The sequence below is a fragment of the Platichthys flesus genome, chromosome 17 (assembly GCF_949316205.1).
Source record: "Platichthys flesus chromosome 17, fPlaFle2.1, whole genome shotgun sequence".
Taxonomy (NCBI): Eukaryota; Metazoa; Chordata; class Actinopteri; order Pleuronectiformes; family Pleuronectidae; genus Platichthys; species Platichthys flesus.
Genome location: NC_084961.1, coordinates 15,103,562 through 15,247,740, shown reverse-complemented (window position 1 = coordinate 15,247,740; position 144,179 = coordinate 15,103,562). Strand labels below are relative to the sequence as shown.

The window sequence follows — 144,179 nt, the reverse complement described above, 5'->3', positions numbered from 1 at the left end:
GTAACATGTGAATTTCAGACTAGCAGTCTCCAGTCTTGATCCTAGGCAAACTGGCCCACACTTCAGAAATAACAGACAGTACAGTGAATGAACATTCAAAATGTCAAACTGTTCCTATAAGTTGTTATTCAACTGTAGTGTGTGTAAGGGGAGCCTTTATCTCAAGGCAATGTTATTACTTTTCACAGATAAGGAGCCACATATCAAAACTTGCAAGTAAGCAGAAAAGCAGGCCATTGTGTGACACCTGCATGTGTGTGTGTGTTCGTGTGTGTGTGTGTGTTTGTGCATGCGTGCGTGCGTGCGTGTGTGTATAGCATTTCAAGCGCAGACAAGAGCAGTCAAAACAGGAAAAACCCACCAAACAGCTGCCCTTGTCTACAAACCCCCTTACTTATCTCTGAGTGAGGTTTAACATGTGTGTGTATGTATGTATGTATACTGTATATGTAGTATGTGTGTGTCTGTGTGTGTGTGTGTGTGTGTGTGTGTGTGTCTCATAACACCTGGCAGTCTATGTCTTTACAGTCACTATGAAGTGGCTGAATGGGTGAGGCTGACTGTAGTGAGAGAAACAATAATAGGTCATTACACTGTGGGAAACTCAACTCTCTGTTCAGGGTCTATTCATTCGTACCGGAAATGAAGAAATATACAGAAACACACACAATTCAACACACACAAGCAGCAAGTGCACGTTTCCTTTGTTTGCACACCGTTTTTTATGTAATAATAGGCATGTAGAGCATGGGATGTATCAATGCCTAATATGGCTAATTTAATAAGTTAATTCTGGATTCAGGGCTTGTATATTTATATCTACACTGTCTTTTGGCACAATCTCATTTTCATGTGGCAGCTCTCCAGATCTGATGCCTTGTTTTCAACTTTTGCCAAAACCTCCAAACCACCTTCCTTCCTTTCTAATTCTAATTTTCACTCCCTCTCTCCCTAGTTACACCCACCCACCCACCCACACACACACACACACACGCACACGCACAGACCCATGCTGAGCCTAGGCTGTGGTAATTAGATACAGTCTGTCTAACTGTCAGACATCAACTGGTACCAGACACCAGACTCCAACCTCATTGGCTAATCCTCCAGACGCTGCCTCGCATTCCAATTGGCTGTCGCCTACTACCCTGCTCTGACTCTGACCCAGTAAACTTGCGTATGAACCAAATCCACACATTGCCATTGGCTGTCTCCGAGACACATGACTGGTGCTCACCGGCGCTCTCCGGCTCCGCTGCTCCCAGAGGAGGATACAGTTATCCTCCTTACAGAGAAAAACAACACCATTCATCACCTCCCTCTCTCTCTCCTTCTCTCCTCATCTATCTCTCTCACTGTGTTTAGGCTGTTATGCCGCGTTGTTATGTTTCTGTCTTTGTTCCTCTGAAGGTTTTGCAGCCACTCCAAGTCCTCCGGACGCCTGGGTCATACTGAATTACCTGCTCTCAGACTACAGCTAAAGTTGACATCAGATCCAGAATGGGAGAGAATGATCCCCTAGGTTGTAATGTATCTAGACCAGTCCCCTTATAAAGTCTTATTTTTGACTGGGAACATATTTTTTTATCCAAACTTCCATTTCCTCCCACATTACACTCCCACACCCCCACCAGCTGGTGGCCACTGACCAGGATAGGCCAAGTCATGAAGCCATAAATATTTATCCAGCTCACTCATCTGGTTCCTACTGCTCCGCAGCAGTGTGATGAGGCAGGATCAGTTTCACACGGCAGGTTTATGCTGTCACATCCTGTTGCTGACAGTAGTGGACAAACATGCTGCTGGTCCCTGAGGTTCCACACTAGGAAGTCAGCCTTTATTTTACTTCAGCCCTGAGATTCTCCTCCCATTTTTTATGTCATTGTGCCACAGGAACCCATATGGTGCACCGTATAGAGTCTGCCTTGTGATAGTGTGATAGTGCCACCTCCAATCATTTTCAGGAAGGGAGATTTTGTTTGGTTCTTCCCACTAATGCTGTCGCCACCGGTAGCTGATGCAATATCTGTGAAGTCTGGCACTAAAAATACCTCCAGTTTCCACAGCAGCTCATGGAGACCATCAGTAAGGGGGCAGGGACACTGCTTGTCATTGGTTGTCCCAAAATGAGAAATACAAGGGTATACAAGGTTTTCTTAAAGGTGGGCAAATTGTGGGTAAAAATGGGAGATTGTCTCCTTTCTCATTGCCTTTCAGTATCAATTCAGATTTATTTGAATCAAAGCAAATCACAACTGCCAATATCTCAAGGCATTTTACAAAATTATAAAAATAAGCACAATTCCTGCAGAACTATTTTAGTTTATACCTCTACGTGTGGAGGATTCAAAAGTGTGATTTGAACTTCAAGGTGCTGTGGACACTGGACGAGGATTGAAGGCGCACTGGCCTGCTCTCTTTAGTGGATATCAGACGGTGCAGCCCACTCTCATTACATAAAGTTAAAACAAAACAAAACCAATTTGTATGTAATGTGTCCCTGCAGACACAGAAGCCGTTCTACATTGTAATATATGAGGGTCAATTGACTCCGTGTCACCCTCACGTCCCAGCCAGCCATCAGAGGATATTTGATCAGCAAGTCCCATTAACACGTGCAAAGCACAAAGCGTCATGGTACACGGAGCTTTGACACACACAGAAGATCACAGATAGAAAGCCATTCAGCATTCTGTATCGCTGTGTTCACATGTTTGATCAGGCTTTATGTTTGCTCATATGAAGTGTCACTGTATACGGGTCTGTGTGCTCACACTCAATTATCTCCCCTCAATAGGCCCCCGACTGGAGCTGTGGAGCCAGCAAACTAGCGGTGTGTGAAATTCAGAGTGCCTTGGCATTAAGGCTGGTCAGTCAGGCTTGTGCACACATTCGGTTGCATTGCAAATGGTCTGATCAAAGTTATTTTATTTTTTTATTTTAAGTGAATTCATTTAAGTGGGACTACTTGGGCATACAGTGCATGTGCAGCGCATCGTTTCTGGCCAGTGAGCCGGACACATTCACAAGTGTTCACTGAGAGGATGGAGCCGGGGTCCTTGTTCACTTCCCCTTCCTGATGAGCTTTTCTCAGCTGGTGTGTATTTGAAACTGCAACAGATTAAAAAGTAGAAATAACTTGTGTTAAAACAGGTGTTAAAGCTGAATAAAAGTTTAATCAACTTTTCTTTTTTTTAAGTTTAAAAGGTGAACTGCAATTACAGCTGAGGAATGAAAATATCCCTTAGGCTATGTGTTGATTTTCCTAAACTGAAATTAACTTGAGCAGAAATGTAATAGCATCCACTACATTGTTGGTGTCGCTCCCCCCCCCCCCCCCCCAATAAAAAGAAGCAGTACAAAAATTTGGCAATAAGATCGCATATATGGGTCTTGCGCTATTAACGTAGTTTAGAGTCCCGCCCTGGCAATACACACTCAGCCAATCACAACCAATTTTTTACAGCATAACACATTTAAACAAATTTACTGGGAAATGAGACACTCACAATCACTACTGCGATGAAAAGGAGAATAAAACTAAATTGACACTATCTATGTGGTTATTATTTGGGCCATGTCTAACCCATTAACATGGAGGAGGTGGTGCTTATGACCTATACTGCTGGCAGTCACTAGGGGGCGATGAAAGGGATTTGACTTCATTTTTGTAAGGCAGGCATATTATCGTTCTTCCTTTATATACTGTACATCGCAGTCTTTGTTGCCGACTGACGCTGTCAGTAATGCAGTTTGATTGATCATAACATCCGTGTGGGTGGACATATAAATGTAGTTCATCGTATTACTTCGGTTCTAACAGACACAGACAATTATATAGCCGGGATATCGGGGGGGGGGGGGGTGTATCAAGACCACCTCCCTCTCCACAGTGTGTCATAAATATCCCTAAGAGTGCAGGAGCTTGACAATAATTCAACAGGTGTTGAAGTAACATAAAAGAGAAATTATTTCTGTTGGCAGACGGTGTTAGTGTTGGCCGCTTGCTGGCTTCCTCCGTCCAAGTGGAACACAAACTGAACAGCTCAATGGCTGCTCCCAAATGTTGGAGAGGGGCAGACATGGAAGGTAAAGGGGTAAACGCAGCTTATCAGGTGTGGACCATCGAGGATAACGTTCTTCAGTCTGTCGGTGCACTCAGGTTGTTAAAGCAACGTCAGCTGTTAGTCACCTCTCCGGCCATTAGACACATCCTCATCGAGACTAGAAGCTTAAGCTGCTTTCAGACGTGCACTGAACTCTGCAGATCCTCAGTATTTTCTACGGAGAAGGTGCACGCGTCAACGGAAATGTCAGTGAGAGGCTCGGCAGTTTCCGTGAACTTTCTTCGTCTGGCCTCCCAGTATCAAGTCTGTAGAAAGTCGGGAGAATTCGATGTGAGAATGATACGAGCGGGGGGTTGATGAGGCTTCTTACTCGTGACAGAGGCAAAACACGAAACGAAAAGAAAACAAATATCTCCCAGTGAAAGAGCGGTGTCATGTTAGAAGACAGGGAGAAAGATGTCTGTCTGGGTAAACTGCAGACCTCATTCTCCAGACTTTTCTTGCAGGTCATGTCTGAAAACGGCTTTAGACACTTGTACTAGAGATGAAATGGTTTCATCCCCTTTTCAAGTACATTCACATGAGTATATATGTATATACATGCATATATACTATGTTCAATATCATAGTTAAACTTTCCTTGTTAGATCTCGATTTGACTTTATGAACTCTTTCATCTTTATTATTAATAACATCTCCAAAATATAGGGATGATGAAACCATTGCGTGTAATGAACATGTTATCTATTATCTTACATTTCACTAATTTGAAAAACACCCCAACTGAAGCGAGAAGATATCTTCATGATGACACAGAGGCAAGGATGGTTCGACGTGTCTGTCTAGACATCTGTGTGAGAACTTGAGTCTCAGAAACATCTTGGAGTGATTCCTCTAATGCGAACTATGCGAGCCCGATTTCATGCTTTAACAGCCTTAACACTCAAATAAGCTTCGAAGTCCTTGAGGTATATGAGTCACATGTACACTACAGGACTGTGGCATCTGCAAACATGTCACCACCCATGTGTGATGCAATCCCCCTCTGGGCCAATCAGCAACAAATATGTCACCTTGATTTGACCTGTGATTATATAGGTCAATTATATGGTCAATTAGCACAAAGAGGAAAAGGCTTGGTTGCTGCGTTGGAATGCATCATAGTCCATGTTTCCTGATAGATGGATGAAAACACAAATACAGGGAATATACAAACAGAGGTGATATTGTAGAAATGAATGGATGATTCAGAGTCCGATTCCCACACACCCCACAGACTTCAATTGTCAGGAACACTGTCATACTTTTGTTTATCTGCATGGGTACTTCCCAGAAGGGGAAGCATTAACTACCCCAGTGGTGTAAACTTACATTTAAAGGAGGAGTCATTTCTATCTGAGTGATAAACTGAGATCCCAGTACCACACCTTTAAAAAATAATAAAAGATGTTTCAAAATAAAATGTTCAAGTATTGATTTTCAGCCAGTGACGTTTAGGAGAACCACCCGATTGACCGAAGACATTTAGAGGCATCCACATGTTGTTGCTGTTAGTCAGTGAGGAAGTGTTGTTTAAGTGTTTGTGGCTCCGTTGGTCTTCAACAAGCTTGACTCATCATTGGCTTTGAGACAAGCGCAACCACAGTTAGTGAGTTTGTTAACCATTTATAAGAGCATAAGTGGACTCTCTAAATAAACTAGTTCCTGTTTGTGATCAAAACCACACTGTAAAAAATAGCAAGGTGGTGGAACTCAACTTAAGCTTTTTTTCAACTTACACAGTTAAATGATACAAGTTGTTTAATTAATGATCATTCATTATTTGGACTTATAAAAATCAACTGTTACATAATCCATATAAGAATATCTACTTTTTCATGTTCATTTTTGTAATTGATACAGTTAAAACTATGAGCTAAGTAACATTGTCCATTCATGAACGTGTTTGTACGGGTACTACAGCAAAATCAGTGGTAATACCACAAGTTTCCTGTAGGCTACACGTCTTTGCCAAATCCCATCACCTTTTCTTACTTCTTACCTAGTCATTGCCATTATATCTGGCACGTACATGCTCTTCACAAGTTGTTGCCGACAGCCTATGAAGCACCATGAAAACGGCTTCACAACCAGAAACACAACTGAATGAAGTTACCAGTGTACACGCCAGCAGAAACCAATCCCGCTAACCGCCGTGCAATCTCGTGAAACGGATTCCTCCACTATTCCTCTACATTTGTGTATAACTGTCAGCGAACATTTATGCCCTGAACTTTGACCCTTGCACTTTTTCTCTACTCGTAACTTTGCTGCAAATCTGAGCTTCTTCTGTATCTGTGCACATTTTAAGTAACAGCAGATAAGAGCATCTGCTAAATATCTGAATGCTGAACAGAAATTATTAAATGAGATACAGAAAAACCCTGAATGCTCTCCATTGCTCTGATCCATAGCATAAGCTGTTTTGAGGTACTTTTCGCAAAAAGCACACATCCACAACTCTTCATGGACACCTTGGGTTTAATCTCAAAACATACACACACGCACACAGTACGGGTTTAGTGCAGATTAGACTATTAGAGATGAACATCAGCAGTATTTTAAAGCTGATTCAGGGTTTTTTTCCGGACTAAAGAAGGAAATGGGCTAATCTCTGCCCGGACACCTACAACATGTCTGTCAGCTGAGGATTTACACCTACAGGGCTGTCTGGGCAGGGGCATATGCTCTGTATGGAGAGAGGAGTCTGTCCACAGTGTTAGCATCTGCCTGCGCATGTGCTTGTGTAACATGTCAGTCAGCTTGACGGTGCGACTGCCAGCAACTTGCTGGAAACCTGACCACGTCTTTACCAGCAGCTGGGCTGATGATTAAGTAACACGTGCTCATTAACTTCCTTCTATTGTCCATCCAGTAAAATGAGGTGCATGTTGTGAGCAGGAAAGCATGCAGTGGGGGTATTTGTTCATTGTGAAATATGTAAATGTGTCCTTTCCTTTCCTTCCTTAACTCCTCACTTTACTTTGCTGTCCTCTGCACTTATTTCCTATATCCTGTTCCCACTCTTTCCTTTCATTTCTTTTCCTTGTTTGTCTTCCCCTTCCTTCCCTGTGCACTTCTCTCTTTCCTTCTCCTGCTTTCCCTGCCCTTATTTCCCTTCATTTCATTTCTGTGCCTTTTCTTGACTCGCTTCTTCCCATTATTTCCTCCCATTTTCTTTGACGCTCTATTTCTCTTTCTTCTTCTTGATCTCTTCTTTCCTCGTTCTCCTCCTTCCCCTACTCTCCATTCCATTATTCTTAATTCTCTATCCCTTCTCCCCTCATATCAATTCCTATCTTTAATCTCCTCTCCTCTCCTGTAATAGCCCACAGAGGCATGCCTGAGTCCAGGCCCCCCTCATTAACCTTATCATTAAGCTGACCCCCAGCTGGACTGCGCTGACCTCACACCGCTGTGGGGCTTTGAGGAGTTGTGTCAATACATACACACTCGGCCATTAAGCTGGAGAAGTGAGAGCTGTAACGGAGGTAGGTTGGCAGAGCTGGTGGATGCACAGCAAATTTATATAACAGCTGATGCAGCGAGGGAGGAGTGTGTGAGGGAGAGGGATGAATGATACATCCTGGTTGATTTGAACTTTCCATGTACTCCAATCCTTTTGATGTGCTTTGAGCATGTACATTATGAAGGCCCGTGGTGATTAGCCTGTCTATGTCTCCACGATATGAATAAGACCCCAGGAGAGCAAAGATGTCTAGACTCATTCAGAGTAGAAGCCTTATTATGTGCTGTATAGCGTCTATGAGGAGGCTCATATTCACTTTGCAATCCGAGTGCTGCAGTGGCCGTACGCAACAGTCCAAAAGCAGGAGTCAGATCTCTATCAAATCATCACGCGAGAGAGTAGAAGAGGGCAGAGTGAATGGAGTGGGAGATAATGTTTCTGTATATATTAGACACATTTTCTGTTTATTTTTGCCATTCAGGCACAGTCAATATGAATTCAGTTTAAAACTACACACTGTATTTATAATAATAAATCTATTAGCAGAATAAATCCTGAATGACTGGCAGTCTACTAAGACCTTTGCATTTTTCACAGTGTAAGAAAGCTTTACAAATATAACAACCGACCATAAGTGCCGGTCTGCAATTTCCTTTAACTCGTTCAGTAATGTGACCTTTATCAAAGGGGCAATGCTAGCATGCTAACAGTGACAATGCTAACACACTGGGTTGTAATCATTAACATGCTCATCATAGCATTTTTTACCACCAATTTCATCAACTGGGGATCATGGATGACAGTACGAGGTGTCATGGCAGTGGTTCAGATGAAGCGGTCGGGACATGTGAGTAAATCAGTAAAATGTCAACCTCACGCTGGTTTTGGCAGGATTCATTCTCAGGAGACCACGGATGCTTTTTATGACAATCCATTCAATTGTTGTTGAGAAATTTCAGTCTGGACCAAAGTGGCTACCCGACCAAGAGAGATACTAAGGTCACCATTGACAATTATAGTTATGGAACAGCAATCAATGCACAATCCAGTTAAATGCCAACACCTTAGATTTAACAAGCTATTGATGTTGTTTTTTTAAATAATTTTTGTCCAATTGACACTAATGATATGTTGGATAAGTAAACAGAACCTCTGCTAGCAGACTTCCTGCTATTGATTAGGCCAGTGGGGTAATAAGTGGCTGTGATTACGCAAACGCAAAAACGCATTCGATTTTCGTACTCGGAGCACGGGGCTATTTCAAGAAGTGTTGCTTCCGTCGTAATGGTAGCAGAGAGATCTCACTGTGCTTCACACATTGTCATGGTGATAAGGAGGGGGGCGGGGGAGGTGAATCACACAGATCCCTCATCTCAACAAGGTGGGAACTTGTCATCATTGAGCTGTAAGAGTCAATGAGTAAGGAGCAAATTATTCTCCGGATTTCTGAATGACCAGGTCCTCGTGGCCTCTTACCTTACATAACTCCTTTCCTTTCCTTCCCTTCCCTTCCCTTCCCTTTCCTTTCCTTTCCTTTCCTTTCTTTTCCTTTCCTTTCCTTTCCTTTCCTTTCCTTTCCTTTCCTTTCCTTTCCTTTCCTTTCTCCGGCTTCTGTCCTGACAAAGATTTTGTCAGGACAGGCCTCTGTGATTGAGCTTAGGTACAAATATCAGCGTTACGTGTGTGATGTGGATGAACATGTAAATGAATCTATAATGTATTCAGATTGCCTCTTTGTCTTCGTGTTTTGAGCTCCTATAGGTGATTCTTGCCCCGGGCATAACAATCATTCAATGTGTTAATGGGTCGCACACTGAGCTCGTTAGCTATGCACAGCCCTCATTAACATACAAATTCAATTAACTTTCGTCGCCCGCCCAAAAAAAAGAAGCAGAAGAAGAAAGAGGGAAAGAAAACATTTTTTGTGTGATGTCTACCCTTCCCTCATTTCATCTTCATCTTAGTCACAGTGAGTGGAGGAAAATGCCAATGGTTGCAGTGACTTTCTCTGTTTCGGGCTTGTTGATGAATGCTTTATGGTCTTTTACAAGGTGATGCGGTTCAGGGCGCGGCCAGACATCCTTGCTCAGAGCGAATGAAAATGCTTTGCCTTCGTACGTAATAAAGGAGACTGTATTTGTCCTCGGCCATTAGCTGTCTGCGTAGGCGGGGTGGCAGCTGTTTTAGAGGTGAGGAGACGGCACAGGTTCCCAACTGTGGCAGAATTAAGCAGTCCTCGCCATGTAGATGGAAAGCCAATTTTCCAAGTGGTTTGTAGTCAGAATGTTCAATAGCCGTGGCCTATAGCAGGCAGACCCTTCATTTCCCATCATGTATTCTATGGGCAATGCTCTTATCAAGGGAATTGGTAATTAGTGGCATGCATTGTGTCAGAGGACAGAGCTCTGAATACCAACGACATTAAAGGGCTGATGAGATAAGAGGAGTGCATGCTCGTGTGTTTGTGCTCGTGGCTGTGTGTGTGTGTGTGTGTTCCAGCTCCCGCGCCTGGATCCATGCTCTGGGGACAATGGTTAGGTGCCAGGGCCATGGCAATTCATGACTTCAATTTACATGTTTGCATATTTGGCAATTAACCTAATTGATTTCCTGTGCGTGCCGAGCGGCAGCATCGGATGTCAGTTTTCCCAAGGATTTTCAATACCTGCGTCCATCCCCATATCAAACAGGCCCAATAACGTCAGTGTCTCATTTGCACACCATTAATTAGACATTCATATTAAATGGCTAATTAGCATATATAGCGCTCTGTGTGTTGTCAGGGTGAAAGCTATAGCAGCAATAACTTTTCCTTTCATATCGCTTGCTTTTGCTATCTATGCAAATGTGAGTAGTTTGTGATGGTTTTAATCAGTGAGTGTGTCTGCGTGTGTTTGCGAGCAGAGCATCGACTCAGGGAGGGACGTTCAACGTACCTTTTACAGTAGCGGCTGAGGAGAAAAGCTGTCTTGCAGGCATAGTGAAAGAGAGAAACACACTAATGATTGTGTTTTTTCCGCCACAGACAGAAAAAGAGACTAATGATGCTTTTTTTGGGGGGTGTTTGTAGTTGACATTTTCTTTGAAGGCCGATAATGAAGCTCCTCAGAGAGGTGCAACCACAGCCAAACTTTCCCAAACACTTCTCCCATTACTCTCCTATCACTGTTATTAGTGTCGCCCGGGAATGTAGTGCGAGATAAACCCACCTGAACTCACATTAGCTTTTTCTTAGTGTGCAAATATAATCATTTACATAAGGACAAATGGAAACTAAACCACTATTTAGTCTCTCAGTGAAATTTGTTATTTTTTCTGTAAAGGGCAAGTGACACTAGAATGACAACAAATGTATCTGTAAGTCATCATGAAATGTTTGGCTCCAGAACCATGGAGTAGTGACAACTCTGTTCTGTTTCATCTGTCTTCAAATGGAGTCACATATTTTTCAAATATAGACATTTAACCCATGGTGGTCTACAGTAGGACACTGTGGGCCCAACACATCTGAAACAACTAGCCAAAAACACAATCTTTCGTTTTTCTTTTACGATTAGCTATATATATAAAGAAATGTAATAAAAAAAAGTAATGTAGTGTCTTTTAAAGTTTGTGGTCTGTTAAGAAGTAATTTCTTTTACTTGATTAAAACCCACAAGTTACGGTTTCACTCCAGCCCTCTATCGGTCAGTGTTAACACTGTCAGAGCAAAGTTCACCATAGATGGACCTGATGTGAAAAATCTGTGTAGATCTACTTCAGCCCAGTGAATGAATCCCCTAATTGCGTAAAATTGCTTTTATGCAAATGTTGCCATTTTAAATGCAGGTATAACAAGGCCTTAAGGAAGGTTCTGATATTAATGGACAAGCATTATTCCATTTTTTGTTATGTAAGCCACTTCTACATATCTACTATCAGGTCTGTGGCGAGAGAAAGAGCAGTGTAAAAGAGGGATAGAGGTGGGGAAAAAGAGCAGTATAAAAAAAGACAGAGCGAGAGAGGTGGGAGGGATGGGAACGGAAAGAAGGATGAGGTAAGACCTGTGGGAGAGGCCGGCGCTGACTTAGTAAACCCCGCCAACCTCCTCCACCTCCTTGTTTATCTCCTCTGCCGCTTGTCTTTCCAAGGGGAGATTTAAAAAAGGGGAGCGATAGTGAAGGGGAACGGTGTCACGTCACTGGTGACATCAGGAGGAAGAGGGGTCAGAGGTTAAACGGACGATAGTTTGTTTTCACAGAAAAGAACAAGAGTCAGTGCCTTTGGAATTTATCGAAGGTGAGGACCTGAGAGGGCGAAGGCGCTCTGCTTCATTCATTTTGACCTGTGCTCGTGGGTCACCCGTGGGCGTCCTTAAGGCAGCCCGTCCGGTACTTCCCCAGGGGTGAAGCGATTTTAGATGAACTTTAGCCTCCATCCCCCCCTCCCATGATCCCCATTTGCTTCAAGCTGTATACACCCCCGGGCTGGCTTGTGTCCCATGGTGCGGGATTTTTTTATGGAATGGAGTCAGCCCGTCTGTAAACTGTGTCTGACCTTCTGTATCTGGAGGGTTCTCCCCATGTGCATGCACACTCACACACACACAAACACACGCACACACACACACACACTCCATATTGGGGTACATGGCGCGTACAGCATGATGTGATGACTTACTTCTCAGTGAAAGGCCTCTTTGATTAGGGGGGTTGAGCTTCCCATGATTTCATGCGAAGCTTGCAGAAGGAAACGGCGAGTGAAAAACAGCAAGCACACAATAGTAATTCACACTGCATATGCTTTTGAGTCACTGCACAACTGGAAGTGGCGTTGTGGTGCATTCGCAAGAAACATAATTTTTCCTGTTTTGTAAACAAGAGTGAAAAAGTGTAATTAAGGTGATTCATGTGTTTTTCCAGCCATGTCGAGATTCATTATCAAAAAACTCCAATGAAAGAATGTGTGAATGAGAAACACAACAGCGTGGCAGCACTTTTTAATATTTCATGTTTGGAATTTGTAGAGGGATGTTAATGCACTGTAGTGAGAGTAACATATCTAATAGATTGTGGTGTTTTGGCTTGGTCTAATCACTGTGTTTGTTAATAGTCTCCTTAGGGGAAGGCATGTTTCCCTCTCAGTCCCTAATGTAATAAAAGGCTTTTAGCAGCTCCTTCAAATGCATCAGGACTGTGCTTTTCCTTATTTCCTTTGTATCTCATTAATTTCCATATTTAATTAGCTTGGCTCATTAAACGCCATGCACACAGGAAAGTATGCAAGAATAATTGCATGCAATGTTATAGACTCAAATTATGCATAATGTTCTTGTGTGAGTTGTGACAGAACATGTAGGCCTTGTTGATTAGTCCACTCTAATAGACACGGCACTTGATTTGTTTGTCTATCAGTGTGTGCGTGAATGTGTGCGTGCCCCTCGGTGCTCGAGTGCGTGCGCATGAGGACATGCCATTTATTCATATGTCTCATGTGTGTTTGACCGCCTGTGTGCGCGCACATGTGTGCCAATCTAGCTGTCAACGCTAAACCATGCTAAAGAGTGAAATTACCCATCAGCTCTAGTAAAAGCATGGCTGACAGCCTGTAATCACGGCCATGAGAGAAAACAAATCATTGTCACATGTGGACACAAACACACATGCACACACACTTTCTCTGCTGGTCAGGACAAAGACATTATATGACCATAGACAATAGAAAATAGAAAATAGAAAATAGAAAATACTAAATACTAAATACTAAATCTACAACTTTACATTAAGAGCTGACAACCAAACACAACATCGCAACGTTGTCTCAATAGCCTCTGTGAAATCCCCCCCGCTGCGACCTGCTTTTTAAACAGGTCGCATCACAGCACACTAAAGAGGGATTCTTCCATACATGCTATCTCCCTCTCAAATTTGTGTTTGCAGCTGTTATACGAGACGTTCCCTATCACACATTTGAAAAGAACTATAGGTGGATATCTAATTGTGTACCGCTGTGAGACATGCATGAATAACTCTGACATTCACAATTAGCTGTTGTCAGCAGTCAAAGGCAGTAGTGCAATTTACTAGGTACACATTACTGTCGTAAATGGAAGTGACAACAATTTGATATGTTGTTTGAAAGTGGTCGTGATAGCGAATCGTATTTGACCCTGTTTAAGTGGGCTCACTCTTGATAGGCGAACACCCTTTATTCAAAAGAGATAATTGGTTTTGTAAAATGTTGTGCATGCGGGCCCGGAAATGTTTTAAGAGAGAAAGTGGTGGGCGCTGATTAACCTTGTCATAGTTGTTGACATCTCACGACCCACGCAGCTCCTAGAGCCGATGCCGCTTTCACGCATCGAGTGGCGTTCTGTCCTTCCCCCTGCGTGCCAAGACTAAGTGTTAAATTAGTGTTTATTCCTTATAATTGTCTTTCCCTTGACAGGAGCAGTCAGAGTGGAGACACCATTCATCCGAGCGGGATTTAAGACTGAGAGGGTTAGTTTGCAAACCTGAACTTCAGAGGGAGGCAGTGATAGTTTATGACTCAGGAAGTTGAGTGAGAAAGATGGGGGAGGTGGGGTCTCTTTGGTCTCCTCGCTGTGGTTTTTCCACATTTGGCTGGCAGACAAGTGTATTGTGCACGAGGCCTCTCTGATGTGGCAGGGCGCTGATGAGTAAGCACACATATGATGGAGAGGGTATCTGTGTGTGGTATCCAGGGCTCTGCCTGACACATGGCCATAAGGAAACTGCGAGGCAGGATTCATGGGGGAGTTTGGAATATATATTACACAGCGTTTTACAGGCCAAACTTTTCCTCCTGTGTAATTAGAGGACAAGCTGTGGTTTCTGCCAGTTACGTAACCTCGAAAGACTTCCTGGTGAAGAAGTGATACGTTCAACATGACACATCTGGATAAATTATTCATAGATTTGGTTCCAGTTCAAGGATACATTGGTGGATGAACTTACCTAACCTCTCCAAAGGATTTTCCATTCTTTTTCTTTGCATTAGATATTACTGCATGTCAGATTGTCATGATGTATGTATAATAAACAAGCTCGCCACCCTTTGTCACAGGTTCCATAATGTCCATGAGCTGTGAGAGCTAAAGAGCGATGATCACTTCACAGATAGTTTAATTTTATAGGGGGACCCCAGTGATTTAGTGGTGTACTGTCAAAATGTGATGAGACTTGCAGGAGTCAGATTTTTAGAAGGGCCATTGGAATTGAAGCAGTAGAGGCCTAACTTTGTGTCTCAAATATGGGTCCAGCTTTGAAAGGACCAGATCTAACATTTCCCATAATGCAACTCAATAGCACCTACCATAAAACTCTTTGCGAATATCATCACCTTTCAAACTCCATAGCTTAATTCGAGAAAACCCCAGTGAACTCACTATGACATCATCAGAAAAAAAATTGTGAGATGAGAATGTTTTCTCCCATCTTGCTGATGATCTTGCAAACTGTCACATTCAATGTATGGGGAATTTGTGGGTCGTGACCCCCAGGCTTGGAACCACAAATCATAATAATTCATAAGAATCATTGAATTTGGTACCTCTTTCTGATAAAACAATCTTTATACAATGTTGATAATTCTAAACAAAGTAACATATCAGTACTCGATTCATGTTTAAATTAATTGAGTAGAACAAACATCATCGTTGAGGTTTAGCATGAAGATATCAAACATTTGTTTACTCTGTGGGGTTTTCACCAGCTGTTGAACCCAAGCACTGTTTTTCTTCTGTTCCTCTTTCGTCTTTTGAGCTTAGCATGCTAACCAGCTGCCCTCAGTTCAGCATACAGAGCGTGTTGTCGAACAGAGGACAAGATGGTGAATACCCCTAGTACCTTTGAAGTTCTTCTGCCCAATTTAAGTTACCAACTACCAGTAGATGTTAGCAGGTGTTAGCTGCCACCAGCAGATGTTGGGGGCATAACTTCAGTTGCGCACCATAGCGTCATGAAGTGTTCTGGCCTTGTTATCGATGATACAGGCCGAACTTGAGGGTGAGCTAAGGCTAATGGTAAATCTGACTGGCTACTGGCTTGTATGGCAGTATTCTGAAAGCCATGTGGCCCGCTCAGTAGATCGGACATCAGGTATGTATGCTAATATTCACAATCCTACTTTTCGTGTCAGCATGTGAAAGTAAAGCTGAGGCGTTTTCGGTCCATAAACAGGAGTAAAAATTCAGCTGTTGCCAGTATTTGTTGGCCTTCAGATGAAACTTGCATCTCTTGGACCTCATTCATCTCAACGTTTGCGTCATTCCACCACGTCATGGTTCACAAAACTTGAGTTCATATCATCACACTTTACTGAGCTACAACCCCCACCTACCTGGCACACCCAGAAGATCAAAACAAGCGCTCTGGGTTTATTGCACAGGCTGCTCAGTCCAGGTCACATGGCGTGTTTGTTCAGGCGGAGGTTTGGAGTAGCTTTGATTGAGCCAAAGCGTTTTGAGTGGGTTCAGGCTGTGTGTCATGGAGGTGGGACCATGTTCATCATCAGCTCACAATGACGCCGATGTTACCGTTATCGCAGCCTCTCTCTGTGGGTGGTTTCCCTCTGTGTGTGTGCCTGTATTTAGAAGTGGGATTCAATAGTGCTACTGCCCTTGATCCCTATCACTCTCTGGCACCTCTCTCTTTTCTTCTCTTTCTTTTCATTCGTCTCTCTCTCTCTCTCCCCCCTGCTTTTCCCCGTGTCAACATCTGAAACTCCCCCAGAGCTCCCAAGCAGCTCAGATTCAGAGGAAGTCCTTCCTGGGATTAATGCACGCACACACTCACACACACTCACACAGGCGTAAACTTCCTCGTCAGATTTACCCGTTCTCATTCGTCCTCCCACAGACATCCTGTTCGTCTCCTGCAGCTCCTCTACTCCCCCAGATGAACATAAGCCAGGGAGGCACGGCGTAAACAGCGGAGCAATTTCTGAGGAGAAGGCGGCACGGAAGCACAAACTACGCCAAAAAAAAACAATGTCTCACATTTTAATCTTCGGTCACCTTGTGTTTTTATTCCTTCTGAATTTAGAACTTGTTGACGCCGTGGACCAAATCCACTGACAATCAGGTTTAACCAGGATCCAGGACCTCGCCAATCATATTACTGCCACATTTTCGGAGCAGTGCTCCCGGAATGAGAGAAACCTTGTTGATTTTTCTGTAATCAGTTTCCATTATCTCTCGCCGCGGCGGTAGGCATCAGCTCTCTGTCCTGTCTTCTCATCCGTAGAGTGGTCTATCCAATCCATTTTACCCATCTGCCAATCTCCATCATTTTGATCTTGGTTTGTCCCCTCTTCCCTCTCTTCTCTGTCTCCCTTCACTCGATCCGTGGCTAATCCATTACATCTTCTAATGACTGTTGTTTCGCTCCATAGAGAAAAAGTGTTGGGCTGGATTGGCATTTCTGGAGCTGTACATGTGTGTATGTGTCAGTTACTATCCTCTCCCTGCCTTCTGCGTGAAGCCTAATCCCATATACTCCAGGATCTGTATCATATTTCAGCCGTGAGATGGTTTTCAATGCAAGAAGTCAAACGATTTCAGACAGAAAAATACCTTCTGACCACTGTTGGTTTCCAATATCTTTCAATGTTTGTATAATGATATACTTCCAAAACTCAATTTATTTTTATCTGAAAGGAGAATATGATACCATCCCTCTGTGCTGGACTTCCATGTGGATAATTTGCAGTTTTTTTTTTAAACTCCATGTTAGTCAGACTAAAAAGTTTTTTCCTCCACATAAGTGCACAGGTAATAATGAAGCTGCTATCATCAATATCCTCCAAACATTTGGTCATATGACTTATTGTATTTGAAAGGTGTTTCTCATAGTAATAAGCCAAACAATTATGACCCAACTCACAGCTCCTTACAACTCAACAGGGTGTAGTTTTTGGCTCATTGTTTCGGTTGACCTCTGGTCGTCCAAACACAGCAGAAAGATTTTTTCTTTCAGACTTCAAATGGCAGACAGACATTGTTGAACTTGAATACTGTGTACATAATTTTTGGAAGAGTGAAGGAAAAAGGCATCCCACAAGCTGGTCCTCAGCTACACTCCAGTACCTGACTTGTAGTGATTTTCACCCATTTGAAAACTGCAGCATGTCCGAAAGGAAAACCATGGTCACTCTGTAGTAAATTGTCCATGGTTACAGCGAGCTCCAACAATCAGAGGTGCTGCTAATATGCCTGAGGATTGTGGGTAGTGTTGTACTTCTCCCTGACATCGTGAATGAAATCGATATTTCTTACAGCATACAAGATCCTTTCACAAACTCATAGCTTGTGTAGCTAGCTAGTCTATCTTGGATGGGTACAATAAAATGTAATATAATCAAAATCTCTATTCAGCTAAGAGGGGAATGAATATTGGACTTTGCCAACCCCCTAACACTGCCCCCAGCTGTCAAGTTGTTGTCTACAAGTTTTCCGTTTGCCTCGTCAACATTTTATTGAAGCATAATTTGTTATATTCATATCTTGTTTCTCCTGCCCCCAACATTTTGACATTGTATTCTACCACATTAGCTGTTATTTATAACTAAATGATAGTGAGAGTGATGATTGAAGAATTTACAATGGATGAAGGGATCTTGAAACAAAAACCTTTTGTGGCCTCTGTTAATATATTGTTGTTATGAATAACTGTGACAACAATGATTGTGAAGTGAGTAACAAGCTTACAACTAAAGTTACTAAAGCCCTAAGCCTACTTTATTACAGTTAGTAACATATACTACATATTTTATATAACTGCCAATTGATAGACCTCTTACCATGAGATGGCAGGGAACTGATTTTACTCATAGCCTTTGCTGATGATTTTTAAACAATTAAATTAAAAGAATTTCAGGGAAAGTCTCATTTGCTATAATTGGTTGCACAGCATAGAGCTTATTACATAACTAGCTCATAAAGGATGGTCATTAAACAAGGAGACTATGGGACTTTGTATTCTTTGCCTCACGTGACTCTATTACATCGGCAATGATATTAACTCTGCAGTCATACAATGCCAGTTTATTTGAATGTACTGTACTACTGCAGATATAACAGGCAGTGATATGGCTTTCATTTGGCTATCTCACCGTACCACACACACTGCGTGCTGCTAGGATACAGTCGGAAATAAAAAACATCTCTTCTAACAGTTATGGTGCCCTTGAAATCGTAAAGGCCATTCTGAGACAAATTAGCAGTTGTAGTCGCTCTGCTGGAACCCCCACTGTGCCAGTCAGCAGCGCTCCCCTCTGATTTAAGATCATGAGCCTTCAGTGTTCAGCCACATCCACATGACAACTCTCTCCATTCACATGCTTTATGGAATCATCACTGTCGCCACCCAGCAAATGAGCGCCGCAATATTTAGAACAAATGCCCCTGTCGAATGGCCCTACGAAACAATGCTTTTGAATATTTAATCACTCTGAATAGCCACATTAGAGCCAGGAGGGGAGAGGACATTCATTTCCTGAAGCTGTGTGGGTGTTGCATTGCTGTACCTCGCAGGGAGGTACCAGGATTAGCAGTTGGTGCTGAAGCGCTGCTGTGGCTGATGGGTTGTTTGTGTTGCAGGGTGCAGTTTCCTCAGCGCAGCGAGTTCTGGCTGCCAGAGAGGCTGTGGCGCGCGCTGGCTGTGACCTCTGCTGACTGGCTTTCTACACAGCGTCTGTGGAGGCAGAGATAAGCAGTAACACACACACACGAAGCACAGATACTCTCTCTCTCTCTCTGTTGATGTATGACGTCATGGGTGTATTTTGTGTGTCTGTGCAGGTGTGTGTGATGTTTTTTGGTTCGTCTATTTTTAAGAACCAGGGGGCATCTGGGAGAGCTCCCGACAGGATCCTGGGGCCAAAAGTTCAGAGAAAGACAGACAGAGAGAGGAGCGAGAGGAAGCTTGTTTGGATGACAGCAGAGGGAAAGAGATGAAAGACATGAGACTTGAAAATGGCGTGAGCCGTAGCACTGAACAGCCTTAGATGCGGTACAACGCAGCTGGTTATTTTCCATTTACTCCCATCGCACTTAGGCTCCGGTCACAGAAAACAGATCACCATATGTATTATTAATCCAAACATCTCCCTTCCTCCCACTGGGTCGAGTCGCCCTCAAAGCCGTGCAGCCCTCCCTCACCTCGGAGGCTGGGCCAGCCTTCCTGCAAGGCAACTCCAGGTAATAGCCTGTGAAATGACTGGGCCTTTGTTGGTCAGGAGGCTCAGTGGAGGCCCGCGCAGCTTATTTATGGAGCTACTGTGGTCTCTCTCCTGGCCTCGACACCTATAAATACGCGGGGAAGGTTAGTCTGCTAAAACAAACAATGATGTGAGCCGGGGACGCTTGAAATAGAATATGCAATTCTGCAGCTCAGTCTGCTATAAAAAGAGCTGGATCCTATCTATAGGAGGGAGACAGAATGGATTTAGAAATGCGATGTGAATGCTGCTTCAGATCTGGGGAGGACTTCAAGAAGTAATAAGACAGTATGAGAGTTTAGGCATTATTGACCTGAACTATACTTGGTGTTCGACCTCTTACTCCCAGTGCAAAGATGTTTACAGTGGGTTTTAAGGCAACCACAGTGCGGAGACAGTGTTTATTTTCCATTACAATGACGCAATACGGTCAAACATCTTATATTTCTTGGAATTTTCCTGAAAGCCAATCAGGCACAGATGGCAAATGTGCTTTTCATTTTGTATGATTTACAGTGATTTTTTTTCTTTTTCTTTTTAATTTAAATCTCTATACTTACCTTCCAGGGCCCCAAAACACACAACCATCAGGTTGGAGTTGGAAGAGACAAGGTGTCAGTGAGGTAGGTGCTGGCAGGCAGGTTCCATATGCTAAACCTGGACCGGTTTCAGAACACAAGCACGGCAGCGCACGTACGCCGTCGGTGGGAGCTACACTAGATCTGCATAATGGATATACAAGGGGCTCTTGTTAGTATCTGGTTTTAGCGGCGCATAGCTGAGCACACAGCAGACAGGACTGGAGAGCAGCCCAGTCCTGGAGATGGCAAACGTGGTTAAACTGATAAAACTGTCATTACTGTGTTGGAGGCAGCTGACGAGGTGCTAGGGCGAGAGAAAAAAGGGTAAGAGAAAAATGTGAGCGAGAGAGCACATCCTGTCAGCGTTTCTGGTTTAACAGACTTTTGTGTCTAGGCCAATACCCAGGGTCGATACTCGCCTCTCAGATACTGGACTGTCATTGTGCAGATAATGGGGGTTTTACCAGGTCTCTGCCTGAAGTTCTGTACCTTTACTTGTGTGTCAGCTCTCAATAATTAATTCAGCTGGTGGAGAACTTTAAAGAGCAGATCCAGTTTATCGGAACTCATTTCAGTAGTGTTGGCCTAAATTTCCATGAGTAATTAAAACACTGCACTCATACGCACGTGCTGAGATTTTGGAAATTAGCCACATGCTAAGACGAAGCTGATTGGGGAAAGACACACGAAGACTCAAAAACTATCTTTGAGTTAAATTGAATTGATGTTTACTATGACTTTTTTGTCCGGCCCGTAGCCCATCTGCTAACTTTAAAAAGTACAACTGAGGTTGCGATATACCACAGTTATCTGTTATGTGTCCATTCTGCCTGCAGAAGCTGCTGAAAAGTTGAGCTTTATGAATTTTATTGGAGCATTTTCTTTACTTGAGGTCTACAGTTTACAGTTTCACAGGCTGCTCTGCTCTAAGGAAATGATGAAGAAGCCCTGGAACATGGAAGAAGGAAAGAATAAATCCAGAAATGTCAGTATCAGCCTTGAAACCCCTTAAAGGTCAAACCCGAGCAGAGTTAGATCTTGTGAAATCAAACATGCTGTTCGGCCTTGCCGAGAGAGGAAAAGGGGAGCAGTGCGAGGGAGGGAGGAGGGTTTTGAAGGTGTTATGTTGCAGTGTGGTGCCAGGGGAGCTGTGAGGCTTGGCAAAGAGGTGTGTGTTCACATCCCCAGTTTCCCTACTGCTGCTGGAGAGGGAGGGAGGGAAGGAGCGCCAGGGGAAGGAGGGTGAGATGAATGGAAAGACAGTAGGCGGGGAGGCCACGGAGAGATACGCCAGGGACAATTTACCCATCCATCACACTCCAGCGTTAATCAAAAACTAAATCCGTGGCTTGGTAGCAGAAGAATCCTCGGCACCTCAGGTTCATAGTGTTGTTACGTGCGCTCATCTCCAAAATGACAGCCTCTCAAAACATTCTCATCCCAGGTGTAAATACACCACACTGATCTGTCCTGCTGGGGCTGTACGCTGCAGCTGACCAGCTGTGGCTGCAGGATATGTGAGATTCAGTTTTTGCAGCTCTGCCCCAAGTGGGAGGATCGCAGATGCTTGAAAAAACACAATCTTGCAACCACCGGACCACAAGAACATGCACACCATACTTAGACAGTGAGAGCACCTATTCCAAGCCTGCATCCTAGATATTATGTTTATATGTAAATAACTATTCACTTGTGTTTTTACTTACTAAACTGCAATACAGATTAACCGATCTTGTGAGCAGAGCTTGTTATAAACAGTCTATAATACAGAGTGAAGTCAGAAAACTTTGCGTTCATCCTACCTGGTTTATCTGCAGGGTAAATTTAATGCCAATACATTTTTTCATAAAATAAGCTTAATTTGCTTTTTAACTGGACAAGTATGTGACTTATGTATACGTTTGAATGACTGCCCAAGTTCACACCTCTTCAAAATAATAGCTCTAAAGTATTGCAGTAAAAAAAAAGGGAATGGTTTGCTTTTTTATATGACCAGATATTAAAATATGTATAATATGTATTTTTATGTATGTATTAGAAGTAGGTATGAACTAAGTATGAATGATATGGTATAAATTGTAATCATGGTTATTTTTTATCAACATTGAGATCATGATTATTTATGATGATTAGTTGTTTTTAAGGACAAAATATGTTTCCTGCACACAGATATTTAAACAACAGAGCACTGCCTTCACTCCAATGTTGTGATACATTCCTGCTATTGCACAAAATCTGGGTTTGGGCTTTTGAGGTTCTGCTGAATTTTAAGGGTGAGTCAAGTCGCTAAAGCTTTGTTGGAGACAATCCCCATTTGTAGAAGATCCAGAGGAGCTTTGTGTGCAGATCATGTGAGGCTGTTTTAGATGGGCAGAGCAAAGTAAGAGAGATCAGAGAGCAACAAACCCCTTTGGCTTTCCCTGGTGATTTTATACATGAGCGACCCTCATTACCGCAGGGGGCCAGCTCCTCGGCCGGAGTGTGTTCCTGTGTAGGTGGGCCCCATCCTGTCATCATCATTTCATTTTTTTTCCTGTTTGCTGCAAAGACCAAATGTCAAAGCCTTTTCATTCTGCTTTTGCATACCGACATCGTCTACCAAGAAAGACTGATGGAAGCACAAAAAGTCCTGGAAATGTTTCACTATAAGAGTTTACTGCTTCAAATTATGGTTTTATATATTTTTTCACTACTTGCCTCCAAATGTGTTTGACAGAATGTTGCGAAAGCCAATCAGCGTTGAGAATAATACCCAATGGCGACAGATCCTGAGCTAGCAGGTCATCAAACCTGCCACCGGTCACATGATGGCTCTGTCTTCTCTGATATTTCCACAACAGGTAAAAAGCAGCATTAGTGGTTACAGTGGTCCTTGTGCGAATATTCACGGGTTGTGTTTACCCATGTGAGTAGTGCAAGAAAACACAGGGAGGAAACTAGTGCAAGTCAAGCAGCTTGAAATATCTCTTTGCTTTCGGTGTGGATGCAGCATTTGGCTTTGCACTGTGCCTTGGTTAAATATTACAAAATTATTTTCACCCTGTCTCGCTGGTAAGCTTTCCATCCGAATGTGATGCAAACTGTAACCAAATTTTCACAAAGCTGGCACAAGACAATAACCCCGTGTTTCCATCTGCTGCAACCTCATCGTCATTAGGAGTTAGTTGCAGTGAGACATACAGCTGATGGAGATATTTATTCCGCCGTGATGATGCCAGGAAACCCACTGCAGAGGAAAGGCTCCCCCAAAGAGGATTAGTGACAATCTCTCCCCAACCTGAACTGACCAGTATTTAGATGGTTGTGAGCAGCAGAATAAATCCAATATTCCCTCCTTTAGGTCTGTATTTGGTCTTAAAAAACTCTGTCCAGAAATATGTTGTTCTGTAGCTGGTATCATATCCTCAACGATGTTCACCTACCTGTTGCCGGCTGTGTGACCTGCCACTTGGCTCCAATCAGGTATAGCAGATTATGTTCATGTTTGAGGGGCACATGTCTGAGTCAGTTGCGGTGGACATTCTCCAGAGTTTCTCCTGCCGGTCCGCTTGGCAAAGCTCAGGATAATGTGCACGTTAGCCCATGTGGCACTACAGCAGGAAATTGTCTGGAGGATTCACCGCAAGCGAGTGGGCACGTTGATGATGTTTTATAACGCGGACGCAAAACTGAATAAAAACAAAAAGGATACAGGTATCTCAGGAGTATACAGAGAATACACCACGACATTCGAGAGCATCTGGTGATGAGGGCTGGAGCCATTCGTGATGTACTGTAAACAAAAGCCTGTTATGTCTGCAGCAGAATTGACATGTTATGTCCTGCATTGTCCTGAGTTCATGTCTGAAAGCGGCTCATGACAGCAGGGAGAGTGAATGAAAGGTGAGAGTGAAGGAAAAGTTTGAAGGTTTACCTAAACTTTGATTAAAAACTGCTAGAATTAAGGTAGTTGTATGACCTGTGTGCTTTACATTCACACTTTCTCTGGTAGATTGAGTCGCTCATACACTTAAGAGCACATTGCAAATGTGTCCATATTATCAATGTCATATTCTGCTGTGAAGATCTGTCTTCTAACATTTCCGGCTTATCGTCCCTGTACAGAGCTGAGGCAGAGGCAGCAGCCAGCAGGCTCGATGAGGAAGCCTGTTGTTTTGAATCAACCATCACAAAAGTTGAAAAAAAACATGAAGTGTGACAAAGTGGGACACTACCGGGCTTATGTTGTTGATTTGATGTGTGAAGTGGTGTAGAACGTGTAGCCTCCACTTCACCAGCTCTGCTCTGAACACATTTCACTGGCACCATCAACCAGGTGCAACCAGACAAGGTGACAAACACACCGGCTTCTGTGTGTAATATTACCACACTACACATAAGAGTATGTTGTAGAACATAAACAGGGAACTCATTTTTGGAGCCAGTAGCAGCAGGCAAAAACAAAACACATCACTCAAGTCGAGACCAAAAAGTTGTTTGTAGAACGAAACATATTTTCATCACAAGACACATTAAGATGAATATATTTGTAGTGCACCTATAAAAGCATGCCGTTTGCTGCAAGTAAACACAAACACACACACACACACACACACACACACACACACACACACCCTTAAGTGCTGAAGCGTAAAGCAAACCCAACACCCACAGGCTCCTGTTACTGTGGTGTAAAGTCAGTTAAGGTCATTAGGAGCATTCTATGAATACAAACTATTTCAGATGAAGTTTTTATGACACAAGGCCGTGGCTGAACCAGTGATTATTCCAACATCTCTTTGTTAGAACATTTAATTAGTCTCTCCACCCCATGTGTACACTTAAACCAAAAGCATTGATCATGAGCGATCAATAGAATGTTGCCCCGGAGATCCAAGCGTTTGAACACTCGTGAACATTTGAATGTTGTTGTTGCAACGTTCCGTTCTTCTTCTCTAATCCCCCCCGCCCCCCACCCCCTCTCGTTTGTGCTGTGCCAGAGCAAGGGAGGGTGGAAGCGGGAGCGATAGAGGTTGAGGGGTGAGTCTAGGTGAGACGGGGAGGGGGAAAGGAGGGTGATGACACCGCAGTGAAACTGAAGGTGTCGGTGTGGAGGACCGGCGCTCTGTGGTTTGGGGATTGCAGCCGATGTGAAGCGCGATCTGTCTGTCACTTTGACTCACCGTCAACAGTCTTTGCCCCCGTTAGAAGCCTCACCTGCTGCCGGGATCTGGCCTGTGGCGCTGGTGAAAAGTGGCGCAGACAGTTTGGTGTCATGTCGTCCGGGGGCTCGCCTCATTGTCTCCTGGCAGCACGGGCACGCCTCCTGTTAGATTCGGGCTGGGATGACTCCACCGGTCGCCAGCAGGTATGCATGCACATGGCATCTCTTCCTCTCAGAGCATTACTCTCTGCTGACCAGCTGCCCTTGTGTTCATGAAAGGATGTTGTCCAATTTAAATGCTAATTTCCTCACGGCAGCGGAGTCAGTACGTGTGTAACATAAGCTTTACAATGGAATATAACATACAGTTGGTTCCATAAAACCCTTTTTGATAGGGGAGATTTTTTTTGTGTTGCTTTTAGTAGATCATATAATACATGAGAGTGACTGGTGTGGAGCCTGGATGTGTCAGGAGGAAGAACAACATTCTAACACAACTACAGATGACTGATCTGGAGTGAATGGGTTCATGATTCTCGATCTTGGAAACACTAATCGTTGATCACCCTTTATCTCCTACGGTAGAACGTGTTGTGATTGAAATATCTGAATACAGCAGTGCATCAACATTTTTTAAATGCGACAGATGTCAATGCAGTTACTCGCTACAGCAGAAAACATGGCACAGTTAAACTCACAGCCTTTATATTCTGCCGCTGCATCCCTCCCTTGTATCCAGTAATTACATCACAGTTGTGCGACCGTGGACAAGAACTTAACTCTGTAGAAATGAAATGTGAAGATGCAGCCCGGGAATGCGCTGAAGGGACTTTCTCCTTGAGTTTAGTTCCTGGTTTCCTCATTCCTTGAACAGTTGCTTCTGAAGGGACATAAGATTAGATTATCCTCGGCCACGGGCCACTTTAATATCTTATTTTCCACTGAATCAGGCTGCACAGTGGTAGACAGTGTGTGCAGCTAATTGCAGAACAACCTGCTCAGTGTTACTGGAACAATGTACCATCATCTACTGGAGATAAGGAGATAATGTAGAGTATATCGGGACAAATATAATGAATGTGAACAATACCTGCAACCTAACCATGCTAATATCAGAGAATGTACGAGTGAGGACTGTTCCCAGCTGCACACTGCAGACTTTTCAGTCAAGCTGCTTGAAGTTAATCAAGATCACGTCATACTGACCTAATGACATCTGAACTCTTCTTCTCTTACAGAATATAAAGCCCCTTTTCCACTGGTCAAAACCCACCAGCACCCGGCTAACATTGGGCTTCTGTCTGCTGTGGGAATGGATGGGAAATGACTCTGCATTAGACACAGGCTCTAGCTCCGATCAGCAGGAATGGAAACATGATAGCCAGGTAATTGCGCTAATTCTTTCTTCTTCTTCTTCTTCTTCTTCTTCTTCTTCTTCTTCTTCTTCTTCTTCTTCTTCTTCTTCCTCTTCTTCTTCTTCTTCTTCTTCTTCTGACCATAGATATATATATAAAGGCTAGATGTCTCGTCCGCATTGCCGGACAATATTACGGGTGAGCGAGCCGCCTGTGGCAAGATGGCCACCATGTGCGTACGTTCGACTCCGTAGGCTGAGACATCTAGCCTTTATATATATATATATATATATATATATATATATGGTCTAGACACTGACGTGGCACCAGCGCAATGTTATTAATGTCACATTAAACTTCTGAAAAAAAAGTTTCTGTCCTTTTTGTGTTTTACATTTTCGGTGTAACACCGATTTGTTCTTTGTATCCTGCAGGATGCAACACTGACAGGGGAGCAAGGTGAGAGAGCTTCTCCGTGTCCGGGGTGTGTGTGACGTGGAATAAGACTGACCAGGGAAAAAGGAACAGAAAGACATACTCCTCCACTGACAATGGGAAAGCGGTCATTTGCCTTCTTTTGGGTGAGTTTACCCACATTTAAGAAACTGTCCCACTACTTTTGATCTTAAAGAGGTAATAAGGATCTTCAGCCTTATATACATAAAATGTTTTCGCACCACACACAAGCTCGGGTCCTCTACCAGTTGAGCTGTTGAGCTCTGTGGACCGCTCGGCCGCCCCCCTGACAAAAGTTTTTCCCGCTGTCTGATGCCGATTTGGCTGATTCTGGCAAACTTCTCTTCTCCTAATGATGACGTTTTACAATTATCTGTGAAAACTGTGCGAATGTTTTCCCTCATCTTGGCAACGGCTCACGTTGGCAGCGCGCTCTGTGTTCAGAGGATGTGTGTTCTTGGCCAAATCAACATTTATGATAGACTATCCCAGATGGGATGTTGCAGATGGTTGCATGATCTGGCCTCTGCTGGGACAGTTTCAGGCCGATACCCAAAACAGTGTGCAGTGTACTTTGTGGAAAATATTCAAACCCCCCCCATAAAGTTGTATGTTTCGTATTGTTTGTCACCTCCTCTTCGCGGAGTCAGGACAAGATAACTTTTTCAGATAGATCACACTTTTTCAAACGCACAATCGTTACACATCCTGTGTCCCCTCTACATCTCCATGTAACATAATTTTACACACACGCACGGACCAAATCATTCATATCCGTTCAGACGTTTACTGCAGCTGTTATGTTTGTGGTGCAGCCTAACTGCAGTGTTAATCATTTCTGCATGGCGAAGACGAAATCCTCCCATCCCTCTCACCCATCTCACAATTAATCCCATTCCTCCACGCTCGGCGAGGTTAACACTGGGAGACGACAAATTATTCCCAGCCGTCCAGGAACCCATGTAAGTGCCTCTCCAGCTACACACGCGGATTGATCGATTGCTTTGTTTATCAGTCATAAAACTATTAACAATCAATCTCTTCTCCCCCCCTTTTTCTTTCATCCCTCTCTTCCCAGAGCACTTTTTTGTATATGGGTGATTATACATTCATTAATGCATGGGTAGTTGTGCGTTAGTCAAATGATCCATGTGCGACTGGGATGCAGCGAACGCAGATTACTGCACAGATGCCCACTGAGGAATCTTTTAATTAACAGCATGGTTTACGTCTCGCTGAGGACCTCTTTGTGTCGCGGGGGGGGGGGGGGGGGGGAAGCGACGGCGGCTCAGAGTGAAGGATGGAGATGGAGAGACGGGGCGGGGAAGGAAGAGAAGAGGGGGGGGGGGGGGGTGGTGACCCAATTCGCAAGAGACCTGATTGAACCTGACAGCAATAAAGATAAAATGTTGAGACCTTATGGGTGAGCAGCAACGGGATCAGTTCAGCCGCACTTCAGCGTGACCCTGCCGGGGTCACACACCAACTTTTACTCTTTCTTTCCCCCTCAAATGCAGCTTCCAGCTTGCAGCCACGGCACTGCTCTGTGGATTGACTAGAAGTTTCAATCTGTTGCATAATGCCTCACCAAGCCGACAAAAAAGAAATACACAGTTGTTGTTTTAGACTGTGTACTTCAGCCCTTTGTAACTTTGAAGGACGTGCATTGGATTGTTGTCCCTGCCTGTTGTTCCATGTCCAGCCTCCTGCTAGCCGAACCTCCACCGGCATTGAATAATACATCCAGCCATGTTGTCAGAAATCAGTTGACCCTGAAACTATTGGATTTCACATTAAAAGCCCTGACGTGCAGCAGATGAGTGCAGGGTTCTGTAGACAGTTCTGCTAATCTATGCTCAGACCTTGCCTGAGGGCGCGCGGTGGAGAGGTAAACGCGGCTTGAGTTATGGTACGTATGTCCATCCAATTACTGAACTTCAGTGTTCTGACCGTGCAAATGAAAGCCATACCCCCCCCATACACACACACACACACACACACACACTCTCTCTCTCTCTCTCCCTCCCTCCCAAGTTCTCAGGGCTAGTGTTTTGTTTGTTTTTTAACATGACTAAGAAGATGCATCATAACAGAGCTACTGTAGACTGGAGCGAGCCCTCGCCTTCACGGGTTTCAACTTGGAAAAAGGTGAACTGAGCGTCACCGCAGTCTGTGTGCCCCCGCCACCGGTCGCTTATACCGTCTAGTTCCGTCTACCCGGTCAGCAGCCCTCTGAACCGCAGCCCCGTTTGGAGACTCTGCTCCGCTGGAAAATCATCAATTATTGACACTAATTCTCTGGTCTTCGCCTCAGTGTCATAATCGCTGGGCTCAGATAGAAATGAAAGATTCATTAGCACTGTGTTCTACTGATGAGGAGCATTCTTATCGAAGGTAGAGGTGTGTGTGTGTGTGTGTGTGTGTGTGTGTGTGTGTGTGTGTGTGTGTGTGTGTGTGTGTGTGTGTGTGTGTGTGTGTGTGTGTGTGTGTGTGTGTGTGTGTGTGTGTGTGTGTGTGTGTGTGTGTGTGTGTGTGTGTGTGTGTGTGTTCCAGTAAGGATTAGATAACTTGAGTTCATCAGGTTTACTGTTATGTTTCCTCCCCAAGGCGGATGTGCTGGCATTAGTGTCTGTAGAGGACACACACGCTCTCGCTCTCTCTCTCTTTCTCTCTCTCTCCCTCTCTCACACACTCACACACTCACACACTCTCTGACCTCAGTTAACCATCTGAGCTCCTCCCTCTCTCTGCTGTTGGCCTAACAGTGAAGACACAACAAATAACACATAATATCATTTGCTATTTCTGTCTCCTTTCCTCCTCCACCCTTCTTCTTCTTCTTCTTCTTCTTCTTCTTCTTCTTCTTCTTCTTCTTCTTCTTCTTCTTCTTCTCTGCTTTGAACAGTGTGATTTGAGATAAATGTAATCTGGAAGCAGCTGCAGATGATGATCTGTGACTGTTGCCGCCGCCGTCGAGTTCCGTTGATGTTTGTTTCTCGTGCAACCGTTCTGCAATCCAGTTTTGTAACTCTGTTTCACGCACTTTTGCCTTCACGGCTTTATTTTTTCATTTCTTATTTGTATCGTGTCATCAGAAAGAAAGACAAGAGGAAACCGAGAGAGGTTTCAGAAAACACGATGAGGAGGACAAGGGCAGCAGAAAGTGAGAGTTTTGGAGAGAATCTCAGAGTGTGTGTAGTCTCTCTACAAAGGAAGCCGGAGCTGAACAGGCATGATGTTCTTCTGGCAGCAGACGTGCTGGTAATTAAAACTACGGGAAGCTCCTGCGAGGGACATGTGCAGAGATCTGAGCACAATTCAGAGCGAGGGATCAACAAATGTTATTGGACCATATGGAATATGTAATGTGCATGGCTGCTTCTGATGCTGATTCAATTGTCTGGATTTTTTCGTTTTTCGTTTTCCTCCTCCTCGTCTTTTATGCTTTCTGATTTGTTTGCTGACGGGTAGAGGCTACTCGTGTGATTCCAGTCTTTCTCCTTAGAAAGTGTCTTAGTGGCACGAGGCCTTTCATCACCTCGCGCTTAACTCTCCACCTGTCTCTTCTGTCACTTACCGCCCTGACTCTTGACTCTTGTGAGGCTAAAGTGTGCCCGAATAAGGGAGCGCCGCGGTGAATAGTGGCAGCTAAAGAGGCACAGGGGCTTAGCCGATCAGTAAGACACAAACTCCTCACACCAGCGCGATTTCAGCCCCAGCTTAAAGGCTCCGGGGGAATGGATTTGGACTAACATCACATGAAATTGCTTCTTCAAAGTCTCCTTATCTAGGCATGGGGAAAATCTCAAAATGGTTTTGCGAGTGGGTTTACGGCAAAAAAAACATGCAATCACGTTTCACACTTTTAAATTACATACTTAGCTATTTTCTTTAGCGGGGCAGAGGGTCAAGTGCTTAAAGATTTGTCCCCCTTTCAGTCTCTTTCAAAAAGGTGCAATATTCGTGTTATCTTACCTTCACAGCCAGACGACCGCCCCATTCTGAAAATGCATATTCCGAGCAGATGAATACTGATGAGCATTACAGACGTACATGAACACACACAAGCACATGGGTGGTGGTCTCGTCCCGGTGCAATTGAAACTGCGCACAAAAACAAACCTGAAAGGGATGATGGGACTCAGTTCCCAACTGAGAGTCTTAAACTTGACTAATCTGATGCGGAGTGCGGAGCTGGGACCAGCGCTGTATAAGCTGGCTGTTATTTGTTCACCTGAAATACGGGACATCAGCAGTATTTATATTTAAAGCCACGATTTCTGCACGCCTGACAGCCCCATTTCCCAAGTGATGCCAAACATGCTCGGATGCGGAGAAATGGAGTCGCACACGCGCCATCAGAGTGATGCGACTCAGAGATGAAGTGTTCTCATAGTGTCGCAGGTATGGCCTGCCCCTCTAAGAAAGTTGTTGTGTGTGTGACGTTGTGCACCTGAGAATTGTGGGTAGGGCGCCACATGTTGTGTGAGTACGAGTCATGTCAGACCAATGAAATTACCGAACAGGTCAGAGTGGAACAATGAAACTGTTTCGGCAAACTTACTCACACTTAATTCTTCAGATCACCCATTTTGCGCTTCGTGCACGCACCCTCATCAAGGAAAAGACACGAAGAAATGCATATGATGCGGCCTCAAAGTTAAAAGTGATCCGTCTGGCTGTCGAAGAAGGAAATAGAGCTGCTGCACGTACGCTCACCATCAATGAATCAATGGTGAGACGCTGGAGATGGCAGCATGAAGAACTGACTCGTAGTTGTGGATGCTACCGTCATTTATTTAATTAAAAGTTAAAAAAAATCTTTCCTGTGTCATCTTGCCGCGTTAATATCTCATGTTTCAACGGGGACACCTGCAGCTTATTTATGTACAATATACAAATTATTTTTTCTTTTAAAATCAAGCAGGTGCGGACTATATATATAGGTGCGCTCTATAGTCCGGAAATTACGGTACACACACTCCAATGACTGAACATTACAAACACTGAATAAGAGTTAAACGTGTGTTTTCACTAAACATATCGTAATCATGGATCTGATGAATTCGGGATTCAAGCCACTGTAGCTTGCTGCTGTCACAGGCCCCTTACTGAAGGACACTGCTCTGTAGAAAGAGGTCCAGTGAAGTCTGGCCACCAGGATTGTTCAGCCATTCAGGCCAGAGCTGTTTGCAAATCATCAGCTGCAGGCGGATTATACCCCGAGTTCGACAGCAGTTCACACGTTACGGTAATTACAGTGTCGTCGCTGTCCACTGACCTTAATGACTCACAACTGGCCGCGGCTAAACTCTGTTTGCAACATATAGAAAATGTGTGAATAACTGACGGGGGTTTAAATGCCAGTAAGGCCACTTGTTGATGAGCGCTGACGAATCAATCAGGTCTGGTGTTAGTGTTTGTGTTCGTGCAGTAAAGGTCGTCATGACGGGAACTCCACCTGGACTTAGCATGTTGAAATTGCGTCCGGTTGACCGACGTTTCTAGAGCCGTCTGAGGCCGGTTTGATGAGTGTCTAGCTCGGGTTAGTGCCAGGTCTGGTCTGCAGTGAGTTTAATTCTCAACGCTGATTGGTTTACACGATATTACATCACATGAATTTGAGTTCAATTATTTAATCTGAAGCAAAGAAAGAATTTGCGTCACCCAGCGGCAAGGAGCCGATGGGATAGTTGCACCATTTGCCGTTTTGCTTTGACTTGGTGTGAACGCCCCCTTGAGATTCTGCTGTCTTGCCGTAGCAGGATTTGGATACAGTGCTCTTATAAACTCACTTCTCTCTAACTCAAATTGACTGACTCGTGTCTCATGTGACATCACTTGAGTCTCTAGAGCCACTGAATTTTCTACACAACTTTTCTTTTCTTAAGAACTCCCTGGTCCTGTGAAGAGACTGTGTGAGAGTGTGAATTTCCCCCTTTAAATACATCTGAAGGAGAAACGTACAAACCCGGATGGAGAGAGCACAGCAGCTACGGCAGCAGGGACATCATTCACAGTCAATTAACAAGCAGTTACGGTTCAAAAGAGCAGCAACACAATAAGGCCAAATTGTGCCCTAAGGCTAAATGTTAAGTCATAGAAACTGAAGGACATTTTGTAGCCACAACAGCTTATCAATTGTTTTTGAAATAATGCATTACATCAAGTAATAGGATTGGATTAACATTAAATTCTCCTCTGGGCAGGGACAGCCAAATCACTGGAATGCTGTTTGTTGATGACAGTTTTTTCCCATACTCCTGTGTTTCTTTTTTATTTTATACAATATATTGACCTTTGTGAACAGAGTCAAACCACAATCGGGGGGGTAAAATGTACGCCTCATTTCCCCTTAGCTCTGTGTTTGCATTCAAGTCACCTGAAGCGTATTCCTCTCTGTGACCTCCGTGAGCTCTGATATGTGTCGAAACTCCTCCTGGAAATTACCTCTCTGTACAAATGATTACTATTGTGGTGGAACTGTGCACTTTGGGTCACAGGCAATTTGCATAAAAACTAACTATCTGAGAGGCAATTTCACTCAATTCAGTTGTTTGACATTGTTGATAGTCAATCTGTGTAATAGTTTAGCAAAATATTAACTTGTTATTAATGTTTAATAAATACATTTCAATCAAATTCATATGCATATTCATTTACGTTCATAAATATGCTTTAATTTATATGTGAATAGATATATTGATAATAATTTAAGTATCTGCACCAATCTTAAAGTGTCCATGAGTCCAACATGTAAATGTGCCACACAGGCCAGTCTTCATCTGCAGTCCCTGTAAGAAGATGTTTGATATGCAAACTTAATTTCCCTCCATTATGCTGTTCATATGACTTCCTGTAATCTGAGGTTGTTTCCCTGTTTCATTCCTTTCCACGATGACACGGACACAGGTCAAATCCTTGCTATGGACTTTCCCTCATGGCTGCAGAGGCATCTCTGTCTAACTGCAACATATAAATGTATTTCTGTGCACTTAGCACTACTGTACAGTGATGAGACGAGAGGAACGTAAAAGGAGTTTTTAATGCAGTAAACCCGGGTGAAATGTAAATATGATATTGTAAAATATCCAATACTTCAAAGCTGAAGTGTCTCTTTGAGCTGGGAGTATTTTGCGAGTGGTACGATACAGTATGCACGGAGTGATTTATAAGCACAGAGTGTTCCTACATATCTAGAGCTGCTGTGTTTGGCCAGGCGACGCTCAGTCACTTGGACTCACCTCATATTCCCGAGCACTCATGTTGATCCTGGCTAACTGGGCCAGTGCCCATGGACCTCTAAGCCAATCGATCGTCCACACTGAGTACCCGGGCGGCATGGAGACCTCCTGCTGGGGAACTCCAAAGAAGCAATTAGAGGGTCTGTGCAAGTTACGCCTTAACAGTGCTCCCTTATTATCTCCCCATTTTTTCCCCCCTTTGTATTCAAGTGAGATATAAATACACGCTTTTTCTTTTTCTGTTCATTGTGCTCCCTAACAAGTTCCAGACAGACTCATGTCCTCACACACACTCACTTGATTTCCCCAGGAGGTACCCACCGGGCACTCTGCTCTGGGACAACTAATGGATGTACTGTAAAGACCAGATGAGATGTTAGATACAAAATGAGATATAATCTGGATATGATGAGGTGGTGAAATTATTGCAGCATGGTTCTGAAACAGTTTTCAAGCACAACTGAGTCAGCTGGGGTTATTGTGAAAAGAGGCAAATTCATGGAGGATCTGGTTACTGTCACATCACTCACTCAATCCAACAGCAGGGCTCTCTCTCTCTCTCTCTCTCTCTCTCTCTCTCTCTCTCTCTCTCTCTGTCTCTCTCTCTGTCTCTCTCTCTCTCTCAGTGGTTATATATTTATCACAGATTCAGATAGTACATGACTCACCACTCCTCCACTGTCCTCTGGTGTTCATCTCTCTTGATCCTAAGCTGGTAAGTGAAAATAATTCGTGACACCGGAAAAAGCTAATTTTTTTATGAACACACACCACTAGACACACAAAGACAACACAGGCAGGCACAAACACACTCTAGGATGTGACCCTCCCATTGGCCTAGCATGTTGAATAACCTGTGTGGCATAACTGCTGATTTAAAAAGAGGCACATCATCCCCAAAAGTCACACACATAAGTGTTTTAATGTTGTATCTGGGTCACAGAGTCGAAAAGAAGAAATAATAACACAGAAGTCATTGCAGATTACATAGCTGAGATCAATAGGCCCCACTGTCTGAGCATGAACGCTTCATTTCACTGTGGCCTTCCCATGAAAAGGGCTGATTGTAGCCGGGATTGACAGTTTTATGGCATCGTGACGGTGATGACGATGTGTCATCCTACACACACACACACACACACACAAGCACACACTGTAGCCTACATTAAGGCATTGTCATCAAATTGCACTAAGGAGAATGGACGATGTGAACAACATGTTAAATAAGACCCAGACACGCCTCAAACAGACACACATGCTGAGGCATTGAAAATACATTTGCACTGAGATGAAAAAGGACTGATGGGAAGTTCACCACAGGGTTTGTGATATAATACGTCCTGACAGGTCCAATGAAAAAAGGTGCATGCAGCTGTAACACCCTTGCAAATACAAGAAGGCAAAGTTATTAAAAGGCAAACTGTTTAGGAAGAGTGATTATTTGCTTTCATGCAAGATGAACAAATTCTGCCTGCACACAAATTTGAAGCTACCGGCTGCAGGCATTTGTCCTAGCTTAGCATATAGCCATGAAATGAGATGGCAAATACTGCTTAACATGGTTAGCATTAAAATCATGGTGTTTAATGACGCGCAGATTTTTGTTACTTTTGGACAGAGTGAGGCTAATTCATCCAGCTACTTAGACTCATTTATGCTGGTTACAGTCTTACCCAACTGAATACGAAAATAAACACAAGCATCAATTCTGCTCACAAAGACCGAGTAGTGTTGTTTTCGTGGTTTGACTGTACAGATGTGTCCACTGTTGTGATTGTGTGTGAGCGTGTGTGTGTGTGTGTGTGTGTGTGTGTGTGTGAAAGAGTGAGAGAGAGAGAGAGAGAGAGAGAGAGAGAGAGAGAGAGGGGGGGGGGGGTTGAGCAAATCAATGGGCTGTGTGCAGCTCTACTATGAAATGAGTTCTCATCTCATTTGAAATAGTATAAAAAATAGAACGTCAATATGTGTCGGCCTATGTTGATATCATGTCAGTGGCAACAAACAAGTCAATATATTGGAAACACTCCGAAACAATAATAATACTCTCAGTTCATTATGGAACCGTTGAGTCCGATGATGTCAGTAATATCACACAGTTAGAGAATGATCATACTCAAATGGGCTTTGTGTGACGGGATCTTAAATGACGGCTCAATACGTCCACACCCCTGTACCTAGAGCTGTCCAGTTGTGATCGGATCAGCCAAGATGGATGAACATCTTCAAATGTAGAAATAAAATAGTTTGCTGCAGTTTGTGCTGTGATGCGCTGCACTGCTCATATTTTCATTTGTACGACAGTTCGGGCTGTTCCTGCTGCCGTCTCTTCCCTCGTCTCTCCGCCCTGAGCACAATGCATGATGGTATGTGTTGCTCAGTTGTAAACTTGTTTTTCAGGCTGCATTGTGAGAAACAATGAGTGCACTATAGAGACTTAAAAAAAAAAAACGGAAATCACTACAATATGGAAAAATCACTATATAGTGCACTACAGTATATAGTGATTTCGGACACAGCCAAAGATGAAATTGATTTTCTGGCCACTAGGTGGCAGTATATAAAGAAGTAAATCACAAACTGTTAATAAAGATGGACAATGTGTCTCCACGTCCTCCTGAAATGCATACATCATATACATGAGTTTGATAAGAACTTCCTAAAATGACAGAAATTATCTTCAAGAAAAAAGTATCTGACGTTTACCTTGTCTTTTAAGTTTTTTCCATGTCCAATCCACTAACATGGAGCAGGCTGGGCATTTTTGATAATCTTAAATTTATGTTATCTTGCAGTTTTCTCCCTTCAAACAAGCATCAAGTCCGATTTGCTTCATTCTTTCTTGGTTGACACGTGTCAGTGGGGCTCTGTTTTCATCGGTGATGCTTAATATGATTTTCCTTCCAGGGTCTGCGCACATTATGAGGACAAACAGTTAGGATTGGAGCCAAGGACCAAGTGATTCGATTTCAGTCTAGTTGCCACTGTTTCGCAAATATAATATTCGCAGCCATGAACATCAAGCAAACAGAGATAGATATTTGTAACTCAACAAGATCAGGTTTTGCCGAGAACTTATACGGCAAGGAAAAGGAGTCATGATGTTTTTGAGTTTAAAAAACTTGTTGGATGGCAGGGACCCCTTTTCCCCTTTTCATGTTAGGAAACCTGTGGCAGTCCTCATACCCCGTGTCTTCACCTCTCATCTAATGCCGCTATGCAAGTCAGCAGACACACACGTATACACACACGCACGCACACAAACATTCCTGCTTTGATACAAATCCCTATGGTGAGCTTCTATCATCTCTAGCAATAACGAGCTGTCATTGGTCCTCAGTGATCTATCTGTCTGGATGTGTCAGCGAGCAGGCAGCCTGACTGAACGTCGGGCTAAAGCAGTTCCCCACTTCCAAGGCCTGTCAGTCAGCGCTGGGGGCACCTGAGACAGCCCCGTGTCGGTGAGGGATCATTTCTGAAGGCTGACACCGGATCAGAGACAGGAAAAAACCAGCCTCGTCGACGTTTGACCCCACCCCCGCATACGGGGGGGGGAGAAGAAGTCGCAGCAGACTGACAGTTAAATGCCAAATAGGTTGTCTCGGGAGGATTTTTCATATCTGACCAGCTCCTATTCTCAAGATAAGAGCGAGTTATTCAAGTTTAATGTCGGTATATAAACATGTGCATTTACATGTTGAAATGAGCTTAAACTAAGTCAGCGGGCACCTTGGATAGTCGGAATCTGAATGTCCCCGTGATACAAGATAAACCTAAATAACCCCCCCCCCAGATACCACCAAGATGCAGTCATCAAAACAGCCCTCCGTAATGTATTCCCTCCACATTGCATGAGATATATTATCTAGCCTTTCCTTATTGTGTCGGTGATAAATGCAGCACACATTAACTCCGCCAAATGTGTTTCTACTATTTCCACAATAAAGGGGGCCTCACTTTCCGCTGACCTTCAGCGGGCTGCAAAGCCAGCACAAAATATGCATTTAGAAGAAGCAGCGGGAGTGGAAGTGAGGGTTGCAGGAGATTGCTTTCTTTTGTACGGCGTCATGCAGGAACATGCATCACTGTCCGCCTCCAACAAACAGCCGGTAATATGCAGAAATATTAAGTAGGATCAGCAAATAAATATATGGAGTGGAGCGGCTGCTGTGACAGATGTGGGCTATTTGCATGGAGCTCCTCTGTCATGTCATTAACCAACTCTCTCAGCCAAGCCGGCGCAGTGAGTGAACTGGCTGCTCGGAGCGGCCGAGTGTCGGGGCCGTGCGGAGCTGAGGCGCTTTGTGTGCGATCGAGGAGCTTGTGGCCAAATCAGACCTGGGAAGCCGTCTACAGCCTCACGTCACCTGCAGCCAGGTGCTCGCTCATGCCTGAGTGAACCACAATGAGTGCGTGTGTTCTGTGTGTGTGTGTGTGTGTGGGGGGGGGGGGCCTTTTGGATTAAGAATTGATTTTAGGCTGAAGTTAGAGTCAGGGTAAGGTGCGGCTAGGCATTTAGTTGTGATGGCTAAGAATACAATGAGAATTGTTGTAGAAATCAATATTAAGCCAAACCTGTGTGTGTGTGTTTGTTGTTGTCCCCATTTTCGGACCTACTTTTAATGGTCTGTTTCAGGGTGAAAACTTGGTTTTAGGGTTAGCATGAGGGTTAGGTTTGGGTAAGGATTAGGCTTAGGCATTTATTTTGAATGGTTAAGTTTAGTGTAGAGGGAGAGGGAATACAAATATGCCATGACCAGAGTACAAACTGTTGTGTGGGTCTGTGTGTGTGTGTGTGTGTGTGCGTGTGTGTGTTTTATGCTGCTGCTGTAAGTACAACTAAGGAGTAAGTTTCACCCTCTCAACCTGCTGTAAAAAAATATCCCTTTAACATTTAAGTGGTGTGTGCGTTGTTGTGTTAAAATGTACATGAACACACATGTTGGCACGCACACGGTGCGTTCATGCGCCATGTGGTCGGTGGTTTCTTTATTTCTTAGAAGGCAGCAGGACTGTGTGTTAAAGATTGATTTAGCCGGTGAAGCAGAGAATGTGTATTCATGCTGCTCTCCGTGTGTTCTCCGGTCAAGGCCACTGAGTTTCATCCAGCTGAAAACCCACACCCTACTGTATGGCTTCAGGGACAGTACATCTGACCTCCACCTAGCTGAACATAAATGAGTAAAGAGAAAAACACAGAACAATCCCCTTTATTAACCCCCCCAGGAGCGTGTGGAGCTCTTACAATCAGCCCCGGCATTGTTCATGCCGCGCGGCGCATATCGAGCACGTCGCCGCCGCGCCTCCCAGTCTGCTCTAATGGCGTGGGTCATCAAGCACTGCTCAAGATGGAAAAAAAAAGAGAAACAACTATTGATTTGAAAATGTCTTGTTCTGTTATTTTCAAAAAGCTTTCATCTGTGTTTTTTTCCCCTCTCAACTCGGTGTCGAGCCTCGGGTCATGGTTGGGGATTTTAGAGAACGTTGTGTGATCAGTGTTCTTTTCTTTCTACATGAGTCTGTATGGGCGTACGTGTGTGTGCTCATGCATGTATCAAACCTTGTCGGCGGCGGAATACGCACGGGGAGGCAGGAGAGTCGTATATCTGACGAAGTGCAGCCAATAAAGTATAATTCATGAGTGTTACAGTGCCCATGGATAGTAGTCATCACTCTTGTGTTGCTGTGCGTGTAGTATATCACCCCTCAAAACAACAGCCCTCATCACTATATTGATTGCCTGACACCTCCTGAAACGTGTTATTTTCCTTGAGAGAGCAACAGAGTGCAAGATGGAGAGACGAGGGGGATCGAGAGAGCCTGATGTTGACGGGGAGGTGGAGACACAACTGTCTGTCTCAATGCTGCCGCAGCCGTGCCGTTGACTGGGGGAGTGTAGGTGGTCTCATGCCACCAGTACATACACTCCACCGTGTTGGGGGCTGATTCCAGGCCTGTTAGCATCGATTCAGAGTTGCAGAACATACTGTCCAATCCCTCCGTTTTCTCCAGTTTGTTCTTTTTTAATTTTTTTCCACCAAACAGTACCCGGCATTGTGTTCTGATCAGTCAGCGAGGATTTGTCGTGCCGGCCACACTCGCTTCTCTGTGGACACGCTGCTAATGTGTTGTGTGTGAAGGAACATTCTCATGTGATCATCATCCGTCTCTCTGTCCGTCCAAGTTGAAGTCGTCCCCCTGCGCAGGCTTCCCTGAAGGAAAGCTGCGCTGTCTCTAGCGTTCTCTGTCAAGGCTCCCCGTCAGTGTTGGGTCTCCTTCGGTGTTTCCTCGTCATTCGGAATCACCGAGTTTGATCGATGTCTGTGAGCCGGTGGTGGCAAGCACCAGCCTCTTGCTAGAGGTCTGTTTGACATAAAAAAGTTCACCCGGAGCCCCAGTCGGTGCAACATGTTCAGCTTAGAGAAACTAATAGGATTCATGTTAGAGGTTCACTTCATTCCCTTTCGTAAAAAAAAACGTTTCTGAAAAGATAAAGGCAGATTTTTCTTTGGAAATCTCCTCGATCGGGAAAATCTCATAGCTTCATTATTTTCAATACGATTAATTCAAACTCAATTCACGAGTTTATGACAAGGGGAACCCATGTGTTTGGTTCACAGTTACAGTAACTGGCAGTTAGGTTTAGTGGTCTTGATGTTAATGACTGATGAAAAGATCTAATAAGTAAGTACATAAGGAGTCTTGTATTTATTGCTTACATTTTTTTACTGAAATAACGTGAAATTTGCCTGTGTGAGTATAACGACACAGATCTGTATTTTTAACCATTATGAATACCATATCTCCTAATTGATTTCATGTGGAAGTGGTGCTATATTTGTACATTTTCACAGAAGCACCATTTCGTACACATCTTTCCAGTACAGGCATATCAAGATGTTTTCAGTATCCAAATATTTGCTCGGTGTCATTCCACGTTTAGTCTCTGATCGACACTGGATTTAGATTTTTCTCTCATTCTGTCTTTCTTCATTTAATCATCCCCCTCATGGACTCTGTTCATGGACTCGACGGAAGATCAGATTTATACGCAGCAGCTGATTTACGACGGTGTTAAAGATGGGTGCTTTCCATTTGATGAGCATAGTTTAATCTAAATCAAGATATGGGTCCCTGGAGGCCGGTGCTGTAATCATGTCAAACTGGCGATACCCTTCCCTGTCATTCTCTTTGCATTCCGCCTGATCATCATCTGCATCTGCAATTATTGCACAGATTTAGACGTTATCGGGCTCTTAGGTAATGAGGAGGACAATTGGATTAGATGGAACATTATAGGGTTATGTTGTTGATCCCGATGAGTTTGCATCACGCTGCTCATCTGGGCTGTCGGAAGTCTGACATCTGGCTTCTGGGCCTTGTGTGCGGTTGAAGGTTAAACTGTGGATCAATGAGTGCATAAACCCAAGGAACATTTTTTGAATCAGAAATAAAAAATACAGCGCGGAAGTGGTGGAGGTTGCGCTGAAGACAATTACTCACACAATAAATGAGTTTTAATGTGAGAGGACATACACACGCGTGCTTGAAGATATTATAAAGTCTCTGTATATTACTTAATCAAGCAGTCATGTTAATTGCGTAATAGGCTTGTATATTTCCGTGCTGTCTCATCTCATTTACATATTTACGCCTGCGTTAATGAGAAAGGCAAGATTAAAGCGGGGGAGGAGGGCTACGTAAGTGGCTCCTCCCTCAATATCACTGATTTATTTATGCTCATTAAGCCGCGTCGCGCGGATCTACATTCCCATCTGTCATAAGGAAAGGATTTTTTTTTATTAAGTTTCATGGACACATCACAGCACCAGCACGGTCTCAAATAAAATAAGTGGCTTCGGTGTGCACTTTGAATAAATGATCAAGACAGATGGCAGATCCTGTTGTGATAACATTTTAATACGGCAAAATGGGAGGATGAATGAGTGAGTTCTTGGAAACGAGGAGAGGACGGAGAGAGGACTCCTTTATCAGGACGTCCTTGCCGCGGGGACACTGGTAGAAACGAGCCCGTCCACTCCGGGCTGCAGCAGCGATGCAGAATAATGAAAATAAGTGTGTCCATTAGACCAGTTAATCTTATTTGGCCTGTTACATGGGTCTATGTTTTCATCCCAGACTAAAGGTCCCTTGTTCTCTGCTCTTTTTTATACGCACATACTGTAGAGGGTCACACACATACACACACACGCATGCACAAAGAGACACACACACACACAATCCCAGCCTTCATGCAGACACAGTGATTTAGCAGTCGCACACAGGCTGTGGCTTCACTCCTCTGTTCTCTCGCCTCACCACTCCTCCCTTATCCTCCCCTTCCTTTTCACAAAACAACACAGGCCTCTTCTGAGCCCTGAGGAGAAAGAGCAAAATTTACAAGAGGAACACAGGAGATCAGTGGTTCTCTTGTGTGCTGCTGAACAGCACCCCTTTGACTGGGAACCAGAGGTCAGGGCATGGCTCCCTCAGCCTGCTGGGATCTTTGGTGGCTGTGTGCGCGCGATTGTGTATCTGTGCGTAAGTGTTTGTGCTTGCCTGCGTTTGTGTTCCTTGAAAGTGTGTGTGTTGGCATTTATTTGTGTGGTAGCCTGCGGGCGCATGACACCCTGCCTGCTAATGTTACGGGAGAGTCACAAACTGTTTTTGTGGCGAGCAGAAAGTCACATGACGGCGCCCGCATGTGTGAAATCTTTTTATACACACAGTCAACTATAGTATTTGGCTTGTGCTGGTGTGTGATGTGCGTGCACGGCCTGGGAGGCGAACGCTTTGCTTCTATGTTGAGTGACATTGAGAGATACTCTCACGACACAGTTTCAATTCATTCCCCACCAGTTCATAAGAAGCTTATCCTCTTTAACACCGGTAAATAGTAGCAACACTCAGAGTTTAATAAGATTAGACGTATAATTTTTAACCAAAGTGCCCCCTGAAGACGAAGGGTATTTTCTGTCTTTAGATATTATTTTTATCATCCCGCGCAATTATTCTCTCATCAAGGATGAGTTCTTTTTTGGAGAACATTCGCTCCCTGGAGTGATGGACTGTGTAATGATGGGGCCCTGCAATCTAAGACTTCCAGTTCAAGATTGAAAAAAAGACAGACCCAGTCCTCCGTTTGGTGACTTTAGCTGGAGGACGGAAGAAAAACACAGGCAGTGGAGGGGAAAGTGGTCTCATACTTATGGACCCCACAGTAGATACAGTATTTAGATACAGTATTTCTGTCGTGGCTGGGAGCAGGGACTCCATGTGTACAAAAACACAGGTAGGCTGTTGCATTGCAGGGACTTTAAGGCCTCGATTTAAATTTCTTGCAGAAGTGCACGTGAACAGCTGCCGACATGACGGGCACATGGGTGTTGTTTAACTTGTTTCTACTCTTGGTTCAGCTGGGTCTCTCTGTGGGGAGTCGCATGCTCTCCCCGTGTCTGTGTGGGTTTTCTCCAGGTACAGTGGATGAGTTAAATGTTTTCCTCTGTATAGTTGTTTTCAGACATGCAATGACATTATCCAGAGGGGCTGTATTTAAGAACGCACGTGTCGGGGGTTAGTTCCTTCGGACTATCTCCGGAGTTTCTCTTCTCAGTCCTCGAGTAAAAAACATCTGTAACACAGGATGGACGCAAAACTGAAAACAAATAATTAAAGGAAGAGGTTCCATACACATAGAAGACGCCGGAGAAAAGGTCAAGAGAGAAAGGCAATGTGAGTGACTGCTTCTGGGGCTTAGTGGCTACAGCCGTGTTGATGCAAACATAATAACGTGATTTACGCAGCAGAACTTATCTGGTGTGTCTTGCCTCCTGCATGTTCGACCCGAACGCCACCGCTTGACTGAATGTTCCAGGGGTTTTCCCAATTTCTCGACTTTCCAGCTTACCCAGGCCCTATGATGCGCCGGCAACCCGTCCATGGTGTAGCCCACCTACATGCCCGGCTAGAGGAGGAGGAATGATGTAAACCACTCTACAGCTACGACCATAGGACATAAAATTGAAGATGTAGGACATAGAAAGTCGGACAAAGCCTATATATAATAAAGTCTCTATGGGCTGTATAAAGATTTGATCACCTCTTTGAATATATTAGATTTGTTGTGGGCTTGAAAATCAATAATAGAATAGGGCTACTCCACACAGACCATAATCAAAATTGACCACTATACAGTGGAGGGTATTTCATTCAAACGTTGGCGTTACATACAAGCCCTTCCATAACAGGCATGTTGATAGAGACGGACGGATGTTTCTAAAAGCATCAACACAGAGTGGAGGAGCAACATCAAAACACCATTTGGAGCCGGAGAAAGGACCGAGAGCAGCTGCGACAAACTCCATAACGGCTGAGTGGAGGAACAGATGGATGGAGCGGTGGAGCTACAGGACAGGGAAGTGTTTCATCTCCAGTCTGTGCTCCAAAAGGTGTAAGTGAGTAATGGGTGCGAGCTGCCTTCCAACATCCCCATCATCACCGTAGTCAACACCTGCACTTGAGATTGCAGAACACACACACACACACACACACACACACACACACACTCATGGCTGCAGTCACACACACTCGCACACAGCCTGAAAGCACTTCCCCGACACAAGGCAGCAAGTGTTAAAGGCAAGAGCCTGCAGGGTCAGAAGTCATCGGCTAAGGGGACAGAAATCATGTCAGCGTGCACTTATCCCATTCTGCGGCCCTCACATCACATATCTCAAACAGATGTGCGGCCCCCGTTTTTATTACCGACGATGCACCTCAAAAACAGGTTCCAGGAGACTCTCATTGATATATGCCCGGTGGCGAGGTGAGAGTCCCCGTCCCTCCTCGGTTCAGTCCTCCCCTCCGTCCAGGCTGCATGAGTGCTAACAGCAGAGCAGTGATGGATGACGCAAGGCTCATTAGGATAAGACAACAAAATCAATAGACCGTGAGTGGAGGTGTCAGTGCCTCAGACACGGCTGTAAAAACCACACTGATAGTCTATTTGCCGGCAGTGGAGTGTATCTGAGTTTCTGTGTTTCTGGGTGTGTGTGTGTGTGCGCGTGCGTTCAAGTGTGTGTGTCTGTGGATGGGGAGCAGTTACGGGGTGAGTGATTGATGCTGATGGATATGGATAATGGATAAACTCAAATATAAGGGCTCTCAATGGGTGGTTTGTGTGTGTGAACGTTTGTGTGTGCGATGAAAAAGGAAGAACGAGTCACATCCTGAGAGAGAAAAAAAGACGACTCCAAATAAATTCCCCCTTTTTGATTTTTTTTCCAAACCGTGATATTAAAAAAGTTGCTGAAGTCATTGTTCCTCTCCTGGATAAAGATACGGCTCCATTAACTGCCCATTGTCTCGGATCTACATCAGCTCTTATCAGTGACAGAACGTTTGCGCTCCCCTGTCCGGGAGCTTTCTGTTCTGCTCCAATGCATATTACCCTATAGCACATACTGTACACTGCAAAAAGTAGCAGACTGTTTATTCTCTATTTTTTCTTCAATAAAATTAGACGATGAGATGATAACTGATCGTGCCTCATTTCAAGATGAGTGACACAAATTTGAAATTTAATTGGAAATGCAATATGTTCTTCGCTCATGGGGGAGTTTTTGTTTTTGCAGCATGTTGTTTTGCTTAACCTAAACGAGTTTGGTTTCTATGTAGTTTTGCAGCTATAGATTGTATATGAAATGTTATCAGTCCATTAAAGCTAGGGTTGGTAATCCTGGAAAAGATAGCAAGAGCAGGCTACACTTTGAAAATATGCAACCGATACAGAAACACATGAACGTGAACTGCTAGAAGACGACTTCTCTCGCTCGACAACTTCGTACTATAGTGTCTCTGCTCCGGCTGTGTGTGTATCTCCAGCTGAAGATTGTGCTTCATTTGCAGTGAGAGCATAGGCAGGGTGCATGTAGGCAGACAGGCTCAGCTCAGCAACCCAGACAGCAAATAATGAAATTAAACACATATTAAGATAAATATTTCCACTAATAAATAAATAAATTGGGGTTAGGATTAGTAACACGAGAAGCTGTTCTACCCTTTTTTTCTTTGTTTCTCAATAATTGGTGCCAAATTGTAAAGTTCTATGAAGACGCTCTGTCATTTATCAATTTCTTATCCTTTTTACTCGCAAAAAAGTTATTTGTTCTCAATCTGTGGGGGGGAAAAATTGCGTTTTGAGTGCCAACATTTTTTGCAGAGGGGTAGCTGTGACAGGGGCCTCTTATCGTCAGGAGGTTGTAATTTATGGTCGCTCACACTGCCACTGAGATGTGTTAATGCTTATCTGTTGTTCTTGCAGTCACAGTGCTGCCCAAGCGTGTGCAAACACACACATGTACACACCTACGCACACACACTCACACGTACACACACACACACAGAGGGAGGTTGTGGGGTTAGATAGTTGTTGACAGTTTGCTGTTTGTGGTCTCAAACGTAGCAGATGTCTTCCTGTGTGTGGCTCTGCAGTTTTCTGTTGAGGCAGAGCCTTAATGATTTCCCTGTTTGACAAGAAGCGCGGCCGACTGGGGACGGTTACTCCATCTCATTCCAAGGGAAATATTGAGGGTTAATGTCGGCCGCTCTCTCCTCCACTACACTATTCCCATTCAAATTATGGACTTGAATGCCTTTTTTCAGTAGTAATGGAATTTCCAAGTAGAGTTCATTCAACGGATCTCCACTCCAACAGTCCAGTAATTGAACTGAAATCAAACCTAAATGGATTGCTTTAGGAATGCCTCTGAACAGTGTGTCTTTTCCCTGGGAATGAGGCGTGCAGAACACAACACTGTGTGTGTGTGTGTGTGTGTGTGTGTGTGTGTGTGTGTGTGTGTGTGTGTGTGTGTGTGTGTGTGTGTGTGTGTGTGTGTGTGTGTGTGCATTCTGAGAGATGGAGATGAGGCGACGCGTAGCGATTAATTAGATTGGACTAATCATTTCACTATGGGAGCTCAGATTTGGTGGTTTGCCGTGGCCGGCGCTTCCCAGCGTGGCGGTAACGTGCTGACAGTAGGCAGAAGCCAGAGCTCACTCCACCCTGCCGTCACCCCACACAGACAAATGAACTGAACATCCTGGACGACACACAGTGTGTTCAGCTGCCTGTTTACAGAGAGCTGTACCAAAACACAAGCTGCTCCTGGGACTGTAATTTACTGCTCTGTACTGTACTCCCACAAGTCTGCTCTACTCTACTCTACTCTACTGTGCTATACTCTACTGTACTTTACTCTGCTCTACTCTACTGTACACTGGTCTACTCTACTGTACTCTACTCTGCTCTACTATACTGTACTTTACTCTGCTTGACTCTACTCTACACTACTGTACTCTACTCTACTGTGCTATACTCTGCTTCACTCTACTCTACTGTACTGTGTTCTGTTCTACTCTACTCTACTCTGCTCTGCTCTACTGTACTCCACTGTACTCTACTGTACTATGCTCTACACTCCTATGCTCTGCTCTACTCTACTCTGCTCTGCTCTACTGTACTCCACTGTACTCTACTGTACTATGCTCTACACTCCTATGCTCTGCTCTACTGTACTCTGCTCCACACTAACGGACTCTGCTCTGCTCTACTGCACTCTGCTCTACTTTAGGTGACTCTTCTCTACTTTCTCTACTCTACTCTACTAGGCCTGACTTAACTCTACTGGTCTCTACTCTGCTCTACTCTACTTTAATCGACTCTACATTACTCGACTATGCTCAACTCTTCTCAACACTTCTCGACTCTACTGGAAGAGAAAGGCCACTGTTTCATTCTCCTCCTTGCTCTCATAGATTGGAAGTGAGCGTGAGGTGTAGGTTCATCACTGAAATATTCACATGTGTGTGAACAGGCCAGGACTCTCATAGCTATCACTGTACTAGAATCAACTCCATTCTTCTTTGCTTGACTCCTCTTTACTCAGCTCTAACCTTCTCTGCTTTACTGTCTAGTACGTTACAGCTCTTTACTGTTCTCAACCCTTCTCCATTGCACTTCAACGTCCTCTCCTCTCCTTCACACAGTTCTCCTGTTTATTTGACTGTGCTTGTTTTTCCTCGTTCCGCTCAGTTTCTGTGTTCTGGCCGTTGGTTTGGATCACGACCATAATGAGAGACAAAGACTTGATGCCCTGATGCCGTTGTAACCAGAGTCGCCTAAGATGGCACATTTGTTATGACTAGGACTTAAGGCTGGGTTTCTGGTCCAAACCCAGGGAAATGCAATTATCCAGAAATGCATGTATCTCGTGAAATCATGAATGGTATACAAATAATTTACAGATTTATCTTATCTAAGATTATAGATTACTCCTGTTCTATTCCTTGCTCTCTTTACACAGAGGCCATAGTGTCTGATGCAGAACCTTATGCTGCCCCTTGTTTAAGGACACTGCAGCCGGGGGGAATTATCTGCAGCGAGTATCTGAGGACAAGAAATTTCCAACATTTATTTTCTGCTCGTAGACCTTTATTGCAAATTGTTACGAGATGCTCTATTTCTGACATTTTCCACTTCACTACATCGGTTTCTCAGATTACAAAGTTCAGGTGCTCCCCTAGTCTCATTATTTAGAAAGATAACTGTCCAATTTTAATCAGCGTCCAACCGAGGGGAGTTGGGGACATCCCAAGGGTCTGTATTGTACACGAAGTCTTGATTTTGCCCAAGGTTGTCCCCTCGATATGTGTAGCTCCAACTTTTTCCCCTCGCGTATATTTTTTTATTAGAACTCATTTCGGCCTTCATTTTAGCTGCAGGGTCCAACAAGGCTCCAATTAGATGGACGACAGAATTAATGAAGTCTGTCTCTCTCTCACTCTTTTCCTCCGTCTCTCCTCCTCCTCCTTTTCCCTTGCTCTATTTATCCGAGTGCTCAGGGGGACACTCGGTCTGGATTCTGTCAGTGTGGCAGCTTCTTTTTCTCTTACTAAATTAAATATGTGTAATTGATGGTTTCATAAACAGAGCTAACCTTGCCAGCAGCGACCGGGGGCTGCCGCCGAGGAAGTCCACGTGAATATGTATTGTGTCAGCGCAAGAGCCTGCAACTGCATCCACAAGTCCTCAGGTTCCTCGCTCACATTGAGAGAGAGAGAGAGAGAGAGAGAGGGAGAGAGAGAGAGAAAAGGAGAGCGAGATGAACGCTGCAATATTGACTACAACAGTTTTACAGGCCTAACACATGACATAATGTCTCCTGCAGACGCTTCAGCCGAAAGCAGACAGAGTTGTTCTCGGGTAAACTCTCACTCACAGGATGTTCTCCATCTTTTCTCACACTGTCTCTCTCTCTCTCCCGTTCATTGTGCTTTCTTTATCTTGCCTTTTACCACTGTGAAACCGATGATGAGAGCAGTTTGAACTATGCAGACATAGATGAAGGCTGTTCAACATTAACTCCAGGTACACTGATCCTCACATGCGTGTGCAGCAGCCATCTGGGAAAACAAACTGTCTGATAACGTGAACGAGAACAAATGTCTCAGTGAGACACTGCTGCCCTCAGCTTTTAGCTTTAACTCTAAACAGCATTCATGGAAAGCAACACAACATTCATCCACAGTACAGCACATGAAGGCATCACAATTTCACACCTACTGACTAGTGCATGTAAATACAATCAGACCCGCAGATTTTTGGTAAATGCGTGTGTGTTAGCTGACCAAAATTGCAGACTTTCCTTTTCATGGTCAGACATAGTAACAAGTGGCTTTGCTGAACTTAGACTTGAATTATTGGGTTTGGATGGCCACCTGGGGGCACCGCGTTAAGCCATAAACACCATATTGACCAGGGCTGTGTTCAGCAAAACTTCTATTTAAATGTAATTTAAGTGCTGATATGCAACTTTGGTGGCTGACAAGGCCATTCCTGGAATTGTTGTGGAATAAATTAATAAAAAATACTCTGGATGTTTCAGTTTGAATGTTTAAATGACTATTAGCCAAAAACCATATTATAAAATACTTGCGACAAACAGTTTCCATAGTGACCCTTGCCTCTTTAATTCAGCAGGGGTTGTATACATGTCGATGCTGATTGGGAAACGCCTCTGACCAACCCACCAAACTAGAGAGAAATTAAGTTGAAACTTGTTGCACACCGTTTCCAGCAAACATGTCTTTCAAACTCTAGCAAAACCATGAAAACGATTTTTAGGTTGAATGTTCCCCCTTGATCGAGAAGAGACGGAGCAATGCTATCATTCGTTGAGAGTCATGTTTCCTGATTGGAGCTTTGGAACTGAACTGAAACAACAGAATCTTTGTCACATTGTAGTGCAACGCCAGTTCTAAACCTGCCTGTTGAGTGTTTGTTTGGCCTGTGGTAATACTCGTTTCAGTTTTCTCTATGAAATTGTTAAAGTCACCTGCAGTAGTTGAGCTGCAGCAAATAAAGACCTGCTGCAGGAGCCAGTCCACAGAACCTTGAAGCTGCTCCACCACAGCTGCACAAAGAGCTGTCCACCTGTTTATTCAAAGACAGTGAAGCTGGACTCAGTGCGAAGAACCCTGAACTGGAGACGTGTCCAAATTGCGCAAAATTCGACAACTGGACTTTCTTGGGCCCTTAAAAATACACAATCCAAGCTGAGGTTTGAGTTCCATTTAAAATGTTGGAATTATTAAGGGACTTTCTTCCCGCTTTATGTAAATCAATTGTTTAAAGCAGCTTGAATGTCCTGTTTTTAGTGGATGACGTGGTGTTGATGAGGAAACTGCGGCTCTAACACCTCAGAATCACACTTGAAGATAACACTTTGTCTTTTCCTTTTAATGAAGACGATTTTCCCGTCAGATCTGAAAGTACTATGGTATCTTCGGTTACGCCTGGTCAGTCTAAAATGAGGATTGAAAGTTTTCTCTGAGGTTGGTTTATTTGGTATATCAGTCATTACTCTTTTATGCAGATAAGACATTTCGTCTTAATGCCACGGCGGTTTGCTCCAACACAAATATTTCAACCACAAGGGCAATGAGACGACACCTTACATACCTGTGATATAATGAATGCATAAAAAAGCGTGTACACATTTTTTCCTGCAGTCCTACTATCAATAACACAGACATATCCATTAGTGCGAGAGAGGCTAGAAAGGGGCAAACACTCCCTCTAGCATTTAAACAAACCTCTACTGGGACCCATTCTCCCCAGACTCCCCTGGGGCGGGGGACACACCAGCGCCAGACCATACTGTATTGCTGGGATCCGTCTCCTTCACGCCTGCAGTGCTTAAAGAACCAGAGAGGGAGGGAGACGCAGGGAAGTCAGAGGAGCAAAGAGAGAAACAAAAACACATCAGGGGGCGTGCTCGTTTCCGCTGCCGCTGTTGTGTTTGCAGAGACGCGCTCAGTTGGGGTTGGGATATTCAAATTAATGAATAAGAGTGAGGAAAGTGAAAGATGAAAAATGTGCTTGGAGAGGATCTGACTTTGAGTAATGCTGGTAATTGGAGGGAAACATATAGAAAATGCAGTAGGCATGTATTAGCAAATGAATGTGGAGTGGAAAAAAAGCCCCAATCCTGGTCTCATTACTTATTGCATCTTTGTAGTCAGGGCGGGGAAAGTTGCCGTGCAAACACAAAAATTACCCCACAATCCAATGCTTTGGAATTGGGAGAGGAGCCAGCTGCTGTATTGTCAATTTATCAAGTGTGTTAAAGCTGCAGTGCAGCTGATATCTTCTGTTAGTGTGTTACGATCTTATAGCCTTGTCTGATTTATCTGCTGTCTGGTTTCAGCACTCTCCTGTGTGTTTAGGTGCTAATTAGAGTACAACACACACACACACACACACACACACACACATACCACAGGCTCATGGGTGATATAGACTGTGTTTTATCACAAGAGAAAAGTGGGTGTTGCACCAAAAGAGGGCCTTAAATTACTGGTGACATCTCAAATAAGGCTCACCCACACACACCTATATCCACACACATAGGGGTGCCTATAGCATACTGTACATTCACACACAAAAACACACACAACAACACACCTTCTCTAGGACAAATAAAATGTTCCTACATTGGCCGAAAACAATCCTGATTCTTTTCCCTTATCATTTTTCCAGATTTAATTTTTTTTGGAAGCCACCCCACCCCTAGCCTGCCATCCTCCATTTGTCTTTTCATCCCTCCACTTAAAGGTCCCCCTTTCCACCAGTCTTTCAACAGACCACCTGCCCCCCCCAACCCCCCCCAGCCCACTCCACTTCCCGTCCACCTCCTCCCCGATGCCCTCCATACCCCAAGCCTCCTCTGTAGCTACAGCTCGGTATGTGCAGTAATCTTGGATGCCTCGGAGGGAGAACTGCACCGAATCACTCCATAAATGTATGAGCGTCCAAAATGAAGAGGAGCTGAGAAATGTGTGGGCAGCGGGCTGGGAAGCATGTCCAAGCTTACTAACAGGATGGGAGAGGGCACGTGGTGGGCCGGCTGGAGCTGTAAGTGTGTGTGTGTGTGTGTGTGTGGGGGGGGGGGGGGGGGGTTGTAGGGAGAAGGCAGAGGAAAAGGAGGCAGGTATGAAATGTCTGTATTGACTGAGGCTTTTTTGGATTATTTATTTTGAGGCATGTGATTGTGACCTTCATCTGGGCCTCTGTGCTTTTCATCGTTTTCATAGCAGCTCTGCACCATAATGTATTGAGTGTTTCACTCAGTGCTGTAATTAAGGTGCCCTCCTCAAGTTCACGTCTCCTCAACAAATTCAATCTGTGGAAGACCATTAAAGATGCAATTGAAGATCTACTCGCAAATAAAAAGAGAAGGAAGTGGAGGAAAAGCAAAATGACTTCCAAAGTAAGTTCACATAGTAAGATTCAACATGAACATTTAACTTAATGTGCTACACAAGACTATGTGAAAAATAAATAAGAAGTTAAACAACTTCATAAAAGTATGGTTATATTCATATTCAAATCAATTGGTAAGACCTGTCAAAATCTTATTTAAGAAATTCTGATTGTTGGATTTTAATACACCTGTCTTATTCAAACCAGCTGTTTTTCTTTTTTACATCTGTTTTTAAATATCTTAGGAAAGGAATCTTTAACGGTTAATTCTGATTTATTACAACTGGTCTTATTTAGTTTTTTTTTGTTGCACTGACTCCCTGGTTCAAATTTGACATCAACATCTCTACAACTATACTAAATACTGATTTAATGTCAGTTTTCAATTAATTTTGCTTTCGAAAATGTGGGAACATGAGAGTTATGCTGTGATGGATGCCAGTTTTGAGACAGGTCACCTACTTATATAAGGGGAGAGCGGGGTAATGTTGGACATCGGGTGATGTGAAACACCCCCTGTATCTAGGTAACGGAACACATTTGTGGTCATTTGACCATTATGTTTTCAAGCCCCTCCCATTCCCCCCTTGCCATGACGGAGAAGTTGGTGCTGGTGCTGTGGAAAGTATGTTTTTTCACCAAAATGTGTTTTGTGCATGTAAAAGTAAATTTTCTTGTTTGAACTTAATCAACTGTTGTGTCAAAACAAATTGATTCAGGTAGAAATTATATCATAGATGTTGGTGAACTTCCAACATACAAAACCATGTGATTGATGCTAGCTGAAGATTAGTCTGAATTGCTAAAAGACGTTGTTTTTCTAAAATTGTGGCTTTGGGGTAAAGTGGGACAGTGTCTCACTTTACCCCAGTGTCTCACTTTACCCCAATATGAAGCCTAAGTTAAGTTTAGTCTTAAACATATTTTAGTGTTATATTACATTATATATGTTTTATTTTTAATGTCATAAACATTGTAGAAAAGCCATCATGACAAGAAACTATACACCAGGAAGACAACCTGGGGCCAAACACCCCTCACAGAGATGGAGAGTGCAGCCGCTGAGGTCATGCAAGGAAAGAAGTCCTTAAGAAAAGCTGGAAGGGATAGAAATATTGATAAGACAACCCTCAAAAGATTCATAAAGAAAAAAGAGAAAGGGAAAGTAAAATCAGTAGCCTGGGGTGCAGTAGCTGAGGCAAAGAGAATATTAACAGATGAGATGGAGGAGGAGCTTGCCAAACACTTGAAACAACTAGCTGACCAGTTCCATGGCCTTGCTCCAGTTAAGTGCTGTGAACTGGCATTGAGAAAAACAATATCCCTGTCCCTGTGCAGGTAAGCTAGGGTGTGCAAGAGATCACATGAATCATAATAATCATAAATGTGCTTAATTGACCAATCCCCATGATTCTGTTACTAGTCCGATATTAGTTTTGGAATGTGTGGTTGTCAGGATTTTAACTATAGCAACATGTGTTGTTGTGGTAGTTTTAAAGTGGAAATAGTAAGTAGCCGGGGTAAAGTGGGACACAAGACCACATTTTTTTAAAACAATCATATTTTGACTTCCCTTTGTCCTGAATACATTCTGAAACTTTCCATTGCCAGAAATCATCCTGAATTATTGGGAAATGTGTAAATTTTACTGATATATAATTTTAGCTTTCCTAGAGGGGAGTAAATGTAAAAAATGTGCCACATTACCCCGCTCACCCCTACAAGGCTAATTGGCGAAAGATGTTGACTGAAGTTGGGGCAATGAATGATTCAAAATCTGCTCTGAACACACTGACCTTCCAACACTTTTACTAACTCGCTACATAAACACCAGACTTCCTCCTGAATGTCAACTTTGGAAGGCGAACACACGTTGGGGTGTGGAATTGTTGTTTAAAGACACAATCAGATCCCTCTAAGAAGTACAATAACTCACAGATATGATGGCCAACCTCACTCCTATCCTACTCGAGGTCCAGAGCGTCTCCCTCTGCCGGCCAGGCTGACAGCTGCTGGAGAATTAGATGTTTCATGACTTATTCACTTCCAACAACAGCCATTTTCCATATACCTGTCCAGGGATGAGACCTTGACAACCGTTCAATCCCAACCCCACTTTATCACGTCTTCACTTCCACTTCCACGTTTCTCTCCTGCTTCACTTTCCCTCTCCAGAAGGCTACCTGAGGGTCACAGGTGAAGTTATTTAGTTGCGTTCAATTGTTCATACTGAGTCGGTCGGAATCAATACATATTAATAATAATAGTGCAAGTGGGAAATTATTTGAGAGCATGTAGAAATCTGTGTGTGGGCTACCACCGATCAATAGAGTATACAGCCTGTGGTTGAGAAGACTTGTTGAGTTGCGCTTTAGTGCCAAAATCTTGAATTATAGAGTCAAGGCAACTCGAACGAGAGGATTTCATGGAAGGTGCTTCCTCTCCCTCCACCTCTCCCTCTCTACCTCTCCTCCCTGTCCTCCACTCATCCTAACCTACGTCCCTCTGTCCACTTGGAATGATGCACATTTATTCATCCTGGCACATCTTTGCTGCTCTTCCCTCATTTATTCTCTCAGTGGCCTGTCCCTACCTCAGCCCCCCAAACCCCCTCGCTCCCTCACTCCTCTCCTCACTCCCGCGATGACTTTAAATGACCACAGGGAAAGTTGTGTGGAGTTCAGGTAGAGTTTAGACGCAGACCCAGTAGCCTCGCTCTATATTCTCCCTCGCTAAGCCGACATGTGAAAGTCGGCTCCTGACATGGGATCATCCTCGGAGCCCAAAGCCCCTAAAATGTTAACCGAAATCCAGCCCGCTGTGCCTTGGACTGTTTGATCAATCAGCAGCTTCTACATTGGACAGCGGGCACACTTTTGTTTTAATCCCATTTTCTTTTTTCTTTCTTTCTTTTCATGCAGGCAAAACAGGTCCCTGCAGTGCAGCACCAGCATCAGCATCACCGTGCACATGAGTAAGAAAGTAAGAAAAAGCAGGATGACCACAAACAATACGGTCAGTCTGGGCCTCCTGGTTGTCATCTTGTCCATTTGCAGCTGTTTTTTATGATCTGGTCATTTTGTGTCTCGTTGCAGTCGTATCTCTCTGCACTCACCTTGGCTCTCTGTGGTCATTTTGTCATTGTTATTGTTATCTCTCTAGTCATTTTGCTTGTTTCCATAGTTCTATCTTTACCTCTGTCAAGGTAGACAGTTTCACCCGTGTCTGCTTGCTGGTTGTTGTGTTTGTTTGTTGGTTTAATTATTTGCAGGATTACACAAAAACTATTGCGCATTTTTCCACCAAACTGTGTGGAGTGATGGTGCTGGGCCTGGGAAGAACCTTGTGGCTCCAGAAGGTCGGTCGTTCAATGCCCGGCTGCTCCAGTGCGCATGTCCTAGTGTTCATAGGCATGACACTGAACCCAAATATTCCCCTGACAGCCATGCTGGCAGTGTGTAAGTGGTGTGTGATATAAAAGCAGAACATCTAAAAACACAGCTTCAATGGATGAATGCAACTTGTACTGCAAACTGCTTTGAGTGGTCGTTAAGACTGTGTGTGTTGTGGATGAAGGATATTTTTTCACGTTCTTTAACAATGCAACATTTTTTATTCTACTTGTATAACTATACAGAGAGCAGTTCTAGTTAATAATGTATTTCTTCTTTACTTACTTTATCAAGTTAGGTTATATATATTTAATAGTTTAGTATTTAATCATTTTCATTTTAAGATATCTTGAGATTGTTTCTTTTCTTCCCCCATATTGCCGTTTGTAGCTCCTTTCCCTTATTTATTTATTTACTCCACATTTCTTACCAAAATAAAATGTATGTGTTTGTTCATTTGGGTTGACTTGTATGCTTGTTAACATACTATACTCCTTTTAGCCAATGTGCATCTCTTGTTGTTAATGTACTGCCCTTCTGTGGTCATCTAGCATCTATTTGTAATTATGTTGTGTCGCTTTGTCGTCATTTTGCTTGTGCGCTTGTTTTGTGTTTGCCAGTGACATTGGGCCAGTGAAGCAGAACTCCCAGGTGCTGCTGCTGTTTGAAGAAATGCAGCTGCACTTCATTATTTAGTCGACACTGGAGACCAGGAGAGGCTCTCTGACTTCTGTCCAGAGTCCCACACTCACTGGGGCTCTGCACAGATATCACAATGAATACTACAGAAAACTACACCGAATATCAAATCCTATCAAACAGCTTTTATTTGTTTAACTTGATTTGAATCGAATGCTGTTTAGCCTCAGTGTGATTTGCCTCTGTGCTATGATAGGAAAACAAAAATACATTATTTCGGTTGCCCCTATACTTCAAACTGAGCTCTGTGACTTTCTTATTAGAAAAAGATCATAATAGTGATCCATCCATCATCCCTCCATCCGTGTTAGGGAAATAACTCACATGGACAGTTAACTTTATGAGAAACTGTATTAGATGTGCTGTCAATAAGGGCAAATACACATTAAGTTTGCATACCATGATCTGCTGCTCTGTAAAGCAACATGACCATGGGACAGGCCATGTGTGTAATTGGAAGATTCTGCTTTGCAGCTTGTTGTGGGGAGCGTCACTGGATCTCTGTGTGCGTTTGACAAAGCTCACCCTTGCCTCCTAGTGGTCACTGAGGTTTCTGCACCTCTGCTTGGAGGATGTGTGTTTCCTGTGTCGGGGTGGGTGTGTCGCTGCCAAGGACCTGTCCGTCTAGTCCAGGGGCGTCCTGTAATCTGCCTGACACGCGCGGGGCCCCCAGTGACTCTCTGTTATTAGGGCCATTAGACAGCCCGGGATGAGGCTGAATTTTCATTAGCTCAGGCGAACGTGTGTGCGTGCCTGTGCGTCTGTGCACGTATGTGTGATGAGTATGTAATCTGTCTGACACCAGCCGGCCAAGAGGGAGAGACACTCGAGGGATGACAGATAATAACTCGTCGTGCGTGGAACAGAAGGAGCGACTCCATGTGACTGGACGGCTGCAGCGTTGGAGGTGTTGTACAGTTTGTTGTTGGTTAAATTACAGTAGTGACGGTTAATGTGAGTCTGTTACGTCAAAGTGTAACGGTTTGGTCTCTGAGGTGTCTGAGCGCACCCCTCTGATCACAAGTGTAAAACTGAAGCTGCTGCATTTCCAATTCAAGTCAGGCCTCTAATTCCACAGCATTCGCTCCTCTCTCAGCCATATCGCCCCATCCCATACTCATTTGTTGCCCCTCTATCATATCACAGTGCATTTCCCAACCAATAAACGGAGGCACTCTTCTGTAGAAATGTATTTATCTCTCACATAAACTCCATTCTGGCACCGCTGGTCTCTCTCCAGTAGCTCTCGCTGGCACTTAATTTCTATTAATGGTTCTGCAACTGGCGCTCCAATCCAATCCGATGCTAGTCAGGGAGAGCAGGGAGCACACATGAGGAAATATGCATAGGCAATTATCCTCTGTAATGTGCACGGCCCCAACCTTTGAAGCATCTGTACTCGTTGTGTGTTGCAGGAAACATTGTGAATCGGTGGCTGCATGCTGCATGCTTTAATCGTAATGCAGAGGCGGACAGGGAGGGTGATCTACATGAGTGTGATATTAGTCAGGTCACATTATTGTTAACAGTGTAGTCTCTTTCTGGATTTGCACACACACACACACACACACACCTGGTATCTATCAGCGCAGCTCCGCAGCAAACAAACTCACAAAAAATACTCATCATCAGCATTGTGTGCCGAGTAGCTTGTAAAGCCGGGTGTTTTTCCCGAGTGATGGCAACAGTGCTTCTCTCAGAGCTGGGCTATTGTTGCTGGAGAGTCCTCTGATATCTGCTCAGCTGTCAGCCGGTTATAGATTTAACACAGCTCACCGGGACAGTGACGGGAGGCCAATATCAGGCTCCTGGGCTTGTAAAGCCTCCATCTGCAGAGGAAACACAGAGCAAATAAACCCAGAGGAGCCGGCACACACGCACAACCCTATTAGAGCTGCTGTAATGACACTGTGGAGTGTGTTCACACACACAAAGGTGCGTTAAAATTTTATAGTGTGAGGTCAGTGATGAGGTGGGCTCAGATCTGATGGGATGAGGACTAATAGGGGGTTTTATACATGCTATGTGTGTGTTTGGGTGTGTGTGTGCGTGGGTGTGTGCCCAGTTCAGTGTATTAATATTTTGCTGCCATGCCGACATGCTTATCAACCCCCCTCAGATCTCAGCAGTTCACTAAAATGTTAAATGTTATGGATGGGAGCCGACCTCCTCACACCTTCTCCTCCTGAATATGCCGAGATAGAACACTCAAACACACACAGTCACACACAGTCGCACACACGCTCGCGTACACATGTACCAGACCCCTCTGACCCTGCCTGATATGAAGGTTTACCAGCCATCGCTCTCACATGGAACTCATCCACCTTGAAAGCTGCTTTCCCGCCGCGCTTTCCGCATGATCACCTTTTGTCTCTTTTACTAGACATCCATCAAGACCCATAAAACTCAACAACAAAAAAAAAACAATCTCTTGTGTCTCACCTCAGCTTGCTTGCAAGGACAGCGTTCAGAGACAAAACTGTCAAATGTGGCCGAGGCGGTTTAGCAGCAGGTAGCCTTCTCTAAGGCGAACACAAGGATGTGGACAGTAGTCTTGGCTGTCAGACTCTGAGAAGCAGGGATGAGGAAGAAAAGGCTTCTCTCGGCTTTATTGGGAGCAACAGTCGTGAATGCAGCTCTGTAGAGGATCGGGTAAGAAAGAAGAGTAAAGAAATGTGTGAGCAAGAGAGATGACTAGATTGAACTGGCCTTGCGAGGAATAAGTGGAATAAAACACGTACATTTTTTCCAATACATTTGTTTGTTTTCTTTTTATATATGCACAATACTGAGCACTCGTGTGTGCGTGTGTGTTAAAAGCAGGCCTAAGGGGAATGGTATTCCAGCCAGCGAGCTCCATCCCAGAGCTAGATTACACAAGCCAGCCATGATTTCATGCTTCACTTCATTACCTCTCCTTCTCCCTCTGCTCTCTGCACTCTCTTCCCTCCTCTCTCTGTCTCATTTACCTCTGCTTTAACCCAGCATGGATCTTATCTGGTTAAAGAGCAAAAAGAGGTCAACCACACAGCCGTGCAGCATGAATATTTCATCCCGTGTTTGGATTATCATTTTCTCCAAAGATTCATTGTTCAATGTGTAATAAATTGCAGCATCATACCTTTCACGCCTAGATCATAACCCCTTTTTTATTTATTTTTTATTTGCCTTTATTTAACCAGGTCGGTCCCGTTGAGATACAATGACCTCTTTTGCAAGGGAAGCCTGGCCAAGACAGCAGCATACAAAATGTCAAACAGTCACAAGACACACACAAATCACATAACACAGATCAAACAAGATAAGTTCCCTGTTCCCTTAAGATAAGGCCACAGGACTAAAGCTCTGGATTCCCACCAAAACAAGAACAAGTGTGGTATGAAGCCGCTCCAATTTCTCTCACACGAGTCTTCAAAGTGTCAAGGTTTATGAGCTCCTTTAACTTTAGGGTTTTTTTGCAGTACATTCCAAGCAGCAGGTGCAGCGAACTTAAAACAGTGCTTACCAAATTCAGTGTGTACTTTGGGCATAATTAATAAATAAAGCTCATTTGAACGTAAGCAGTAATTGCTCTGGGATTTAAAGATGTACTTACATAAGTAGTGGGGGAGCAGACCCAAGATAGCTTTATAAATAAAAATATGCCAATGTATAAGGCGGCGTGCTGCCAGAGATGGCCACTCAACTCGAGCATATAAGATGCAGCGGTGAGTGAGGGCTGCCCCTGCCCTTCTCATCACAGGATGGTTGTGCCCTCACCTACAGCCGGCCATGCCAGCAATACGTGTGTGTGTGTGTGTGTTATCAACATGTCCCTGGTTTCTGTGTAGGTGTATGCCTGGGTACAAACCTGTATTTCTTATATGGGCACAGTTTGAGTGTGTGTCTATGGAATTAGGGGTTAGAGCAAGGCTAAGACCGGCTCATCTTTCAAACACACACATGCACACACACACACACACACTCACGCTCCTCTACCCTCGGGCTGGATTAGATGATGTGGTGGGAGAGTGAGCGAGATTGGAAAGGAAAGAGAAAATGTGTTGGTAGGAGGGAGAAAGAGAGTGAGTAACAGATTAAGAGTGAAATGTGAGTCTTTTGGCTGCCGGCGAGGCTCCTGCTTTAAGTTGCAGCTGCAATATTATTCCAAATGATCTATTTTGGATTTTTTTTGCCAGCCCTCACCATTCGACGGCTCGCTTTTTCCCCTTCATCTCCTCCCATCTTTCAATCGGTAAATGAGCACTGAATAGAGATGCGGGGCGAGGCTGTGTAGATTTGAATGGCTCACTCGCTGGGTGTTTGATGGAGAAAATGGGTGCACTAGCGATTCTGACCCAAACCGCTCCGTATCTCTTCACAGGCGTAGAAATGGGCTCTTTTAAATGTATAGTTTCTCTGAAATTACCATACAAGTCATTCAAAACACTGAGCCACCGACAGGCAGTGAATATATCAAGAGCGTTTGACCCGATTGTATCTGAACAATCTCAGTGCATTTACCTTAAGTGTGTGCGTCCGGGCGTGCGTGCGTGCGTGTGTGAGTCTGTGTGTGTGCGTGTGTGTGTGTGTGTGCCAAAGAATGATGTCACCTCACTATCTTGCAGAAACCCGAAGGCAAGCCTCTTACAGACTTAAGCAAAAGCTCATCAAGGAGGAAATTATTCTCATTTACTCCATATCCAGGAATAGGCAAGGTTGTCTTGGTGCCAATGTCTCATACACACACACACTCATACACACACGCACACACACAATCACAATCACACACGCACACACACACACACACACACACTCACACACACTCTCTGGGTGTGATTAGAGTTGCGATCCCACATCTTATCGTCACGTAGCTCTGTCACATATCAGTGAAGTCTGCAGAGATTCAAAGAGATCCGCACTCGATTCCACTTTGGAGCCACACATATGGATTTCATGTTTTTCGCTGCGTCCCGCGACGGAAATGAAGCAGCAGCCTCTGAGAATTCACATCTTGATTTTATCGAGATCTTAAAACAAACAGTGCTTTTTAATTTGTGGTGTTTTTTTTTTTCCCCACCATCTTCATTTAGCACAATTTATCGCTCATGTCTAAGCAGGGGGAAAGAAAGCTCGATTTTGGAACAGAGAAACTTGAGAAGCATCGACGCTCTCAGAACCAAAGCATTTACCTTTTCGCTCATCAGAAAGCTGATGAAGCTGATGAAGACGCCCAGAGGATGAAAGTTGATGTTTTGTTTCACTTTGAAATCAACTCCCTGTTTGAACCGAGTCTTGTTTGTTTGTGATGGCAAAAAAGCTTGCAGCATTTGTAATCAAACCCCCTCGGGACCGCCTGTCTTGGTTCGGCTCCTCAAGCTGCCATGTGCATCTCATTGTCTTTATACTTTGCTCCTTTTCTTCTCTTTGTGTGCATCATGAAGAATCTTTGACTGCTGTGTTCTGTCTCCTCTTTCCTGTGTGCGAATGAGCTGCACTTTTTTTCAACTTGCCACATGCTGAGAGCTGTTGTTGTGCCGTTGAAACTCAGTCATAAAAGGCAAGCAATCCACACGGGAAATATCCATTTAAAGCGGTAGAGTTTTGGTCCTCTAGTGGCCTTGAGTGCACCTTCAAGTTGGTTGATCTTCATCTCTCTTTGCTGCAGTCATCTCAAATGTCAGAGCAGCAGAATCAATAACAGGAGGGCCGTCTATGGGGGAAATATCCTTTATTTTGATCGTTCGCACTGCAGAGGAAAGGATTATTATTTTTAACCACATCATACAAAACTCACGTTTTGTAGTGGCAGCGATGGCAGTAAAACAGCCATTAGATTTACTGTGAGTGATTGCAGGGGCGAGGATCTCACTCTGCCTTCATCTTCCTCCTCTTCCTGTCAGACCTAAATGTTCCCATGTTTCCTCTGCAGTTACACGTGGACAGGCTCAGGCTCCAGGTGTTTGCTCGTCCTTTTATGTCCAAGCACAACAGCATGAGTGTCCTTGTTATTATCCCTTGATTTGTTTTTGTCGTGGAGAGCTGCTCTCCTCCTTTCCCTGCAGCCTGTGATGGAGCTGGACCATGGAGTGACAGAGGAGACAGTGAGATAGAAAGAGAACGAGATGGAGGATGATGATGATTTATCCTTTGAGGGCAACAGGAAATATTTTTGGGCCGCCAATCTTTCGTTTGCCATATACTAGCTATGTCTCCTTTCAGGGGTCGCATCGTTCAGAGAATGTATTTTCAGGACCATCACAGTGGTGCAATCAATGGAAGGCTCTTTCAACGGCCGAAATGAAAAAGGCTCCAACGAGTGGATCCGACCTATCCAAGGGATGAGTAAAGAAGGGATGTTCTTCAAGAGGTTCATCAATCTTAGGTACAACGCATGGTCAAATTTAGTCAGAGATCCCATGGGTGATGTCACTTTATCTCTAGTTTTGGGGTACACACCCCCCCTATAAGAAGCCCTGGCTGTGTTGTCTCCGAGTTTCTAGAGGCGATAAAGACAGGACGACCTAGTGACACCATTCAGGGAAATCTCTTTAGACCAGATTGCCTCATCCCAGTTCAGCCTTCTTGTTCTCTATGGCCCATGTAGAATGCCGCCAGCTAGTGTTTACAGTCCAATGAGTCAAATATTTCTTCATTCAAACCCCAAACACTAGTAAGTCACCTTATAGAGATCTATAAAAAGTACAACATATTGCAGGTCAAATTATAATGGTAATCTCCTGACCCATACCTCATCCGTCCACCAAGTTTTGTGATAACCTGACCAGTGGTCTTTGTGTTATGCTGCTTTCAAAACATAACCTCCTTGGCGCACACAAATATAACCTGGCAATGAATTGTCCTGTTCCTGAATGCACTCCCCATGAAAGGATGTATAAGGGTCTCTTAGGTTTAACACTAAGCCTGTTATTAACCAGGTCTAAACTGAGGCATCACATCACAGACCTCACTCTCTGCTGCAGTCGACTGTACAACCCTTTATATCATTAGACACATGCACGGATCAGCCCTTAATATCAATCTCATATACATACCTTCTCCATTCGACACAGTGCATTACATTCATCATAACGTAAGCTTGCCTCATAAAGGGATTTACCTCCCTGATAATAGATGTAATACACGTCCACCCACAATTACACACACACTCACACACTCACACACACGCATGCACGCTCACAGCTTCAAACACTCAATCCTTCACCCTGTCTGCCACAACTGGTGCGGTCTATCAATCAGTGTAAGCTGACAGCTATGGCTAATGCTACCCTTTTATTTAACCGTGTTTCATAATTTGCCATCAGATCACAGGGTTTAGATCATATATAGCACGTTTTGTGCTTTTCGCGTCGCTCCATAATTCTGATCCACTTTTTTTGAGCCACAGAATGCTGCCAGTTTACGACATGTTCAGGCATTTGTACTAGCAACTATTTACGTTTTACATATTTGACATTAAAATGATACTGCTGGTCCATGAAAACGTGCCATAAAAAAATCTAATTATATGGTGTGGCTGTTTTCAAAGGTTGAACGTAAAGCTAAATGTTACATGAAAGGCAAACACAATATTAATGTAGATTTACTCTGTATTAATACAAGTGATTTGCCACAACATCTGCGTATAGACATGTTAACAACTTTGACAGTCACACTCCATAATTGGCAGGCTAGGGCTTGCTTAGTTATTCAGCGATAATGAGAACAGTTCACTCTCGCTCTCTGCCTCGGTCTCGTACACACACACACACAAACACACACACACAGAAAAAAAAAAAAAACACTCACAGAGCCATATCTTGCAGTTGCTCAACAGAAACATTTCAACCATCAGCTCTGCCCGGCCCGTGCAGAGTGGATGCTCGCTCCTTCAATGAGACGTCGGTAAACATCCGTGTAATTTGTTTCTTCATCATCAGCAGAATATCTGAACTGAGGCAAAACTCAGTGCAAGTTTTAACTTAAACTCCAGAGCCGTGAACTTGCAGCTTGGATCTATCAACTAAACTGAGGAGATCAGGGCACGGCAGCCCCCGCTCATACATCACGGGAACTGCTGGGCCCTGGCACACATAAAACCTGAAACAGCGCAGAGTCACACCCAATAGAAGAGAGAGGAAAGTCAAATTCGATAAGCCACAGAGTCTAACTTTTCCCACCGTTTCAGGACGCGAATCCCACCTTTACGCCTTTGCTCTGACTTTCATTATTGCACACACCCAAAGCATGTGTATACTGTATATGGAAATATGCTGTTCCTTTGTAGTGCCCTCTGTTACAATTTGAATATTTCTCTCCATTCTAGCAGCTCTATTTCTTTGTTGAATCCCCTCTGCTCTGCCTGCTGTATCCCTCCATATAGAAAGGTTAAACACACCTAAGCAGAGGCAGTGTGACTGATGCCGGGGCTGTTTCTAAATGTTAATGACGCCCTACGGGCAGAGCGCTGCACGCCGCAGTATCCTACTGTAGACTTATAGCATGGCGTTATGCTATAGTGGCTTCATCTGTGCACGCGCTACTGCGGACACACACACACACACACACCAGGGACGATCCACTGTACAGCTGGCACGCAGCCTGCAGTCCTTCCACTGAGTGGTCAGGGAGAGAAATCAATCAAATGTGGCTTGTCCGGCCCCTGAATCCATTATGGCAGAGAGAGTGGTGAGGCTTGAGTAAACAGGGATGACAAGGAGAGACAATTAGCAAGAATTCAGGCTGTTGTCAGAGGCAAGCTTTGGGATTTGGTCGTCCTGCCTGGCCTAGTTTGGCCCACCTCGGCTTAGCTCTGTCAACAGGCTTGGCTCGCAGCTTTATTGCTGGTAATTCACTGGCCCTCAGTGTTTTATGCCCTCTCTCTTTACAGCCTAAGCAGGCCAAATCCATTTAAATAAACACCAGTGCTGCAGAATGATGGCTGAGGTGTTTAAAGGCACTGATGCAGGACCAGCAGATACACTGCATCACAGCTGGGGCCATTACGGCATTTCAAGCCAATATAGTGAACAAGTATTAGACCAGACACTGGAGATCTCACTGCAACCCAGAGCCTCTTAGAATGTATCTACCATACAGGCCATACAGTTGTAGTGTACACGGCTGCACCATATTTAACGTATAGACGGTATAGATTGCGTCCATGGTTCACACCAATCCTTCATGCAAGTTGTTTTGCTCAGAACTATTCCCTAAACTGCAGAATTAATTGCGAGATTTGTCGTGCTCGGATCAGGAGAGGAAGTGACTCCGCGGCCATACGAAGAGAGCTCCCTGTGTGCGAGTGTGTGAGCGGCCATTACTCATATGTAAACTCATTACACTGGTCTAATGGCTCTGTCTCATGACTCTGCCTGTGCCTGTGCCTGCCTATATGGAAAGGACATTAGTGCAGCCCATGTACAGAATGGAACACAGTGTTGGAGTTCATTCATTCCTCTCTTATGGTATAGATCAGACAGATAATTAACTGCAGAGACATGAAGTCATTGTTCAGTTAGAGATATGGGGCCCGGGCTAATAAGAGCTCTCACGGTGGAGTGGCACGGAGAGATAGGGGGCGAAATAACAGGGAACTGCTAATGTCTGGTGAATGACCTGCACTGTCTCTTTGCACTCTACCATATACCTATGCTTTAATATGACTGTGCCTGGATTAAACTTACCTCTCCTCTTGAGTATCTGTTTTTCTCATTATACAGCTTCACTGGGTTGTATTTTACATGAATCCCTGAAAGTAGGAATGATGTGCTCCACTTAAAGTTGTTGTTGTGTATGTGTATGTGTACAAGCGTGATGTAATTTGGAAATTGGAACATCTAGGGCACGAAACATTTTTTTTTTTTACTTTTCAGTGATGTAACACACATTGATGCTCAACATTTAAGGCTCCCCTGTAGAGTTTTCTTGTAAACAAATCGTATTTACTGTTTCCCATCAAAACTCAGTGTGCCGCTCTATGGGCGCTTTCACACCTCTCTTGTTTGGCCCTGACCACCGGACGCTTCAGTTTAGCCAGAACCAAAATAACAGGTGTGAAATGTCCTCCAAACCACGGTTCCTTTTGTTTTCAGTGTGAAAACAGTGTTTGGGATAGTTTGGACTTTCCAACCAATCACAGGAAGCTTTAAACAGAGGGAGAAGAAAACCTGGTTGAAGTGGTTTGTCAGATTGCTTCTGGTCTTCACCTCACACACGTCATGTTTGAAGAATCGTTATGTGAAGATGTTTCTTTCGCTGGTTCAATATTACAGTGGCAACAGAATTAACAAAATAAACAAGTTAACTTATTTTCCCTTAAAATGAAAGACTTTTTTCTTTGCCCTTTTTTAAACTGAAGTCATTAAATACAATTACTGCATTGACAACACTACAACTTCAGATGCCAGCCTCATGCAGTTTACACTCCTGTTTACTAGCTTGAGTTTTCCTCTTCTCTTCGTTGGCACCGCTGAACTTTGTACGTCACCACCAACAACTGTGGATTAGTTAATAAGCATGAAGCCCTGTGCCAGCGCCACTAGTGCCGAAATACTTCAGATGATGTTATTGAGATGATTCAACTTTTTCAGATGATGTTATTATATATCCGTAAATACATTTGATTAGGTACCTTTAATATCATTTTATTATAATATTCATTATGTCAATGTCCACTTTAATTATATAGCACATTTAAAACAATTGACCACTGCTTTAAAAAGTTAAAGGTACAACAAGTAAGTAGCAATATGTAATATATCAAAACACCAATGCAAGAAAATTAAATAAGATCTGCTGGGATAAAAACTTTCTCAACTCGAAAGAAAGACCAAAGAGAAGAGAGTGTTTTTAACAATATTTATTTATATATTTATATATATTTTTGTGAGATTTCAACTGCAATTTTTGTCTTTTTTAGGATAGTAAAAAATTACTCAACAGACAATATAGAATTATTATGATAAATTGTTTAAAATGGCGGAACCATTTTGACTTAACTATGACACTCATAGACATGTCATAAAATGTCATGCTTCAAAGCTCATCAGTTGTCTGGTTGATGCATGAAGTGATAGTGGTGATGGTGTGAGGAAAAAGTCAAACTTATATAATCATGTTCTGCTTTATATGGATATTCTGTTTTTTAGGGGCCGAGCCAGTTTCCCTCATAAACATCATTTTATATCCCCTGTTCGGATTTTGTCTGGGGCTCCCACACAAGGCTGGCCTGTGTTTGGACCGAGCCCATAAATCCTGACCCTTGAATCGTTGAATGGACCTCTGTAAAGAAACCAGGGGCCCCTCTCTGCAGGGCCACAGAGGGAGGGCCCCCCCGAGTTACGGCAACGCCACAAGCGGTGCAGTAGAAAAACAACAGTGAAGTTTATCCTGTCGTTCCGAGGAACTGCAGGGGATCTGTCATATTAGAGGACCAGAGAGGAGAGGCAACTTATTTATGTGTTATTTGGTATATATACGCCTGCATGAAATCCACAGCTATTGCATGTCTCAGAGTGCATGGCTGCTGCATTTGATCTGTCCCCGTGGGATAGCATGCATGTGTGCGGGTATTAGTGGAATAGCTAATGCATTGTGTGTATACATGTCTGTGGGTGTGCTAGAATATTTATCAAAGGCCAACCGCATGGACTAAAAGCATCAGATAAGCCAAGGCTGCATACGTTCACACGCATGTTCTGCACTGTACTTATATTGGACCCAACGATTCCCGCTCCTCGCTCCACGCTCCAGGCCGACACAGAAGACAGAGACGGGGGCCAAGTGGAAGATTATTCAGAGTAGCACATATAGCAGTTCTCTGTGGGAGTCCAGAATAAAGTGACAGCATCAGAGCAAACTGTGATGAAATGTTTGCATCACGCTATCTGATAGCCATCTCTATACTCAGTATCCTCTCCTCTCACATGTATGATTCATATAGATGCATGGAAGATTTCTTCAAAGCTCTCACATGTTTATGAGTCCGTGACATCTGACGCATTCATGTTTACGCTCCCAAGCCACATTTGACATTTTCTGGATATGATGAATCATTAATGATGACCTCAATAGGCTTTCACATCTTTGGCCCACAGATCAATAAAGTGGTTAGGGGAGTAGGTCAGCAGCTCGACAGAAGTGTCTGCCTGTGTGTGTGCACGGGTCTTTGAGCGCGCCTCTAAACAGCCACGCCCAGCAAGTGACTGAGAAATGCCGGTGCTAATTGGCGGCCATGCGTGGCCCCCGTCTCCGGCGCCGCGCTCCGGGACTGGCAGAATTGCGGCTGGTTTTCCAAGTTTTTTTCCGAGCTATCCCTGCCTGCGAGGCTGTGGGAGTTCCATCCATTATTGATCATATCCAAGGATGAAAGCAGGGACGCACAGTGGGGACTGAGCATCTTTGGCCCCACACGGAAAAAAAAAAAACACACACAGCCAACTCTGTGTGAGCAGAGACAAGGAAATATATATTTTAGTTCACATTGAACTCAGCCTGAGAACCAGGCCGACTGAAAAGCAAAAGTAAATACAGCACATTTTTGTGAAATCAAATAAAACGCGTCATATGCTGTGAATCGTTACTCACCCTGAACATTTACAGGCGCAGTCGGCACAGAGTGTTTTGTACCCAGATGATGACATTGTATTATGCACACTGCTTTGCCAGCCTTGGCATCGGCTCAGCTCAGTGCTGCTCAATGATTCAGCGGTGTGGAATTGACCTCCACCTCACCTTGGCAATACTCTCCAACCAAATGGACGTTTGGCAGCCGCAACACACAACAGATATACAAGCATGTGTGCACGCCGGTGATAACACACCCACACCCACACACACACACACACACCAATTTGCAGAAATATCCAGATCCACACACACACACAATTTTGGGAAAGGTTACAATGCTGTTTGAAACAAAGGGGCAGATGGCTGACAATGATGCATTGCCAACACACGCAAGGTGGTTAAAATATGCATTTTTCATCCGAGGGTGGGCATGAATATGTCACTATACAATTCTCCGAGGTAGTTTTTTACTGAGGTAATGTTTGCCTAACATCAGTCGTAACTTCTCCTGCCAGAGTGCACCTCAGTGTTTGTTTTGGCCTGTTTGTTTGTGTGTCTCTCACGTCCCTGTGCCAGTTGTGGCTGTAATTTACTTTGAACATGTATAACGAGCCGTAAACTCCACCACCAATGGCTTTGAATCATCGTTTAGGAAAATAAGGGCCAATTTCCACATCTGACACAGTCTTTGGGAAATCCCAACACCAATAAAAATGCATGAAAGCGAGTTTCTCTGCTCCATTGTAATATAACTACCCTCGCTTCCAGATTTGATTTGGGATCCAAACGCTCAGTCCTAAATGATATCCAAGAAATCTTTGACTTAGCTTTCCAGCGCTGCCAACCACATGTTGTTTTAATTTGAAAAGTGAATGAATAGTCAGCCGTGGGCCTTTACCCATAAGGCCATTGGTGATTGTGATCTGTGCAGATCATAAAACCCTGCAGCTTGTCATCTAACTGCTCAGTGAGGTTGCTCTATTACATGCAATATTTAAAATTGATCCATTATAAACAAAACACACCAGTTGAATGATTTAAAAGTGCAGCAGCAGCAATAAATATTGGGATGTTATTAATCAGAGAGAACAGTGAGGCTGTTATCAGTGAGATACAATTAAAGACTAATATTTTATTACATAAATGCAGGTTTTTTCTATAAATACCTGGTGTAGAAAATATGACTCCACCACTACCTATGAAATTTACTGTTTAGAGGTCTTTTTTAATTTGTGTGAGAGATTTAGAGTTTACAGATGACAGTGTAAACCACCATATATCTTGATGTGTATCATCAGCTGAAGGATGAACTGTTCCTTTATGTGTTGAGAAATGTCTAAATCAATCCTTCAAAAGGCCTCTGAATTAGATGGAAAACGCATCATCATCACAAAGCTGAAAACAGGTGAAAATCACTTCCTGACTGCCTCTGTCTTCAATATCATCTTAAATGAACACAGTGCCTCAAAATTCACATCTCACTTTTCTATGGGTCTTCTTGACCATAGCCCTTAGGAATCATCCGATCACAGGAATCCTTTTCTCAGCTCACCCCAACTGGTCGAGGCAGATGAGTCTGAGTCTGCTCACTGTGGGAACTGTTGGGTTTCTCTATAGAGTGTAAGGTCTTGGCGTTATTATTAGGTTATGATTTGGTCTTAGAAAATTGAACTGATATAATAAGCTTTAATTATAATTCATTCTTCCTTTTGCACTTCTTTTTGGTGAAGCACCTTGTAACTTTGTTTAGATAACTGCTATACAAAAAAGTTTTTATTATTAGTAATAATACAAAAGCATAAAGTTTGTATCGTTACACCAGTTGTGTAAATCATTCAAAGTTATACATAAGCCCCAGAAACGAACAGTTATAAAGATAATTCTGTTTCATCTTATGAAAAACATTGATTATAGAATCTTCACTGCAGATAAACCAGGTAGGACGAACACAAAACATATTTCTTACTTCACTCTGCACCGTAGACTCTTTTCCCAAAAAGCTCTGCACAAAGAGTGACAGCATATTGTAGAACTGTTTGAGGAAGACTCACTAATGACAAGGAATAAGGAAGATCTGGAGCATGAACACAGGACGAGAAGAACAGGCACTGCAGTATGAAAAAAAATGAGCTCAACCTTGTTCAAAAAGATGTACAGCTGTAAAATGAAACCTACACAAGCAGTGTCATATCCAAATACATCAGATAGAATAGTAAAACATTGGACTGCTTTTACTTTTCATACTTTGAGTTGATAATATAGTTTTACTTGTAGTGTAGTCTGTTGAAAGTAGCGGAATTGGTACTTTTCCTCAAGTAAAGGGTCTGAATACTTCTCCCACCACTGCTAGTATCAAAAACGTGGTTTGATTTCATTAGAATCTATTGAAACACTGAAGTATTTCATTTTCCGCTCCTTTGCATGAATAAAGACTGTCCACTCCATGTCATTGGCAAATGCAGTGGCCTTCCACTTTAATCCATCCCAGGTCATTAGCCCTGTCAGCGGGGCTAATCATCATCTCCCCTGGCTCAAGTTAGCCCAAGAGAGAGCATCAGCAGAATGAGTTAAATATTCATGTCCCCACCGCTGTGTAATATCCTCCTCAGTGATGTTTGAACCTTTTGACCCCGAGGTAATCAGCGGCAATCACACAGTCACGCTGAACAGTGATGAATTTGATCTGTAGACGGCTGATTCTGACGAGCGTTTGACACCGCTGAGCACCGGGCACCAGGCAACCGCTCAAACTAGGATCACCGCTCCCAGCTCACACACACACACAGACATACACACAGACACACACACACACACGCTCCTGGTGACAGATTTCACCCACAGGCATGTAGGTATGACATCACGCGATTAATAATGGAGCAATTAATTATGACCTATTAGACTGATGAATTCGATTAGATAGAGAAGAGGAATGTAGCCGTGTGATAATATTACACTAGGATACATTAATGACATTTTGGGGGGGGGGGGGGGGGGGGTGTTGGATAGAATTTGCATGTGCCAGTTTGGAAGGACATACAGTCGTCGCTCTAATCATATCAATGATAAATGGTGCTATTGATAAGATAGTGGTAATATTCCTCTGTTTTAATGTGGTTACGCCGAAACCCGTGGATTCTGAGACATTGATGTTTTTGCGAGGTGACAGAAGACGGCGCCTTCTATGAAAGTTTCCTGTTCATGACACACTTAGCCTCATGGAAACCAGTGGCGCATTCAAGGTGTCTTTGGAGCAGCTCTATGAAAAGGGTTTCGATGGATAGAGACATCAAGTGCATATGTATGCTGTCGTGTCAGAGCGCTGCGAATGAAAAGACGCCTGCGGAAACACAAGGATTAAACATAATAGCTCTAAACAAGCGTAAAAGTGGATTTTTCTCTTGTGTGAGCACATTTAACCTTTTAGACATTAGCCTAAGACTCAATATGAAATAATTAGAATAGTTGCATACCTGGAAAGATAAGGCCAAACATGAGAGGCTGTGTCTTCAAGCAGAGTGTTTATACAATCCACCGGCTTTTTTTTTTGTTTTTGTTTCCTGACCTGCACCTCATGGTAATCATGGGCGCACTCAAGCTCCATAGCTGAAGCAGCTGCATGGCAGGTATGAATCAGATAAACACATTACACGTTTTCAAATATGTATGCTGTTATTCCACAGTGTGCTCGCTGAGGAAACAAAGGAACCCGCGGTGAGCGACTCCAGCACACTCTACATTCCACTGACATCTAGTGTCAGATCCCGGAACTGAGATAACACACTGTGTCTGACCCTGTGCAGGTGCGTGTCTGTGCACCCGCCCCACCACCACCACCTCACCCGCCAGCCCCCCCCGGGCACACATACGTTATCCACTTCCCCATTCATCAGTGTAGCCTTATTGATCGGCTCGATATGACCTTGAACGATCAGACAAGTGGAAGCGCCGCACCGGAATGAGACCCATCCATTCCGTCTGTCCGCTATCTGCTGCCCGTAATGACTTGAGGGAAGACGGGGAGGCACAGGGGCCCAGTGAGATGAACCCTTGAACCAGTCAGCTCTGCAGTGGCCTTATGTCGTGGACAGCCTCCCCTCCAGGCACAGTCTGTTCCAGGGTGAAGACCGAGAAGTGGGTTAGTCTGTCTGAGACGCAGGAGACGAGACGTGAGCTGGGTACAACTGTACATTAATTCAGATAGATAGATAGATAGATAGATAGATAGATAGATAGATAGATAGATAGATAGATAGATAGATAGATGGATAGAGCAGGGTTATGTAAGTGGATTTGGGTTACCAGGATAGTCCCACATCTGCATATGGAATAGAGTGCATTAAAATGATAATCAGTGGATGAATGATGAAATTCATCCTCTTGAGGGGAAAGATGAAGAGGAGCATTGCTCCAGGCTCTTATAGACGAGGGTCTTAGTGGGATGCGTTTCATCCTCCAACATGTAGAATCTAACAGGATATGTAAAACATTTTCGCCCGCAGCTGAAACATGACTAGAACAGTTAATAATGATGATTTGGCCTCAATTTCAAATCAGTTTAATGAAATCAGTATGAAGTGTTAAAAAATGTCAGTTAGTTCTTCTCCTTCATTTCCCCTTTACAGTGAACACAGCTTTAAAGTTACTCTGCAGTGTAAGATCCGGAAAAATTTGGTCAGCTCATTAAACGCGTGCTGGAATAGTCACGACTGGTTCCATCTCAACAAACAACAACATTACAAGGTTATTATGTAAATAATTTATATTTTTCATGATCAACAAATACCAAGAATATATGAGAAACTACATTGTTTTCTGTGCAGCCAATTTGTGATAGATCTAAATCCTCTTTACCATAAAGCTCAATCCCTCACACACTTCATTTCTGACACAAATACACACTCATGGTCCTAAACATGTATTATTCACGGATGAAAATAGTCCCCTGTGTTAGTGATGTTTGCCGGAAATTACCCTCCCCAGCTGTTACAGAAAATTAGCAAGTCTTTTTGTCAATAATGTGGTTATTGATTTCTGTCTGCACTAGCAACAATTGGATTCGGGGCCACAGACAAGGAAGGTTAGTATGAAAGTAGTAAGAGATGGTTTAACATATTGACTTTTGCCTTTTCAAAGCATTTATTGACAATAAGAAAATAATATCATTAGCTTTGTGCTTCAAATGATGTCGGCAAAATAGTCGGCTTGTATCAATAATAATTATCCGACATCACAATATATAGTCTGCAGGCATTCTATCTGATTTATAACCGAATAATATATATTTCAAACTTTATACATTTTTGCTGATTCTGTACTTTTACTTATCATGGTGGCGCACTGAAGTAGAAAGTTTGAATAGATTTTCCACCAATTACAACAGAAAACAAATCAATCAGAGCAACTGTCAAAATATTTTTCAATCGATGTACCTGTCTCGCGAAAGACCGGACAGATTTTGACAGCTTTATTTTTGCCATTCAGCTTGTCTGCTCCATTTATCCACCGTCTGAAAGTCCAATTATAGTGAATACTGCACATGCACTGCTTACAATATTTTCAAAAACAGACGTCCTGACAAGCGGGTGAAGAGCATGAAGCCCAAAATGAGAATACATTTAAAAAGGTATTTTGAGTTTTATGGCCCATATTGAGCAATAACGAGCAGAACGGTCATGCAAGCGCACTGCAACGCATTCACACACACACACACACACACACACACACGCTCACTCCTGTGCCTCTTCATCATAGGATGTGACACCTGACGGCCCATTAGTTCCCAAAGTGCTATTCTATTCTATGAATTCCTCTCCTTATAGAATATTTAGACTCTGTGTGTTTCACTCCACTTGTCAACACGGGATGCATTATTCATGTGACTGTGCCATTATCTGACGCTCTGCGTGATGTAACGCAGCCATTCCCGGGCCCTGCACCCACAAACACATCCAGTGACCTTGTGAACTGTGCACCGCCATCACCCTGCCTGCAGCGCTGTAGCAACTCCGCTTCACATAATAGACCGAGGAGGAGGACATTTGTGCTTTACTGGGGCTTTATTGTGCAATTAAAATGTGTGCTTACTTGAGTGCATCTATAAATGTGTGCCCGCAATACCTGCTTTTAAGAAAGAGATGGAGAGTGAGACTGAATTGAGCCGGCTTTTAATTATGCAATTAAAAAGGTATGCCTGTATTTAAGATTAAGAGTGATGTATCCTGGCTGTACGAAATGAATTTAGGGGAGATATGACACCAGGGAGAAAAGAGAGGGAATTTGAGTTAACAGGCCTGCAGTGCAATTAAAAGATAAGTCGACGCCTGGTTTCAGTCGAGATAGAATTAGAGAACGATTTAGAGTTTTGGCCGGCCTCTTTAAAATCCATACGGTATGCTTGTGTTTGAGATAGAGAGAAGAAAAGCCAAATGGTAAGTTTTAACAAGCTGCAAAAAAAAAAAGGTTGTCTCTCAAAACATGGGTTTAAAATGGGGAGAGACAAAAGAGGAAGTGGCACAGAGTAAAGGGTGATTCATGCTTCTGCGTCGAGAATACGGCGTAGGTAGGTAGCTTACACACGGTGCTAAGGATACATAGTTGTGCGTAGGTATGTGTGAGTAACGCTGCAGCTACAACGCAGAAACGCTGGCGGCGGTAGAGTCTCGATGTTGGTGTTGAGTGTCTTCCGGTTTCTCGTTCCCCTAGGTTACACATTCTCTGGCGTCTCTGTTTACTTCAGATCAATGGCGGGTGTTACGAAGTGGATTGTGTTGTAGCTGGAGCTGATAGATGTCGAAGAGCAATTACTTTTTATAATAGATCTGCAACGAGGGAACGAAAGACGTCGTCCTTCAACTCAATTCAAAATTGGCGCGGGTTTACTTGAGATGCGATGCTATCCAAGTGGACCAATCACAGCTCTTGCAGCCTGCGTCACCTTGTAGCGTAGTAACAGGTGCGCATCAGGGTGAGGCATAGGGCTCTGTGTAGGGTGCACATCTACACGTAGGCTACAGATGTGTTTTGTGGCAGAAGCATGAATTGAGCTTTAGTGAATATAAAGGTTTCAGCTTTCTTGCTGAGGGTTACATGAGCAGACTGATACCACTCCTGTGTTTCTATTTAAAATATGTAGCTGGCACCAGCGTTCTGCTAGCTCAATTAGTTTAGTTTAGCATATTTTAGCATAATCCATAAATCCAGAAGAGTATACCATAGGTGGATTTGAATGTCTCGGTTTGCTGACACTTGGATGACACCACAGGAGCAGCATGGAGGCATTGTCTGTTTTTTTCGGATGAGTCTGAGATGTTTGTAGAATTGGTCACCATTTACTTCAATTGTATTGGATTTGGCTGCAACGCTGTTTACTTACCTGGAACTCCTAAAGTGTTTTGTGGACTCAAACACTTCAACCACCACTCCATCAGCATAGTCGTGACTAGATAATGAGTGAATAATCATTTTGGTGTAAACCATCTACCTTTAGCATAAATATCCATAAAGCAGTCATATGTAAAGTTTAAGAGCAAACCCCCACCTCCATCCGCACATCATAAAAACGCTTAAAGACGTTCTAGTCTTCAAAAAATCTTATAAAATTATAAGCTTTTGGTAGAAAGCTAGAGGCCTTGTTAAGAGGGTTCTGACCATGATGTCATTTTAAGTCTTAGCCAATCAAAGAGTTCAAATGTGGTGCTCACAAAATTGTCGTCGCTGTGGACTGGACGTTGTCATCAGCTGTTTCTGGGGGCCCCCTCTCAGCTTGAGGCCCCAGGCAGTTGCTGGTTTTGCCTACCCTATATACTGGCTGCCACCAGAGCACCCTGACTGAACTGGTAAAAAATGTCTTCGATTTCATGCTGGAACAGTCGCTACTATCCCTGCCCCCCTGAGATTAAAGAGGTGGTGAAAATAAAAGAGCTCTGCCAGACATCAGACCTAAATATTGGCTTTGGAAAATAATGTATCCTTTTTATTTGCAGAGCCAATAAATGAAAGGCTTTTCACAACTAATTGCCATGATGGCTCGGATGTTTCACACTATTGACAGTGGCTTTATGGGCTGCTGTGGGTTGATGCAAAGGCTATTTTTAAGATACCAGACCAGCACAATGCATAATTTATTACACCAAAGGATAACCCTCCCAAGCCGGTGAATACAGAAAGCAATAAGGGCAACAAGGCATACAGCTGAAATGACTGATAATGCCTTACAACAGTTTTCAAATAGAGTAGATGGTGGGGGAAAAAAATCCTGTTTGCACATCATCTTCAAGGGAGGTGTAATTATCTCCCAGCCAATCAACACCTAGCAGTCACTTCCTGTGTCTGACCTTGCTGGACTCGTCACCATGGAAATGTTTCTCTCTCTGATAGAGCACAGCCTGGTCACACAATAACCTGTGTGTGTGTCTGTGTGTGTGGAGATGTGCGACAAACAACAGCAGTATTCCATGGTTTTGTCTCACCAGGACACCTCGGAAACAGTCCTGCCTTTTATGGCTGACCATACTGTTTCCAAATACCAAATATGCAGGAGTGATGAGCCACCAGCTCCATGTGCACACACGCTCAAAACCCACATACACACACACATACCCACACATCTGCCTGTGTTCTTTTCACACACAGATTTGGATAAAAAATGTGAAAAATGACAGTATTTGTTTTCTTTTCGTTTGGGATCTGTTATGACAGTCTGCATAAATAATGCATCTTCGGGAAATGCTGAAATATTTACCGGACACATATTGGCAGAATCTGACTGGGTTGTGAATCTGTGTGTGTGTGTGTGAGTGTGTAAATGTGTGAACGTGCGTGTGAAGTTGTCTCTTTAAACATTATTTAATTTACAGTCTATGCCTTGAAGTGAGCCTGCATTTAATGAGCGCTACCGCTTACAGAGGCAGAAATACTTCTTCAGTTTGTGTTCCCGGAGGCATTATCAGTCACTGACAGCTGGTTGAATGCAGCGCTCAATTTAAGTAGACCATCCTGTCAGATTGGCATTTGATGGACAGTTTAGAGACTCTGGAGTTGTACTAAAAACTTATTTTACAATATTTATCTCACTGTTGGTAAAAAGTTAAAAGGACTCATCCACGAAACTGAAGGTGAGTTAACGTCTGTTTGGGAACTGTTTTATTTGATATATAAAGTCCAAGTTCAGTGCACGAAAAAAAAAACACAATCGATTTGCATGTCTCTTAACCATTTTTATTCTCATCTTCTGAATGAAAAATCAGTGCTGTATTTCTGTAATATTCCTTAAGAATGATGTAGTTCATCTATAAGATTCAATACCAAGGCTTTACCAATTAATAAAGAACAATCGAAACTGAAAAACTTATACAAAAAAACAAGGTACAGATAAAGCAGCTTGGTAAAGAAACATGAAAACTAGGGAATAAAATGAGTCCCAAAACTGAATCTTGTGGGACCCTACATCTTATCTGTGCTGAAAATTATTTATATGTTGACTTAAATAGGCTATATTCAAGTTTTAACACCTGAATCAATACAAGTTCAGCATCAAAACTTACCAACAGCTCTCTCCATCTGTATAAAAGCTATGCTAACACCTGTCTTCACTTTCCCATCACTGTAATGTAAAAAACATGGCGGCCTCCATAGAGAGGACCCGCTCACGATGTTAATGGGAATGTAAAGAGCCCATTGTAGTAACCGCTCCCTTCACTGGTTACCAATGGCTCCCCATTGACATCAAGACAATGGAAAGGCCACAAATATTCTGCCGCAGGCTAAAAACACATCTATTCCAACTACACCCTGCAAGAAGATGATGTCTAATAACCATCATCAAAATTTGTTTATGTATGGAGTTTAGTTGCACTTATATATTGCACTTGCATGTAGCACTTAGTAGTTTTTTTGAAGCAAATGTACTTTCAGATTTTTGCTGTTCTGGGTTTGTACCCTCATGGTTGAATATATCCATTTCACCTAAATCTTACACAATAGCCCTTGAATACCAACCTGAAGTCAGTTGGTTAGAAAGTAGAAACGTTCACTTGAGCTGAATGGATGAAACGCACTGAATCATCTCTGGATTCATCTGATAGAGACAGGTGTCATGTATCATCGACAGTTGAGGGGTTGCGGTTGATTTTTTTCCCCCACCTCGCACACGCATGCTCAGTGTTTCCCATCCACTGATTCCCATCAGCAGCAGCGGCGGCAGCAGCTTTGGACATCCACCGGTCCGTCAGCACATGGATCCCCGGTGAGGAGAGCGAGCCACTGGGGCCAGGAGGGTAAGACTGACTGCTTCTCTGGGTGTGAAGTCGGGTAGAGTGACGAGAGGAAGCTGCAGCTGAGCGCAAAAACAAAAGTGTAGCGCTGTAGATCAAGTGCGACGGAGGAAAAGTGTGAGAGGCTGAATGGCCGCGATGACTCACAGTGCTGTTGATTAGTTTACATGTCGGGGCTCCGCTGAAATTAACCATCATGTGTTAGTCCTCTCCCTGCTCTAAAAAAAACGATTTAATTCCAAATCTGACGTTTTTCTCATACGGTTTGTGAAACGGGAAAAAGCGAATCTCGCTTACGTACGTGGTAGTAAATAAACCCTGTTGCATAATCGATTTCGTTCAAGTTCCTGTAAGATAAACTAATGATACAGTTTATAAAATACCACGCAACTGACCTGCAGTCGATCTGGACTCTGTGAGTCTGGAGGAAAGTTGTAAGTTGAAGTGACTGTATCAGCACCACGGACAGCGGTCTGGTCCTCATCATGAATTGAATATAGATTAGGATCAAATTGTTTTATCATCAATGCAATCAAAAGTCGATGATCCATATACAATCATGAAAAAAAAAAACACCAGTTGGACCAATGAGTCATATTTTCATTGTAATACATCAGAGATAATGTGACTCACCAGGCAGTGCTCCATGTACTTGTTTTCTTTATCATGAATCACAATTTGACTCAAGCGGCAGTGAAACAAATTAAAATACCACATTGCAAATAGAAGTGCTGCATTTGAAAACATACTGGAGAACACAGCAGTATCATAACCAAAAACATCAAACATAAAAGTTGATTTCATACAATGATAACGTAATTTGAGTCGTCTTTTCCTTTTTTAAAAAGCTATGCTTTTTATCGTTTCCATGAGATATACAGCAACTTCAACAATAGTAGTAGGGAAATGTTAAAATCACCAAAAGAAAATGAAGGGTGTTCATAATACTGGAAGATAAAGTATTTTATAAACAGAACAAACAAGCAAACTAAATAATGTATATATATATATATATATATACATAAATACATACATACATACATGTGTAAATTTACACAACAAAACATCTGTGTGATGCCGCTGTCATACAAAATAGAAACAATCTGTGTAGTTACAGCAGGTTTAAAGAGGAAGTTCACCCAAAAATGAAAATTCACTCATATCCTCTCACCACTATGCCGCTGGAGAGCCGGGTGAAGTGTTTGAGTCCACAAAACACTGTTGGAGTTTCAGGGGTAAACAGTGTTGCAGCCAGGTTAACCAATTCTTCAGAATGAATTACCACTGTATCATTAAAATGATATTCAGTGTTATGTTTACTTGCAGTGTCGTCCATTTACAGCTTCCTTACTGTACTGTGTAAACAGAGAATCCGGCTACTTTGATCGCCGCGTCCGGGATCTTGTTGTTTTACCAGGTTTCTGTGATGTCACAAAATAACGTGTGATTCCCGATCTCAACGATCTTGGTTGTAGGAGACCCGGAACAGACTCAGGAGTGTTGGTCTGTACGGGTTAGCCTTCAGCCTAGCCTGGCTGGCTTTCCCTGCTTTTTGTTCCTCTCCCTCCACCACCTGCGTCGTGTTGCTGGTGGGAATTCAATGGTGTTGGTACCTGGGGTTAATAGGATCTCCAGGGGGTAAAAGATGGGTTAGGGTGTATTTAGTACTCTCCATCGCTGGGCTACCTAATAACTATTGTACATATTAACTTAAAAATTTAGTCATACAAAGTTTTACATGGAATTTGTGGAAGTTTTGTACTTCCCTACCAAACTTTCCCATTAATTGAGTTTCAGATCTAAATCAAACATCAGATCATGTTCTCTAGCTTCTAATAAATGCAAAAGAGCAACCATATTTGGAATTATTATGTCGTAATAAGTTAAAGAAATAGTCCACATGGTGTATTTATCTCATTTGAGTCAACCTTCTCTTTTCATTGGCACAAGAACTTGACTTTCTTGACTTTCTGCATTTACCCATCCCTACAATATTGAGTAACAATTTAAAATCCCATGAATTAAAGAAAAGGTTGTTTATTGAACAGCTTGGGGTCAACTGGTCCTGTCGTGACCATGATTCAGGATTGTGTTTCAATCTGCAGTCGGGTTAAACTTACCTCTGTGGTGCAAACTGAGATCAGGCATGGGTGGCCGCTTATAGAAACCATTTGAAGGTGAGGAATGAAACAAATCAATCAAGGCACCGCGGGCGAATAACAACAGAGGGGACATGTGTGCATATGAGGACGAATAGAGCGAGCGCTCACTTGCATACGTGTGATTCATCCGTAGAGGCACCTCAGGGCCACGGTAGCCGTCAATCGTTCACACGCAGCACCAACAACCGGTGAGACCTGGCGACACGGGCCTAGATTTATGACGGGTCTCTGAAGGGAGGGGAGGCTTTTATTGAGGGAGATCCATATTCAGCAGATAAACAGTGTTTGTGTTATATAGTAACGGCCATACATCTGACATACATATCAATCTCTTCACGACTCTGAATACCGGTGTATATGTATGTATGTGTGTGGATGTTTACTGCAGGTGTACAAGGTTTCGTGGGGTGTGATGGCGTCGTGCTCCGAGGCCTGTGTCTCGCGAGGAGACTCCTCTGGGAGTGAGGTGAGGTTGTTTCTTTCTCTGGGGTTTCATCTGTTTTATTTGATTTTATTACAGCTACAAGAGTCTATTTGTTCTATTAAATCGCTTTTAAGTCCTGTATTCTGAGTTTTTCCTGTTTTAACAAGTGATAATATAACAGCCCTATATTTATCAAATAGACTGCACAGTGACTAAACTATAATATTTTCTAATTAGATTAGATTAGATGAATAGATTAGATTAGATTCAACTTTATTGTCTTTGCACAGTACAAGTACTTATACAACGAAATGCAGTTTAGCATCTACCCAGAAGTGCAAAAAAAGGCAGTAAAGTGCAGAGTATTGTGCGTATTTAAAGTGGAATGTAAATAAATAGATATGTACAGTAAGAAATATATATGGAATAGTACAGTAGTTAGTAAATAGACTCCTATCCAGAGTGTTCTTGGGGAATTTGTGTGTTTTCCAACCTGGGCGTTATGTTTTGTAAACGTGTGTGTGTGTCTTTAAATAAATGTTACTTAGAAAAACTTTGTGAATCAGTCCAGTAGATCGTCTTCATCAGCGGCCATCACACAGCAGTGGCCACAATGTAGTCTTATGGGACAACTGTGACCCTCCACACATTTTTCCACAAATAAAAGGCTACTATAAGATGATACTGACACATGGGCAGACAAACTATACTTCCCTCTAATGTGAGAAACGTTTAAGTCAAATGTAATCGTGGAGGATTCTTGTTCTCCGAAGTAATTAGGTCCCTTTGTGCCCAACATCTGTCCAGACGGTTTCTAGCTGTCTTCAGTTTGGGGTTCGTTCCTATCTGCACCACTTCTACGAGGGATGCTCATCCTCCATGTGGGAGAGAGACCCTGAGGAGCGGGGGTTCGTCCAGAGCCAGAGGAACTCAGCAGTCTGGAAGGTAAAGCAACGACAAGCTCACGCACTTTTTACCTTGCTAGCTTACGACTATGCCTCTGTACTGGCAACAGCCGCGGCCGAAGGTAATAGGTTCACCCGGGTACTTACAGAGTACTTCAGCTAGGAATATTGGGTTTCTCAAAACCGGGATATGGGCTTAGCCAGGATACTGAAATTGGGACATGATGTTTACATGTTTAAACACAAAGCGGGATTAACAGTGCACATGCAAATGCAGCCAGCAACACCTTAAAAGGATTTCTGTTAAGATCTTACAAACGTTTAATATGGACTCAAAGATAAACGGATTTGATTTCTCTTCTTTTCTCGCAAACTAATTTTGACCTAACTCAAGCATTCATAGGCTAATTGTGACAGCCTACACTTTTACATTACATTTCATTCATCTGATGTTTTTATCCAAAGCAACTTTCAATGAGTGCATTCAACCATGAGGGTACAAACCAAAGCAAAAGTCCTACACTTAAAACTTCAGCTCCGGGGAAACCGCAATTTAATTGGTTGTCAGATGAGTACAACCCTGACATGTTTTTTCTAGATTTGTCTGAAAACCCATGAAATTACTCTCCTACTTTTAATGTCAGTCGTTATTAGAGAATTTGATCCAATTAATCAGGTCGTACTGTGCTGATGATTAAAGTTATATTGAAAACTAGACTATTTAATGGGACACATTCATTAATGAAGTTGAACATGATGGTAAACAAATCCTTAAAATCCATGACATGCACGTCACACATTATAGTAATGTCTGGCCACTCATGCACTATGTGGTTGCTAGACATACTGTGCACTATTTTATCTATGGAGTCTAAAGAACATACAGTGAGTAGGATGTGCCAAGGTATAGAGAGAATGCTTGTCTACAGAGGAAACAGTGTAACTGGTGTGCATAGTGAAAGTTCACCGGCAGTCCGCTGACTCCAGACCAAGTGGCTCTTGTGTATTTGTGCGATCCCTCTCTGCCGCTTTGAGATAGCAACAAAACGCCAGACCACACCTCATTTGAAGTCCAACAGACTCGTGACGCTCAGATGTGCATTTCTATTCAAACACTCTTAGGCGCCAGATGGGAAAATGTCAACTGAGTCACTGTCTGAAACGTGCAGAGACACTTGCTCTCAGTGTCTCCGTGCGTCTGGCATACTAAAGGGCCCATTGTGTTTTTCACAATATCCTGCTCTGATTTTTCACATAATAGTTATCAGTACCGGTTGATATAACACAAAAAAGATTCCACCCACGATGGGTGTCTGTTATGTCCCATGAGAAATCCTACAGGTAAACGAACAATTGTGTGTATTACATGTAAGCATAATTCCCTGAGGAGACGCGGGATCACACCCTCATTGTTCAGGGAAAGATGATTCTTCCGCTTTAGTATTACACTGATCATTGCTATTGTAGTATCGTCTATGACTGATGCTTTTGTCACTCTGTCTGTTTCCGCAATTACCCCACAATTTATCCAATGACTCCTGAACTAATTTAAAAAACAGTCACATAAAAGTATATAGAATATAGTAGATGTTCTCTTTCAGAAAAACATTTTAATTGTTTTGTGACGTCTTCTCTCGAGTACCACTGCTCTACATTGGTTTAATTTGAACGGATTCATTAGGCGAGACTGGGGCTCAGGGCGGTAAACAAACTTTATTATATCATTAATAGTTTTCAACAATACATGAAGACGCAGTTATAGAAGAGTTGTAGTGTATCTTCTGTCTGTTTCGGAGATGAGGGATATGGCCCCCCCCCCCATTTCACCGAAATACAAACTGACACGTCCCCCTTGCATTGCTGTCCCAGCTGCCACACTGTCGGTGTGGAGAGGACGGCAGACAGAGACACCTCACTCGCCCCGTGATGAGCTTCACCACTGGAATAACCATAAAGTGAAACTCTCCCTCTGGTACACATGTTGGATAGTGCACACGGTGCATTATCCAACATGTGTTGGATCATCTGCATGATGAACTACAGGCAGTGGTGTGGTGGTATTTGTAAAGGTGAGGGATTACGTGCAAGCCCCCTGCCCATTTGGCAATTTGGATTTTTCTGCATCACAGACAACAAAATGACCTTTCCTAACAAGAAGGGAGAAGCACCAAACAAAGAGTTTCACTAAGAGTAAAAACAATAGATCAGGACTCCACAAATTAAGGCTTCATGTTTCCGTCCTCTCCCTCCAGGTGTCCTTGGCCCTGGGCCTCCTGATCCTGACTGCAGGCATCGCCAGCCTGTCGGTCGGCTCCTTCACTCCCCATAAAATCGAGTCGTTCGGAGAGGGGGACCTGCTCTTCGTCGACACCCAAGCCATTAGCTTCAACAGGGGGCTGCACCTCAGTGCCGCGGCCGGGATCGGGCTCTCCTGCCTCGGCGCGGCCCTGCTGGCGATGGGGGTTGTCGTTTGGATCCTGGCCAGGACCAACTTGAAAGAGAGGCTGTTCCACAGACCGGGGGAGGGGGACAGGAGAGGAGAGCTGCGGTCCAAGTGGAGGGGATTTCGGGATCCGGGGGATGTGGTCACTAAGCCGCCAGGTATCGAAGAGGGGAAGCTACCTGTCACACTGTCCAAAGTGGAAAATGTGCAGCCCACTTCTTAAAAAGATCCCTGCCGAGCAACATGGCTCCAGGCTGTTGTTGTAGTCCTCATTTACAAGGTCTTATGCTGGTTTGTTTTTCATCTATTTTGAAGGTAAAATATGTAATTTTATAACACGAATGGAGGTCGTTTGGATACCTGGAAATAAGCCTCAGACAAGATGTAGATAAAATACTTCAAAAAAACTGACAAGCTTCAAAAGCACAGCTTGATCAGAGATTTTTTATTGTCGAAACAAACCCAAATTAAAACATATGAATGAGGCACCACGACTTCAACTGGAGACCGTGTGGCTCTTTTGTATTGTAGCTGTTGACTTAGTGCAGTGCAGTGCAATAGTCTTGTATTTAAAGAGAGTACTGTACAGTGACTAATGTCCGCCCAGACACTGAGAGAGAGCAGTGTACTAATGACTAATGGTAGAAAACTCTATTTTTACCCCTTGATAATGTTTTTTGTATTTCAATTTTTCTCAACGGCAAGCAGCTTTACAAGTGGTTAGACATATGACATCATTCAGAAATCCAAACCTACACCTCCATTCACATACATACAGAATATACACATAGGGATCACAGGTGCTCACATGCAGGAGTGGTTTACAGATAAAAACAGTTCTACATCTACATTTTCACACGTCTACACCGAAGTGGTGAAAGCATGTACAGTCACACACCCACACACACAAATCCGTGCTTCATTGACAGAATCACCTATTTCTCTCCACTGTAATCTAGCTCCCTAATTGCCTGCAATCTGTGTCTCCAGGCAACAGTTGGGCCTCAAGTGCTCTATTTTCACCTCCGAACAAAGACTCCTTTCTGATTGGTCGCTCGTGTTCCCTCTTGTCCTTTTCACTCCAATCAGATTTTTTGTTTACAGTCAGACACTGTAGTGGTGAGGCACTGAGGTGAGCGAAAGATGCACCGGCACCTCAGAGGACACCTGTTAAATTGGCTCCTCTGGTTTATTTAAATTAGTTTGATTTTGAAAAACAATTACAATAGACATTATAACCACGATGCCCTGCACTGATTCTCACTGGATGTTATTATTGGTGTTTCATTGTTTTATTATGTTATTGGCCATGATGAATACAACGGAGTCAAATGAGGGTCAAGTGTCACTGGTGCAAATGAAATGACCAGAATAAATTTGTGATCTGCAAACTGAACTCTTACAACTGTGCTTCCATTTGATTAACTTATCTTATTTCAACCAGGAGAGACCTATAATTAAACAAATGAAAGTGAGCAAATCAGAATATGATTGAAGTAGAACTCCATGAAAGCAGTCCGATGAATTAGGTGCTGCGAATATGGAGGAGTCTTCCCCCCGGAGCAGAGACACTAATGGTGGCGATGAAGAATGGAGCCCGAAGTTGGGACGTCTCATGAAGGGCTTCTGATTGGTTGGAAGGTAAAAGGGAGATGACCTGGTAGCAAGTGTTATGGCCCAGGACACCCACTGATCAAGGCAAGCATGCCAGGCTGTGATTGGAGGAAAAATTAGCTGGTGGCGCGATAGTGTTAACTGTACATGTGACGGCACACGTAAGAAGACAGTCTTTCTGACTGAGTTTTCACCTAGCCTTGTATTTCCAACCTGCAGTAAGTCATATTTTGGACATTTTCAAAGTGATACTTAGGGCACAAACTTCGTATTCAAACCTCATAGACCAAAAGTGAAGGAATCGAGGGAAATAAATAATAGAATTTATATTTAGATATGTTTAATGAAAGAAATGACAAGTATATAATTATGATAGATTTTCTGTGTTTAAGACTGCGAACATGTGGGGGTCAGCTTAGGAGACTCAGATGTGTATTTGCTTGGAGACCTCTGTGCCCTCTGTTGAAACAAAAGGTTTTCACAGCAGGGGTCAATCCAGCAGAAGACAGGAGTCTGAGAAACGGGGTCCTCATTCAGATTGAAGGTGACCAAATGTAAGCCTGATTACAACAAAGCAGAAAGCTGATTGGATGAACATTCTGCCTCTCTGTGAGGAGGGGTCTGACTTGTATAAATGCAATGTGATTTCATTGTTCAGGGCGCTTGCTCGAATCTTTCAGTGGTACAAGCAAGTTGCCCTCAGCCGCAGCTGAGTAAGAATTAAACAACCAGAATTGATAATTGTTCTGCTGTGAAATGTATTAAATATTCCATTACATTATCAAATATTATGACCGTCTATTATACAATGGGTGTTGAACCATTTACATGTAATTATGAGTGTAACAATGAGCCACTGTGTTACTGTGCAGCTATGTGTAGGTATTAGAACATTAGCTGTATAGGTTGTCCATCCCATTCTTTCGCAACAAGGACTTGATACAAATTTGGGAGTCATTGGCCTCGGTAGCTGTGTCCTTACAAAACACTTGTTTTTGCTTAGTGAACAACACAATACTTTAAGAATGCCTCAAGAGAATCTTTTCACATTTGGCTTTAATGTTCACTGACTTACTGATTCGATTTTGGGCGTTCTAAGGATCATGGTGACCTCCAATTAGTCGGAAACTAAATGTACGTAGACTGAAACTACACAGGTTAGAGAATGTAAAAAACAGCCACTGTGGGTATTTCTAGATCTTTTATAGCAAGGTAAACTAAATAAAATGAAAAAGGGCGACATTAGGTCAACAAGAGCAGAGCATGTCTTTTAAAAAGAGGACTAAATGTACAGTGCAAAATTTAATGATATCATTTCTCTGTGACATGTGGTTTAAGCTGTGGGCATGTGTGTATGTGTGTGTGTGTGTGTGCGTGTGTTTGAGTGTGTGTGGGTGGGTCTGAGAGTGGTATTTGTGTCTGTATGAGAACATCATGTTACTTTGGTGAGATGAGTCAGAGCTGTGAGTGTGACTCAACTTATCTTGTCCCTCAAGTCACACAGTAACAGGAGGGTCAGCAAACTGTCACAAATCGAAACACACACACTCACACACACACACACACACACACACACACACACACACATAAACAGTCACTTAGGTCACAACTCCTTTTCTTTCTATCTTTTCTTTCTTTATATTTGAGTGATATTCTAGCTCTCTTATAGTCATCCTTACCCCCGCAGATAAAAAATGTTTGTATCATAAATTATAAACTGTTGACATCATTATTTTAAAGGTCACCCATAGAAAGTGAAAACTATAGAAAATAGATATTCAATGCAGGGGTTGTTTTTGTGCATCACATTTGAAGTCTGTCTACTTTTCTCTCCTGTGCCAAAATCATTAACACATCAAGCCTGTATATGAGCCAGCATCCGTGCCATCTCAGGGAACTCTTCTCCTTGCTGTCAACATGCCCCTCGCACTCTCAGCGCATGTTTGCATGGCTGATTTGAGCATGCTGGGTTTATTAGCGAGTGTATGTAAGTGCATAATGAGATATAAAAGTGGGAGCGGTGGCAGCGTTTCCTGTGAAGATGGAGGTTGATGCGCTCCACTGACTTGCAAAGCGCAGGGTGTGAGTCACACTGTTGTCGGAGAGAACCGAGCAGCCGAGGATCGGCTGATTGGCAGACCCAGCTGTCCCAGTGTGTGTGTGGGGGGGGGCTGTATATATGGTTGCTGAAGAGTCGAGCTGCGCTGTGACATCTCATCCACTGTGGAGAACAGATAGAAAGCAGTAATGTGTCTCAGAATGTGTGTGTGGTGCCGGCACAAAGGCTTTTGCCAGTCATTTGAAGGATTCATCAGTTGCATGGTCCATATTATTTGTTATTTTTAATTGTACAATAGTTTGAGTAGGGAAACACTGAGAAACCTGGTTGAAACATGTAAGACTGCAGGGACATTGCTACACAATGTAAACTGTGAACACACAAACAAGTGAAGGCGCAACTATAGCAATGTGCATTTACATTTTTTTTTTATTCCATACAGAGAATACATAATTAAAATCAATTGTAACAGTTTTAGCTAGCAGCTCTCGTCCGTGACTGATACACTGATACCATCTTATATCAATCTAGACATTTTTATGAAATATTATGTTATTTTCAAATTCTGTAAAAATAAAAGTGCTCTAAGAAAAACAGTAAGAAATGCAGTAAGAAATACTTTTGTGTTATAAATAAAAAACACAAATGAGAAAGGAAATTCTGGCATAGTTTAGGTCGGAAAGGATCCACCAGTTTGAGTCTTAATTTCTCAGGGGTGGAGGAATGCATTTGAAGGACAGTCTGGTCGTGATGCAGGTAGTCTTCAAATGCTGCCTCCAAAGGATGCAGTCCCTGGATTATGATACAGCTCATTAAGCATGCACAATGTATAGAGGTCATCAATGTGAAATTTACATTAATACATAAAAGTCCAGTAAATTGAAGTCTGTAATTGGCTTGGGAAGAGAGCGATGATGGTTTTAAACACTGCAAAGCCTCCTTAAATTGAGAAACTCCACTTCCCAACTTCTTTAACCGAGAAAGCAGGTTAACCACAGGTGATATGGTATCGACTCCCGTAAATGCTCTATATTCTACCGGCACTTCACTGCTCTGATTGGCCAGGCATCTTTTGTGAGGAGGGGATACAAAATTGTGAATGAATGGAAACTAATTTCATTACACCTCAAATAACGTCACAGGGCCAAACTATACTGAATAAAGGAAAGAAAACATTGTCGACAACGTCTTGGCGTAAATTGTTGATGGATGATGCGTATTTTCTATTTCATCAATGACAGTGCAGATGATGTGACACCATGTTGACACGCAGCCAGCTCCATTGCCACGTCGCTAACATGGATATAAATCATTCACCAAATGGAGAAATGTCATTTTATGAAATGACCCTATAAGCAGGAGAACAGCATTCGTGCAATGCATGTTGTGTTCATGAACAAAGACACGCCCAGAAAATCTCTTCCTAAAACCAGTTTATTTCACAGTGGACTGATTTGCAGGTTCCTGAAATATGCATGATGTCATGCACTGAGGTACAGCCCATGCACTGTTTCCATGTAAGTGACAAACCCACAGAAATCCTACATGCATTCCCTGTTGCTGTGATACGCAAGCAGAGCGCCAAGTTAATTCCGGCAGCTTCGCACAATCACCAATCACATGCTCACAAGTGAGCGAGGCAATGTTTGACAGTCAATCAAGCCGCTGCTGCCGCTCCTGCTCCTACCTCCTGAATTCTCACTCCATTACCCTCCTCCTTCTCCTCCTCCTACTCCTTTTCTGCTACTTTCTTATTGGCGCACTTAACAGCGGCATCTGTTGCCTGGTGCATTTATGTGTCTCCGGTATCTCGGTGATCTGTAGCTGCTCATGTGCATTCAGTGCTCCTCCAGTGGTGGGGGGGCTCAATGTGCTTCCTTCAGAACTTTGTAGAGCTTGGATTCATTTGCGAGCAGCCGAGGAGATATTATCTAAGTGTTGTCCAATAAATGCTCATAAACCTTTTGAAATGTCACAGAACTTCAGAAAGATGTATCATTTCATCGTTGGAATGCCATTATCAGGCACATTTCACCATTGTGGAAAACATAAACGTTGGACAAAATCGCTAGACGCATGCAAGAGAAAGAGAAGAGAGGCTCTTGCTGTGACTTCTGTTTGCCATTACATGACCTCACACTGAACTTAACATTTCTTCTGTAAGTACTAAACATGCGCTCCTTCAGAATTCTGGAAATGGTTATGGTAGACCACGCCATGTTTCACGCATCTCAACATGAAGAGATGTTATTTGCCTCTGGAGCCACAACTCAATCTAAGCATTTGCAATGGCCACATTCTTATCACAATATTGTGCAGTCCATCAGCATTAACATTCTCCACTGCAGGCCGGAGTACAGTCTGTGTGGGGGAGGGAGTTTAACAGTAAGTGCAGAAACGTGGAGAAAGTCATGTCAGTAAATATTCATATCAATATTTTAATGTAAAAACCCTTCCAGCTTCGCTCTGTGGCTTCCACACGTTTCTGATGAAATTCTCCACAACCCACAACCAATCAACCTCTGATGTTAGAGGTGACAATAGGAGCAACGCTTCCACATCAGAAAGAAGAGATATTTATAGGATGTATCTTCCACTCAGACACTTTATTTACAAATGTGGAGTGAAAAGCTTATCTTACAGAGAGTGACAACGACAAAACGACGAGTAAATTAACATTAGGCCGACCCTCGTTAGGAAACCTGACACAAAAACAATCTCCGCCGTGTCTTCACTCCGTAGGATTTTTTTTTATAGATATATTTCCCCTCTGTTTTACAAAAAAATCTTGATCCACACAACCTTCGTTATCTCTGAACAAGCAGGTGAGGCCAATAGGTGGTGATAAAGTCCATATCAGTGATCTGTCAAAAACCAGCGCTGGGGTCCAAATAATATTCGGCGAGACAGACGCCTGTGAATGTTGGTAATGTGATGCAGTGATGCACTAACCAAACGTAGAGAGAGCGGTATACAGCCACCATTGTAACACAAAGCTGTGACGTTTCCCAAATGCACCATTTTACTTGAACTCATTGATAAAATGGCATCTGTAAGAATCTTATTACAAAGAATCTGTTGGGTGCTTCTGGACGAGAGGCTCAGACACAGAGGAAAACGTTTACCTCATTATTGTGGACGGGGCGTTAATTTGGAGTAATGTTTATAATTTCTTAAAGCCTTTGCTCTATTATTAAGAGTTAACCCTTATCATCATAGAGTTTTTTTTTAATGTTTACTATGGTTATTTTGAGTTTAAAATTCTACTGCTCGGCTTCAAAATAAATATCAGACATGCTGTCAGTTCACCTTCCCAGCAGATCGGTCACAAGGTGAAAACTCCTCCATGTGCCTGCAGCACTTCCCAAGTCTGAGAGCTGGTTCTGAATGACTCACAGTTTGCTCCGACGTTGTGTTCTTTTCAATCCAAATCTTTGTATATGACATGAGTATTTGTGTTTACGTATCATACACCGCTTACAACATTACGGCTCAACAGAAGTGAAGCCAAAGCGTCTCCATCACCACCTGGCGGCTGGCTGCAGTGTAGATCACAAATCCACCCTCCTCCATGTTAATGAATGGGACATCGATCAAAACAGTCAAAGTACACATCAAATACAATTTTCTCAACGATGGTGTCTGACATTGTAGGCAGTGGAGGAGGAATCAAACATTTTATTCAAGTAAAAGGACAAACTTTAACTTTGCAACTTGAGTAAAAGTAAGTAGGATACCACCTTTTGAATAACCTTAAAGTGTCTTCTTCAGCCAAAGATGCTGCTGCTGCTTTGATGTCACCGACAGGAGGGTTGTTATTTTTTTATTTTTTTGTACTTCTTCACAAAGCTAGTACCACTGTTCATTCTTGAAGTGAGGCTGCAGTACTCCTCTGGACCTGAATGACCCAGCTGTGAAAGCAGACATTCTGAGGTCAGCAAGTTTCCAAAATCCACCCTGAAAACACTTTCATAGACCAAGGACAGATATACAATGCCTATAACAAGTTTTCACCCCTCTTGGATGTTTTAGCCTTTTGTTGCTTTTATACATAAAATCATGGTCAATAATTTTGAAGAATTGGCAAAAGAAAACTTTTTAATATCAAAGTTAAAACCGATTTTTACAAAATAATGTCAATTAATTAAATATATGAGGTAAAGTTAATGATTGCATATATAATGACCCCCAACAGGTCAGTAGTTGGTAGATGGACCTTTGGCTATCACAGCACTGAGTCTGTGTGGATATGTCTCAATCAGGCTGGCACATCTGGACACTGGAATTTTTCTCCATTCTTCCTTGCAAAACAGCTCAAGGTCTGTCTGGTTGCTCGGTCATCGGGCGGGAACAGCTCTTTTATAGTCCAGCTACAAATTCTCGATTGGATGGAGATCACGGCTTTTACTTGGCCACTCTTTGAACCATTTCCGTGTAGCTATTGCTGTATGCTTGGCTTTGTTGTCTTGCTGTAAAATAAATCTTCTACCAAGTCGAACTGCTCTTGCAGACTGAATCAGATTATACTCCAGGGTTTGGAGTTATGTTCCTGCATTCATGTTCCACTCTACCTTTACAAGCCTTCCAGGGCCTGCTGCTGAGAAGCATCCCCAGACCATGATGCTGTCACCACCATGCTTCACGGTGGAGATGGTGTGTGTGTGGTGATGTGCAGTGTTTGGTGTTCCCCAAACATAGAATCTAGTCTGATGGCCAAAAAGCTAAATTGTTTTCTTATCAGACCAAAGAACCTTCATCCAATTGACCTTGGAGTTTCCCACATGCCTTTGGGGGCGAATTCCAGGCGAGATTTCACAATAGCTTTTTCCAACAGTGGCTTTCTCCAATACAGCTTCTCCCATACAGACCTCCCTACATCCATAGAGGCTCGCGGCGCGCCTTCAACGTAAAATCAGGAAACAAAGCAAACCTCAGAGTCATCGGCGGAAACATCGCAAGACTACCCAATACTTCGACAGGTGAAGAAACCGGGCAACAGTTGTTGTATATACAGTCTCTCCCATCTGAGCCACTGAAGCTTTTAACTACTTCAGAGTGGTCGTAGGTGTCCTGGTGGCCTCCCTCTCACCTTCTTCTTGCCCGGTCACTCAGTTTATGACGGGGCAATACTCTGCCATACTCCTTCCATTTATTAATGATGGATTTAACTGAACTCTATTGGATGTCCAGTGAGTTAGAAATATTTTTGTAGCCATCTTCTGACTTCTACTTTTCAATGATTCTGAGTTACTTGGAGTATTCTTTTGTCTTCATTTTGCCATTATAGCAGGAATACTGATGAAGCAGAGACTGGACCTCCCAGACACAGGTGTTTTTATACTACAATCACTTGACAAACATCAACTGCACTGAGGCGATCTCCATTTCACTAATTGTGACACTGCTGGCATCAACTAGCTGGACCTCTGTTTAATTAGGTCAGTGACTTTAAAGGGGGTTAATATTTATGCAAACACTTATTTTACACTATATAGTTTTAATTATTTGACATTAGTTTGTAAATATCTGTTTTCACTTTGACATAAAAGAAGCTTTTTTTTGCAAATTCTTGTCAAAAAGGCCAAATTATGTTGACCATGATTTCATGTATAAAAGCAACAAAAGGGTGAAACATCCAAGGGGGGTGAATACTTTTTGTAAGCATTGGAATACAGAATTTGATGACATCAAACAACCTTGAGGAAGATGAGTGAATACAAAGAGCTCCTGCCAGAGAGGTTTTACAATGCAAAGCAGCTCGAGCACTGGAAAGAGAAGTTATCATGTTGACTCCTTTGAATTATTTCAGGATGTATGTTTGCAACTTCGCCTTTTTGCATAAAGAAATAGTAGTTTATGTCAGTAGAAGAGGAGGAGCTGCTGTTAAATTTCCCTAAAGCTGCACTAGAACTGGTTCAGTTTGGTGTTAGAGTTGACCACTGGCACTTACAGTCCACAGAGTGCACACACAGTGTGTGTTGACAGATTCTGGTGTGTGTTGACAGATTCTCGACGGAGGAGGGTACGCTGGCGCACACTGGCTGCCGCTCCTCTTGACACTTTGTTACCGCTCTTGTGATTTATGTGACATTTTTAAGCTATTTTTATTCGGCGGACTTTGGATTAATAGAGGCTGTCTGCTCTACTGGAGTCCCTATTCTGTGATGACTATGGAGCTGGGGCTTGCCAGCCTGTGGCCGTTGCCAGACGGCGCAGCTTGTTTTGTGTTCTGTTTTTTACATCGGTGCTGGCAATGATTTCATACGTTTCCCATACAGCTTCGACTGGTGAAGAACCTGGGCAACAGTTGTTGTATATACAGTCTCTCCCATCTGAGCCACTGAAGCTTTTAACTCCTTCAGAGTGGTGGTGGGTGTCCTGGTGGCCTCCCTCACCTTCTTCTTGCCCGGTCACTCGGTCACTCGGTGCTAGCAATGATTTCATACACTGCACCGCAGCTACGGCGTTGGAGCAACTTCATGGCTCCGTCCGACAAAGGGTTTAAAGCCCTCTGTCAAGAGTTTGGGATTTTTAAAAACAGACATTTCTACATCCATAGAGGCTCGCGCCGCGCCTTCAACGTGAAATCAGGAAACAAAACAAACCTTGGAGTCATCGTCGGAAACATCGCGAGACTACCCAATACTAGGCACAATGGAAGACACGGAGTGGATCGCAGTCTATTACGGAGCTTTCAGGGATTTCCACCCCGAGCTCTGTCTCTTACCACCATGGAGCTGCTAAACGCACAATCCCTCACTAATAAATCCCTCCTCATTTACGACCATATTCTGGACAAAGGTCTTGACTTCATGTTCCTAACCGAAACCTGGCATAAACCAGGGGACTACTCCGTGCTTAATGAAGCATGCCCCCCTGGCTATAACTACATAGAGAAGGCCCGCAGCTCTGGTCGTGGTGGTGGACTAGCCGTCATGCACCGGGCTGAGCTAAAACTGTCTCCTCTGCCAATGCCTGATCTTTCCTCTATGGAATGCCTGGCCTTCAAATACAAATCTCCATTCTCCATGACAGTGCTTCTCATATACCGTCCTCCAAAACCAAACCCATCTTTTCTACCTGAGATAAGTGATCTCCTTACCTCTCTCTGCACTATGTCAACTAACATTGTCATTGTTGGCGATTTAAATATCCATGTCGACAACCCCTCCTGTCGGTTTGCAGCAGATTTCCTGAGTGTGCTTGAGTGTCTTGGGCTGCAGCAGCATGTTGAGGGTCCTACTCACACCAAGGGGCACACTCTGGATCTGGTTATCACTGACTCTGCTTCCATCAGTAACCTACAGGTCTATGATCTCGGTGTTTCCGACCACAAAGTGGTCTCAATGGCCTTAACTTTTATGCTGCCTACTATTAGACCAGAGGCGTCAAATGTCTTTCCGGAACTGGAAAAGCATTGACTCGGCCACTATGACCATGGATATCCAGCTCATCACCTGCCCCTGCATCAATGGATGAATTAGTGGAACTCTACAATACTGAGAAGTGTTTTTGATCTCCATGCCCCTGTCAAGTCACGTGAGGTCAATTTCTCACGCTCCGGTCCCTGGTTCACACATGAGCTAAGGAAAATAAAAACAGCTGGACGTGCCCTGGAACGACGCTGCAGACACTCTGGGCTCACTGTCCATAAACTGGCCTACCGTGAGCATCAAAGGGCCTATTCCAACTCCCTTAAAGATGCTCGCTCACAGTTCTATTCCGGGTTAATCAATAAAAACCCTGGCAACTCCGAACAGCTTTTTTCCACCATGAGCCATTTCCTGAAACCACAACCACCTTCTTCAACTGAGGCTACAGAGGAGTAATGCAACAGCTTCATTGACTTTTTTAGATCAAAGGTCAACACAATTCTCTCTCTGATGTCCAGCTCTCCATCTCTGCTTCACCAACACCTTATCTACGAGTGTGCTTTCTCATCTACATCTCGCTGAGGTTCAGGAGAGCCATGTTGAGGCAATCCTCAAAAAAATGAAATCCTGTACCTGTACCATGAACCCCTATCCCACTGCTCTGCTCAAGTCACATATCCCCACTCTCAGTCCTTTCATCACCAAGGTAGTTAACCTTTCCCTTCAGTCTGGCTGTGTCCCACCTACTCAAGGTTGCTGTCATCCGTCCCCTTCTCAAGAAACCCACCCTGGACCCGGAGGTTCTAGCCAATTATAGGCCTATCTCCAACCTTGCCTTCCTGTCCAAGGTTTTATAGAAGGTAGTCGCTTCTCAACTTCAGGACCACCTCAAACATAACAACTTGTTTGAAAAGTTTCAGTCAGGATTTCGTTCAGCCCACAGCACTGAAACGGCTTTGTTCAGGGTTACGAATTACCTGCTGATGACAGCCGATGCAGGATCACCCTCACTCCTCATCCTCCTGGACCTGACTGCTGCATTTGACACAGTGGATCACACTCTCCTCCTAGAGCGCCTCTACAACGCTGTTGGACTATCAGACTCTGCACTCAAGTGGTTTCAGTCCTACCTCTCTGGCAGAACTGAATGTCACACGGAAGATGCAAGTCCAGACTGTTCCCTGTCTCCTCTGGTGTTCCGCAAGGGTCAGAACTGGTTATCATCCTCAGAGTGCCTCACCTTCTCCTCATGCCTCCTCCACCAGTACCACTTTGTGTCTGGTGCAAATACTTGGACTGAGGCCCAGAGCTACTGCAGAGAGAAGTACACAGACCTGGCCACTGTTGAAAACACTGAAGAAATGAAGAAACTTAACGCACTGTCTGCCGCTAATCATAGCTCTAAGGTTTGGATTGGCCTGTACAGTCATATTGAATGGACGTGGTCAGATGGATTCAACCAGAGTGGAGCTGAATATAGGAGGTGGCAGCATGGAATTGACCCAACCTATATTAATGCCAATCAGCTCTGTTTGGGAACGATAACAGTAGGAACATGGCTTGCTAATATCTGCCATCAACAGAGGCCATTTGTCTGCTACAGAGGTAATGTTGTGCTTTATATTGATCTTTACGATACGACATAATCGCATGCAAGGTTGGTGCTTCCTTGAGTGAAAGAGAGAGAACACATCCTGACATTAGAAAAACAGTAATTGTCTCAATAGTTGTTTTTATTACATTAATGCATTAATGAATATTTGGAGGATGTTTGTTCTGTCTATTGTTTCTTTACAGTGTGAGAAACTGTTTCTTGTGATGCACTTGTACGTTATCACTTCATTAATCTGCTCTGTGATGGTTCTTCAAGACAAACTGACACTTTGGAAGATTTTGACTCTGTCTTGTTTCAGACTCCTTCATTACTTCTCCTTGTGAATGAGATTTCAGCTCCTAGCTCTCAGCAGTTTTTTTTGTCAGATTTAAAAGCAAAATTGCAAAAAATACATTTAGAATTCACTGTTTTGGGGTCCTTCTAGGCCTGAGCACCAACTCAGGCCCAGCATGTTGTGTGTTTCCTGATCTCAACCAAAAGCAGCAGCTTCACAGCAGCAATGCCTGGAGGAAATACTCAACATCCTGAATTAAAACAAAGTAGTCATTTTGAGCCTGGCTGCTTTGCATTGTAAATCCTCTCTAGCAGGAGCTCTTTGTATTCACTCATCTCCCTCAAGGTTGTTCGATGTCATCAAACTCTGTATTACATCTCTCCTGGGTCTACATGTGGAGTAAAATTGAAAAGTACCTGGAGTTAAATCTACTAAGGTAAAATACAGACACATGAAGAATATATTTAAGAACACAAACTAAGTGAATGTACTTTATTGCATCCCACAGCTGATTTTACATTATATTTATCATACTGATGTATATTAACGTGCAAGTTTTTCCAGGAAGTTTTGTTTTATTAATTGTTTTTTTTCTTGCAATAAAAAAGTGTATTTCTATGATTGACAGGACCTCGCTGCCGCAGCTTCCTCCCTCAATCACAACTTTGCTGGAGCCACGTTGCCCATCTTTACATACTGTACCGCCATCTGTACCTGTTGTTCAGCCCATTCATTGTAAAGCAGCTCTTCAGTACAGATAAAAAAAGGAGACAGCTCAAAGCTAAACGCACCGATGATAATAAAAAGTTACATTCAGGATCTTAAAACCTTCCTCAAACCTTGTATTTCTGGAGTTGGGATATGAAAATGCACATACAGCCGCTGTGATTGAAGCTACAACTCATTGCTTTTCCTGCTGCTTGTCAAAAGTTATTCGTGAAAAAACAGGAGATCAGTGATTGAAGGAATGGAGGAGATACGCAGATTTTTATTAAAACACTTAATCACAGAATAATTCCAGCTATACCTGAAACATGAGATGTTGGTGATATATAATTATGGCAGATGATGAATATTAATTCTTATTTAATGACTTAATTCTAATATCAAGCAGAAATTATAATTTATTTCAAATCTATCAACTGTGTTGATATATCTTTGTTAAGTATTTATAAGAGGAAGGTGATGAAAGGCTGCAGGGACCTAAAGACAGATCTTAGTCAAGTTTTTTCTGGATTATTATTGTGTCTTTAGAAAAATGTGATGTTTAATAATCTGCAGTTATTTTTTTTAAATGTTCTCCTTCTTACCTACTTATTTCCTCAAGAGAAGCATTTGCATAATATTAATTTAACATAAACGTGTGTGATATTAAAGTGGTAAGATTCACCCACTTATTGTGACGGCAGCAGGCATCTCTGTCATCCCCGATAAGAGGGATGAATGTAAAGATAATTTTTTTCCCTACAATGTCAATTTAAAGTCGACTGACACAAGATCCCAAACATGGCACTCACCTAATCAAAAGTTTGAATTGTGAGAGTTATTTCTCTTCCTCTCCGCTGTCTGAAAGCCATCAGGAGATTTGGCACAGTCAAACACCACTGCATATTTGCAGTCACCATTGGCTTGTTGAGCATTAAAAATGTTAATTGGAATTTTTTAAAAAGGAAAGAAAATATCGCATTACCATTCCACCTCCTCCAGTCACAGGCTGTCAAAATGCAATATTCCAAATTAGATTGTATTTGGATAATCTTTTGAACTGTAATAGGTTTCCAGCCAGCAGGCATATTACTATTGGCACATCATTATTAAACAAAAGTGACACCGAACCATCACTTTGCGGGCGGCGCCAGATAAACGTTCGACACCGTGCAAATAATATTAGTTCTGCTTCCAGAGTCACTGGCTTATCTCTGGGATGCTATATTGGGTTCATATCCCTGTCGGCTGGCGAAGGCCTTCTGACGGAAGTGTCTAAATTTATGAGTAGCCCATACATGCATGTGTGAGGTGCATGTTTGAATAGGCTGCTGTGTGTGTCCTGTGTAATGTGGGTGTCGCACATTAACGCTTTTATATGTAAATGCTGTGTTTGTGTGTGTCTCAGTGTGTGCGGGTGTGGATAGATGGGTGTGTGAGCAAAACCCGGATACATTCATATGTAAATAGTCAGTGTATGTGTGCCTGTATATGCAGACGCGACCCATATCATGGCATAATGAGATCCGCCACTGCTGGTTACCCTCAGACAGTGGTAATTATGGCTGCAGTGAGAAGGACTGATGATGATGGCGGGATGGACGCTCACAAACCCACACGTTCAGCCACACGCGGGCCTCGGTCCCGCTGACAGCCCGCCGCAGGCCAAATGACGACCTGTCCGTTTCGCCACCGGGACGGGAATACGAATCTGTTAACTGGATGTGATGAATTAGACCCGTGTCCGCTTTCTAATCAACTTAACAAAACCCCCATAGCTCTCATAATATCCAATACCACATAGACACATGGACATCCACAGCGGTGTCATTTAAAAAGAACAAATACATGATGTTAATGTAAGAAGGCGCGCTGCAGAGACAAGCCAATAAAAGCAGGAAATATGGAGGGGGAAGAAAGGGGTTCGGTTTCTTGAGTCACGTATGTCATGTGCCTTACTCCGACTGATACCGCTGGAAGGAAGACCAAATTGAGCATCACACCTCCTGACAGCCAGTAGAGTGCTCGATAGGTTTGTGTTAAATGGACCAAAAAGCTCGTCCAGGTCTGTAAAACAAAGGGTGATGTATATTCAGCATCATAAAGTCTGTAGATGGATAGAGACAGGAGGAATAGTCTGTTCATAGAATTAGCAAATTTGACAGGGTAAGCATGGTGGCGCGGTGGTTAGCCGCTACCTCACAGCCAGAAGGTTTACGGTTCAAATCCCGGTTTGGTTGAGCTCTTCCTGTGAGGAGTTTGCCTGTTCTCTCCATGCCTGTGTGGGTTTTCTCAAGGTTCTCCATCTTCCTCCTGTCCAGACATTCAGATTGAAGTTCCTTTGAGACTCCAAATTGAATTTAGGTTCACATAGTTGTTTGTCTCTGTGTTGATCCTGTGATACGCTGTCAACCTGCGATCTGTATCCCGCCTCTCACCCAATGTCAGCTGGGATTGGCTCCACTCCTCCCCCCCCCCCCCCCCCCCCCCCCGTGACCCTCAAGAGAATAAGCGGTATACAGGACTGATGGATGTTTTTTCTAGAATAGGACTCTTAAAAGATCCTATTAAATAAAACAAAAAAACAAAAATGTGTATATCTTACTATTATAGCCAAATTTAGGAAAATCGAATTGGAGCAAAAAAAAATTGTTTTTTTGTCCACTTAAAAACCTGTGTTCATAATAATTGAAATCAAGTACAAAACACCAAGAAATTCCAACTTAATCTTAATGAATATTCAACTTAAGAAAAAAATTTGGTCTGATTGAAGAAGAAAAGCTAATTCCCCTAACTCAATGTTGTTTGTTGATTAAAGGTAATTTCTCTCTAAGTTGCCGTAACTCAAAAGAGATCAACACAAACAGTTTTTAGATTGCAAGTCGAATTAGTGAATATTCCTGCAGCAGGTCAAGATTTACTTCAAACCAGATTGCACAGGTCTACTTTTATTTAACTCGTTTATCTGCAGATCCTCCTCCTCCTAGATTTCTCACCAGCAGAGGTCAATTTTCAATAGGATTTCAGCAGCAAAATTATGGGATGGCTTTCAAAGGAGGCAAAGAAGTGGAAACAAAAGATTCTTCAAAAAACTGTTTTTTTCAGAGATTTGTTACGATTTCTATTGTAGGAGTAGATGCATGTGTATAAAACCCTACTTCCCCACAACACACACACAAACACACTCACTCAAGCCTACATGTGATTGCATCTGCACACTTGTCCACATCTCATTCAATTTGATATTAGTGTTGTTTTTATTGGGCTAAAGATATTATTATTGATTTGCTGACACTCCCAGGTTGTCATGTTATTTTCTGCATTCCAATTAAGTTTTTTCATATTTTGTGAATTTTTGACAAGATTTATTTAGAGGCTTTGAAATAAGCCCTTTGAGCCAGACCCTGCATTGAATATTTGTATTTGTCATTTCATGTTATGTTTTTAATCAGTGTTTATTAAATCTAAGTCCACTGAGGTTTGTTATTGTGCTCCACCTACAGCGCCACGTGTATATCACTTCGCAGCTGAAAATAGTCCCTAATAGATGCACTTCTTTACCAGAAGAATCACAGATATCCTTAAACAAAGTGTTTGTACACAGACCTACAGTGCCCCCCCCACCCCCATCTGCAACATTTGTCACTACTGTAATTGTCCTTGTCAGACAGTTTCTCCTGGATAGACCCCCCCCCCCCCCCCCCGGTGCTCTCTGAGGCTGCTGCCACGCTGTTCTACCTGGCTGACACTACATCCTGTTTGAACACTGACAATCGCATCAGCCCCGAGTTCTGATTTATTCCCTTGGCACTCGCCTTGAACCTTTCAGCCACAATCTCGCTCGGTTTACATCTTTCCGTCTCTGCATGCAAGTGCGGCCTCCTCCCTGCAGTGGCTAATGGACTCCATTCAGCACGGCGCGTCTTGTATGGTGAGGGTCCCTTGATCAAGTGTGCGTTTCCATTCCGCACACAAGCAACACAGAGGAAAAAACATAAAGGATGAATTATACTGGTAAGGCGTCATTCTGAGCTCAACCCCTCGACCCATCAATATACCGCCCAGAGAGCGGGCGCCTGCACGGATCCATTCGTCCAAAAGCTGCTTTTACTTGGATACCTTGTTAAGAGGCTGAAAGTTTAAAGGGTTCACAGCCACTCGTCGACACTCACCATCTTTTAAAAATCCAATTTTGCTCGTGTTCGCACGTCAGCAACTGTGTTCTGAATCATAATCATATCTAGCCACTGTGGCCGGGACATGAAGGAGAATAAACAAAAGCAAGAAAGGTTCTTTAAAAAGCAGCCTTGCCTGTGGGGTCCGGCTCTTGCTTTGATTATTAATGTAACACAATCACTGAGATTCAGAGTGATAAGATAAGATAAGAGTTGTGCATTATGTATGAGGAGATATTACAAAAGAAATATACATCTATGCATATATAGACTGTTTTAAGTATGTAGGCAGGCATACAAAATTAATTTGACTACAAAATCCTATGTGCTCTATATATGTATATAAATTGGTATAATTTTGCTTTAGTATTCTAAAAAGCAGTCAACTTTATATTGTATAACTTTATAAGGATGTTTGTGTATAAATATAGGAATAAATATGTAAGTATTTTCAAAATAATAGGCACGGCTGTGGAATAATACAAGTGGTAGACGTTATCAAATGTGCAAAATGACTTATTCATCAGAACAAGTGCTAGTAGCCGTTATAAACATTGCAGCATTTCGACCATAAAAAACAGAGTGGGTGACTCATTTGGAATCATGTCTCCCTCCTTTAACACCCACATCTCTCTGGTTCTGGAAGAGCCGCTGCACGAAACCCTCCTGGGGGGGAAAGAGGAGTAAAGTCTGTGGTGTGAGGCCAGTAGCCCAAACAAGAATACAGTAAGAGTGTAAAATCTCCACAGGCAGCCCAGACCAGAATATCTGGGCCTGTCAAATAAAAGCCTTGATGTTTGCTGACTGCTTTTATTAAATCTAGCCTACATCCCCGATAAAGCAGAGGAGAGAGACGTCCTCTGAGTCTGTGGACTGCACCGACTCTGAATCGTCTCAGTTGTGACATGTTCTTTCCTAATGTCTGACTTTCCTGCTCATGAAGTGTAAGTGCTGTCAGAGTAGAAACAGATTTTAATTTAGGTTGATTTCATGTACTATTTTTGTCAATGAACAGCAACCAGAACGAGAGGCTGAGTGGCAGCCGAAGCCGACATGTTTCCACGGATGACGTGTCATCAATCGCGCCACCAAAAATACATTTTACACCAACAGCGAATTCTTAAGCATAATCATGTCACAGCTAGAGCGCCACTGAAAGGCAGAATGATTAAATGATGCTCGCTGAACAGGAACTGAACAGAGGAATCAAAGCCAAGACATAACCAGGATTACATGGGTTTTTTTTCAGGAGTGGAAAAACAGATCCCTAATGGCGCCAGTTCAGTTATATTTCTAGAGTTAGCTGTGGATCGCATCGAGGAGGTTGTTTTACTCCTTACACATCCCCTTAAGTCAACCAGCTCAAGTGTTAAACTATCAGTTTTATGTAACTATATCAGATATTTGTCAAATAATTTTCAACAATTTCAGCTGCTTATTTGACAATTTTTTTCTAACTATCTTACCGGGTCATCCATCTATTTAACTATTCCAACTGTTTAAACATAACCTTTATTTAACAATTTAATCTGTTTAAACTTTACTTTTCTTGAGCTATTGTAAATGCTTATCCAACAATTTAATTGAACTACTCTAAATGTGTTTCATTTTAAGTTTATTGAAAAATTTAAACATTAGTTTTATTTAATTAATTCATTAATTTTCTTTAACTATTTCAGATGCTTCTCCAACAATCTAGTTTAACCATTTGAAGTGTTCAAACAACATTTTTATTTTACTAGTTCAGCTGTTCATCCATTGATCTGAAGTATTCCCGCGGTTTATTCAGCTGTTTACCATTTCTGCAGTTCATTCAAGTTTTATTCAACAATTCCCATGGTTTATCCTTCACATTAAGCTAAATACATGGTATATATATTAAATAATACAAGTTTTACTGTCATATCACATAACTCTGTATTATCACACATGTATGAATCTTCTGACTGTAAATATTGTGAGTGGGGGTGGGGGGCAGCCATCCACAGCCATGGCCAGAGAAAAGCAAACAGGCTAATTTCCAGGCATCGGCCACCAAGAGGCTCGTCCACTTGGCTTGTACAACTTAAATAAACAACTGTTAGCCGAGCTGAGTCTGTGACCTTGCAAAGTACCGTTACCACAAGGGATCTCCAGTGGACACTCTGTTGTGGTTCCCCAGTTACAGTGACTGGGAGTAGATCCAGGTTTGTGTTTGCTGTAGGGGGGGGGGGGGGGGGGGGGGGGGGTGGATCCCCAACTACTATGAACCCATTCCAGGCCTGCTGTGTCGTGGGCTGTGGGATGCTGCTGCAGCTGTTGTCTTTTATGGCAGATTCCTTTGAGGCAGGAGTATCTGAGAGAGACTGCAGCGAGGCACTGCTCAATGAGCAATTTATATGTTCTCAACAAAGCTTCTTCTTTGGGCCCCGAAGGCAGGTCTTAATTGTTAGACGTGGTATCTTCACTCTCCCTCTCCTCTTTCTTTGACTGTTTCCTTCTCCCTCCTCCCACCCACCCTCCCTCCAGCTATTAGGAATTGGATTTGGAGCAGAACGATCCATTTAGTCTCTCTCCTCCATCTCCATCCCTCTCTCTTTCTGCTTCCACACCTCCTCTGCAGGTTTTCGCTCATCAAAGCCCAGGCTTAATCTGTCTATTTTTACCTGGAGGAATGAAAGGAAGGGATGAGGTAATGCTTATCCTGTCCGTCAGGTGGGCAGTGGTGCATGGGCTCCTTGGGGTGAGGAGCTCGGTGAACTAGCACCACCATGTGGATTCAGAAGAGATGGAAACATTATGAAAGCAATGGCTGCCTGAAGAATTGTGACGATAGAGGAAAAGAGAAAACTGAAGAAAAGGCATTCAGGGTAGAACATAGATCTGAGTAGGTGAATAAAGCTATGAACTAAATTTCAAGACATTTTTAATAAAATTCTAGAACCACTATTTTGATTCACATACAGTAAATACTGTCAGTCAATGTGAGGGGAGTCAAACCCCTTCGAGGTGAATGTGTGAAAGCAGAGCTCCACCTAGTGGCACAAAAACAGCAACAGCTCAAAACTCAAAGCACTTTATTTGTAAAAAATGAAATAGAAACAAAAGAGGTTTGATTCCTGCATTATAGGCTCTTACATACAGGAACAATGCAGTCGTACGTCCAGCATGAACCATTAGAGAGCGCTATTTCAACCCGCAGAGAAACGTAGAGGCTGAGAGAAAGTGAGGAGGCGCGTTATCTTCTCGATTGAGATTTAACTGCTGAGAGAGAAAGACTCAGAACTTCTTAGAAAAACGAGCCCACTTTCAAATCGTTTTAACGAGCTTTGGGAAATCATACCAAAGAGGTTTGAAGAAGTTGTATAAAAGCTCCATTCAAAATATACCATCACTTTAGAACGCAGTGTAATACGAACAGATCATTGATATTGACATGTTGAGCCTTTTATTCATCACAATATCTTTTTTTTGTAGTGTATAACCTACAGCTTTTTTAACTATATTATTCACCCGTATACATAAATAAGTTGCTATTATCCCATAGTTCTTGGTAAGCTTAGAATTCACATTCTTTGTATTTCTGCCTCCTGTTAGTTTTAGTGCGGAAAGCTTCACAAATAACTGAAACAGGAATGGTTTTTACTTTGAGACAAACTTTGAGCGATTCCTAGAATGGATTCCCTGACACTATGAATATATATTATCCATTTCAAAACTTTATTTCTGAGGCAGTGGGACAGCTGCTTGAGTGGATTCAATGGCTACTTTCTTCAGCTTTTGCCTGCAGTATGTAACGTTCTGTTATGATGAGCATGGCAGAATTATCTACTATATATATATGTTTTGTTTTTACCTGAAATTGTGTTTCTGTGGTTGTGCTGTATGGAAATGAGGAGCGGCATTAAAGGGAAATGTGCGTTTTTAGCCATTGGCCTGAGATCAACAACAGAACTAAACCCACAACACAAGGTCATCAGCAGGGTTAAAAGGCACCCCGTTCTTAAAAACCTGTACTTCATATATAAGAAAATAAATTGAAAATAAATATAATATCCACAGAGCATAAAAATCTTTATATCGTTAGACTAAAACAAAAGGAAGGCACAAAAAGTTCAGAGGAGAAATGAAAGAAATGATGGAGCTGAGATTCTGATTCCAGCGTCTGTGGTCCACTGATCCATCGTTACACTTCATAACACCTTGAATTTTTCTCCTCACTGGCACATGAAGGCACAGAGGTGCTAGGCAAGCTGCAGCATGTGGAGATCCTGTTACATCAGACACAAAAGGTAAATAGAGCGGTTGGATTTCATGTCATTCGTCTTTGTCGTGGTTGTGGCCGTTGCAGCTCTTCTGTTGGCCGAATTTGCGTGGATGATCTTTAAAGTCGAGATGTTCCAGGACGAAGCGAGGATGCTGCACTATAAAACGATGAAGTTCATCTGCAAAAAGGGTCAAAACATAGAAACGTTGTTACTATTGTCTGTGAACTTAAACAGGGAAGTGGAATCATTATTTTATTCAAGGAGGGATGTAACACAGTGTTTCTTATTAATTATCTAGTTTGTCATGATATAGATTCCTAATGAAACAAAAAGAAAAGTTGACACTCTCATAACATAAGAAATCAATATCTTGGTGTCTATGTCCGTTTTCACATTGTATAACTATGTGCTGCTCAATTCACAGTCACACTACCGTCCATACAAATTTTAACATCCATGCAGACAGTCAGACTTCATAGCTTCAGCTGCAACTGTGGCATGGGAAGCACTTCTCGCTCTCATGCGAGAGACTTGTCTTTCGCTCTTTAGTCTGTTTACCTGTCACTCGCATCTGTCACCCCCCGCTGCGGACAAAGATTTTATCAATTTTGCGGGGAAACTCAGGAACATCGACATGCTAGTTTTAATTTGTCGGTAGAATTAACATGATGATTTCACATCATTACAGAGAAGATTACCAACTTCCATTCTTCTAAAGAGGCATTTCACCGTATTTGCAGATGGACAATCTGATGGCCTGTTTCATGGTAAAAGTAGAAATCGCTTTACAAGGACAATAGAGAAGGAAACAAGTGCACAGAGAAGCTTTGACGGTTTCTAGAAAAGACAGATGGTGGATACAAAAAAAAAACAAATACGAAAACAGACGGTTCTTATCCTCTTCAGTACAGCCAAGGAGGAATCAAATGTGATAAGTGACAGCACGGAGGAAGAGGGAACAGAGACAGATGCTGTCAATCATCTGTGCAGGAGGCTCATATGAACCACAACACTGCGATTAATCCGACAGTTTTGTACTGTAATATTCTGCAGTACCACAACGGGGGGGGGCTCACCGTATGTGATCCTCTCTTTGTCGGGTCTGTCGAGCGATAAAAACAGACCCGAGAGCTCCACCTCTTCCACTCCCAGCATGATTTCCAAGATGGTGGCGAGGTCCTCCTCTTGGACGTCCCCGTCCTCCTCGCTCTCATACATCTGAACAGCAACATGTGTGTTAAGAGCAATCATTTCAAGCCACCGTCAAACCAGATTAAAAGCCTGCTCACCTTGAAGGCCAGTTTGAGGGTCTCCATTGACTTTGATGGTTGATGAACAGTGGACAGCCCAATAACAAAGTGTCTGATGTCTATCTGTCCATCTCCACGCTGAAAACAAAATGATCTCAGTGAGCAGGAAGGTCAGAGGGACAAGTAAGATCCTATATAAACATGTAATGGCCCATTTCTTGTAGCAATACTTTGTATATATGTGTATATAAATATTTAAACTCAACTGTATCTACAGGTGAACTGATTTCAAATATGCTTAAATCTTTCAGCAATATGTTGCACATTATCCACAGGGGGGAGCTGATGAGTCACTGGGTCCAGTTCTACATGTAAAACCTTCAGTAGAATCACCTGTAAGAGGGAAAGGTTTGAGTGGTTCAGAGCAGTGGTTCTTAAATGGGAGGGTCTGTGGCACACTGCCAGGGGTCCATGAAAAGTTTCCAGACTCTCTCATTTACATTACCATGATATATGGGTTTTCTTTGTTGAAATTATTAAGCACCTTTATCTAAATTGTGAGAGAGATACATGATGGGGTACCCGCAATATTTTCTATAATGTTGAATGGATCCCTTCGGTGTTTACCTGGTCGAAAAAACTGTGGACTTGTGTGAGTGTGTCTGTAACTGGGAGGTTTAGGACCCGGGCGAAGTCGTCTAAACTCAGCCGCTCCCCCTGCAGCTTCCTGGCTCTCTTTGGCTGCTCCTCTAGCAGCTCGTTTCTGCTTCCTGATCTCAGTCTGTAAGCGTTTAAAGAAGTAAACACAGATATAGATATAGGAATCACACATTGCAACAATAGGATAATTGCACGGTTAACCACATGTGTTTTTAAACATGGTTTAGCTGTTTAATACCCACATGCGTAACCACAATATCCAAACAGTTACAGAAAATACTCAAAATATCTAAAACACAAACTGTGAATAATATTTATAATAAATATTCTCTTGTCTTGGTGTCTCGCACTATAAAGATTCTGTCATACCTAGAAAGAAAACATCTCCTTTTGTGTGTTATCCCCTTCTGCCATTAGGTGGCAGTGTTTCTTCATCCTCACACCCCTGAAAGTTTTGAATAATTGAAACCCATTCCTTCGCCCAGTCCAACCAGTCAATCCTGTCTCCCTCCACTCACCCCAAGCGACACATCAGTTGGTTAAACTCCAGCAGGCCGCTGTAGTCTTGAATGCGCAGCGGGCCCTGTGATAGGATGATGTCACGGTCATCGAATGACAGGTCTGTGAGTGGCAGCTCCAACGCCCTGTTGGGAGGGAGGGAACAATGTTCACGAGGACCTAATGTGTGTCAGATGTTGATCATTATGCAAACACTCACACAAACACATGCGCGCATACACACACTTAAACACACACTTACTTGGCCATGAGCTTTCTGACATTACTGGCAAACAAGGCCGGGTTTTCCTTCTCCTCGTTTGATGGTGTGTAAATAGGCAAATACTAAGGAGACAGAACATCAGTTTCATCATGTTGCCTTGTTATGAAACTGTCTGCTGATCAGCTGTGTAATTAACATGTAATTACACAGATACATATTTACAACGTATGGCCAGCATCTTTAATTTATATCTAATATTTCTTCAATCTGGGAAACATTTTAAATAAAGTTTTTTTTTTTTTTTCTTACTGAACCACTCACCTCGATCTCCATAGGATTATGAGGCTGACACAGAGTGAGCCATAGGATCTTGAACCTGGAAGATACAAGAGTTGGATTTGTCTTTATATAGGAAGAGAAAAACAACATGAAGGACGATGACAGGACTGGACAGATTGTCCTGGGGATAATAAGTCTCTGTACAGCATACACAGGCCCCTGGTGTTATAACTACATATAGCAGAAGCGAGTGGATGCTGCATGTGTGTGTATGTGTTGTGTGTAGAGCATGTAAGTGTGTGAAAGAAAAAACACTCACGCTGCGGGACCTTGCCATGTCCATGTAACAGTATCCTGTGGAGAGGAAGGAGAAAAAAAGTTTAGGAAAAACACTGAAACAGTTTTGTCGACCAACTCCACAAAACTGAGCAAGGACACAGTCATTATATATATATATACACATACACACACATAATTACAGCTGATAAGTACTTCAATACTGTGATTCTAATACTTCTGGCCTAGTTCCTGACTTCTTAACCAGAGCACACATCTTCTCAGATTCTGTTATTCATGACTGAAGTGAAACATGATGAAGCCTGAAAGTGACCGTTCCTCTTTGAACGGTTCTGGTTCTTGATGTAAATGTTGTTTTCGTCCTTGATGTTTCAGAAAATCCTGTTTGACCAGACTTTCAAATATGGACAAAAGGTCACTATGATCATTTAAGAGGAACATGATCTCCTGTGAAATTCCCCCTTTGGAAAAGGAGAACAAACCGTTAATGGTTACCTGTCACTCCAGGAGTCTTTATATTTACCTTCTTCTATTTGTTCATCAATTATTACAGAAATCTCTTGTCAAAGAAAGTGAAGTGTTGAATGTGGTGGGATTTGGATAAGCTAGAAGTTAAACATTAATAAACAACTGGGACTCATCAACACGTTGCCAATCAAGACAACTGGTGTGTTGACAACAACGGCAACTGATTCTCCAGTTCAGGGTTCTGTGCGCTGAGTCGAGCTTCACTGGACTTTGAATAAACAGGTGAGCAGCTGTGCAGCACTCATGGAGCAGCTTCAGGGTTCTATGTGAACTGAGTCCTGCAGCAGGTCTTAACTTGCCGCGGCTAAATTACTGCAGGTCACTTTTACAGTCTCGGATAAATGAGGCAACCAGAATCTCCACAGGCCAAACAGACATCCTATTCCAATCAGGCAGGTGTAGAACAGCCACTGCTCTAGTAAATAATAGGACAAAACAGATCAGCAAAATCAGCATTAAAATGACCAAAAGCTTGAATTCAACCACGTGTTTTTGAGCCATCTGCTTGGACTAAGACAACCAAGCAGCATGTGTGAGCACAGTTGTTGTAAAACAGCCCACAGATGATTCTGAGCCTGTTCAGATAACATCACATTTACAACAGGCACATGCAAGACATCTGGCTGCTTTCAGCTTCTCTTCACGCTCTCTGCAGTCGCACAGTCGTAGATTCACGAGGTGGCGGCAGCTCAATGTGTTTTTATTTGGCTCAGTAACAATCAGTATTTTGTGTATTTTTTCACATTTTGTGGCTGGCTGCAGCTTGTTTACTGTTGGTTCCATTTCCAGTTGCAGACGGCCAGTAGTTGCACGGTAGTTTGAGGAGCAGATGGAAACCGATGGAATGGAAACATGTCTGGTGTTGAGGAAATAAAAGATTCTGGAGAGGAAAATACAAACTGAGTACAAGTGGCTCTGTCGGAGCAGTGAATTTGTGTTTCCGTCACCTAACTGCCTTGTAAGTGCCACGTTGTCACTGTAGTCACCACAGTGGCTAAACTCAGCACAAGGGGAAACAGTGACAAAAGCTTTCCAGGGAAACAAGGAAAAACTAGGTAATAGGAGCTACATAATTCATGAGCGAGCGAGGAGAAGTGGCGAGAAAGAGACATGACACCAGCGTGTGTGTAAGAGAGAGAGAGAGCCAGAGAGAGAGATGGAGAAAGACGAGAATGAAATATCATCCCACTTGAAAATGAAGTCACACACTAATGTGTGGGAAAGAAACCATTACATCACAGGTGTGTATCAGTTTGTGTTTTTTTTTAACTTGAACTATGTCCGAGGTGACTGGTGTCACCGCGAAGAACAGAGTGTGTAACAGGAAGGGGAGGACTGGACATCGGGTATTTACCAGTTTGTTTGGGTAGCGTAGCACCACTGGTTGCACTGGGAGTCCAGGAATAAAAGCACCTGAGAGAGACAAGAGATGAGGAAACAATAGCAGGGCAAAAAGAAATGTCAACTACATAAAGACCAAAAACGTAATTGAAACTGAGACACAATACTTAGGTTTATTGATCACACAATAACATGCAGACATGTTGACTATATTCAAGGAAAGATAGTAATCCTGTTAATGTACTAAATAATAAAGCCTTGCATACAATAAACTGCTCACTTATACTTCCTTACATGTCTAACTGACAATAAATATTATTGTCTTCTTTCAAAAACATAAATGTGTATTATCAATAAGGCTGGCTACTATAATCACACAGATAATGCTTCTGAATTCCAATGATATAAACTGTAATGATTGTAAGTTATACAAAAAGGTAAAATAATTATTGAAAGGAGATGTGTTCAATACAAATTTGGTTCATAAAATTTGTGACAATTGCTTTTGCTTTTTTTTTTAGAGGCAAGGTCTTTAATAAATCCCCTTTCATACGCAGAGGTAGATTCAGGGTACCGTTCAGAGACATTAAAGAAAAACAACACAGAGACTGAATTTAAAGAAAACTTTTTAAAATCTGAAAGCAAAGTTAAAAACATTTGAGTAGAATAAAAGTGGTAAGAAAAATTAGGAGAAGTAAAATAATCTAATAGATAAATCTCTATAAATACCAAATATATATATATATATATATCAGTGCAAACACACATATAAACTTGGTGTCTATTGACTATTTCTGAGCTTGCCTGAGCCTTTTTCTTTCTTTCTTCTTCCTCTTCACAGGATACTGTGATATGGACATGGAAAGGTCCCGGAGCGTGAGTGAGTGTTTTATGGGGGTTTTTTCTCACACACTTGCACATTAACATGCTCTACACGCAACAGAAGAATCCGCTGGCCTCAACAGACTTGGGATGAGTGGCGTGTCCTGGTTGAGATGAGTGACAGGCTCACAGCCTCAGGCTAACCCCCAACCCTCACAGACAGCGTCTCTATTCAAAGTCTATAATGTCCCGCTGACGACAGACGAGCCCGCAGAGGTTTCATATACTATTTATTACAGGACAAAGCCCTATTGAAGCCACTGTGTGAGCGTTGAATAGATTAGAACGGGATCTTTTTATGTTCCTAATGAGATTAAGGCTTAAACCTCATAAGGTCAATTTCATTTTTTAGGCCACTCAGGTGCGGTGGGAGCAGTTTTAGAGACGACTGTTCGACTGTGTTAGTGACTAGTATTTACACACCCAGGAGAAGCAGAGCAACATCAGCTTTGATTTGAAGTCTAGTCAGTGTTCACCTGAGGGAAGTCAATCTAACATTCAATCCTCAGACATGTTAACGCCCGAAGGTCCAGAGTAGACCATGGTCCGAACCAAGGTTCTTGTCTTTGTTACATTGTTTACATTTGATTTGGTTAGTTGTTGTTTCACATTGTAAATTCCATTCATGTCGGTATCACCTATCTGGGCTGCTTCTACCTTTACTTGACATTGATTGGGAGATGAGATTGGCCTGACGTCAGCTTGTTGTCAAGTCGGCTGTCGTATTCAGGAACTTTTTTGAATAAAGTGCACTCTTTTAAAAAGTATTTTCGTTAGAGAAAATGAATGAACTGGTTAATTTCATTGTAATATTCTAATGTGACTACCAGAATCACCATCTTCAGGTGCATAACATTTTGAACCCATCAAATTAAAGAACTGTCGTTTAAACATAATATCATTGGAGTCAATGGCTGGAAGCAATCCTGTGAGCCTGGGCAACTTTCATGATCTGCTTCTTTTCTTCCTGCTATTGGTCTGTAAGGTCTGAACCATGGTTTAGTTTGATCTCGACCTAGACCGCCTCTAGATTCTGACTAAATTGAAAAGTCTGAAAGTTCACATCAAAGAAGGCATGCGCCCTTCCACATCTACCCTGTGGCGATTTTTCTGCCTTTTGGTTCTGGGCACCGAGTCCACAACATGTTAATCAGAGCTTCTTCCATGAGGACGGCTGCCTGCAGCTGCTGATACCAGGGCTGTGACCGTAAAACCACAGCAATGAGCTGAACAATGCTAAAATGTTGTGCAGAGCTAATGAAGACAGCAGAGTTGGGTGATCAATTTTTATATTTCTCTTCCAAGCCATTGTCTCTTGCATCACACGATTGTTCATACTGGAACTTGTGTCGGCCAAAAATATTCTTTCCGCTTTAGTGAATATTGATAATGAATTTCCACATCAGACAACGTCCTTGTGTTGAATCAGATCAAGATAAAATGAAGTGAAACTCTGGGGAGGTTAAATCTGATGAGCTGCAATCAAGAAGGAAGCAGGAAATAAAATATCATCTGCCCCACATATTAGTCTGGCCCCAGATTAGACTATCAAAGAAGATGAAGGTGCGTTAGAGTGAATACATTGAGTAGACTATATTGTGACTATAGAGAGGGGACAGACACGGAGAGAGTGGTGAGGATGAACATGACTGCTCTATTAAAAGGCCTTTTGAAATGAGAAAAATAAAAAAAAACTGGAGGTATCTGTTGATAAGGTCATGCACAGGTGGGGCCGTGCATGCTGGACACACACACACACACACTCTTTCTCTCTGTTGTGCTCGGAGCCAGTGAAATGACATAACCAGAGGAGACACATCCAGAGAGCACTGGCACCACACAACAGGCAGATCAAGCCGGACAAACATACACACCCAAAGCAGTGCGGAGTGTGACCAACAGGGCTTACTGGGAATGGCAGAGTTACAGACTGGAAGAAAGGGGATTATTGCAGGCAGGGGAACAATGCCTCACACCACACACACCCACACACAGAGGAGGTGAGCAGAAAAACAAGCACAGAAAGATGAGTGCAACAGTTTGGCGTCCCATTGAAGTGTCCTCTAGCGAGACGCTGAACCTCCAAGCCGGTTGGGCAAAGTAGAAAATGAATTTGGCCAGACATCTCCACCTGGACTTGGCAGCTCTGCAGCACACTCCATGAATTAATAATCATTTACAAGTCCAGGAAATGAATAGTGAACCAAGTGATCCCACACGGCCTATGAAGACACAGACACACACCTGGCTGGAACTGACCATGAACCACAATCAAATACTGTTCTGATCGGTGGCTTTCACCCACAGGTTTCAAATGGGTGCATGTGATAATTTTCTCATCCTACATTTGAAACAATACCTGTTGAGTTACAGTATGTGTAGGTTAAATAAGGCCAACACCATGTGAGCACAGGAGGTGCATCATGAGCAGCAGCAGCCTCAGCACATCATCTGCATGCATGAAGACACAGTGCTGGGTGCAGGTCACCCACATTACGGCAGCACTCAGACAGATCAGTTATGAGTCACTCAGTGTGGAGGGCAGACAGCTGGGTTGATTCAAAGAGAAGCTCATCAGATGCATGTGACTAAACTAGAGGGATGACACAAACACACACACACACACACACACTGTGCGGACACGCTAGAATCTACGGTCGTGCTAGCAGCTCTGTTACTCCGTGCAGAGCCCACGCTTTGAGCTAAATGTGGACATCAGTGTGTTGACAGATACGACTCTATGATGTTAAGCAAGTATAAAGTTTACCAAAATCCCCCACTTAGTTCAGCAGCATGTTAGAATGAAAAATGGAGTGAGGGATTATCATGGGATCTCATTCATTTAGAGCTGGTTTGATTAAAACTGTTGATTGAAATGAATTTCAAAATTGAGTGATTTGTTATCATTGGATTATATAAACTTATGGGTATTTAATAAAAAAAACTGATAATCAACCAGTCTGTGTTTCTCCATTCAACATTTATATCCTGAAAAAATTAATATGCGAACGCTCGGCTCCAAACTTTTTTTTGAAGACTTTTTCAAAACCCGATCCGCTTGTCTGATTCCCAGTTTGAAACATGGTTCTAATTTTATCATATCTCAAGTGTTTAATCAAATCACCTAATTCATCGCCACATTTACACCGCTTTATTTTTTAGTTCACAAGGATTTTCATCACCTTCCTATTTGTTACTTCCAGCTCCTATAAACATGTTCTAACTACCATTCAACACAAAGTACGGCTTAGGTTGATGTCAGTTTTGATCTGATGATGACGCCAGATTAAATGTCATGTGAATGTGAAATTGTTATCCATGAGCAAACATCCATACAAATCATCCTCTGGATGCCAAACAAGAAAAATACTGAAACAGTACCTCCCAAGATAATATGTGGCCGCTCCTAAAACTTAGAGATTAGGTTTTGTTTTCAGTCTAAAAGGAGGGTATAATTATGGAAAATGGAAGATTAAGCACAACGATTGTATGAACGGGGTTTATCGGGGTGATTCACCTACAGGGAAATACAGGATGACCCAACTCTGCAGCTCCCTTGGCTTCATGGAGCTTTTGTAGTGAGTCAGTTGCAGCTCAGCATTTACGGTTAAAAAATCTGGATTTTTATAGAAGCAACTGTTTGCTAACTGATTCATCATAAAACATTAGTGATGATACATAATGTTATGTTTCCATTGTATATATCTATAGATCATTTTAACTTGAAGAGTCAATCTCTTTGGTTTTTGGGCTCTTTTTTTTTGCCATTACTCATGTTTTTTTTATTCTATACCATTTATTTTATTCTATGCAATTACCTTGAATTATTTTTGTTTATGTATTTATTGACTTTACATTTTTGTATCATTTCATTTGCTGCCTTTGATTTTAAATGATATTGTTTTTATTTGTCCTCTTTGTGAAGCACTTTGAATCGGTCTATTTTGAAAGGTGCTATATAAACATACACACACGCTCATATCTCAACTTCTTCAGAAGACATGACACTTACTTAGATTTAATATGGCTACTTTGTATTTCTTGAACATATCCCAGTCGTTCTGGCCCAGTGTCGACGGAAGGAGCAAATCGTTATTAAAACTTTAGTCATTGTTAGTGTGTAGGTTACTAGCTGAGAGGTTGCTATTGTTGAGTCCAATAGAGAAGAGGATGTTGAAAACAGTAACAGGCTGCAAGAGGGAGAGCAGGACAATGCCAACTGAAATAAGCGCCCAAAGGCAGGTTTATTCTCACAAATAACCTAACCTTACCCTAACTCCCTTTTACTGTGCAAACAGCTTTAGGGTCCAACAACCTGAGTAACACCCTGGAAAAGACAGAGGGGGTCAGGGGTCTGAACACATACCAGCCTTGAATAAGATGAGACCCGACCTGTTGGTGCACGTCCCCTCTGGAAATATCATAATCTGGAAGAAACAAATTTTAAAAAATGCATTAAAGTGACCGAGGTGTGTGTGTATGTGTGCCATTACTACGTGTGCATATTCATATTCATATACCTGAGGCCACTCCCCTCCAGACTGCGCTCTCCGCTTTATTTCCTCTACAGTTTTTCTCCTGGAGTCCTGGTCGGACCGAAACACATACACTGGCCTGATGTAGTTGATCAGAGCTGGGGGGGGGCAGAGATGAGGAAGAGTCAGATTTTAGATGCTCGTCAGAATAATGAAGTGAAAACACAAAAGCTGACTAAGTTTTAGCGTTTAATAATCACTCCCCTGATTAACATTTATTGCTGAATTTTCGCGTCATTCTGGGAAAATGTTTTAAGGTACATTGATTGGATTTAAAAAAAAAAAAATCTAACCCTTTTTCATTTTTAAAACACAGAATAATGACTTTCTAACATTTGAAATGCGTCAATGTTATTTAATTGACTTTTCTACAGACAATCATCATATTTAAATGCAGTTAATTGTCCCAATAAAATGCATCCACATCTGTTTATTCAGGGACACACACATATGTTTTGTGTGCAAAAACATTAAATGATCGTTTTGAGACTGTCCTGAAATTGTATCTACGCCCACGTGCAGCATATGGTGCCTGAATGCGCTGTATGGTCCAGTGAGCAGCTAACTTATCTAAAAAAATCCCTAAATGAAACTGTTACTCAATATAGTTATTTTTTTTAAACCTATAAAGCCAGATCATTTAATTTTTAACCAAACAATTTCAACGTGTCAATTTAATAATTTAACGAACTACAGTGATTCAAAAAATCTTATTGATGTTATTCAGATACACTTAAGCAGACTTTCTTTTCTTATGACAGTCTTTCTACACAGACGTTTGTATTGTGTTCCTGCATTTGGCCTTAAATGAAACGTGCTGCAGGTCTTTAGGGCACATAAACCGCTCAGTTGATTTCATTTCAGTAAATCTGTCGATGGAAATATGTCAAACTCACTGCCCCAGATGGGAATGCTCGCGCTCTCCAGTTTGGCGACGATGGAGCACATGGTCATGGTGACGGGGATGGCATCGAAGTAGGAGGAGTGCGGCGCCACGGTGAGGATGGGAACTTCAGAGGGCGCTGCGGGTTCCCCTTTCACCTTGATCCAGTGGAACCCTCCGCAAAACCACATGGCTCGCATGATCACCCGCAAACACAGATCTATAAACCTGGGACAGACGACACAGAGATTAGCACTTTGAAACCTCAGCCGACACAAGAGTCCTTTTCGGTGGACGCTTATAAACAGCAGATAATCCTGTAGTTGACAGAATGCTTGTTTGCTCAGCTCTGCTTGTCAGAATGGTGTCGTGTAATCCCCTCTTGTCTCAGCATCACCCAAGCTCACCTTGTCTTTCTAAAGTTGTGAGGACACAATTTATCCTGCATTACCCGCTTGTCCTGACTCTAACCTGAACTTTCAATTGTCTTAACCATCCAACAGCTCTTTGAAGAGGTGAGGACCGTCCTCATAATGCTCCTCAAACCAAACCCTGTCTCACTCTCCACACGCACCTCCTCCACCATGGCTGTGGCTCCAGGACAAACTCGGAGCGTCCCAGGGAGGCTGCGAAGGCGAAGGGCCACGCCAGCAGCATGAAGGAGGACACCAGCAGCAGCCGCACGGGAAACACTGTGACCGACATCAGCCCGATCTGAAGGAGACGGAGGAGCAGACAGAGGACGGGTGAGTGTGTGTGTGTGAGAAAGGTCAAAATAATGTGAGATATAAATAGTCACATTAGTGCCATCCCACTGCTTTTTCAAATGTCAAACAATATTGAGTCTTTCACATACTGTACATTCGTATACAATAAAAGTAGGACTGCACATCCTACTGGGTCAAGAAGAGGAGACACACATTCCAACAGAGTCAACAGGACAGGTTGGTCATGTTCGGTCATGCCCTAACCATACCTTCCTGGTAAGGCATCCCCGGAGCTTACAGGCTTATGTGTCTGACATCTATTTGTTTATATAATTACAAGATACCTACTAATAGCAAATATTGATAAAGATTTATTTTTTAAATGAAGAAAGTGCAGTCAGTCAAACATATCTCTACTGATTCTGCATGTGAATGTGTAGAATCTGTAGGAAAACTAGTATGAATCTTAAAAAGTGTCTACCCTGTCTACATTGACAGATATAAAATATTAGACAATTTAGCACATGGGGCTGAGTTCATCCTCTGGTCATGAGGTATAAGTCTTGTCACTGAAATGAAGTTTATTCAATCTACAGACTAGACGAGAAGTCAGCTGATCGGCCTGTCATGGCCTTTCTCTTACTGTGTAATGAGAGAGGTTCGTGGTGTGTGTGTGTGTGTGTGTGTGTGTGTATGTGTGTGTGTGTATCAACAGGGTCAAAATGTCAAGGCCTGCAGTGTAAATGCGGACTGTGTGATATTTAAAGCTCCCTCCTCCTCCTTGTCTCGAGCCCCCATTGGATCTCCTCATCCGGCACTTTTATGTGCTCTCTCTCTCTCATTCCACTCTCATCAGCCTCCACGCCTGCTTTACAGTAATCTGTGGTCCCGCGGGGAATCCCTCTCCCCAACTATCCACCCATCCATCCATCAATCTCTCACTCCCTGTGTCCATTTGCTTAGCTGCACCTTCATTTGTCATGCTGCTCACCCTTCAACTTGTGTTCCTCCTACTTTGCATTGATGGGCTTTCTGTCATCCCTCTGGGGAATCATATCTAACCCCCTCCTCCTTCTTCCTGTCCTGTCTTCCCTTTCTTCCTTGTGCATCTCTCTCCCTGGATGAGGCCAGGTGCACACAGCGGGTCCTGTATTAATAAATAAACAGTAATGGGGTTGATTTATGACGCCCCTAACGCCGCTCCCCACCCCCCACCTGACGCGCGGCACACTCATCACCAGAGCTTAACGGATCCGTCTCGGGAGGATGTGCTGACATTTTCTCTTGGGGGGGGGGGGGGTGGCATGAGAATGAGTTGGGGCGGGGTGGAGGTGAGCAGTTTCCAGTGCTTTATGAGAGTAGCAGCCCCTTCCACGGCTGATGATTTGAATTTTTTGCCATAAAAAATACACTTCAGTAAGCTGGGCTCACTCATATCACACGTCCCCACTCCAATATGAAATCCACTCAAAGGTTTTAGGGCTATAAACTGTAAACTACTGGCACCCCCACTATGGACTGTCACTTTAACATTCTCAAATGTGCAATAGTCACTGTGGTATATTCATTTGTAAGAGATTTCTCTGCAATTTAGACGGGTATGTGCAATCCATTTGCTGTACATGTTCTGACACGTAATATATTTCTTTACACTGTATATACCGGTTTAATCACGTTTATATTTGTTCTATATATTGTTGTATATTTCTATTTCTTTATATTCCTTCACCCATGTGCTGCATGCTTCTTATGTGCCTTCTTCTGCTGCTGTTACATTGCACATTTCCCCGTTGCGGGACTAAAAAAGTATTTCTTATCTTATCTTATCTTATCTAAGAGATCAGATGTCCAAATATAGCATTCTGTCAGAAGCCTCCTCTCCTTTGCAGCGTTGAGAAAAACATTGGTAATGGGGCCATGCGTCAATTTAACACATGAAGATCATTTTACTTGTCATAAAGAATGCTGCTGTTTGTAAATTAAAGATGTATAATGGCTTCTGTGGCTGTAATGGGAGTTTCTTTTTTAAATTGTGAGAGCTGTTGGCAGCTTCTTCAATTAAACAAATCATCATTCATTTACTTTCGATCTCCATTGAATCCAAGGAGATGATGACCAATTACGATTAAGTCACCAAACTTGTAAAAAGTACAAACGCCAAAAAACAAATATCTCGGTGTATAATCCGGATGATTGTGTAGACAAAAGAGAAGCAAATGTCTTTTGACCTGAGGGGAAGATTTTATGATGGCATCTCTGCTGTGTGTTAAATATTCAGGAGACTCTAGGAAACCACGATGGTCCAATTGTCTCCACACACACACACACACACACACACACACACACACACACACACACACACACACACACACACACACACACACACACACACACACACACACACACACACACACACACACACACACACACACACACACACACACACACACACACACACACACACACACACACACACACACACACACACACACCTTCTGCTTGTACGTATGGCACCCATAAAGCTTACAGCGCACATTAAGGCATCATCCGCAGCACTTCCATTGTCTACACACACACCAACACCATACCAGTCAGTCAGCTGGACTCTAATGCAAACATATACACACAAGTGCATCACATAAAAAGGCAAACATCGGACACATAGCATCAGCTGTAAATGCACAGTTTGCACGGGCAGACACACAATGAGGGCGGGGCCTCACCAAGCAGAAGGGACATATGAGGTAAAGCTGAACCTGCAGGGAGCCATCAGTCATGCAGCAGTAAAAAGGATGTTATGTGTTTTGCAAAACCAAATCATTATTTAAACCTTACTTGAAATGTTTGGATGAAATAATAATATGCTGCATTTTTTGTTGATTACACTTATGAAAACTACCAAGTCATTGAACTTAGTAGTTGAATGTCTCATGTACCACTGAAGAGGCTTTTCTTTAGGTCTGAGTAAATAATCCTGGTGATGTCATGCTGATGTAACCACAATTATAATCAATATTCTACCAAAATAATGACTGGATGGCAAGGAGGAGGAGGAGGAGGAGGAGGAGGAGGAGGAGGAGGAGGAGGAGGAGGAGGAGGAGGAGGAGGAAGAGAAGATTGAATCTTAAAAAAAAAAAACAGCATTAACCAGAGCTGTGTTCAGACTGGACAAAATGTAGAAAACTTTTGTGATAATCAAACATTGCAACTATGGTAGCTGTAAATAAAGGTTAAATATGTTTTTACATATGGTATTAACAACTCCAAAATAAGACTTAGAACAAATAAGTTTTCCAAAATGTTCAGTAGCAGCTGCCACATTTCAAGAGAACTTGAGAATCATTTATGTGCACTGCCTTTTATTGTCCTCAGGATTAAGAGATTTATATAACTGCTGTTTGGGCAATACCTCTGGCACACCCACTGAATGGGAGAAAACTTTCCACGAAGCCTGTTGCACACTTTCCAGCAAACGTGTGTTTGGAACCGGAAACGATAACAACACCGATCAAAACTATCTGAGCTCCACAGTTGAATTAATCTTGACAATTTCAAAAAATACGTCTCTCGCAAGTGAGCATGGAATACTGTGTCACCTTTCAATGCTACCACAGGTGATAAGGGGTGATGCCACTGGGGGAAGGGTGGATCTGCTGTCATGCTAACCATGTATTGATTCTAGAGCTGCAAGTATTACTCAATTAATCAATAACCTGATTGGGAGAGGATTAATTAGCAGCTTATTGTTGACAGTTGAACGATTGATGGTTCCAGGCTTTGAAATATAAGACTGTTGGGCGAACAAAACAAAGATAGTTGCTAATGTCAACATGGACTCCTTTTGTTAAATAAAAAAATGTGAATATTAGTCCTGATTGCTAAAAGTAAATGATTGTTTTCAGACCTGCAATTACACACAATTGTCTGTTATTCCATTACCGGGCACCATAACACCCACCTCCCCTGAGCAACATGGCCCAGCATGCTTCTAACCGGCCTACACCCTGTGGTGAGGTCTAATTGCTCCTGGCTAATTGGTTTCAATAAACCACGGCTGCAGGCGTGCAGATGAAGACCACTAGGCAGGAGGTGACATCAAGGTTTTGGGGGGGCCCTCTGCAAAAGGGACCTGGGGGGGGGGGCTACATCGAAGTAAACTGGACCCAAAGAAACACGACAAAGAAACACAATTATTTTAATATACATTCCCACATTTAGACAAACCTCTACAATTAAGAAGCTTTTGGCAGAAAGCCAGTGGCATGATTAGGGATTTTCCTAACAGTCCTCTGTATATGGCGGATCACAGAATTTAGGGGGGTTCCCCATAGTTGCTGTTGTGGACTAACCTCAAACAGCTGTTCTCGAGGACACACGCAGATGCCTCCTTCTCTTACCTTGTTGCAACACCCCTGGTGATACCTATACACGTTATTAATCAATGCTTTTTTATATATCTTTACTCAGGAGCATGATCTTTCAGTTTGAGAGCAGGATTTAGTGATGTCACGTTCAGATTTTGGAATGCTGGTTCCCACTCAAAGCCCTGTGCTCCCACTCAAATAGCTCCTGCCGAATTAACTGTCTGCTCTCTGATTACTCCTATGCACATTTGATAGATGTATTGATATATGAGAGGGGGACCCGATCAAGTTGTAGTCATGTCTGTGTGTGTTAGTGCTGCTGTCTGTCTGTCTGTCTGTCTGTCTGTTCTACTCGCTGACAGTGGACCTGCATTGTTGCTTATCCTGTTTGCCAGAAGTTGCACCCAAAATACTGCCAGGAGGGCAACACGCCGAGAGGAGAAATGTGCTTCTACATGTGCTTCTACATGTGCTTCTACATGTGGCAGCACTTACATAACAAACACAGGGATTCTCAAGCAGACACACACCTTGAAAAATATGCGCGGCATGCAGTCATCTGCACGTAAAGCCTGTGGCATGAAGGAAGTTCCACTTGTGTTCAGGCCGAGTTTGTGTTTGTTTGTGTATCCACCAGTTGAGTATCTGCAGCTGAGTACACACAAGCATTGGTGAAAGTGGAAAAACACACCTCGCCGCAACACCAGAGGCGGCGCGAGGTGTGAAACTGACTCAGGCACACACATGGTCCAGCTTACATTCGCTGGACTGCTGCCGTCTTCCGGCACAGACACACAACTGTTTACAATCTACTAGAACATTCCAGTGGGAAATCTGACAAAGAACTAAACAAACTCATAAAAGAGTGCCGGGAAATAGCAACTTGTCTCAGTGGAACATTGTTGGGAGCCGTCGGTGCCAACGTAGAGGCTAATTTCCTGTGCCTTGTGCTCTGTATGGTTCGCTGTGAAGGAAAGCAGGCACCTCTGGGCCCTGAGGCTGTCGGGAAACAGATGCACCAGATGGGGGTAGAGCAGAGGGAGTACACTTCCTCCTCTTGTCTGTTTGTACAATTGCTTCCACAGCAAAGTAACCGGCAAGTTTCAGAGGTTCAGAGACTGTTTCTGTAGGGAAAGAATATAACTCAACCCCAGGCTAGGTGGTATTATCCCATCTGCTGGTCGGTCAGACTGTGTTAGCAATGTGTCACCCTGTCAGTAATAAAACCCCATTGATTCATCGGCTGATTGATGAGGACGCCGTCCTCCAGCGGAGAGATTCCATTGATTTCACTGGTTGATTTAGGACGTAGCCACAGGGGTCCATGTGCACCACGACCAGCAGGATTCCTCCCCTTCCACCTTTCACCCTAAATGTGTCTCACAATGTCTGAGTACGAGTCGGGACGGCTTCCCCACCTGGAATGTCCCTAACTAGACAAAAATTGCCTTTAACCTAACTCACCAACCCGTAAGTCACTCCTGGTATGACATCCTGAAAACTGATCCACTCGAATGGGGACTACCGTGAGTTATGATAATAACGCGCTCTGTATAATGAGCGCATATGAAACTTGGCCGGCCGTCAGCTTGTTTACCCCTGTGCTCGCAACCCAGTGAGAACACTGTGTGCCTGTGTGTGAACACACTCAACTGGATGAGTCAAAAGAAACAGCCAGAAGGAGAGAAGTGTCGACTGACAGGGGGAGAATGTGGGAGGTGGTCGGGCGCATGTTGCCCTGATCGGCATGCACCAGTATGACAGGTATGGTACAGCAATGTATGGGCTGGAGTTGCTCGGTGGTGCATTCTGCAGAGTGTGGACGTGCAGGGCTTCAAACTCTGATGCAAGTTCGTTGACATGCAAATGTAGTCGATCGGGATCCATGTGTGTAAATCCATCCAGGGAGGTGTGGGGTAGTGGCTGGTCACATAATGACACCACATGGTTCAGATAACACAGTGGAGGATCTGCATGGTACTTACATGTCACAGGGTTACCAAAATAAAAGTGAGAATAAACTGCTGCTCAGCTGAGACCTTAACTCCCAGTGTGTATTATAGCAGCTATCAAAGAGAGTCTGGTCTGTGGAGAGACTTTGCAGAAGTAATGCATGTTTAGTGGAACACATGACTTCTGTCTCCTTTAGGACAAACAGCACAACAATGAGGAACAACACTGTCGCTCGGATTCTTGGTTTAAAAAAAAGTTCGTCCCTATGTTTTCATTTTTCACAGTGTGCTTCAGTGTTACCATAACACATCCCCAGTGTAACACACCCCACAGGAAAGTGAGCGTCTACTAAACACACAGCCTGCAAAACAGTTTCTCCTGCCTAGTCCTTTCTTACCTGGATCTTCTCTGTCATGGTGAATCTCAGCTCGTGGACGAAGGGGTGTCTTCCCACCCGGGAGGGGCGAGTGTTTGACAACTTCATGGCGGACAAACCTTCACAGCGACGGGATGAGGTGTGTCCACAATGTCTCGGGGTGTTACGCGGTCCTGATCGGCGCTGACTCCAGCTTCCTCTCCCCTAAGCAGAGGCGCTGATGCTGGACTGGGAAGGAGACGCGCGTCCGTCACCGCCCACCAACGGCATCCGGTGGTGACTTTCAAAATAAGATTCACGTGCCTCGCAAAGGTCTCGCATCAGGAGTTCAACTTTCATTAATAATTGTATTATTTAAGGGTCACGTTGATAAGGTAATTTACCCGTAAGGAATATTTATACTTTCGTGTGTATTATGTGTGTTATATAAAATGAATAAACAATACAACTGTTGGGTTTTAGGGGTGGATCCGCTGAATTCTGATTGGCCCCTTAAAGGCCCCTGTCAGGTGCCGCTTCCTTCTTTGCATTTGAAGAACGGTTGCATCAAAGCGGGAAAAACTAGACTAACTAGACTAAACTAGAATTTCGAAGGCTCTTTTCAATGCGGCAAAATACACCTGTTTCCAGTTCTGCTGCATCCAAACAAGTGTTTCTAGAATTTTTCGTCAACTGAAACCCATCGCTGTACACTACAAGACAATTAAACAGCACCACCTGAATCCAAAATGATTGTTAAGTTGATCTCGACACCTATTTGAAAAGTTGTTTGAAAACAACTAAGCATTTTACCCTGCAACAAGACAGGAACGGTGTGCCTAATAAAGTGAGAGCTCAGTTTTCTTATGAGAGTAATCATGTGCCATGATCTTGTGATAAAATCAGCTAATTGTGTTGAAAACCAAAATAACAAATCCATAGAAATCATCAAGGGGAGGGAGGGTGTTTTAAGGAAGTGCTTAAATTAACATTTTGATTGAGAAAAACTAAAACAACCTCTTTGTACAAAAGTTGAAACTTCACTACAGGCATTACCAGCAAACACATGCACACACACACACACACACATACAAACACACCAGGCAGGCAATAAGATGATAAGCACTCACTCTCTGTGTGTTTGAGATGTCAGTGGTGTTTGACCATTGGTTATATTCCCGAAAGTATTTTAAGTTAGATTTTCCTCCTGTGTTTGATCTACATGTCCATTTCTGCCGAGCAACTTTTATTTTCTACAGGACAGCGACTGCTCCTTAAAAACAGATTTTGTTGTCTTATAGCCGCAGGCGACAGATCTACATTCGGGCCGACAGGTTCATCAGCTCCAAACCAAAAATGCACGTGTTCATCTCATAAACCTCTACAGCCACGAAGCTGTTCAGTGAATTGTCAGTACTAAAGATAACTGCTACATTTTTGTAGGTCTTTCGAGGAGGAAAAACTGTCTTACCAACTTATAACAGGATGCTGCATGTAAGATAAGATCTTTCTCTCTTTGATTATGTGTTTGTCAGGTGCTTAAGTGAAATGCTGTTGAATAAAAGCAAAAATGTGCTCTCTGAAATCCATATTCAGATGAAGTAAAATTAATTTAATTGTAACTCCTTCAGCAATTATTAATCAGAACTATTCATGCAGGGTGGCCGGCTCAGACTCAGTATTTGTTGCCAAACACGTTTCAAACCAGACAGGTTTCTTTGGCTGCTTTGTTTGCATGTCACAGTCTGTCAGTGTTGCTGTGTGCATTGTGCTTTCTCTGGCTTTCAGAGGTAACACAATGATACAAGTGCTGGCTATAGAGCAACAGTTAGATTCTCAGAAGAGAAAACCTTTAACAGAAGATTCTCTTGTTTTGTTTTTTTGTTAGGATGAATACTGATTTGTGTAAACCAGAGGATGACAGGAACAATTTACGAAGGGTAACACTGGCCAGAAAGAGGGCATCAAAGAGACATTTGTGTGTTTCAAAAGCCGGCTGGATCCTGTATGAACGTAGCTAGGACTTTGGCTCCCTCGTGTGGAAGACTGACATACAACTAATGCTCAGTCACTGAGGACAACATTTTGCAGAACCTTTGACAAAATTCAGATAAGCTACTACCCAAAGTTGTGATCCATGAAATATAACAGAATTGTTAAAATCAAAAAAGATAATAATTATATCAGGCAGTTAGTTGTAGAAATCTGAACTACCTACATCTGTGATTCATGTGCAAAATATGTATTTTTGACCATTAGAGGGAAAGAGAGTGAAAAAATGATAAAGGTTCTTCATCCAAACAATTTATTATTACAGCACAGTTGTTGTGAATGTTCACAATCTCAAAGCATTTTTTCACAACTCCATCAACAATTTAGCCCTGCCTCTGCTTGTGCCTTGGATTTGTCTTGCAGAACACAAACAAACGTCCCCTCCGTCGAACAAAGAAACACTCTTTGCAGCGCCTCTTCAGGGCCGACTTGGTTTTCATCCCTGCAGAGGGCTGGATGCAGGGAAGATGCTGACACTGTCCCAACAAAGATGGTCCGCATTGAGCAGAGGCGCCAGTCGAGGGAGGCTGGATGGAGCCGACTCTGGCTGGTGACAGGAGCAGGGTGCGGGGAGCTGCGGTGAAGTTGCGGAGACATCTGTAAGCGCTAGCTGCCGGTGAGGACAAGCTCAGATTCAACCGGCTCATCTGGGCCACTTGGCGAGACAGAGAGGCAGCCAGGTGCTTTAACAGCAGGGGTGTCATCGTGTCAAAGGCTTCAAAGAGGAGAAGAGAAATAATTCAAATGCAATTACTGCTGCAAAATGTAGTGAAATTTATTATACAAGACTCTCTATTAATTATTAGCCCTTGATCACAGAGTAATGCATCAGTTTCTAGGGTTCCAGCTTCTCCAATGCAAATGTGCTGGTTCTCTACATTACATACACATAACATCTTTGGGTTTGGGATTTTCGGTCAAATATTCAGGATATTGGAAGACACACTATCTGGTCGGTTGTTAGTTATGACATTTAACAGACAAAGCACTTTGTTGGACAAAAACATTATGCAGATTGATCAGCAATGTAAATTGAAGTTATTTCTAGCCACACTGTGGTCGCATTTAGATATTGCATTTTGACTTTTGACAAATTATTATCTCCCTCAGATTACGTTACATATAATTCGACATGAACATGAATATCCCTGATGCCAATATAGGATGGGTAAGTTTAGGAAAAACGAGGGAATGGACAATTACAGGTAGATGGATGTGAATGTGTTTAAGGGGTAAACATGTTGGCGATTAATATAATTAGGGACCAAAATATGTAGATAACACTTTGCAAGTTAAAAAAGGTTTAAAAATAAGGTGGTTTATATATGTATCCAATCAAACTTAATACTGTGTATAACGGGTAGGTGTCATAAGCTACTGCTTCAGCCTACACCTTTTTGGTCTTAATATATATATCTGTTATGCTCTTATTTACTTTTTTTGTTTTGTACAAAATGTCTTGTTGAAATTGAATATGTAGATCAAAGTAAACAGAATGAATGACCATATTGTAGAATCAATATAACAATAATAAAGCAGAGTTACACTGAGTCATTACAAAATGTACACTATATGATCCACACTGTTACGTTGTCTGATTCCTACAGCATTAGGACATAATGCAAGGGTAAACAGTCTGTGCAGTGAACACATGTAAAATACCACAGCCCGGTGTTTCGTAGCTTAGCTGGGGAACATGCCAAGGAGACTAGCATGAGCTAGCCTGCTAGCGCCAAAGACAGACGTTAAAACCACCGAAACAACAATATTCGACACGACTCGTCATTTGATTAAATTCAGAGGACGTGAACAAACCTGTCAGATAATTGCTGGGTGTTAAAAGGGGTTTAGACCCAGGAATGTTGCGTTTTTAATAGCAACACGACTGCGCTGCTGTTCATCCTTGTGAGCATAAAACTGCTTCCGGTTTGCTATAATATGCAGAATAATGTGTGCCCCCAGTTTCGCCTGTCAGACAATTTCCCTTTCTTACGATACATAAATCCTGTCTCTCATGGCGCTATATATTCCTTTCTATAAACAAATGAGGAAAATATGTTGTCTTTAATAATAAAGAGCTACATATAAGGCCAGAGAAAAGACTCAGTGACTGTAAGACAAAACTCGGGGCGATTAATTGCCCTCATCATGTGTACTTGCAAGGCATCCTGGGAAATACAACTGCAGTAAAGTGAGCCGTCATCTGGGAAGCCAGCCGCCACCGGATTTTTGTTGCGCGTCTACTCGTGCCTCATACGGTAAAGCGGTAGAGATAGTGTGAGCGCCTAAAAAGAACGTAAACACAACTATATTTTAGTTATAGTCTCTCATTTGATTATTTTATTCATATCTTCATGGTGTATCTGTTCATGTAAATTATGTACTTTTAATTCAAATTGAAGGGCAAGTCTGTAGGAAAGGATTAATGTATTCATAATGTAACCATATTTGGAAGCTTATTAAAAAAATTCCTTGAGAGGTTATAAGCTATTTCAAGTGGATTCCTGTTCATGCTGTCTCTGACTATGCTGACACATATTTTTGTGTACTTTTACTGCAGAATTACTGAGAAAATTAAAGGGCAAATCTGTGAAAGTGGCCCAATGGATTCATAATGTTGCCATATTTGGAAGCTTATTACAAATATTCCTTGAGAGGTTATAAGCTACTTTGAGTGGATTCCTGTTCATGCTGTCTCTGACTATGCTGACATATATTTTTGTGTACTTTTACTGCAGAATTACTGAGAAAATCAAAGGGCAAATCTGTGAAAGTGGCCCAATGGATTCATAATGTTGCCATATTTGGAAGCTTATTCAAAATATTCCTTGAGAGGTTATAAGCTACTTTAAGTGGATTCCTGTTCATGCTTTCTCTGACTATGCTGACATATATTTTTGTGTACTTTTACTGCAGAATTACTGAGAAAATTAAAGGGCAAATTTGTGAAAGTGGCCCAATGGATTCATAATATTGCCATATTTGGAAGCTGATTAAAAATATTCCTTGAGAGGTTATAAGCTATTTCAAGTCGATTCCTGTTCATGGTGGCTCTGACTATGCTGACATATATTTTTGTGTACTTTTACTGCAGAATTACTGAGAAAATTAAAGGGCAAATTTGTGAAAGTGGCCCAATGGATTCATAATATTGCCATATTTGGAAGCTGATTAAAAATATTCCTTGAGAGGTTATAAGCTACTTTAAGTGGATTCCTGTTCATGGTGTCTCTGACTATGCTGACATATATTTTTGTGTACTTTTACTGCAGAATTACTGAGAAAATTAAAGGGCAAATCTGTGAAAGTGGCCCAATGGATTCATAATGTTGCCATATTTGGAAGCTTATTAAACAAATTCCTCGAGAGGTTATAAGCTATTTCAAGTGGATTCCTGTTCATGGTGTCTCTGACTATGCTGACATATATTTTTGTGTACTTTTACTGCAGAATTACTGAGAAAATTAAAGGGCAAATCTGTGAAAGTGGCCCAATGGATTCATAATGTTGCCATATTTGGAAGCTTATTAAACAAATTCCTCGAGAGGTTATAAGCTATTTCAAGTGGATTCCTGTTCATGGTGTCTCTGACTATGCTGACATATATTTTTGTGTACTTTTACTGCAGAATTACTGAGAAAATCAATGGGCAAATCTGTGAAAGTGGCCCAATGCATTCCTAATGTGACCATATTTGGAAGCTTATTAAAAATATTTCTGAGAGGTTATAAGTGACATTGAGTGGATTCCTGTTCATGGTGTCTCTGACTAGTGGCCCAATGCATTCATATTTGGATGAATTTTTAAGATATTCCTTAACAGGTTATGAGTATTTCCAGTGGATTCCTGTTCATAGAGCCTCTGACTATGCAATGTCCACATTCAAATTTAGAAGAAACCTCCTGTTTTCAGACTCATTCCACTTCAACATGATAGTAGACCATCTCTAAGGTGTCAGTGACATTATATCAGTAAAGACTGAACTCAATTTTCAAAATGACTCCCCTTTAAACTGAAGAGGGATTTAGTTTTATTTTTTTTTAAACAATTAGTTACTGAATATCATTTTGGTGTCTTACCTTCCCCCATGTTGTTAGATGTACTCTCAAAAAAGCATTTCCAAATATACGTACAAGGATATGAGCTGGAGTGTGTCAACTTTACATATGTCAACTTTGATCAAATCAAATCAAATCAAAGTTTATTGTCACATGCACCTATGACAGCGGCATCGGAGCAGTGCAATTATTTTGACATGGCAGGCAAACATCTACGCAGTAGGCGACTTTACAAAATAGAAAAATTATATACTAAGTAACATTACATATAACATCAAAGATAACATACAAGATCACAGTCACTTAGTACTAGAGAATTAATAAATAAAACAAAAATAGAGAGTAACCACAAAAGGTTTTAATGTTGCAGGAAATAAGATTTGTTTAACAGAATGAATAATAATATAGACTGTTCATACACTTTCTTGGCAATAAAAATTTCACATGGAACTAAAATAACTCAGATATGCAGTGACAATATTTCATAGAATACAAGTAGAACATCAATACATTAGAAAACATACTAAATTATGATGGCTTAATTGTGTTGTTGAAAAATGTTTTAATATTGATGTATTCAATGGCTTTCCCTACATTAGTAATATTTATACAAATATACAATGAATACAAAAGTGCGACATCCTCTGTCCATAACCCTCAACAAGAGAAAGGAAAAAATACACATAAAAACCCTAATAACAGGGGGTAAAAAATGTAGAAAACTCAGAGAACGCCAAATGTAAGCGGTAACTGCAGGTGGAAGTTTGGCGCCAGATCCTCTAGTCTCACATTGACCGTGACTCCTCTATCTTGCCGGAGTTTCCTCTTCCCTCCTGACCCGTTAAAGCTGACATGGATAAAAGAGTGAAAGGACCCTTCGGGAGCAGTTTTCAGGATGCTTACTCCAGCCATTTTTGACTCTTTCACTGATCACTGTGTAACAGAGTTAAGAATGCACTGTATTTATTTTATTTATAATTTGTATTTGTGAATTTTATTAAGTTATTACTTTATTTAGATAGTGCTACTTGTGGTGCTGATGTTGCTGTGTACCACCTTTGTGCTCCCTGAAAGTTTGTCACTTCCTGTTGGACCTCAGTTTAGTTTTTCATCACTGAGGACTTTTGTATGGAGAAAAAGGAGGTTTTAACAGTAAACCTATGTTGGTGTCTGCAGGTGTCTGCGGTTTCTGTAGGTGAATAAAGACCCAAAAACCAAATCCTGAGTCACATTTCTACATCCGTTACAGCTGCAGCCCCCCACTCACTGTCCCCTTGTGCTCACACCACGTGGAATATAAGGGGACATAATATTACCGGTACAGTGTGTGTACACCACGTTCCACATTATTATGCAAATTGGATTTAAGGGTCTTAAACATTCATTTTTTAGTTTTTGAATTAAACTGATGGATGGTATTGTGTCTCAAGGCTATTTGGATGATTGAAATCAATCTCAGACACCTCTGATAATTAGTTTTCCAGTTGAGCCCAATCAAAGGAAAACTACTTAAGAAGGATGTTCCACATTATTAAGCAAGCTACATGTTTCAGGCAAAATGGGGAAGAAAAAGGATCTCTCTGCTGCTGAAAAGCAGCAAATAGTGCAATACCTTGGTCAAGGTATCACAACATTGGATATTTCCAAAAGAATTGCGCGTGATCATCAGACGATGAAGAAATTTGTCACTGATTCACAGCACAAGCGGGTTCGTTCAGACAAAGGCAAAATAAGGAAGATTTCTGCCAAACAAATGCGTAGGGTTAAGAGAGCACTAAATGCCATTGAATAGCAGCAAACAGGTGGTTGAAGCCGCTGGTGCCTCTGGAGTCTCGCGAACTTCAAGATGTAGGATGCTCAAGAGGTTTGCAAGTGTCCTTAAACCTGTTATTCGGCCACCCCTAATCCAAGCTCACAAGCAAAAAAGGTTGCAGTGGGCTCAGGACTACATGAAGACTAACTTCCAAACAGTTTTGTTTACAGATGAGTGCTTTGCAACCCTTTAGGGTCCTGATGGATGGAGTAGAGGATGGTTGATGAATGTCCACCATGTCCCAACAAGGCTGAGACGTCAACAAGGAGGTGGCAGAGTCATGTTTTGGGCCAGAATCATGGGGAGAGAGCTGGTAGGCCCCTTCAGGGTCCCTGACGGTGTGAAAATGACCTCAGCTAAGTACGTAGAGTTTCTGACTGACCACTTTCTTCCGTGGTACAAAAAGAAGAACCGTGCCTTCCGAAGCAAAATCATATTCATGCATTACATGCATCATGCAGCAACTGCCAAAAGATTACCAAGAAAAGCCGGCCACTTTCCGCGCATACTGCAAAAACAAGATCACTGAAAAGAAGATCCGGCCAGAGCACATCACCAACATGGACGAGGTTCCGCTCACCTTTGATATCCCCGTGAACCGCACCGTGGAGAAAACAGGGACCAGAACGGTGTCTATACGCACCACAGGGAACGAGAAGTCATCCTTCACTGAATGAACAGGAGGAGGATGGACGAAGGGGGCTAACGACAAAACTGTATCTGAATGTATCAGATGAGGATGATGACGGTTACTTCTCAATGTTTCATAAAAGAGCAAACATCTCCCGTCAGTCAGGACAAATTCAGCTGCCTAGAGCTACATCCAGCCCCCAGCATATGCCAGATGAAGTTAGAGAGCCATGGGATGCGTGCCATCCTGAAAGTCATTCCGAACAAGCTGCGATATTTAGCCGGGACATTTCCTTTACAGTCAGTGATTTGTGTCCGACTGTTAGCGGGCCACAACTGGAGTCTGCAAACTCTGATTCATTAGAAGGTGACTCTGAAGAGGAGTGGACTATTGGTTGCCCCATGTTTGAATCATCGATGTGCAAAAGTGTCACAGTGAAGTAGAGTGCAGGTAGTGAGCAGAGCAGAAAGGTGACGAAGGACCCCCAACAGAGACTGACTGGACAGATATTGTAACTGATATCTAAATATGAAGAGAATGACTAAATGAAATAAAGTGACACCCAGCGGGTCAAAATGCTGACCAATCTCAGCCAATGGCTATCCATAGGCTCTCCGCCATGCCGACGTGTAGTTAGAAAAATCAGAGCGAAGAACTCTCCCTGGAGCCCGGAGAGGAGGTTCCACTGGCAAAGAAGGCGGTCCTATCTGTCCCAGTCCATCAAAACGGAGAATCATACATTTAAAACTAAATCCCTCTTCAGTTTAAAGGGGAGTCATTTTGAAAATTTAGTTCAGTCTTTACTGATATAATGTCACTGACACTCAGAGATGGTCTACTATCATGTTGAAGTGGAATGAGTCTGAAAACAGGAGGTTTCTTCTAAATTTTAATGTGGACATTGCATAGTCAGAGGCTCTATGAACAGGAATCCACTGGAAATACTCATAACCTGTTAAGGAATATCTTAAAAATTCATCCAAATATGAATGCATTGGGCCACTAGTGAGAGACACCATGAACAGGAATCCACTCAATGTCACTTATAACCTCTCAGAAATATTTTTTATAAGCTTCCAAATATGGTAACATTATGAATGCATTGGGCCACTTCCCAGATTTGCCCTTTAATTTTCTCAGTTATTCTACAGTAAAAGTACCCAAAAATTGGTGTCAGCATAGTCAGAGACAGCATGAACAGGAATCCACTTAAAGTAGCTTATAACCTCTCAAGGAATATTTTGAATAAGCTTCCAAATATGGCAACATTATGAATCCATTGGGCCACTTTCACAGATTTGCCCTTTGATTTTCTCAGTAATTCTGCAGTAAAAGTACACAAAAATACATGTCAGCATAGTCAGAGACACCATGAACAGGAATCCACTTAAAGTAGCTTATAACCTCTCAAGGAATATTTTTAATCAGCTTCCAAATATGGCAATATTATGAATCCATTGGGCCACTTTCACAAATTTGCCCTTTAATTTTCTCAGTAGTTCTGCAGTAAAAGTACACAAAAATATATGTCAGCATAGTCAGAGAAAGCATGAACAGGAATCCACTTAAAGTAGCTTATAACCTCTCAAGGAATATTTTTAATAAGCTTCCAAATATGGCAACATTATGAATCCATTGGGCCACTTTCACAGATTTGCCCTTTGATTTTCTCAGTAATTCTGCAGTAAAAGTACACACAAATATCTGTCAGCATAGTCAGAGACAGCATGAACAGGAATCCACTCAAAGTAGCTTATAACCTCTCAAGGAATATTTTTAATAAGCTTCCAAATATGGCAACATTATGAATCCATTGGGCCACTTTCACAGATTTGCCCTTTGATTTTCTCAGTAATTCTGCAGTAAAAGTACACAAAAATACATGTCAGCATAGTCAGAGACACCATGAACAGGAATCCACTTAAAGTAGCTTATAACCTCTCAAGGAATATTTTTAATCAGCTTCCAAATATGGCAACATTATGAATCCATTGGGCCACTTTCACAGATTTGCCCTTTGATTTTCTCAGTAATTCTGCAGTAAAAGTACACAAAAATACATGTCAGCATAGTCAGAGACACCATGAACAGGAATCCACTTAAAGTAGCTTATAACCTCTCAAGGAATATTTTTAATCAGCTTCCAAATATGGCAACATTATGAATCCATTGGGCCACTTTCACAGATTTGCCCTTTGATTTTCTCAGTAATTCTGCAGTAAAAGTACACAAAAATACATGTCAGCATAGTCAGAGACACCATGAACAGGAATCCACTTAAAGTAGCTTATAACCTCTCAAGGAATATTTTTAATAAGCTTCCAAATATGGTCACATTAGGAATGCATTGGGCCACTTTCACAGATTTGCCCTTTGATTTTCTCAGTAATTCTGCAGTAAAAGTACACAAAAATATATGTCAGCATAGTCAGAGACACCATGAACAGGAATCGACTTGAAATAGCTTATAACCTCTCGATGAATTTGTTTAATAAGCTTCCAAATATGGCAACATTATGAATCCATTGGGCCACTTTCACAGATTTGCCCTTTAATTTTCTCAGTAATTCTGCAGTAAAAGTACACAAAAATATATGTCAGCATAGTCAGAGACACCATGAACAGGAATCCACTTAAAGTAGCTTATAACCTCTCAAGGAATATTTTTAATAAGCTTCCAAATATGGCAACATTATGAATCCATTGGGCCACTTTCACAGATTTGCCCTTTAATTTTCTCAGTAATTCTGCAGTAAAAGTACACAAAACTATATGTCAGCATAGTCAGAGACACCATGAACAGGAATCCACTTGAAATAGCTTATAACCTCTCAATGAATATTTTTAATAAGCTTCCAAATATGGTCACATTAGGAATGCATTGGGCCACTTTCACAGATTTGCCCTTTGATTTTCTCAGTAATTCTGCAGTAAAAGTACACAAAAATATATATCAGCATAGTCAGAGACACCATGAACAGGAATCCACTTAAAGTAGCTTATAACCTCTCAAGGAATATTTTTAATCAGCATCCAAATATAGTTACATTATGTTCACATTGTTGATTTTTTTATAGACTTGCCCTTTAATTTGCAGTAAAAATACATGATAAGCTACATGAGCAGATACGCCATGAAGGTTTGAAAAATAAAAAAAATAAAAATAAAGTTGTATTTGTAGTAATTTTAGGCCGTTTCAGCCAACCAAGCTATTTTACCGTAAAGCCACAAGTAGACGCGCAAAAAAAATCCGGTGGCGGCTGGCTTCTCAGATGACGGCTCACTTTACTGCAGTGAAATACTGGCTGGTGTAAACATGGCTGCCGCAGTGGTCAGAGTTCTGTCCTTCAGTAGAAATGCGAAGGTGCTAGCTCCAGCCGTGAGGCTCAGTGCTGTGCCTGCTTGCAGGTACAGTGTAGAGGTATCCAGCACCGGGGAGGCCATCACTCACACCGGCCAGGTAAAGGTTAAAGACGCCATTTCTCTACTATTGGTCCATCCGGGTGGCCTGGTGCTAGCCAGCATTAGCCTAGCGTCTGTGTGGCTAGCAGGGTTAGCACGTCAGTTCATTCCTCCAACATCATTAGTGTGACTCTCAACAAATGATCACAACAGTCCACAGTGTTCAGGGAGGATCAGTGTATACATCTGCTAGAAAGGACAGTTAATGCTTAAGTTCCCTGGTTCATCCTGTTAACCACAAGTCAGGAGCTAAATGTGATGTGTATGTGATTAACTCAAAGTGATGACAAGTGTTTTCCTCGCAGGTGTTTGACGAGAAGGATCCCAGGAGAGCCAGATTCGTTGGCAGACAGAAAGAGGTATCATGAAACTCAATCGCTTTTTAACTTTAATTAAACAACCTCATTGAGACTGTTGATCCCCGACTTTCAATATAGGCCCAATAACAGGAGGCACTCATAATCAGCAGATACAGTTGTAATGAAAAAAAGCAACACAACAAAAACTAAGATAACCTAACAACAGGTGGCAACTATTCTCAATGGAAATGTTTATTGATACCAGGTTTGTTGGATGTAGAATAACAGTTCAACGGGATGATGTGTGGATAACTCACAATGAAACCAGTACACATGTTAAAAAGCCTCTGGAATAATTCACCAGAGGAACTCCACTGTCTGTCTTTAAATCCTCTATAAAAATGTGCTGTTACTAACTTTTGTAAGGTATTACTTACTATTCTTTTCTTTTGCCATAACTTTTAAATGAAGTTGTCCTAGTTTTCCTCGGTTTAGGAATTTGAAGTATATCATTTTTCCTCTTTGTCAAGCACTGTGTAAAAGCTGCTTTAGCTATCTAGACAGTTTCACCTGCTGTTGCTTTATTTTTTTTAATTGTGAAAACATTCAATGTTTACTACTTCACGTATTTTGAAACAATACGTGGGCCAATGTATAGATGGCACTCTGGTCAAGTTCGTAAAATACATTTAAATCAACCAGAGGTTAAAAAAGTCATGTTCAGTAAAAATTTGAAGAGATACACATGAATGAAATAAAATCATAAAACAAGTTAATAACTTAAGGGCAGTCAAAAGTCTAAGAAAACTCATTGGTCTTCAGTTTGACATTTCATTTGTCTATGGAGGTTAAACATTTGATTGTAAAAAGTAACACCTTCGAAATCATATTGTGTGTGTCCAGGTGAATAAGAACTTTGCCATCAAGTTGGTGGCAGAGGAGCCTGTGACTGACATCCAGTCCAGAATTGTGTCCTGTGATGGAGGCGGTGGAGCTTTGGGACATCCCAAAGTCTACATCAACCTGGTAAGGGCCTGCACACACTATACTAAAAATACTTAAGTGCTTACTTAGCCAGTGCATTTTGACCATTCATAAAGGCATGTGCATATTGTAAGTGGTTGGTCCACCCAGCAACTTGGGTTCATACCACCATCGTGTGAGTAGTTAACATCTGTTCACAAGTTGTTGTTACTCAAAATTACATTTTTAATTGTGTATGTGGTTTATTTAAAATTGAAAGTCCATCTCTATCATCTTGACATGATCCATTTGATGACCCCATAGCCCCCCACAAATGTCAGGGACTTCGAAATGTTGAAATGTTATCAAGTGAATTGTCTTTTCTTGGATCATGTCAAGATACAGGCTATTTACATTTTTTAACACATGCATTTTCTGAATAAATGAATGAATTCATACTGAGGAGCCTACATTGGGAAACTAAAATGCTGGGAGAGTGCAAACCTCCCCTAAGGCTGACACCCTATCTCACTATTTGAAAGAAAGTGGGATAAAAAGACAGGATGAAAAAGCAATCTCTTAGATCGAGTTATTGAAGGGAAACTCTTTTATTTGTAATCATAAGTCGTGTCATTTTACTTACTTAGATATAATCCATGAATTGCATTCATTTGGCGTCCTCAACTGTTTGAATAGTCCTATATGTATTTCTGTAGTCATCCAAACAACAGGTTATGCAAAGGTTCCAATTGTAATCACTGTCTTTAATCTTTTTTTCAGGATAAAGACACAAAAGTGGGCACTTGTGGGTATTGTGGATTACAGTTCAAGCAGAAGCACCATCACTGAAACATTACCTCTGTCTGTGCTTCTCTGTATAAATTGCCATATTGGTTAATAAATTATATCTTCTCTGTCTAATCAAAAGTGTGATCTTCATTATGAGGCCTGTTGAAATCATCATTGCAACATTACAGGGCTATAATGTTCACCATCAAATACATGCATTAAAAATGTTTCTTGTCAAAGGTTCAACTAACAGAGTGTAGACATCTTCTAGGCAAGCTGTGTGTTGTAGTTGGTTGGCTGGATGGAGTTCCCACAGTGACAGGCAGAGGTCAGCAGTGTCCTATATACAATGTTAAGATAATGGCAAAACAAATAGTCAAAGGCTTCTTGGTGCAGAAATAACAGCCATGATTTTGACTTTGTTTCCCACTGACAAGACCAAAGCTTAGTATTGGTTATAAAACTTAGATATGATTTCAACCATTAAAAAGCCAGCGAATTAAAGCCACAGTGTACCTCTGTCATCTGCTCCATTGTTGTGTGCAGGAGCAGGATTTCTTTATTTTCCTCCATGAATAACTGCTTGTGATTGCAGTGCCCTCATCAATAAGTAGATAAGTCTGTTTACTTTAAAGAACACTTGAGGGAACCTTAGCATTCCTTGTGCACCCCACCCCCCTGCACACACACACACGCGTACACACACACACACACCGTGCTGTTGAGTCTCGCTCTGCCTCTTGATGTCTTCTGCCGGGAAGACGTCAGGAGAGAGCCAGCCTGATAAGACACAGCAGCGCGGAACAATACATGTTTGAAGAAGATCATATATATATTTCATCAGGCTTATTCTCCATAGACCTCTGCATGCCAAATTGGCCCGCGCCTGGCTCCGGCTCCAGACAGCACTAGCCTGTTCTGTCCCCAGTGATGCAGCCAGTGGAACTGCATTTTCCACACCATGGAGCTCCGGTTGGGAAGACTAGTCAGGCTGATATAATTGGCCCTGGTGACTCGTGGAAGTGAGGCCTGTGCTGTAGTTAACCTCATCTATAGTCGGACCACTTTGGATGAGTGAAGGGGAGAGAGGTCCATTGTTAAAACGAGGCAGGCGAGCCGGGTCAGTGTCAGAGAGACGGATGGTGGGTCTTGCGGTTGGTAAAGTCGGAGCGGTTCAGAGTTGGTGGTTGATTGAGTTGGAGGCATTGCCGCGGGCAAAATCTTCAGATGAAACTGAGCATATGAATTGTGCTGAATTAAACAGCACTGTGTTTTTGAGCTGGGTTTAACTGCTCTCTTTAATTATTCACTGTTCTTAAAGGCATCACCCAGCATAATGTAATGCTTTCTAATATTATTTCAAGTAAATCCAGTTTATAAAGCTGGACTGAACAAATTTTCTGATATTTTCTATCCTCATTCCACCCTGAGCTGTCAATTCACCACAAGAGTCGACGGCTACACCCTCGTTCTTTCGCTATAATATTAAATGATAATAGCAAATACAACTCTCAAGCATAATATGACCTGCAGCGTTGGTATAGACCAATCAGACTAAGATAAGTTTAAATGAGACAGTAATCATATTGAAGATCTCCTCACCGCTGAGCCATACAGTAGATAATGGAGTTAAATGCCATTGAATTTTTTAACACAGCACCGGTCCACAACAATCACTCACTCCATACAAAACATCCTCCTCATCGCCGTAATTGCCCTATTAAAATATTTCTCCTTTAAGATGTGTCACATTACAAACCCCGAGGCTCATTATGAAGGTCCCCGCAGCCAATTATCTGAACCTCCACGTCTGGAAGCCACTGTGACCAAAAGGGGCTCATAGGCAGATCTGGGAGCAGCCCGTCCTCCTTAAATCCACGCTCGCTGCACGAGAGGCAAAACAGAAAACTGACCTTTGGTCATTGTCTTGGGGCGACTCCACTCAGCGCCACTTTAGAGTCAGGTGACAGAGCTTCTGACCTTTACCATGGAAATAATGACTTGTTCTTGTGCCAGGAGCTCTGGAGGGGTTACCACAGGGAGCGAGACACCTCTGGCGACATGTGACAGTTTTTGTAGGAGAGAGTTTGCACTCAGCACTTTGATAGCCCCGGAAAACCAAAGTATGTGTGACAAGACGCAAGAGACTTGGAGCTGTGTGTATAAGTATGCCATTGCGCGCGTGTTTGTGTGTGTGTGTGTCAGTGTGTTTGACTATGCGACACCGACACAGACGGTGTTGAAAGGAAATGGGTGTCAGACAGAAAGTGAAGAGGGGACCAATTTGAAGTTGTCAATACCTCCTGTGCAGACATTCCAACTGAAATTTCAAAAGTAGAAGGGATTCAGGAACAGGGTAGCAGGGTTGAGAATTACTAATATCACAAATTAATTTGAGTTATTACTGTCCCCTCCTCACCTTTATGTCATCATCTGTGTCCATTCTTCCATAACACACAAAAGGGCCAAATACCTCCCAATGCCCTGAGCCAGACAAGTAAACATTGGGTCCGACATTCCCCGACCTGTATAGCAACACACTGCGGCTTAATCACATTATATGGCCCAGGGAGCAGGCCTGCGTGTCAGACGACTGTTGAGTGGCTAGCTGGTGTATGGAGAGCAGACAGAGGTGAGGTGAGACGAGTTGAGGGTCCGGGTGAAGAGGGGGGGTTGTGGAGAATGTGGAATGAGAAAGGGATGGAAGGAAGAGGAAGGGAAGGTTAGCGGTGGCTACAGTGGAGCAGATAGACAATGTGACAAAAGGGGGTGAGATGATCCAAAGTAAATCTTCTACAGAAAGAAAAAGCAAACTAGTCAGAATCAGCCCTTTTGTTATTTTGACAGTATTTTGGCATTATAATTTTACCTTTGTTTCTGTGAAACTGTTTAACTTCACACACTTTACTCATCACACCTTCCCTGTGAGGAATTATTTGGAAAACCTTGAATGTTATTTATTTAATGCTTGACTATGATTGGACTTTAGAATAGCAGCTTTAAAATGTTAATGTTTAGTCAATTAAATTCTCTGTCAACATGAGTTTAAAAGCT

The 144,179-nt window shown here is 42.7% G+C and overlaps 3 protein-coding genes across 4 annotated transcripts; 2 read left to right on the top strand and 1 right to left on the bottom strand.

Annotated features, from left to right (window-relative positions):
- The first annotated feature begins 26,349 nt into the window (after nucleotides 1-26,349).
- Nucleotides 26,350-88,558, top strand: nrsn1l (neurensin 1-like). 2 transcript variants are annotated; one of them, XM_062409210.1, is made up of 5 exons: nucleotides 26,350-26,903; nucleotides 27,308-27,454; nucleotides 82,858-82,935; nucleotides 83,701-83,838; nucleotides 86,051-88,558. In XM_062409210.1, exons 2-5 carry the CDS (start codon nucleotides 27,425-27,427, stop codon nucleotides 86,462-86,464), a joined length of 660 nt encoding a protein of 219 aa, XP_062265194.1. In that variant the 5' UTR covers nucleotides 26,350-26,903; nucleotides 27,308-27,424; the 3' UTR covers nucleotides 86,465-88,558. The 2 variants fall into 2 exon arrangements, with proteins under 2 accessions (XP_062265194.1, XP_062265196.1); XM_062409212.1 differs by lacking the exons at nucleotides 26,350-26,903; nucleotides 27,308-27,454 and adding an exon at nucleotides 80,209-80,310.
- An 18,537-nt stretch (nucleotides 88,559-107,095) lies between these two features.
- lpcat1 (lysophosphatidylcholine acyltransferase 1) lies at nucleotides 107,096-127,312 on the bottom strand. Its single transcript, XM_062410214.1, has 14 exons — nucleotides 127,101-127,312; nucleotides 120,254-120,393; nucleotides 119,693-119,907; nucleotides 118,782-118,894; nucleotides 118,628-118,688; nucleotides 113,393-113,451; nucleotides 111,533-111,567; nucleotides 111,256-111,310; nucleotides 110,974-111,056; nucleotides 110,732-110,857; nucleotides 110,181-110,334; nucleotides 109,593-109,691; nucleotides 109,380-109,521; nucleotides 107,096-108,480 (listed from the first exon to the last, which is right to left on the bottom strand). The coding sequence occupies exons 1-14, from the start codon at nucleotides 127,185-127,187 to the stop codon at nucleotides 108,353-108,355; spliced, it is 1,497 nt and encodes a 498-aa protein (XP_062266198.1). The 5' UTR covers nucleotides 127,188-127,312; the 3' UTR covers nucleotides 107,096-108,352.
- An 11,583-nt stretch (nucleotides 127,313-138,895) lies between these two features.
- Nucleotides 138,896-141,252, top strand: ndufs6 (NADH:ubiquinone oxidoreductase subunit S6). The gene is made up of 4 exons (XM_062410574.1): nucleotides 138,896-139,072; nucleotides 139,380-139,433; nucleotides 140,277-140,399; nucleotides 141,117-141,252. Exons 1-4 carry the CDS (start codon nucleotides 138,929-138,931, stop codon nucleotides 141,183-141,185), a joined length of 390 nt encoding a protein of 129 aa, XP_062266558.1. The 5' UTR covers nucleotides 138,896-138,928; the 3' UTR covers nucleotides 141,186-141,252.
- Nucleotides 141,253-144,179: the final 2,927 nt, after the last annotated feature.

What these genes read in the sequence shown, in the direction of transcription:
- nrsn1l (XM_062409210.1), top strand. Translation starts at nt 27,425, where the DNA reads ATGGGAAAGCGGTCATTTGCCTTCTTTTGG. An exon ending in GGTCATTTGCCTTCTTTTGG is followed by an intron (nt 27,455 to 82,857) that starts GTGAGTTTACCC and finishes TGTTTACTGCAG; the next exon opens with GTGTACAAGGTTTCGTGGGG. An exon ending in GGAACTCAGCAGTCTGGAAG is followed by an intron (nt 83,839 to 86,050) that starts GTAAAGCAACGA and finishes CTCTCCCTCCAG; the next exon opens with GTGTCCTTGGCCCTGGGCCT.
- lpcat1 (XM_062410214.1), bottom strand. Translation starts at nt 127,187, where the DNA reads ATGAAGTTGTCAAACACTCGCCCCTCCCGGGTGGGAAGACACCCCTTC. An exon ending in CTGGAGGGGAGTGGCCTCAG is followed by an intron (nt 118,689 to 118,781) that starts GTATATGAATAT and finishes TGTTTCTTCCAG; the next exon opens with ATTATGATATTTCCAGAGGG. An exon ending in TCCACAGTTTTTTCGACCAG is followed by an intron (nt 109,692 to 110,180) that starts GTAAACACCGAA and finishes TTTTGTTTTCAG; the next exon opens with CGTGGAGATGGACAGATAGA.
- ndufs6 (XM_062410574.1), top strand. Translation starts at nt 138,929, where the DNA reads ATGGCTGCCGCAGTGGTCAGAGTTCTGTCCTTCAGTAGAAATGCGAAG. An exon ending in CCATCACTCACACCGGCCAG is followed by an intron (nt 139,073 to 139,379) that starts GTAAAGGTTAAA and finishes TTTTCCTCGCAG; the next exon opens with GTGTTTGACGAGAAGGATCC. An exon ending in TCGTTGGCAGACAGAAAGAG is followed by an intron (nt 139,434 to 140,276) that starts GTATCATGAAAC and finishes GTGTGTGTCCAG; the next exon opens with GTGAATAAGAACTTTGCCAT.